Raw genomic sequence first — 135,611 nt, forward strand, 5'->3', positions numbered from 1 at the left:
TGCAGACGAGGCAGGAGCAACTCCCATATGGGCCTTCTGAGCAGGCGAAACCTCCCTTGTAGAAGACTTGTTCGTGGCAAGAGAAGATCTCGATTGCCTTCGCTGTGGAGACGTATCCACTGATCGTGAAACTGCAGCTTCATCTCGAGCAGAGCTACTGCACGCTTTCCCACCATCGGGGGACTCAGTCGATGACTCCTCCCGCATAACTGGCAAGTCACTTAGCTCCAAGCAGCGCGACTTCCACCTTTCAATATCTTCAGCAGGGGGCAGGCCACCGACTTCCTTCCGATGTTCGCTCAGTAGCCAGCGCCATTCACGAAACTTGGCGGGGATGCTCAAAGCTTGTCGAACCTTCGTCATATCCGGGTCGAGAACGAGCTTCTTTCGGATGGCATCATCTGCAAGCATGAGACAAAAGTTAGTCAGACACAGCAAAGAATTCCATGGCAACAGTAGCAGATCAGATGGATGCGACTTACCATCGCAGTAGGTGAGAGGAACGAGCGGACCATCGCCAAACTCCCCTTCCCATCTGCCGCTAACCTCCAGCACATCCTTGCTCCGCACATGATCGCCTTGACTCATACTGATCCTAGTTCGTGGCACAAAAAGAATAAGGAATTGAAGCAATTTGGATCAGCCACAAAAAAGATGACCCAAACTGCCACTTGCTCCAGCAGCAGATCGCGTACCTCCAGCCCAGTTACAGCTGGACAGCCCGAGTAAAAAGCCTCCTCCACGCAGGAGCCCAATTCAAATAAGGAAGCCCAGTTGCAGTTGGATGGCCCAACGGTTAATCCACATCTCCTACATGCCGTCACACGCCACGCAGAAGCTGGGGGGGCATTTGTGGGAACCTAATTAAATCAAAACCCTAGGTCAAATAATTCCTTCCATTTGGGGATTATTTGACCTAATTGGGAATTATTCAATTTAATTGGGGATTACCCAATTAAATAGAATATTACCTAATCGGGTCGAGAATTAATTCTATTCCTACCCCAATTCCCAATTAAATGAGGAGTTACCCATTTAAGTTAGGAATTGATTTGATACCTACCCCAATTAGGGATTTGATTTACCTTAATGAATCAAATCCCTAATTAATCAAATCAATTCCAAATCGGGGAGGAATAATTCCTTTCCATCTATGGAATTATTCCTCTGAAACCCTAGCCTCCGAAACTACTATAAAAGCATAGCCACACACAATGGTTGAGGTACGCCTAAATTCTTACTAAAGCTCTGCAGTAATTATGTCTCAAAAACCCTAGCCACCTCATCTCTTTCTCTCTCTTACACGAGGCTCCAGCCACCACACACGGCTCCGGCCACCCGGTTTTCCTTGAATTACCCTACCTAACTTAGGCATCGGAGGGCCTTTGGCCAACACCCCCCGGGTGTGGTTTTTTACTCCGATCTATTTTGCAGGGAGAAAGAGAGGAGGAGAAGACGAAGGAATCTTTGGCGAATATTCTCCCGTGAGATTATTTGCACAAACAGACTCCCTAATAGAAAAGAAGTCACCACTCCCATGTCCGCCGAGACCTATTGGAAGAAAGGCGGCAAAGGCCAAGAGAGGGGGCACTTCAAACAATGAATGTGTGCAATTATTGGAGCAAATAGCTAAGAACACTGCACTAAGAATTGAGAGAGACTTGAATAGAGATGAAGCAGACATGGCACTAGAGGAAGCATTTGTAATTCAACAGCAGCAGGCACAAAAAAAGACATGGATGATAAAGAGATGAAAATCATGGCCATGGATACGAGCCATATGTCTCCTGAAACAAAGGCCTATTGGAAGCATAGACGAAGGGATATGATTAGAAGAAAAATTTTCCATGACGACGGACCTAGCAATACGGATTGGTAAAATGATGAAAACCATTAGGTTATATTGAAACACCTTTGCCATATGTTGTATTGTTGTATTATCCTTTAATTTGTTGTATTGTTTCCTTTTCATTAAATAAAAAAAGCATTAAATAATATGACCATTTATTAAAAACATGAGCATCAAAACAAAGATTAATTAAAAATAAACCTTAATTTATTGCAAACAACACACAAAACAAACCATACATAAAAGCATAATAATAATAAAAAAGCATAATTCCAAAAAACACCACACACAAAATAAAGCATAATTCCAAACAAAGCACTAATCTTGACTTCATCCATTGTGATTGCCTTTCATCTCCCACAAGTGCTCAATCAAGTCAACTTGACGTCTCTCGTGAACATATGAAGATTGCATTTCTTGATAACGATCAATCATGGGGTTGTTGAATCGACCATCCCGAACTAACGGTTCGGGCTCCATTGGTAGTCCATTTGGTCCCATCGGCCTTTCATATATTCTTGTCAACGCCGTGTTCATGAGATCGGGTTCAAACACCTCTGGAGCATCGTAGTCATACTCATCCTCCACAATCATGTTGTGGAGGATGATGCAAGTCATCATATTACTCCGCAACACCTCTTCATCTAGCATCCGAGTAGCACCCCTAATAATTGCCCAACGAGCTTGCAAGATACCGAAACACCTTTCCACGTCTTTCCTGTAACCTTCTTGAAAGGAAGTAAAGCTTGTTTCCTTCTCCGATTAGGAATTCAGAATTGTTTTCACGAATGTCGTTCACCTAGGATAAATTCCGTCGGCAAGGTAGTACGCACCAGAATATACGGTATTGTTGATTTGGTACGTGATCTGGGGGGAATGACCTCGCAATACCTCATCGAACACCGGGGATTGACCGAGGACATTGAGGTCATTCTGAGATCCGGCAACCCCGAAGAAGGCATGCCAAACCCAACAGTCGAATGAAGCTACGGCCTCCAAAATTATACTTTTTTTGCCCTTCCGATTCCCGTACTCTCCTTGCCAAGCAATAGGACAATTCTTCCACTGCCAGTGCATGCAATCAATGCTTCCAATCATGCCTGGGAAACCTCAAGCCTCTGTTTTTTGTAGCAGCTTTTGCAGGTCCCTCGGCGTGGGTTTGCGAAGGTACTCCCTCATGTACAAATTTTCCACTGCATATCAGAATCTCACCAAGCACTCTAGGATAGTTGATTTTCTCATCCTTGCAATCTCATCCACCTGCTCTGCAGATGCCCCATAAGCAAGCATCCGCAAAGCGGCTGTAAGTTTTTGCTCCGAGATAAGACCCAAAACTCCAACAACATCATGCTTTTGAATGAAGTATGTGTCGTAATTACAAATATCATGCATAATTTTTTGGAACAAATGTGGCTGCATTCTATATCTCTCTCGAAACTTAGAAACATGATATAACTAATTTGGAATAAAGTAATCCTCCAGGAGATTCTTACCCTGAGACTCCCTACGTCTGTCCACATTTGGGGCATGAGGATGATGGTGCTGCCTTGATTGATTAAGCATACACACCGCTACTGCAAGCATTTGTTCCTCTTCTTCATGGGCGTCCCGATCTTCTTTAGCACGTCTACGCCGGATTTCTTCTCTTTCTTTCTGTTGCCTCTCCAACACCCTCCTCAAGTTTGACATTGAGAGTAGAATGTGTTTTTTAAAATCTGATAAATGAAGGAATAGATAAGAGATAGTGTGAGAGGTATGAGTTGATGTTGTAGTTTTATAGAGGGATTTAGAAGATAGAGATGACACGTGACACAATTTTGGAGGGTGAAAATCTTATCTGAAATCTGAGATTAGAATTGTTTTTAAATATCTGAAAATCTTATCTGACATGGGACACGTGGCATAATTTTAGAGGGTGAAAATCTTATCTGAAATATGAGATTATAATTTTTTTTAATGAATATCCGAAAATTTTATCTGGAATAAGACACGTGGCAATCGAGATTCTCATCCGAAAATCTTTTCTGAAACATAATGGACACGTGACAACCAAAAATCTTATCTGAAAAATTAATTACAAAAGATTATCAAAATTAATAGTTTAAAGTATTAAAAAAATAGGAAATACAGTACAATAAATAGTATTTACCTTAGACTCGCCCTAGACTTAGCTCTCATGGGTGGAACCACAAATGGCAAGGCTGACACTATTCACGTGAATAGTGGCAGCCCTTGCTTGCCCTTGCCCTAGACTTAGCCCTTATAGGTGGAGATGCTCTAAATGGCACTACATAAATTGTGAAATGACACATATTTTGGTCGAAATTAACCTCGGAAATTTGATGCCCCAATTTTCACGATTTTTTCCGCACTTAATTTAATAGATTTCGTGCTTAAATTGCCAAACAACGGAATTGTCAATTTCTCCCCTTAAATTCCCAACTTTTGGCTAAAGTTTGAGTTATTTCCCTCATCCAAATGAATGGTAATACTTTGTATGTCTTCTTTTTCTCGTTTATTTCTTCTTCTTCTTCTTCTAATCTGAAATATGTTATCCTTTCAAATTTCCTTTTTCTGAAACTCCTTATGTATTTTTAGTTTTAACTATTAATTAGTAAATTACTGTGAAACTCCTTAGGCCCCTTTGATAACCATTTTAATTTTAGTTTTTAGTTTTTAGTTTTCATTTTTCATTTTGTGTGCTAGAATATACAAGAAAAAGAGGGGGAATGGAAGTGAGGCTAAGAGTGAAGATGGGATTAAGAGGGAAGATGAGAGGGTAGGATGGGGGAGAGGAGTAACAAAAGTGAAAACAAAAACTGAAAACTAAAATGTATTTGAAACTGTTTTCACTTTCAAGTTTTTGTTTTCACTTTTGTTACTCCTCCCTCCTATCCTCCCTTCTCATCCTCTCTCTCAATCTCATCTTCACTCCCATTTATCACTCTCATTTTCCTCTATAATCTAAGCATAAAAAATGAAAACTAAAAACTAAAAACCACAATTTTCAACAGAATTTTGGATGGAGTTAGTGTTAAGTGAAATTGGTGTATAATTCCATAACATATTTCAAAAAAAATTCTCATATAGAAAATAAGACATGTGAGATGACTTTTTTGGGGTGAGTAACACCTCTTGACTAATATAAGCTCGTGCTTATCTCTCACTAATTTTAAAGTCTCTTAATAAATTGCATGATGTACAACCATAGTAAATTTCAAGGGCTTGTTTGATAGGAAGGACTATACTAGACTGGACTATACTAGCAAAATGCCTACATTTCATATGTATTCAAAGCATAATATGTATATTGTTGTCTAACTTGGAGGACGAATGAGAATTATCTATAAGAGGTTGATGACTAAAACTTATTCCTCATAATCCCCCTATGAGGAATAAGTTTTAGTCATCAACCTCTTATGAATAGTCCTCCTCCATCCTCCAAGTTAGGCAACAATGTCCATTTTAGGGGTAAATACCGAATACCCCCTTCAACTAATTCGACTGTCGAACTTAGCACCCTAACTTAATTTTTTAGACAATTTAGCCCTTGTTTTAAATTTATTTGCCAATTTCGCCCATGTTGTTAGCTTTTACACAATTCCATCCAAATGTCTGGAAAAAACACCACGTGAATGGCACGTGCGTCACTGTTGAGGATAATCTTGTCCTTCTAATCCTCATACCCCTTTTAGCCCTCCCTATTCCCAATTCCCAAATCAAAGTTAGTGTTCAGACTAAAAGATTCAAAAAAGGGAGAGAGAGAGAGAGAGAGAGAGAGAGAGAGAGAGAGAGAGAGAGAGAGAGAGAGAGAGAGAGATTTGGGGGAAATTAATAGACTTCAAAATTCGAAACAAAGGTGCGACAATGCTGATTTGGTAAAGGCAAGAGATTGAATATGAAAATCAAATATGGTGGGGAAGCTCCCACATACAACAAGTAGCTTACTTTATTTTATTCGTTTGAAGCATTTGTTTGGTTTGATTCTTTGTTTATGTCGAGCTTCATTGGGTTTTATTATTTTCGTTATGTCAGACTTCCTGAAAAAGCATAATAAAAGGAAGAAAGTGGTCCCAATGTATGTTGTCTACCGACTCAGACTTTAACAATGTCGGGTTGTGAATGTGGTCCCAATGCATGTTTTTTGTTTATTGTTTGTACGACAATATGTAAGTTGTTTATTGTGTTTGTATAGGGTAGATAATAAATTAATTGGTGTGCATCTAATGCTGACATGTTCACACTTAAAGTACACCATAAGGGTTACTTTGTTGATGGTTTATATATGGGAGTTATTGCACAATGGGTTGATTTGCAAGATGCAAATGAGGTGTCAATGCTTGACTTACTTGAAGGGGGTAAATACCTTGATTATTACGAACAAAGCATTCAATACTATTAGAGCGCCTCCACTGCAGCCCAACTGCCATGTCATAGCCCCCCCCCCCCCCCCCTCCCAAACGAGATTTGGACCTCTAACGTGCAAAAGGCAGCACGGGCAAGGCATGGGACCCACCAGCCCGGGCAAGCCCACAGGCAAAAATGGACTAGGTTGTTGCCCTCAGGCTGCTGATGTCAGCGTTAGCGCCTAATTTTCAAATTTTTTACTGTTGGTGCATGAATTAGTAAAAAAAAATGAAAATCAGCCGCTGAGGTCAGCGCTAACCCACCAGCCCACATAGCACAACGACTATAAGCCACGTGGCTTCTCCTTGAGCCTCAAATCAAAAAATCTTGCCTAATCCAACCAGTGTCCAATTTTTGGCTAAAAAATATTGAAAAATATATCTAAAAAAATTTTAAAAAAATTCTAGAAATTTTTTTCTATAAATACCTACCAATATTATTCACTTTCCACACCAAATTTTCTACTACAAAATTTCATTTGTGCAAAAATACAAATTGCCTCTTCCATTGAAGCCGGAGTGTTGTGGACAAACGTTTGAAGAGGTCAAAATCTTGGCGACGAGGTAAAAAAAAAATTTAATTGCCGTTTTATTCAATTTAAAGTCATTATATATATATATAAATATATATATATATTTCTTGCATTTCCAATTTCATTTTTTTTAATAGATTATTCAAGGGAAAACAAAAAAGAGGAAAACCATTACACATGGCTCCTCAAGTGAACAATGCTCGCAGTCAGTTCCAGTGGTGCATTCCATGTCGAAAATAATGGCACTATTACGTCCTCCAAAGGAAAATACACCCCCACATCGTGATCCGGTGGAACCGCCTCCACCAATGATTGAGTCGTCCTTGTACTCCATTGTGTCGAACTATGAGGATCGGGAGTATTTCAATTGTATGATGAGTGAGATGTGAAATTTATAATAAATATGGACACGTGGCAACCAAAAATCTTATCCGAAAATGTTATTTGAATTTTTAGGTGAGAATTTTATAATAAATATTGACACGTGGCAACCGAAAATCTTATCCGAAAAGCTTATCAAAATTAATGGTTTAAGTATAAAAAAAAATAGAAAATAAAGTAAAGTGAATAGTTTTTGCCCTTGTCTTTGCCCTTTAGGGTGGAACCAAAAAAGGCAAGGCTGCCACTACTCACGTGAATAGTGTCAAACCTTGCCTTACCTTTGTCTTGCCCTTGCCTTTTGGGGTGGAGGTGCTCTTACAAGCACAAGACAATTGAGTGGGTTGAAATTAAGGCAGTTAAGGATTATTTTGAAGCTGGTGAAGTTGTTGAAAGGGAGGCAATTGTTTGTGTTCTACATAACTAAATTCCAATACATGGGCCTACTCCTACTTGTGAGGTTCAGTGACAGGATCCGACCCAAATTCCACTTTAGAATCTGTGTCGAACCTTGTGCGTGTACAACACCTAACTGATGTTAAGCATAGATGTGCAAAATACCCTTTTAAACCTAAATCCAAAGATTTCATCCAAAAAAAACCTAAATCCAAATACTCTTTTAGGGTTCGACAGCTACCAGAAAACTGGCAGTCTCCCCTGAAAAAGGGTCAACCAATAATTTTTACCTGCAAACAGAGTCACAAAAAAAGATTTCTCCCAACGTTCAGCGCACACAAGTTAAGTTCACACACAAAATAGTTAATTCGGTTGGCTTCAAGCCTTACAGGGTTTTAGGACTATATCAGAGCACAACTAATTCAGTTAAGTTTACAACTAGAAACTTAATTACAACAGAGTAAGCGCCTACACAAGAGAGAAGAAGGAAATGTAGTAGGTGGTGGAAGGCCCTCAAGTGGTTGTCCGGTACTCGTCTACTGCCTGGGGGGGGCGCAAAACAAAGAAAGTGTGAGTGGACAAAAAATAAATGTTAAACATCGTGAGAACATAATAACCCCACCCTTAACATTTTTAGCAAACTAGATTTAGTTCTATGCTATGTTTATCCAAGGAAATAGTATTCATATATAAGCATAATATATTAAACAAAGGACAAAACACTGCTTTAAAATAAATAAAAGAATTTCTCAACTGTAGAACTTTCCACCCATATATATCCATGTTATCCTCGCAGAACGCAGGGGACATAAAGTCGACTTGAGACGCAATCCTCGCAGCATATGGTTCAAGCGTCCCCGAGACTCGTGGCGCATGGTCATACGCACGTAGACTTATCCAAAGATAACCAAATCGTCCGAAGACAAACCATTTCCTGAAGCAACTGAGATGACATTAGAAAATCTGAAGGCAACCAAAGGATATATAGGTGGTTTTGAAAACATTTCCAAAACATTTCTCAATTTCAGTTATCAATTCATTCTCAATTTTTCCGAACTAACTCACTTTTCAATAATATTAACAATAATAATAATAATCATGATAATAACAATAATAATAACCTTTTCTTAACCAAAACCAAATGTTCGGAAAGTGCACACTGTAATTAATCAATCATAAATAAATTCATAAAATCATCATAGTAAGAAAAATCATTATAAAATAAATGTCCACTCATTGTGAGTCCAAGCTCGCTTGACCCTTCGAAGGTCCCTCCGATTGTGCAACTGAAGTCCGAGTAAGAAAGAATACAAATTTTAGCTATAAAAAGTTCTGAAAGTCCCTACAGGTTCAACAAAGTATACTAACTACGTTTGCAAGTTTGGTCCAAATCGAGCGGTCAAATCACTCTCGATCGCACGATCGGACAGTCATCATTTTACGTCATCTCTGAATCAATGATTCAGAGTATCCGAGACTCTAATTCTCGATCCGTGAGTTCCTACACGATCCTAGAGGTACCTAGATCAACATACTTGGAAATGAAGTAGATCCAACGGTCCGAACATATCGAACACGGATATCGCCTAAAATACGTAAATCCGTTCGATCGCCAAACGATAACCAAATTCAAATCCAAGCATACTGTCATGCTAGGGACGACATGGTGAATATTTTAGAACCAAATGGGCCACCCAACCTTGGCCCATGCGCCGCCACACGCGCCAACAGTGCGTGGGTGTCCTAACAAAATTTCGGCGACCGGAAAATTCTCAAAACACCCTGCAATACTTATACCAACGTGATCAGGACAACTAGAGGAGCAACTTTTGTTCTTGGGCCATGGCCAAAAAGTGGCCGGAGCTTGCCGGAAAATCCAACCAAAAATGGGTCAAAACTTAGATCCTAAATCGAGCTTCAAAACTTCATAATTGATCCTAACCAACCCAACCATTAGCTAGATCACGTTGAATAGATGAAAAAGCATACCTGGATCGACAAAATTAGTGGTCGGAATCTTTGGAAATTACGACAGAAAATACGAGAGAAAATCGAGCTACCACCGTCGCCAGAGATGCTAGTTTCGCCGGAGAAAGGGAGGGATGCAAAGAGGGAGTCGGGCCAGTTCTTTTGGGACCGGTCTCATGGCCGGAAGTGGCCTGAAGTAGGAGTTGCCGGCCAAACAGAGGCCAGCTATGCTATTTCGCGAGAGAGAGAGAGAGAAGCTAATTGCTTATTTTAAATCTGACTTTGAAATATTTACGATTGTGCCACTGTATTTCCGTTGACCGTAACTTCTTCGTTAAAACTCAGATTTGAGGCCACTATATGTCTACGACTTGTATTGACACTCTCTACGCAACGGTGCTACTCAAATCCCAAAAATCCCCACGAATCGAAAAATGACTATCGTGACCCTACCCGAGGGCAAAATTGTAACTTCTCAATTTAATAAATTAAATAAATGGTTGAAATTGGGTCGGGGTGTCACATTCAGTCCCACTATGCTTTGTAAATGTTCAAATACTGAAGATTATGAAGATACTGCTCATGGATATGATGGTAGTGAAGAAACTGCTCATGTTGACTTCATGGATGTTGAGATAGAGGAAGAATTTGGTGAGGTAGAGGAAGAATTTGGTGAAGGCGAGGGAAGCTTCTGTAGCATAGCAAGATGGAGAGGATGAGCAAGACGGGGAGGATGAGGAGGAAGATGGTGATTTTCATAGATAGTGAGTTTGAGCAAAGTGATGAAGAGGACAACATGAATTTTCATAGGTATGTTGTAATTGAAGAGCAAGATGATGAGTATAAAGAACCAGGAGAGGTTGAGACTAATGATTATAATACATCAGACTTAGATAGTTTGCATAGATATAATGAAGATGAAGATGGCAAGAAGAGAGGTCTTAGGCAACCAAAATTCAAGCAGTACAATAAACAACATGACCTGTTAGATCCAAAATTCCACTTAGGGATGGAGTTTCCTAATATGCAGGAATGTATAGAGGTCATTAAGTACTATGTATACAATCTTCTTCTCTCTAGCTCTTTCTTTTCCAATGAGTTGATTCGTCTCTTCAACCGACGTATGACATGTATAGCACGGTCAGACATTTTGGGGTCCTAATCCTTCCAACCACAAACACTGCCATACTTCTCTTTACAACACACATATAACCTCCTCCCCAGACTATCATCATACCAGCAAACAATCGTTCCAACCTCAATTCCACAGACAGATATGCACCATATCATCCTCAGTATTAAAAGTGCTCAAACTCGATTCGGTTGAAGTTGCAAGTATGTTCCTATTTATCCTCTCTTCAAGTGCAGTTTCTTGTCTTGTTCATGAAATTGATGAACATAAGCAGGATGAAAAGGTTAGAATGCCTACAAATGAGGTTGGGTTCTGTCATAAAGAGGTGGATTTTGGTGTGAATTGAAAAAGGGAAATTAAGAAATATGAGGGAAAAGGTTTTGAGGATTAGAAGGACGAGATTACCCTCAAATTGGACGCACATGCCATTCACTGGATGTTTTTTATGGACAATTGGATGGAATTGTGTAAAAGCTAATGACAGGGGAAAAATTAGTGAGTAAACTTAATATGAGGGCTAGATTGGCTGAAAAAATAATTCAGGGTGCTAAGTTTGACAATTGAAATAGCTCAAAAAGTATTCGACAATTTACCCTATTATGCCTTGATTGCTAATTTAGTCATTCCTATCAAACAAGCCCTAGGTAGTCCAGTTTAAGTCAAAATGAATGTTTTCCTACTCTTAACTAGGAGTTTGTCACATGCAAGAAAGGTTAACATATCAAATTTTGGAAAAATCTTAAGTGGAAAAATCAAAGTCAACTCAAAAAAGTCAAAGCAACACATCATCATATGATGTCATCATCTGCCATTTAACCAAGCGTAGTTATCAAGCAAGTCCATGTAAGCTTCCTAAGAATCCTTGAAAAGTCAAAACCTAATCATAGAAGGATAAGGAAAAGAAAAGAAAATAAGTCGTCCTTGAGGAAAAAGACTATGTCTAGGTAAACTTTTTAGTTCTTATGTTTTAAGTTTAATTATGTTGTTTTCTTTGACTATGTCTAGCTAAACTTCTTAGTTAAGGCTAGGAGCATGCCGAAATTGTATTATTTGTGGGTTTTAGATACTAAGTTATTAAATTCCAAGTTTGATTGATGAATTCTTAATTTTTGCTTTAGTTAGTACTAGTTGTTGAATTCTTTTGATTGGCCACCATTATTGTTTTGCATCTAGTGTATTCGATGTGTTGTGTGCAATGGTACCAATAAGTTGCATGCTTCAATTAGCTTTTTGAGATTGAGGATTGTAAATGTATACAAGTCTAGACCGAGATATTGACGTTTGTACGAATTCTTCATTTTCATTTATTTTAATGAGTTTCTAGTGTTTAATTTATGCTTCACCATAAGTAAATTGCATCTATAAATATTTGATTTTATGCTAGTCCAAGGATAGAAATCATACTCTAGAAAAACTTGGCATAAGTGTTGGACCAAAGGCTTAAGGAATCTTCATCAATTAACTTGTGAATTTGTTAGCTTGCATCTAAGAACTTGGATAAGAGAATTAGTGGTTGATTATGATGCCTTCATAATCAATTTAAAATCCTAGCTTGTTTGATGGTTTGTTTTGTTTCAGTCGATTTAAATTAGGTTGCACCCTCCATATTTACTTGCTTAATTGTCAAATGTTTGCTTTCTTGTTTGTTAGTTTAGTTGAGTCTTCAATTGAAAATCCATAAAAGAATCTTAAGTTGAACCAGGTTAAAGAAACTAAAATCAATAACTAATTTCCGCAAGAACAATACTCGTATTTGCATAACATTATACTATAAACGGATTCATGCACTTCCGAGTTTGAATTCGAATTAAATTAATCTATTATCCCGAGTAGTTTAAACACATATGAGTAGTTATTGTAATAAGTTGTATAATGTTTGCTACCTCACTATTTAACTAAGTTTGTTCCATTGTCTGCAGAAATACTTCAATATCCGGAGTGTTTAGGCCCTTATTCCTATAGCACACATCACACTGCACAAATGCATGTCCTGTGTTCTAAGGACAAGGGTAACCAGCCAAAGATGGGCAAGTCCCTCTCCATTTTCTGACATTGGTTGTAGTTAAAGGAGCTGCTTAGCTTGTTTTCCCTTCTTTTTTTCCATTTTTTATATAAAAATTATGATGTGTTTTGTTCATTGCGAGAAGTTTCCAATGAAGGTGTCTTAATTTTCTTTCGGGGATTTTATCACTTTCAAACTTTCAAATTATTCAATGTAATCCTTAATCTTTTCGTCTCTCATCAGTGTGATCCTTAATCTATGGCACAAGCACCAGATCAAAGCACCAATACTGAACTTCTTCAAATTATACCGATTCTCCTGAGCAAAAATTAAAATTAAAAATTATACCGATTCTCAGTTTTTCTCTCTTTCCAAGACAAGAAAAATTCACCACAAGCGAAAAAATGACCAAACTGAGCAATGAACAAGTCAAAGTTGGGGAGGCAAATCCTAGCACTTGTAATTAGAAGCTAGGCCGACTCGACTGATTAAGGAGTCAAATATAATCAATGAATGAAATTTATCCAGGAAACTATGATCCAACATTAAATAGCGCCCATCAAAAGTGAATGCAACATGTGGGAGCCAGATAAAAAATAAGCAAAACTTTCTCAACTGTAGTAATATATTTAATTTGACAAGCCAATGAGTGCAATGCAAGCATCCGTGACTAACAAAATTGACCATCATATAAGAAAAGGCAATCTGACACTCTTATTCGATCAAAATACATGACACTCATATCAATCAATCTCCTCCGAGGGGGGCCGGATGAATCTTACTCCCTACTTCAATGTTGAAAATACAGGTTCCTGTACTGCCTTTTTGATAAAAAACTTGCTACATCAAAACACTCACATAAAATCATAGTCATCGAGCGGATCATAGCCATCAACAGCTATATCATCATCCGGCTTATCAACTAGTAGCTGCTTTTTCTTCGCACCTGCAAACAAGGAAATCAAGTAACAAACACCGGTGAGAAGTTATATCTGTAGTCTGGCACTGTCATAATCGGTAGATCTACATAACTATAGAAAATAACACTTGAAATCAGACGCATTCAACTCTGATTACACAAATCTTTAGCTGTTTTCATTCTTTGGTGACACCTACACCCAAAAGCCAAAATTCAACCTGCAAAGCCTGACAGCTGCTTTGACCAATACCATTCACATAAGTTTATGCACTCTACACGATTAGGCATTTTCCAACTCGTTACTTTCTGAGTTCCACAATACTAAGAGGCTCTGGCTGATGCTTCTCAAAACAAAACCCAAAAGTGTATTTCAGTTCTCTTCTTTCTTTTCTTTTTTCCTCAACATGCAGGACATTCTTCAAAATTATTTTAAAACATTCAAACATCAACACTTGATTTTCCTTTAAGTTCCAATATACTCGTATTCTTTTTCCTTTATAGAATCAAATATCATAAATAAAACTGAAATGAAGCATGACAAATTCTGTTCTTAAAAACGAATGAAGTAGGCTAAAGATGCGCACCTGTCTTCTTTTTACCAGCATTTGCTTCCTTCTCTGCTTTTATCTTCTCATTTGCAATTGCCGTAATAGAAGATGCAACATCTTTTGCATCTGCTCCTTTTAAAGAAGTCATTGACAGTCTCATTACTGCCTTCAGAAGACCAATATAATGGAAACTTTTCTGTAATGAAATTAAAAAGGAAAAAGCATAAAATCTCCATAAACAAGTTCGAGAATTATTCAACCTTTATTCAAAAGGGAAGCACAAATAACACACCTCAAATGGACGAAGTTTATGCGAAATAAGTTCTGCATATTCCAGGAAGTCACTTTCAGATTTGGGAATGAAATTATCAATGGTTTTGTCATCACCTCTACTAGAAAACAGTTCCTTGGTGGACTTGTAGTCTGCTTCTTCCACCAGCCTGTGACAGAGAAAAGCTTCAGTCAGAACCGACAGAGACCAAATCTAACCAAGTATTTAATATTATAAAGCTTTCGTGTACTAGGTTTAGGCTTTTGGTGTATTCAACATGTAATTGTTCGTTCGCTGGTAACAAATAATGTTTTCACTGATAAATTATTGACAAATTTTGAACCACCTGGTTCCACATCCAACGCATACAGTACAAATGAAAATTCAGGAAAAAGAAAATCCAATAGAGGCCAGATCACAGAACACAGCCTATGGTGGACAGATGAATGAACCTTTTAAAGACAACATAGGCACTATACAGAAAGGGTGCCCAAACTAATGATTCTATCACATAGGCACTATTACTATCAACATATCAAAACAATGAATTAGAAAAACAGAAGAAACAAATTTGCATAACTTTGTAAACAAAATTTGGCCTAGTCAATAAATGGGCCTCACCATCATTTAGTAAGGCTTAATGACGAGTCCAGATCCTCTGTTCCTAAAATATCAGTACCTCTCTCTGTCCCTTGCCTAATATTTCGATGCCTGTCCGCTAACTTAGCTGCCCTCTAACTCTCTATCATTGGACTTCTTAATAACATACTTCATGTTGACTGGGCTACCAAGCATCCTTCTGAATATGGTTACAGAAGAACACTTTCTTACCATTATAAGCCAATAGTTGAACCAAGTATCTATTTAAATTAAGTTCCGACATTCAGCATGAACAAATCAAAGTTCTGAAGTGATTACACAACATAGCCTGTACTTCCACTCGAGATTCCTATCAAACACAAGTGCTTCAGGCGGGCAGGCATTCCTCTAAAAGGCAGAACCTCCCAAAAAGCATAAGCCTTTTTCATGAAGCGATTACATTGTCCCTTCAAGGCGTGAATTTTGAGCTAATTCCTCAGAGACCTACGGCTTTTAGGAGTTCATTTTATTTTATTTTTAAATTTCCCCATAACAAACAATGTGATTTGTGTGGGACTTTAAACAGATTAAAAAATAAAAGTTAAAAGAACCAGTATATCCCTTTCTTCCTCCTAAGCGTAGCTACAGACTGGGCTAGCCACACCTCAGAGGATTGCTGGTCTTAAAGCAAGCATTTCCCAATTCCATAGAGCATCAACCTAAATTATAGGTCAGCTCAAATGAACTGAACTTAAGCATGAGCCGGGGGAGCTCTGAATATGACTTGTCAGTTTATATGACCAGCGATCCTCTGAGATGATTTAGGTATGCATTGCATGCTACTCTCGGTAAAACAGAAACTCCCATTTCTAGAACACATATTACCTCGATATTTAAAAATATGTAACAACAGAGAGAATAACAGAGATTAATTGTTCACTCTCACCTTTGTTGGCGAAGTTTCTCAGCAATGGGATCTAGTGGCTCTTGTTCTACTTCAACAGTTTTTCCTTTCTTTTCAGTAGCTTTTGTTGCAGGTTTCTTGGGAGCCTTTTCAGCAGCTGGCTTTGTTGCAGGTTCCTGGCCACCATCAAAATAACAAATTATTAAGGATAATCATTATTATAAAGGACAAACAGATTTTTCAAAAGATGAAAAACAAAATGCAATCAATATGATGATGCATGCTGAGCATTACTCCAACCTGATTGGTCAAATCCCTCCAACTTAATGACTGCACATCAGCCTGCTCGCTATAGTTTGTGGACAGATTCAAAATATGCTCACAACAATGTGCATACCAAGTAAGTATTTCAAAATTTGTTTTATAAAGACAAATATCGAAAAACAATTCTTTTATATCATTTTAATTTTGCGCCAACTAAAAAAAGGATAACGAATAATTCCAATTCTTCTGTGATGGGAGATACAATGCGATACACTTCCACAAGTGATTTCTAGCTTTGTTTGCATCCATGGTATTGCACCTATTACTTTGTTCGATAGAAACTCTATTTAAATCAGAAAAACAACAGATAAGCTTGGCATTACCAATTTGAGAAATGGAATCACTGATCAGTGCTCAGTGCTCAAAGTCAATAGTTCCATTCCAGTCAACACACGGAAAACAAAAACACTTCGTATCATCTTGACCAGTTACAAATTTCATTTACCCTTCTAGTATTGCTGCCTCTCTCTAAGTAAAGGTAAAGTCTCTCCTTCAGCTAGAATGTACATTTAACTAACTGGAGTACCAAGCAAAGCTGTTCTCCTGACCATATAACATGATGTTCCAAATCTTATTCATCTAATAGACTAGATATGACCACTAGATATGACCTAAACCTAACATGATTGTTTGTCTTATTCATATACCTGCATTATTTAAATCGTGAAATCTCGTCATACCAAACCGCTACATATGACCTAAATTAGTCAATCTCAATTTCATTAGTAAAGGGGAAATAAATCCAAATGTTGAAATGTATGAAATCATTGCATAAAGGAGGTCGACCTCTTTCTGTACGACAATAGTGTTAAACCCTTTGCTTAAAACTAGTTATCTCTATTTTCAATTGAGGGCGGCAAGGAAGAGAAATAACGAGCAATGACTAGACAACATAGACAAACACAATACAAAGTGACATTATATGGTTTGCGACCAGTCAAGGGCATCCAGCAGAAATCACGTTCTTGATATTGTTCTTTTTCTTCGTTAATTCTTTCTTAACCAACACTCTTTAATATTCAAAAATACGGGACCCATATAATCTCAAGTTTCAATTCTGATGTTTTTCCATAAAATCACCACTTATATACATTTATATTGATGCAATATCCATATTGAAGGTCTCACATCAAAAGACAAACAATCATGCTGCCTATTTTCCCCAGCAGATTAGCTAGTTTCCTCAACCAAGAAATATTAACCATCAGTCAATGATTGGGCTTTTGAATGATAAACAGGAAAAATAAAACCATTTCAGAAACTGAACAAAATAATAAGATCTTAACGATGCTATCAATTATACCAGAGGAGCAGGTTCATCAAAATCCTCCCATGAGTCCTTAATATCATTTTCATCCACATCTTCGTCGTCCCATTTACGTATCGGTTGGTCATTAGAAAGAAGAGCTGGAATTTTCTCATCCTCTGAAGCAGGAAAAAAAAGAAAGCCAGCTTTATAAACAAAATAACACTCCAGTTGAATAAATAGTAAATGGAATTTTGCTTCAAAGTTTAAGAAAAAGAACAACTCTCGGCAAATTTCATCAGGAAAACTTACGGTAAATACCAAACTTAATAATTAAATAACAAAAAAACTTACCACAATTATAATATTATAAAATAAAAACAAAAAATATATATATAGATAAATTAAAGGAATAAAAAAAACCTCACATGCACATGGTAAATTTAAACAGAGCAAGCAGTATTACATAGAATTTGGCACACATAAATAAGATACACAAAGCAAGCAGTATTACCCCAGTCCTCCATCTAATTTTGCAATTCTTATATCAATTTACGGATTTTCTGACGAAACAAAGAATTATCCTGCACATCAAGACATGTCAACATCCATCATCAGACATCAGAAACAATTGATAAATTAAAAACAATTGAATAAAAACCCCAAACGGATTTTAGGGGTTTTGCTGAAACCGTCAATGATTTTAGGGTTTAGTAGGGCTAATCCAGAAACAAAATTGAAAATTTCTGAGCAAAATTTAATTAAAAGGAATAAACTATGAGCAAAGCCAGAGGGGATTGATTAGGCTTACAGAGTGAAGATCATAACTACTCAAAACAGATGAGAAAGGCGAAGTAAAAGTAGGAGAATACTCGATCTGGATGAAAGGGAATTTTACCTAAAATACGCAATTGATCGGAGCTGAAGAGACCCCTCTACGGCTCTTTCTCTGAAACCCTAACTCTCTCTCTCTCTTTCTCTCTCTCTCTCTCTCTCTCTCTCTCTCTCTCTCTCTCCCCAGCAATCTTCGTCTGCTGACAGTGTGCCCGAATCACTCAACGACAATTAAACAAAGGCCCGGGAACGTTTCCTTATACCCTTATCTTTAATCGTTCTCGATGGGTCGTTTCGTTTGGGTTTTTGGTCAAAATTGGCTCTTTTCGGTTCCGGTTGAGAGATTGGGCTCTAAATGCACGAGCAATATAGAATTTTGTAGGTTGAGTTAGGGTCCGTTTGGGAGTGCTTTTGGAACAGTTAAAAACATTTTCTGACAATTAAAAGTAACTCTGATAGTGTTTGGTAAAAAAGTTTAGAAGCGTTTTTGGGTCATAGAAGTGTTTTCTGGAGAAGCACCTGTCATGTGCTTCTTTAGGAAGCACTCCCAAGTGTTTTTCCAAAAAGTACTTCGATTTCTTATGAAAATTTCAACGTCTTTATAAGAAAAGCGCTTTTGGCAGAAGCGCTTATAAGTACAAGTGCTTCTTAGAAAAGCAGTCTCAAACGAGCCCTTACTTACATTAAGGCGCTCAGTTTAGGTGAGAACATCTATATAAGAAAGAATTTGTTGCGAAAGCCAATTATTCACAATTTAGAATATTTCTTCATAATACATAATTTCCCTTATCACAGCCATATCTGCATCCAATAATTTTGGGATTTGATTCCCTTCTATTTGTTGATTGTAACTCTGTATATTGAGGGGCTCAAATATGAGCAGCCTATGAATAATACATCTCGCTCTCTTCCTCCCGTGGATGTAGGCTTCGTGCCGAACCACGTTAAACTCATTGTGTGAGTGATGCTTATGATTTCTACTTCTTTCTACATGGCATCAGAGCTGGTTTCTTGATATGTTCACTTCATTAGTGTTTCATTCTCTGTTTTCATATTGATTCATTTGTGCAACTGCTTCAATAGGAAGACCGTCACCGTTTCTGTCTTGTTCTTTGAAGTTTGAATTCATTTTGTGGAGTTAGTTTTGGTTTTTACTTTTTTGGTGACGTACCAACTTGGCACTTTTGGTGTCTCTTTAACCATATCAAATTTTCGATGAGATATATATATTTCAAATATTTCTCATAGATGCAACATACTCTAATCCCATTATGAAACTATCTTCAATTCTCTTGAATGGATTGAACTATGTTGCTTGGTCAAGGGCTGTTACATTATCTCTTGGTGGCAAAGCTAAACTTGGTCATATTAATGGTAAAGCGAAACAACCTAAATCTAATGATCCCAAATTTGATGATTGGGAAGCCACTAATCGATTATGTCATGGCTTATAAACTCTATGGAGCCTGAAATTGTAGAGATATTTACTTTCTCTGAGTCAGCTAAGAAGCCATGAGATTCTGTAAAACTATTATATGGTTACCAAAATAATATTGCTCAAGTATATGAATTGCAGAGAGCTATTGCGGATGAAAAGCAAAAGGAAACTTCTTTTGCAGTTCATCTTGGAAATCTGAAGCGAATGTGGAATGAATTAGCGATTTATCGCCTAACAACTATTGACCTTAAAATCCTACAACAGCGGGCTGAAGAGGATAAATTGTTCGAATTACTTGCCAACTTGAAACCTGAATATAAGCAACTAAGGAGTCAAATCTTGATGTGTCCTACTATACCTTCTTTAAACAATGTTTGCATTACAATCCAACGAGAGGAGACTCGAAAAAAGGTTATGAATTCAGAAGTTGTTCCCTAGGAATCAAGTGCCTTAGTTGCTGATTAAAAAAAAAATTAATAGTCGACCATCTAATCACAACAAAGAGCCTATGTATGAAAGAAAAGGTAAGGGCCGAAAGTGTGACCATTGTGGTGACAAAGGTCATAAGACTATTGTTGGATTCTACATCCACATTTGAAACCCAAGAGAGATCCAAGAGCACTTGCTATGAATTCCAACAATGAAACTTCCGAATTGATTGGGGTGTTAACACAAATCCTTCAAAAATATACTGAGGTACCTTCCACCTTATATGATCCCTCCACGTCTTCAGCTCATCATACCACATGTAACCTTACTACTCCTCATTCTTTAATGTCTAATGATTGCACTTGGATTATGGACTCTGGAGCAACTGACAACATGACCAATAATCCAAATTGTTTGAAAAATCTCAATTCCAATGACAAAAAACAATTTATTTCAATGTCTAATGGAGCATCAGTCCCTATTCGAGGCTATGGAGAAATAAAATTTATGCTTGATAGACAAGAATCCAAAGCTCTTTATATTCCTGAATTTCCATCTAATTTATTATCTGTTGGAAAGCTCACTAATGCCCTTAATATGTTATTTTTTCTCCTAACTCTGGGTCGATTCAGGACCGAGCCATGGGGAGGACGATTGGTGAGGGCAATTTTTCTCATGGTCTCTATTTTTTCCATCCATCTCACACTACTACAAAAATCGAAATTGACGACAGGAATCCACTGTCGTTTAGAAGGTTTTGAAACCGTCGTAAAATCGACCACCATCTTTTGATACATAAAACAACGACGGCAAATAACTGACGTCATTAAGACATACAACGTCATATCAAAAGACAAACCGATGTATAATTACTATAAAAACAGCAAAAAAGGAAAATTTCGACAACCTTAGACAATGCTTTTAGGAAAATATCGATGTCTAAAGAGGATTACATATCAAGAATCTCATAAGTACCTCTGTAAAAAATGTTAACCACGACTCCATTTTAAAACGTACTGTAGTTTATAGTGTCGACACTGACGTTGTTAAGATATACTACGTCAACTAAAAGAAAAAATCAACATCTAATATCTAAAAAAAGGAAACTTTGACAACCCTAGATGACGCTTCCATAACAGAACAGACATCTAAAGCATATTACATATCAAGATTTACGAAGTAACCGCTGGAAAATATATTAACCACGACACAAGCGAAAAATGGTTGTTGCTTATAAAATCTTCCACGTCACATTCCAGGAATATACCGCCTTGTTAACAATGTTCCACCTCGCAAATTTCAACCACTGATGTTCAAAATAATTATTAACGTCGTAATATGTTAAGAATGAAGTTATTACCAATATACGACAACAGAGTAATGCAAGAACCGACGTCTAATTGTATAAAAAAAATGAAGACTCGGAGAACCTTAGATGACGCTTTTTAGAAATCATTGACGTCTGATGCTGTTCACATGGCACAATTTTAACATACACAGTCATAACGTTCTGTAACCACAACCTTAATATTACGACACGATCGTTCAAAAATCTTTTCACGACGTGGAATGGTTGAAAACCGTTGTGGATACAAGTTTGAACAATGGCTATGTTAGAAATATGCCCTTAAAGGCAACTAATTATGTAAGCGTTAGAGTTAAGGACATCTTTGATAAAAGACATATTATGTTATCAATGGGCAAGAAATGTTGTTTTATACATTAAATCATCATATATTATCTTTCAATATGTAGAACAACCATAGTCCAAGGAATACACAAGTGGATATGAGATCTATATAATGAAATTGCATACATGGAGACTTCTCATCATCCCTAAATCCTGAATATGTTCCTGGTCATAGAAATATTGATTAGGCGTCAATATTTTGCAAAGACCAGTACACACAGTATTGTCTCTATATGTAGGGAATGTCAAGGTTTCAAGTCATTAAGTGTGGAGACACATCGATATGTGTGTAGGTGCTTGTAGAAGAATAAGTACACTGAACTCGATCCAATACTTGAGTTACAGCATGGAAGTCTTTACTCAGATGTCAAATTGGAACTCATAAATTGTAATGATGCAAACTAATCCTTAAACCTGAGGCATCATATATGTTTTGTGGCTATGTTGATAATCTTTGAGAGCAATAAAGGGTCATGCTAAATTAGGCATAGCTTAAAGGTGCTCATCATGATTCTTAATAGAGTCATGGAAGCAAATGAATGTACAACAAGGAATCTCTACTCTCAGTAAAGGAGAGAGAATACTCCAAGATATGATTGGTTAAATCTCTGCGCAGAGTAGTGGATAAGACTTGAAAGAAGAAGTCTTCAAATCTTACCAGGATAATCATATAAAAGGAATGATTCACATTAGGATATTGACAATTGGATTCCATGATCTTATAATGTGAATAAGGAGTATTGACATAAGAGAATGATTCAATTGCACAGTCATTCCAATTTGAATAGGTTCTTTCACAATGTCTCATTTAGCTCGGATAACCATGACTTGCTGCTAGGTGACAACCATGGTTTGTGAATGTCCTAAACGGTTTCAATTAACCTTTATTAATAGGAAAAATTAAATTATGGAATTTAATTCATATATCATCTCTGAGGAGTTAAGTCAACCCACTACCTTACTAAAAGGAACTTACAAATCTGCACACCCAAAGAATGTGATTAGAGGTACAAATGAGGAGACACAAGTCAATGGTTGATAATCAAATGTCAAAGTCAACGGTCAAAAGACAACATGTTGACTGAAGCAATTGACCAAAGTCAAATAGTTCGACTGGGTCAATTAAGTAAGACTAAAATTATAATTTAATAGTTGAATTATAATTAAAAGATTAATTATGAAATTAATATTGACATATAGAAATATTGGATTGAGCTTTGAAATATGATTTAAAAGGACCGGGACAAAATAACCCTATTGAGCCCAAGGGATAAGTGGCATAAGATGACATGACCCATGGACCAAATAGAGCCCCACATACCCACCAAATTGCCTGTTATGTTGTCCTATATAAGCTAAATGTTGGAGAAAACCTAGCTAAGGTTTTTGGTTTCCTACTTTGGTAGATGAGTGATCATCTTTGTATCTCATCTTCCATAAACCAAAAATTGGTCCAATCAAGAAGTACACTAACATCCATACTTGTTGATTGCTTTCTCTGCATCTCTAGGAGCATTTGGTGTGGTGAGGAGGAAGACTCCAATCTTGGAGCCTTAAGGTGAATGAGTGAAAATCAAGAGAAACAAAATGTCATTCTAATAAAGGTGTTCATTCTTGATAAATCAAGAAAAGGTCATCAAGGGTAAAGATCTATTCCCTTTTTCCTTTTTTCTATTTGTGTTCAAAGAGACTATGCTAAGATACTTGGTGTAAAATGAAAAAGGTTTAGCTCAAGTAGTATAAACAAAATGAATTCACTTTTAGAATGTTTTTGTTGTATAGGTTGTGTGGCTAAAATTCATTTTCTAAGCATTACATGCATGTTTCCTTCAAGTGGTATCAACAGCCAAGGTTTAGTCTCCTTGAGCCTTTTATTTTGGTTATTGGTTTTAATATGGGCTTGTTTTCAAACTTATGTGATATATGTGTTAGATTTTCTTTTTCATGTCACTTATTCATAGGATATGGGATATAGGATGAATGAGTAGGAGTATGAAAAGAAAAATCAAGAGATGACATCAATGGGGGTGGCGGCAAGGAGGGTTTTTTTGGGTCTAGTGTGTGTCCATGTGTGAAATATTTACATGTTTATGTTAGTCTTGAAATTCTAAGCATGGATATGATTTTTGCATGAACTTAGAATTTTTGTGTGATTTATGAAGATCATAAAGATTTGAAAAAGCTTCTTGCAATGTTCTTCGTGTTCATGATATGTTCATAGGAATTCTTGTCAAGCATGTTGTCACATTCCGGGATCGGCTCCACAGTAACACGATATTGTTCGCTTTGGGCCTCCTTTTATGCCCTCACAGTTTTGTTTCTAAAAACTCACGAGCAACTTCCCAGTGGGTCACCCATCCTAGGATTGCTCTAGCCCCAACTCACTTAACTTCGCAGTTCCTATAACTACGAAGCCAGTGAGCTCCTAAAAGGCATCGTGCTAGATGAAGGTGGGCATGAATATATAAGACACATCACCCCCTCTTCGTTAGTCGATGTAGGATGTTACAATCCACCCCCCTTAGGGACCCGACGTCCTCGTTGGCACACTCGCACCACACGACAGAGTGGCTCTGATACCAAATTGTCACATCCCAGGATCGGCTCTGCCTTAACATGATATTGTCCCCTTTGGGCCCCCTCTTTCTGCCGTTACGGTTTTGTTTCTAGGAACTCACGAGCAACTTCCCAGTGGGTCACCCATTCTAGAATTGCTCTAGCCCCAACTCGCTTAACTTCGAAGTTCCTATGACTCCGAAGCCAATGAGCTCCCAAAAGGCCTCGTGCTAGATGGAGGCAGACATGTACATATAAGGCACATCACCCCCTCTCCGTTAGTCGATGTGGGTGGGATATTACACATGCTTTTTGATCTTATTTGATATTTGACATTTGTATGTTGAATGTTAGTCAAAAATGACATCTTATGACATTTTCATATAGTATATAGTTTTTATCACCTAAAGTTTTAAAAAGAAACCAATGAAAATGAAGATGCTTTTTGGGTACAAAAGATGGTACCACCTTGTGGTCCCAAAATCACACCATCTTTTTCAAAATATCAACATACACACACACACACACACACACTCTTTCTCCTACTTGGCCGGCCCCACCCTAGGATCCCTTGGGGTCTTCATGCAATTTTTGTAAATTAGGGGCTGTTTATGCAATTGCTAAAAAATTAAAGTTTTGCCCAAAACTTTAATTAATTGCGGTTTTGCCCCATTTCACTAAATGACAAAGTGTTTTTCATCATTTTATGAAAATTGTTTATTTGTTTCAAATAAATGTTTCATTGAAATTAAGCCCATATTATCCAATAACAAATTTTAGAATTAGATTCTAAGTTAATTATCTAATGAGATTAATAATCAAAGAGATGATTATGGACTTATGAACACAAATACATGACACAATGTGATTGCCCAATTATTCATTAGATGAATGGAATAGGTTTGATTTATTGGTTTGTAAATTAAATAGGGGCTTGCATGCCTCTCCTCTCTCTTAATCTCAAATGTAATTCCCTTAAAGTCCATTGGGCTTTAAGTTCTCTATCTCAAGTTCTCTATTCTCAAATAGTTATTGGGAAGAAGGAATAATCAAGTCAAGATTACTTGTATTATTCATGGGTCCTACGCCCAATAACAACCATGAATGTTTTAAGTAGTTAAGACACGTAATAAAATCAACCTCCTTCCAAAGGCCTTAGATCCGACATCTTGGCTAGATGTTAAATCGAAATCAAATCCATAATCATCCATAAGCCTATAGATGACTATTTATCTAAACTTAAGGAAATGCAAAGGCTTTCCTTTAGTGGTAGTGCATATTCCCAAATCTCAAATAAAAGAGTCTTATGAAATTGATTTGATTTGCAAAACAAATAGTGGGAGTATCGTACCACTACTAATATGATTATAGTTGTCCTAGGCCAAGTAGTTTAATTGGATTAAACATGTTTATTATGAAATCTTAAAACCATCAATTAACTACATTAAGAATAAAAACAATAGACTTTTTGAAAGCCTAGTCGTGGCCTTCCACCATGGTGAATTCCGAATAGACTTGACCATTGTGAAGGCTTTGCCTCAGATATAGGGGGCTGACAGCAAGATGTTCTTACTTAGAAAGACTTCATTTATACATTGGATGTTGCAAGGATAGGCTCAAACATGGACTAACATTCTATTATGATGAGGTTCATGATTGTATCACTACACTTTGCAAGAATGGTGGGCTAATACTTAACTAGTACAATGGTGCCTCATGATAATATTTAGGGGTATACATTTGCTAGAGGCCAAATTATATGGGAACTCACATCATGATGTGAATGAGTAGAATGACTCTCTCTTTATTATTTGTGTTATCCCTAGATCTTATTATGGTGCAGTGATCAAAATAATAGGAAGCCTCGCATACCGGTAAGAGACATCTTACAGAAGTCTCTCGTATTCCATTTTTGAGGAATTATAGAATCGTTTAAAATAGTGGGAGAAGCCATAGAATTTAAAGAACCTAAATCTATGGCCTTAACCAAAACAATCTAATTTTATTTATGCTATGTTTGTGGATACTTCTATAGAATCCCATTCATAACACATTAAACAAAGCAAGCCTCAAATGAACCATATAATGTCAAAAGGGATTAGCTTCCATAAGGATGCTAAAAGGAAGAAGAGATGTAATGTGCATCTTTCATGCACAAGGAACAAAACTTATTAAAAGACAATTTTGCCTTGAGTCAGTAATGGCAGTTGAAACTTCCACCTGGATAATGGATTCAGGAGCTAGCAGACACGTTTGCAATACATTGCAAGGTCTAGCATATCATAGGAAGTTGTCAAAAGGGGAAATAATGTTACGGGTCGATAATGGTACCCAAATATCTGCAAAAGTAGTAGGCACTTTCCACGTTAAGCTGCCACATGGGGAGACACTTGAACTTAAAGAATGTCTTTATCTTCCAAGTTGCGTAAATAACCTAGTATATGTTTCAGCATTGCTGAATGAAGATTACACTGCCACATTCAATAGAATGGGATGCTCTTTACAATAAGGCAATCGAATCATATGTAAATATACTATGATCGATGGTCTCTACCAAATTCAAATTATGAAAAATGGCAACTGCTTGATTAAGATGCCATGACCTAAAAGGCTCAGAGAAGAACTCAAGGTTGGTTGCCAAGGGTTTTCATCAACAAGAGGGCGTTGATTACATTGAGACATTCAGTCCTGTTGTAAAAGCCACCACCATTTGCATGGTCCTGTCAATTGCTATCAGCCATGGTTGGGAAACTCGTCAATTAGATGTAAGTAATGCATTTCTCTATTTCCATTTCAATGAAGAAGTGTACATGGTTCAACCACCAGGTTTCGTTGATGACACTAAACCTCATCATATTTGCAAGCTTCATCGCTCTTTATATGGCTTGAAACAAGCTCCATGTGCTTGGTTTCAATACCTCAGTTCATGTCTTCCCAGCTTCAATTTGTTGGCTCAAAGGTGGATAGTTCATTATTCATTTTTAATGACAAGAGTATTATTATTTATGTTCTCACACTGGAAATAATGGTGCCGCCATTGACAATGTCATCTCCACTCTAAGCTTGCAATTCGCTTTGAAGGACCTAGGCAAGTTGCATTACTTTTTGGGTATTGAGGTAATCCCACAATCTGGAGGTCTTCTTCTCTCTCAACGAAAATACATCTTGATATTCTCAAATGATCTGATTTGGCAGACATGAAGCCCACTCATACTCTTATGACCTCATTCACCAAGCTTAGTAAAATTGGTGGCGAACCACTTGCTAATCCACAACAATACCGACGCATTGCAGGTGCCCTTCAATATGTAACTTTAACCCGCCCGAAACTTGCCTTCTCTGTCAACAAGGTGTGTCAATTCATGCACAACCCCACCACTAAGCATTGGACAGCGGTTAAAAGAATCCTTCGATACCTCAAGCACACTTTTTCCCATGGTCTTTCCTAAGCAAATCTCCCTTTAATGGCATTCAAGCCTTTTGTGATGCAGATTGGGTTGGATTTCCATATGATCGTCGATCAACTGGTGGCTATGTAATTTATCTTGGTTGTAATCTAGTATCGTGGTCTGGCCAAAAGCAACTGACTGTACCGAGGCCTAATATCGCTCCATTGCCAATACTTCTAGTGAAATTACTTGGTTGGTTTCTTTGCTGAAAGAACTTGGACTTACTTTATCAACACCACCTATCCTGTGGTGTGACAACTTGGGAACAACTTACCTTTCCGCCAATCCAATTTTCCATGCTCGCACTAAATATGTCGAGATCGATTATCACTTTGTTTGTGATCAAGTCTCTGCAGGACGCCTTAATGTCAAATTCATCTCCATCAAGGATCAACTTGTTGATATAACGACGAAGCCTTTGAGCTCTACCCGTTTCAAATTCATTCGAGACAAGTTGAGAGGGCGTATTAGCTGTAAATATCTTACAATTACTTTTGCATAAGTTGTAGAATCTCCATGATCTCAGCTGCTCCATATCCTAATATATTTCATAACCATCCCTTGATCACAACCCCACTTAATATGTAACATGTAACACCCCGACCCCAAATTTAACCCTTATTTAATTATTTAATTATTTAAGGGCATTTTGGTCATATTTTTAACCGGAGAGAGTTTGGGGCAGTGACTTGTATTTTTGGATAGGTCGTACTGAGACGAGTTCATAGACACGTACTGGGCTCGAATCGGAGTTGTAACGAGAGAGATATGGTCAAAAGAAGCCCAGTGGCACAATCGTAAATATTTCAAAATGAGATTTTTTTATAAAAACTCAGATTTCTCTCTCTCTCTCTCTCTCTCTCTCTCTCTCTCTCTCTCTCTCTCTCTCTCTCTCTCTCTCTCTCTCTCTCTCTCCCGTCGGCTCTCTCTCTCTCTCCTCGTATCTCCGGCCACCGACCACGGCTGTGGATGGGGCCGGTACCAAAACGACCGGGACGACGTCCTCTTCTTTCCACGACCGTTCCCCGCCGGCGAGGCGGCCTGTGCTGGCCGGAAAATGCAGAAAACCGTCGGTTTTCAGTCGAAACTTTAAGCTCCTCGATCTCCTTCGTTTCTCAACCAAATCGTTCGAGTAAGGTATGGTTTCTCAACTATTTTTCATGCTCTAACTGATGGTTGGCTGGGTTTTGATCGATTTTACCTCTAGATCACTCGATTTTCGAATTGAAAATCGGCCGAACTTCGGCCGCCTTGATCGGCCATTTTCTGGCCACTTTTTGGGGTAGGTCCAAGAACAAAAGTGGATCCAAATAGGGTGTTATACTTAGGGTAGGAATTTGGAGCCGTGGTTTTAAGATTTTCTGGCGAAGCGTTATCGCTTTGGGCACCCACGCGCTGTCGGCGGGTGCGGCGGCGCGTGAGCACTGTAGAAAAAGTGGCACTGTGTCTCGATGAGATCCTTAGGTTGTCACGAGTGCGTAGGATTTCGCGGATCTCAATTCGGACATCGTTTGACTATCGAACGAACGATCGCATATTATGCGTTATCCGGGTTCGATAGGTTGGGACCGTTGGATGGTCCCAAATTTAATATATGTTAATCTAGGTAATTCTAGGATCATGTAGGAATTCACGGATGGTGAATCGGAGCCCCGGATGTTCCGAATAATAATTTTTAAGTTTATATTTTATATTAACCGTCAGATTGTGCGATCGTGAGCAATCCGACCGTCCGATCTGAACCAAACTTGCAGGACAAGTGTCCTATACCTGGTAGAACCCATAGGGACTTTCGGATCGGAAATTGGAGGTCGTGGGTTCCGCAGGTCCGTTTGACCAGGGTTAGAGAAGTTTAACCCTTGGTTGACCGTGGGTCTCCCGGAGTAATCTCACCTTTCTAGGGGAGATTATCGGGTACTAGACTATTGTGGAGGGTTACACAATATTAGAATTAATATTTATATTTATAATTATAATATGTTTGTACAAGGGTACAAAAGAGTCTAGAATGTCAGTTTGGAGTGCTATACGCACTACCTTAGGTACCTCCCCGGATTTTGGTTTCACTACAAGTACCACCAAGTGAAAGTTAGGTCCCACGTGGCGTAGGTTATCCGGCGTGTGGACAGGCCCCATACGTGGCGTTGGTTGTACCGGCGTATGGGGAGAATTGTAATATGATGTTCAGGTCTCACGTGGCGTAGGTTATCCGGTGTTGAGACAGGCCCCATACGTGGCGCTGGTTGTACCGGAGTATGGGGAGATATTGTGATATTGTGTTGAGGTCGCACGTGGTGTAGGTTATCCGGCGTGTCGACAGACCCCATACGTGGCGTTGGTTGTACCGGCGTATGGGGAGATTTGTGATATGATGTTGAGGTCCCACGTGGCGTAGGTTATCCGGCGTTGGGACAGGCCTCATACGTGGCGTTGGTTGTACCGGCGTATGGGGAGATATGTGATATGATGTGCAGGTCTCGCGTGGCGTAGGCTATCCGGCGTTGAGACAGACCCCATACGTGGCGTTGATTGTACCGGCGTATGAGGAGATATTATAATAGTATGGCATGGTCGCACGTGGCGTAGGTTATCCGGCGTGTTGACAGGCCCCATACGTGGCGTTGGTTGTACCGGCGTATGGGGAGATTATATGAAATACAGAGAAATGAAATAAGGTATCGCCCAAGTGTGGAATTGGGTTTTAGGGAAGAACTACGTGTGGCTTGATCCCTCAAGGAGGGTACGTAGGCAGCCTAAGGTTATTAGGTGCAGTCGCAGACTAAATATTAGTCATAGTTTGTATTTGAATTGTTTGGTAGTTGGTTGAGAATTATTGGAAGGCTGAAGGCCATTTATGAGAATTTGCATAAAATTATATTGTGCATGCTGCCAGTTGTGAATATTAAATGCGTTTTTATGCAGGTTAAAATTTTGGGAAATGTCCAATTTATAGGGGAGACTCTGCCGAAATTTCGGCAGGAAGTCTCGGTCTTTAGTAAGTGGGCCTGACATCGGGATGATGTCGGGAATTCCAAAAGGTTCACCTCGGGTTTATGAAAAATTCGGAGCGGGTCCTTTCATAACAGCTCAACTTTTGAATATTTGTAACTGTACAATCATGTATATAAATAGAGAAGAAAACCTCAATACAGTTGTGTGAGGAAACCTGAATCTTATAAGTAGCACTCAAATTTAAATTGTTTGTGATTTTTTGTCCTATGTATTTTCTCTTATGAGTAAAAGAGAAAAAAATTTGCACTCATCACTCCAAGAAATGTGATAATTCCATAATCATTACCTTCTATTGAAGAATAATTCACCGTTACATGATTATGTCTGTACCTTAATTTTATGAAGAGAAAAAATGAATGAAATCTTAGAAACCAAGATAGACATCAAATAATCACCTACAATTTTATGAAGGAAACAAAAAAGCAATACCAAAAAAAAAAAAAAAAAAAAAAAAAAAAAAGGTAAAAGGGGGCTTTTTGATAATTACAAAGAGAATACAAATGTCTTTACCAGAAAAAAAAAAAAAATTAGATAAAAGAGAATACAAATGTCAAAAGGAGGATAGCGAGTGTTTGAATTGTCTAAAACACAAACGAGTGCGCAGAAGACTCTTCAAAATGGCCAGAAAACGAGATGTCTTGTAGCTTTAGTAAGCCAGGAGAGATGCAATGCAATCTTGCACTGCACAGTGTCCAGCTGACAAGCAATGAAGTCATGCACTTAAATTTGACTCAGCTTTTTTGAACTTGAGCCCCCTTCCTCCTTTGTAAAGCCAGGCCACCATCCTCCTCTCTCTCTCTCTCTCTCTCTCTCTCTCTCTCTTGCCACTTCCCAACACTGCACACTTCACTCAAACAGTACACAAAACCTGCAAATCTCTCTCTCTCTCTCTCTCTCTCTCTCTCTCTCTCTCTCATATAAGTTTGTACTGTCATAACCCAGTGACCTCATCCTACAGATATGTAGCCAAGCAAACACCATCACAAAACCCCAAAGTAACTAGCACTATTTTGTGCTGCCCCATCACCACAACCAACAATAACTTAGCTCCATTCGCATTCAACCTTAAACCCAAAAAAAAAAAAAAAAAAACTCAGAAAACCCAAAAACCCAGAAGCTTAAAAAAAAAACTAGCTCAGAGCCTGAGATTCTCTTTACACATGTATTCCATTCGATTCCATGAGTTGTTGGGTCGTCTTGAAGTTGAAGCTGAAGCTGAACTCTGTTAATAAATTATTTATTTAATTGGGTTGCGATTGGATTTGTGAATGGGGTGCATGTTCTCTCACCTGGCTGCCAAATTTGCCTTCTTTCCTCCATCTCCACCGACCTACAAGATCCAGAAGCGCGACCACGACGGCAAGCTCACCGTCGTCGCCTCCGCCTCCACAACGACGTCTTTGCCTGTTCCTCACGCCGATGACCTTTCCTTGGACGTCTTGCTCATTGACACAAAACGCGGCAACAAGATCGTTGCTTTTTATCTCAGAAACCCATATGCTCGCCTCACTCTGCTTTACTCTCATGGCAATGCTGCTGACCTTGGTCAGCTCTATGACCTCTTTCTCCAGCTCAAGCTCAGTCTCAGAGTCAATCTCATTGGGTAAGCCCAACTCCTCTCTCCCTCTCTGTCCCTATTTTTTTTCTTTTCCAATTTGTGGGTTTTTATGTTTTTATTTTTCTCAACCGTTAATTAATTTCATTTACTACCTTTCCTAAAAACTTTTCATTGGGTCTGATTTTTAGTTTGTTTCAATTTTTTTGGCAAATCTTTGGGTGTGATTTTGTTGATGGGCTTTTAGATCTATTCCTTTTTCTCACTCCATTTGTATTAGTATTAGACATCAAAGTGAAAGTGAATAAGGCCGCCGAGTTAATAGTTTTCCTAGATGTTAGTTCGTATCAGTCTTTTTCAACCTTTTTTCCCTTTTCTAATATTACTTTTTCTCTTTCTATAAAGTAATTGGTTTTTATTGTTCTACTTGGATGGAGACGCAGCTTTACTGTTTTTTTTCTTGGAATTTAGTGCCTTTCTGGCTCTTCAGATATATATCATTACTCTCTCCCTTTTCTTTTTATCTCTTTGTTCAAAAGGAATTGCTTTTTGTTGAGTATGGTTTTCTGTGGTTTTTGCGTTTTGACGATTCTGTCTTTTCTTCTCAATTATAATGCACAATCTATGACTTCTGCAGATTGATTTTTTCACATTTGTGAACCCCCATTTCTTGAACTCTTATTTCTTTTCCTTTGAATTTTTATGATGGGATTTACTTCCATATTTCACTGATCGGGTGCAATGTGATTGATATGTAACTTCACTTGATTGGATTTGAATCTAGTCCTGATTTTGTTATGCAGGTACGACTATTCTGGATATGGAGCCTCAACTGGCAAGGTAGCTACAATCATTTTATGCCACATCATGTGAATCTTGTTCTAGTTCCACCTTATTATAAGATTCTTTTTAATGGTAATACTGTTTCATATAATTCGCCTGTCGAACTGGAATTAGGTGATATATATTTTGGAAGACATTTATTGTCTCTTACCTGAAATTAGGCTGATTGCTTCTAATTGTGTTCTAGTTTCTACATTAATCTTGTATAAATTCCTCCAAGATGGAGAAGAATTCAGCAAGGACCAATTACACTAGAACAACATAGAATGTAAGAGACCGATGGCAGGAATGTACAATGGGGTAGAATTTTGGAATTAGTTTAGTAGAATAGCAGAAAGTTTGAATGTTGACACTGTCACAAACTGGGCCAAATTTGCTAGATGTTGCATGATATGGTTAATCTAAAGTTTGGAATAGAGTGAGGTTCTAGGCAGCTTTATGGGCATTGGTTTCGGTTGATTTTAAGGATTATGCTTATTCTTCTATAATGTTGGATTTGTTAGCAGCTGTGAAGTGAGATTAGAATTTCTCGTCCACTGAGCTCGTCAGCGGCTGAGAAGTGTTGTTCAGTAGAAATACTAATTATGTTTGTTATGTTTTTTTTTTTCTTTTCCTCTTAATGAAATCCAGCCTAGTGAAGAGAATACATATGCTGACATAGAGGCAGTATACGAGTGCCTTGAGACTGAGTATGGAGTTAGCCAGGAAGATTTAATCTTGTATGGGCAGTCAGTTGGAAGTGGACCGACACTGCATTTGGCGGCTAAGTTGCCAAGGCTGAGGGGTGTAGTTCTGCACAGCGCAATTCTTTCTGGTCTTCGTGTGCTGTGCCATGTGAAATTCACATTCTGCGTTGACATTTATAAGGTGAAGATTATGTCTTGATTAGTTGTGTAATGCGATGTCTAGCAAAAGCTTGATTCTGAAACAGTCTATCAAGCTATTTGTCAGTAGTTTGTTATACTGATGTCAGCAGACTGTTAGAATGATTTAATATTATGTATTGCTGAAGCTCGTTCTCCCGCTATTCTAAGCTTTTCGCTATTCTAATGTGTGCAGAACATCAATAAAATTAAGAAGGTGAAGTGCCCTGTGCTAGTAATACATGTAAGTACTTCTTGTCTTCTTGAAAATGTAAAAAATTATAATCACACCCTTTGAATTTCCGTTGTTCTCCTCCGTCAGTTTAAAATTGTAAGAAACAGTACCATGTGAATGCATAATTTTTGTATTTTTAAAACTTTTGTACGCTTGATAATTCTTCAAGGGCTCATGGAGTTACTCTTTCCTTCCACTTGAATTTCTTCGTATGTTACTTTTTTTGCATTAGCATCTTTTGCAGCATACCAGCATTTAAGTGTAAAATAAAATTAGGTTGTATTGCAGTACTTCACTGACCCCATTGTCATCAGTTGAGTATAGACACTTTCTCCCATTTAGCAATTTATGCGAATGATTTCTTTAGCATATGAAAAACTTCATCTTCCCACGAATGGGACAACCCTGATGGCCTTTTTGTTTCGCCTGGGTAACCTTACCAGTCTGGTCAACCACTTTTCTTGGTAGTGGGGGACTTTAGATTGCCAACATAGGCTTTCTGTATCTGAGGTTCAAATTGTTTGGTTTAATATGAGCTTGTGGCTTTATGGGACCATTGATTTCACAAGAAAAAAGTTGGTGTAGCTTTAATTTTTACATTTAAGATCTCTTCCTCTCTCTCTTGTGAATGAAGGAGGCTATACTATATATTGTAGGCCAGTGTAAAGCTTAGTTCCTCTGAGAGTGAACTTAGCAAATAAGATAGCCTTAGAGAGGCTTAAATATGAAAGGGTTCACTTAGCCAACCCCAATTAGTTGATATTAATCTGTAGTTGAGTTGATTTTGTGGCTTGTAAATCTTTGAAAATTGTACCATTTCTATCATAAAACCACCTACATCTATTCACGTTTAGTTTTAGTTATATGGGAGATTAGATAATGGATGCGAGTGGCAACCTGCAAAATGTTCAATGCCAGTAAAGCGTTGGTTGTAGATGCAATGCAAGGGTCTGATTCTCTAGGTAAGAGTTCCAGTCTTAAGAAGTTGGGAAAATAGAATTAACTGAGAAGAACGGGAGATAGAACTTTGTAGGTAGAAATAATTTTCATAACTCTCATCCAACTGAAATGGCTAAATCCCCTATGGTGTGTGTTGAAGGTCAATGTTACCCCTAGGGTGTTTTTAATTTTTAAAATAAATACCCTTGTGATTAAGCCTCTTACCAATTTCAAACCGAATGGAACTTTTCGTCCAATTGTGTCCATGTGCACATCACATGCAGGGGAAAAGGTTTATTTTAGGCCTGACAAGGGTCAATAACTTGAAAGGATTCTTTTACTCCTGAACATGAGGCGCACATGGGCACAATTAGACTGAAATTTTGATTTAGACTGAGATTGGTAGCAGGCTTAACCACGATGGTATATTGAAAGTTTTTTCACCACAGGGGCAACATTGACATATGACCTACAACACATGGATGATTTGTGCACTTTGCCTAACTGAAATTGATTAAGTTTGAAAGAGTCCACATGGTATGGGGTTGGTTGTACTTTGGAAGTTGCATGAAGTTTTTTCTGGGAAAGATCAGAAGTTTATTAGGGGTAATGGGTAAGGTCATATAAGGTAAATAAATTGCATCTTTATTTAGTTCATGAATAATTCATTTGGAGTAATGGATAAAGTCAGATTCATTGTCATACAAGAACCAACTATTCAGTTTTCTAAGATCAATAAATGGCTGTGTTGGGCGTAATTCATGAAATCTTTCATCCCACTGAATCTTAGCTCTCCCCTTTCATGCCTATATAAAAGGGGGGTGGTTTGTAGAAACTTCTTTCCATTGTTTCATCGCTTCTTCACTTTAGAGCTTAGTTAGTAAAATACTAGACGGGAAAAATATGAATAAATACATACGTGTATTATTCAGCAAAGGTTTTTAAAGAAATACGATGAAAATTTTGGCCCTTATGTAGGATTTTAATATTATTTATTTAAATTTTTTGATGTATAGTCTTTTTATTCAATAATGAGGGAGCTTCAATTGAGGGATCTCTCAAATGAGCTTATTTAGGGACACCCTTGTAGGATTCACTCCCCATTTGTTTTTCAGTGATCTGACTGTCTGATTTTCAAGTCTTAATTCGTAAATCATCTCTGCAAGAAATCACCAATATCGGAAAATATTTAACCATTGGATCATAAGACAGTCATTTACTGTATCTTGAAAAGACAATGTTTGTCTATTTATTTCATCACAACTAGATGTCTTGATGGTTTACAATTTGCCTAATTTTTTTCAAGGATGATCTGTGAATGAAGACATGAAAAATAGACAGTTTCAATCATTGAAATGCAATGTGGAGTGAGCCCTACAAGGTGTCCCTCAAATAACTTATTTGAGGAATCCCTCAATAGAAGGGGACTCATTCAATTAAATGTGAAAAACACGTGTTTAATACGTAAGTTTTGTCCGTGTTATTTAAAAACTTGCAAAAAATATGGGTATTGAACATGAAGAATATGTACGTACATGCATGTATAATACTTGTATCGTACATGTGCTTTTTTTTAAACATTTATTTTACCGTATCTTTGAGAAGTGTATGGAAAATGAAAGTATTTTGAAAATACGTATAAACATGTAGGATACGCGAAGTTACTAACTAGGTTTGAGAGTAGAGAGATTCATTTGTGAAAGAGAAAGAGTAAGAGTCTTTTACAAAGTAGCCTCCTTACAAGTGAGGGATTATCCAAGAGTGTGTATTCTCTTTAGAGTGTAATCTTCTAGTGAGTTAGAGAGATTTTTGTACTCGTAATCCCAATTTTTATAGAACAAGCTTCTCAGAGTTGACTCGTGGTTTTTCGCATCACCTTGGAGGGTTTCCACACTAAGTCTAATTGTATAATTGCTTGTTCTGTACATCCATTCATGTGTTTTTGTTCTTGGCTCACTTTTGGTTAATTCCTTGTTTTTGTAAACAACTATGTAGTTTCTGATCACCAAGTCCATGTCCATATAACTCTCTCTATGAATTTCCTTAGTTTTTCTGTTCAATAATATGCTAAAAACTTGTCGAATAACCAATCTTCTTAAGGATTCAACAAACATGTCCAATTAACCTGACCTCCCAATTCGTCAATGGAAATTGTTGTAACTCAGTGGAAATACTTGAAGAAAGCTTTCAAATCACCTGCATATTGACCAAGTGAAATCGGGACCTTTTCTTTGGTTCTATTTTGACCAGAAAAATAAAACTGGAGTGTGGAATGAAGGAGATGAATCTAGTTAGGCATCCTACTATATTGATGATAGGGAAAGTGTTGCTAAGACGAGCTTGAGGCAGCAGTAGTCATTAATGTTAAGGATTTATATTTATCGAGCTGATCTGAAATTGTTGAAGCAGACATCATATTTTTTACTTTTTTGGGTAAAAAGCAGATTATTTTATTAATGTAAACTGAACTGACAGTACAATAGATATGAATCAGGAGTCCTCCACCGATGGTACAATCAAAACCTCTGAAACAAAAGTAACAGTATTAGAGCATTGCATCCGACAAGTACCATTGAGATCCCACAAGAAATTTACTTCCTCTCCATCTGTCTTAGAAGTTCTACCATCACTTAATGCCCAGAAAATAGCCAGTACACAACAATCCCACAAGATTGTAGAGTTTTTCCCGTGTACAATTTTTCCCAATAAACAACGATGCACAGGAATATGGAATCATCCCAGCTCAACCTCGCTTCTAAAACAATCTAAACCACAACCTCAAGATAAAACACACAACTCTTGGGTCACTAAGCCCTCAAGATCCTCTCACTCGTAGTGTCGATATGATTGATAAAATGATCTGTAGGATATATTCTAGGTATACTTTGGTTGAGCAGGTGAAAGTTTGGCAATATGAGGGACATGTCAGTATGGAGTGCAAGTGTGGGGCTCATCCCTGGATTTAATAGCTATTTGATATTTTATTTGCCTCTTAAGACTTAAAGCCATGCGATTTCTTATCATCTTAAACAGTAAACTAAACCATGGTATCTATTAACCCAAGTTACTGTTCAACATCTAACAGTGGTATCACAACTAAGCTCATCATTGTTGGGTGACTGTTTCCGCCCTCAAATTTTTTCCCCTCAGTTTCTTGTATCTTCGTCCACTCAAAATTTTAATGTTTTTCGAATTCTCATTTTGATTGGTTGTCTACTATTTTTCGTTTTGTCTATAACTATGGTGTTGTGGAGAGCTTGTTAAAATGTACTAGTTAGAGCGGAAGCTTCATCACTTCATTCAAGATCAATATCTGTAACAGCCAAAAAGTTAGAAAGAAGATATGAAATGTCAAAAAAAAGGAGGAAAAGCAGCACCTTCCCCCTGTTAATATTAGCATGAGGTTGAAACAGAACCAGAAAACCTTACTTAAACAGGTATTATAGGATGATAATCACTTGATTGTGCTTCTTAACATAAATTGAAGGCTTCAAGTGAACACCAACTTTACCCTGTTTAGTATTGCACCTCTGAGAACAACTTTGGATGGAACCATTTCTGATATATGTTTTGACATGTATATATCCCTTAATTTTATGTCCTAGAGTTGTCTTTTGTTGTCTTGGTGATTATTAATTATTTATAAAATAAATAAATTTTAAAAAAAAAAACTAAACTAAACCTTCAAACATTGACCATAAGAATTTAGTTGACTGAGCTTGTCAAAGGAAATTTCCCACTATTTGTTGCTTACTCTAACTTAATTAGACTTATCTGATTTTCCTTATTATAATGATAATAATCAGAAATGTGTTGAAAATCATCTTTCAGGGTACAGAAGATGATATTGTGAATTGGTTACATGGCGATGCACTGTGGAAAATGGCAAGGGATGCGTATGAGCCTTTGTGGATTAAAGGAGGTGGACACTGCAACCTGGAGCTTTACCCTGATTACATCCGCCATCTTTGCAGGTTTATCCAAGAAATGGAGAACATAACCACAGAAATCCGTTTAAGAAAGATTTGGCAAAATATGCGTACGCAGAAGAGATCAAGTGCAAGTTGTGCAAAGTGCTGTAGAATTAAACTCTGCTTACCCAAGTGCCCTGAATGTAGAAGACCAAAGTGTGTAAAATGTTGTTCATGGCAGCTAAAATGCCCTGCATGCTGGAAGCCTGGCAGTGTAAAATGTTCCTGGCGACCAAAATGCCTAAAAGGTGCAGAACCAAGCCGCTGCATTAGATGTTTTCACTGGCGGTGCTGCATAGGAACACACAGCGGATTAAATGGGAAGCAGGATGGCTGATGGTAACAATGTGCTTGTATAGGTTTCTGATCTGCTAACACCCTTTCTCTTGTGCATTAGTGTTGGAAACAGGAGGAAGTAGTTGTCTGATGGGTTTTACTAATACATACAATTGATTAGTCTCTTGATACTGCTCCGTTTTGCCTTTTTGATGCTCAGATATTATATGGACTTTTTTGGTTTCTGTTTTCGTCCACGGGAGGGATTCGAATTTATACCTCTTCCAATTTTGGGGAGTGCAGTGCTACTAGACCAAGAGTTAGTTATATGGTCTTTCTCGAGAAACATTCTGAGTTCAAGTGATGTTTCTGCACAAGTCCTTCCTTTCGAGTCGAACGCTTCACCAAATATGAAAATGCCAAAAATACCCTTACTCATAATATACAACTGGCTTATTTAGAATCCTATCCAAAAAGGTTATCATTCTAAATTAAAACAGCAGCTCACAAAAGACACCTATCTAAAAACCCTTTATTCATACATGCCATATGAAATAGCTAATTGCACATAATTAATTTATATAAGTCAACATGCCCCCTCAAGCTGCTGAGTAATGATTTTGGGACATGTAACTTATTTGTTTATATAGCTATTTGAATTTTTCATTTTTTGAGAGAGTTTTTCCTCTGTGAGAGGTCGAAGTTCCTACAGTCTCAATTCCTTCTTTGAATCCTAGGATATTCTTTTCTTAGCTTATCATTTGTGTTGCCACAGTCCGTTAGACAAGGCTTGCTGTTTCATTGTTCTTGGTCATGGACGGTGATTTGAGCGCGATTCTTGAACGATATCAGCTTCATGACTATGAAGAACAGGCGATAATTATTGGTGATGAGGTGAAAAGGGACGATGTTCAAGGGTCGGAGTTGTGTCTGCTCGTCTCGAGTTTTTAATCGCTCTGCTCTTGGTCGCACTCTTACTCAATCTTGGCGACTACAGGGACGTGTCAGGTTTATCGAAGTGGAAGAAAATGTTTTTCTAGTATTGTTCAATGGGGAGAAAAAGCTGAAATCAGTTTTGGAAGGAGGATGGTGGTTGTTTGAAGACCATATTTTCCTTCTTCAGCGATGGTGTACATATTGATGTATTTGCTACCATTCCTAACGGATTCTCCTTTCGGTTTACTGAGTTTATGGTCATCTAGAACCAAGCCAAAGACATCATTCATGGGAACTTCTTCGCAGACTTTCTCATGGAAATTTAAGGCCGTGGATTTGCATTGGAGATTTTAACGAAGTGGTGAACGAATGGGAGAAGTCAGGAGGACGAGATCGAAGTAGATTGACAATGGATGCTTTCAAAGATGTGTTTAACAATTGTGCCCTTTGTGAGGTAAATTATATAAAGCCTCATTTTACGTGGTGGAATGGGAGGGAAGGCAATGCAATGGTGGAAGAACTTCTTGATAGAGCTTTGGTTACAGATGATGTTTTGGAGTTTTTTCCTCAAGCAAAGGTTGTTCACTTAATTTCTGACTCTTCAGATCATTATCCAATCTCTCTGGAGTTAGGTCTCAATGAGAGCAGATTTTCTTGTACTAGGAAGGGAAGGCGTAGATTTCATTTTGAAGAATTTTGGGTGGAGGAGAGTTCTTGTAGTGATGTTATTATTGATGCATGGAACTCCAGAAATTCCGAGGAATTCGAGGCTGGTCTTGTCAGTAGTAGTCTGAAATGCCAACAGGGAATTAATGGTTGCCATGGCTAAACCGGTAATTGGTTGTCTTTCCCCTAAAGCTTTTGAAGCCTTGGCTATGATTGCAGGTTGTCAAATGACAATAGATGCAGGATTCACAAGGATGATTATTGAAAGTGATTGCTTGGAGATGATTAACACCGTAAACCGAACTGAATTTGACATGAACATGGAAGGAAAGTTGATAAAGGAACTGAAAGAGTTACTCCGTCGTTTTGTATTCGTATCCTTACAACACCAACCTCGTACATGTAATTTTGTGGCTCACCAATTAGCCAAATTTACTTATCTTGTAATGAGATATGTTACTGGATGGAAAAGGGGCCTAGCTGGCTTCACTCTTACCTTCAGAATGATTTGCGTTCTTTACATTCTATTGATGAATAAATTCATTGGCCTTTGGCCTTTAATAAAAAATAAATAAATAAATAAAAAGCTGCTGAGTAGATATCGACCTCCAATTTTAACAATAATTAAACTTTGGTTGGGTTGAGACATATTTGATTAGAATATCTTCAATCTTCTATTTTCAGTAAGGATTACAATAAAACCTTTTGACAATCTTTCCTCAATAAAATGTATGTCGACCCTAATATGTTTTACTTCCAACGTGTTGCACTAAATTATGAGCAATATTAGTTGTTGTCTCTCGTTATCACCATATAATTTCATAAGCCCTACAATGTCAATATGGTTATTAACCACAATAACTCTTATACACCAAACTAAATCTAGCAACCACCTATTGGTTTTTGCGTCGTTAACAAATAATTAGGTTTCCACCAACAAATATGCAATATTATAAAGTTGATCTTTGATCTATATAGCCGAATATCAATAGGTTTGAAATTAAAATCATTAATACATAAATTAAGACTCTTTTTCATTAAGCTAGACGCGTTTCAATCTCTTCCTCTGTGTGTTGGTTGTTGGTTAGGATTAGTAATTGTTGTATTTTGACATATTCCATACCAGCTCTGCTCACATTTTCTTGATTTCATATTATTTATTTTATTTTTCACTAGCCATGCAAGACTTTCTAGAGATTATCTTGTTTTTATTTTTGCCATAGGTCTGATATTAATAAAATACTCATTGACTAATGTGTGAACACCTGATACCTAACATTCCATATGCAAATGATCATCACCGGCACAAGAAAGAATGTTCGCATAAGCTCTCAACTCAACGACTTTTCAACTTGACAGCTTCCTCCATTTTGGCTAATCCTTTTTAAATAATAATCCAACAAATTACATCGTTTAATTATAGTAACCAAGCAATTCTTTGATATAATCGTCACTCTGGCGACATGGCACTTTGTCCTTGAAAGTAGTTGAGGACTGAAACATTCAAGAGAGAAGCCGAATTCTTAGCGGATTCATACTATATTTACTTTTTCTTTTTACATTTTTTAGTAAAGAGGAGGGCTAATCGGTCGTAAACATTAACAATAAACAAGTTGATTAGAGTGTATGTGCTCTCTATTCTGCACCCGAATTTGAATCTCTCTTCTCATAATTTTAATTAAAATAAAATAGATTATCATTGTATAATAAATAAATAAAAAATGAATTGATTCACATCAACAGGGGCATCCCAAATATGGAAACCCAAAGACTATAGAAGCCATCATATCAACATCAATTTGACACACACCACCATCCATGATAGATTTGCAACTAGATATAAGACATTATTTTTGTTATTTGTAATTTTTTTTAATAATACATGAAAAATATAGATAAATACGTTAATAATTTGTGTATTATTGTAAAATATTTCAAAAATGAGTATTATTATCTATATATATAAAGTAAAAGGCAGAGAATGGTGAAACATTCAAAATACCAGAAAATGCCCTTGGTTAATGCAAACATTAAGAATTTAAATTATTAATTAAATGAGGATAATATGGTAAATTCACACTTTTTCATATTTAAAAAAATTAAAAGAAAAAGAAAAAGCAGATAATGGATCCTATTTTTATGGAACACAACTACCCATTATCTTTTTTAATTCTAAAATAAATTTACTTATTTTTTTTAAAAAACCTCTCGCAAGCGCGGAAGCGCGTGCAGAGAGGCTAGTATATATAAAGCAAAAGGAAGAGAATGATGAAACATTCAAAATACAAGAAAATACCATTGGTTTAAGAATTGAAATTATTAATTAAATGAGAATAATATGGTAAATTCACACTTTTTTATATTAAAAAATTAAAATTAAAAGAAAAATCAGATAATGAATCCTATTTTTATGGAACAAAATTCATTTATCTTTTTTAATTCTAAAATAAATTTATTTATTTTTTTTAAACCTCTCGCATGCACGAAAACGTGTGCAAAAAGGCTAGTAATATGATAATAAAAAAAATGAGGTAGGAACACATATAATACACGATTTTACTAACTATATTTTTTTTCTCGATAATTCAAACAAACATGATATCTGTGCTTTCAAAATCGAAAAAAAGAAAAAGAAAAAGAAAAAAATTGTATTGACTTTCAATCAATTTAGACAGCTACCCTTTGAAACCCAACCCGAATCCTCTCCCTTGATCCAGCCCCCAGGTCATCATTAAACTTTGAATTTTGTAGTCATTCACGTGGTGTTTGTTTTATTGGACCAAGTAACTGAAGTACCGAACAAAAGCACTTGTTTTTTTTTCTTTTTTTCTGGTGAACACAAAAGCACTTATTTCCATCATGCGCTGCTGGAATCACGGCAGATTATGTTCTCTCTTCTCTCACGCTCCCACAGACCAAAAGGCAATCGGAAACTCGAATGGATGGATGGATGACAAACTCACATGCGAAAGCCACACCGTTGGCTTTATAAAGGAGAAAGACTTTTATGCAACGGGAGTAACATATTTTTTTATTTTTGATAAATAACGCAATGACATGTAAGATAATTTTTTCAAATCTTTCGTTACAATAACATTAACCTTTAATTACTATAATAATTTATAAATTAAAATAACAAGATTAAATTATTAAATTGAGTAAATTAAAATTAATGATGCGACCAATGGTCTAAATTGCCACCTCATGTGGCATCAAATTATGGTAACAAAATACGATGCACCTAACCTCGCATTACACATGCATGAAAAAAAAATGAAAAAAGGACCTAAAAGGCTATAAACTGAAGTGAACTTTACAGAAAAAAGAAAAGTTGCTCGTAGCACTTGCAACTTAGATCTCCAAATTTCTCTTGGCTTGGATCTACCATTGATATTGAAGTGCTCAATAATTTCCATGCCACAATATGAAGTTGTGAATGTCGACATCCTTACCTAACTTGATAAATGTGCATTTTAGCAATTTTCACACGTATTTTTCTTTATCAATTATGTAACGTCTTTCTGTTATTGTTCGTCTTCAATATGATTGCTATATTTTCTGTTGTCTGATATCAATCATCTTATGACTTCACTTCAGCAAAAGAGACTCTTTTATTGGCAAGATAGTTTATTTTGTAATTTCATGGTTCGAATTCTCATTAAAGTTGTTTACTAAACTATGCGAAATCGGGATAGGACTTAATTGTATTGATTCCATAAGTTGTTTACTAAAATGCACTTGTTCTAAATATATTATTAGGTTAAAGTGGTGCTAAAATATGATACTTGGTTTGAATACTTCAGGTTAATTGTATTTTTCTCTATAAGAAGGTATATATAGGAGTTTACAAGGAAGTAGATACAGTAATCAATTAGAAGAATATCTCATAATTATACAAGGATTGTCAACTATATGAAAACAAGGAAGTAAATCACCTAATTAACTTAGGAAATAAATCTCCTTGATTTGCTAGGTTAATTCACGTCAACACTCCTCCTCAAGTTGGTGTATGCATGTCACCAATGCCCAACTAAGTGAGTCATAAAATACTTATCCACAGACAGCTTTTGTCAAGACATCCGCTAACTGATCTTCTGATTTTACAAAGGGTAGGCAGATGATCTTGTTCTTAATTTTTTCTTTGATGAAATGTCTATCCACCTCAACATGTTTTGTTCGATCATGTTGAACTGGATTATGAGTAATATCGATCACTAACTTGTTATCATAATGTAACTGCATAGGCTTCTCTAGTTTAAAATCCAATTCTGTCAAGAGTCCTCTAATCCACAATAATTTACAAACTCCTTAAACCATACCTGGATACTCGACTTCTGCACTAGACCAAGCAACCACATTTTATTTTTTACTCTGCCAAGTGATTAGGTTACCTCCAACGAATGTAAAGCAACCCGTTGTAGAACATTTATTTGTAATGGAACCTGCCCAATCAACATTTGTATATCCAACAACTTCAATGTTTTCATTCTTTGAGAACATTAATCTTTCCCAGGGGTTGACTTTAAGTATCTTAAGATCCAATCAACTGCATTCCTATGATAAACACTGAGTTAATGCATAAACTGACTAACCACACTCACATCATATGCAATATTTGATCTTGTGTATGCAAAATATATCAATATTCCAACAAGGCGTTGATATTGTTCCTTATTGGTTGGTACTTGGTTCATATCTTCACACAATTTGTGATTCATCTCGATGGGTGTGTCGGCAATCTTACATCCTAGAATTCCTGTTGCAGTGAGTAGATCTTTCACTTACTTCCTTTGAGACAGAAAAATACAAATTTTTGACATTGCTACTTCAATTTCGAGGAAACATTTCAGAGCACCTAAATCCTTCATCTCAAATTTCCCAGACAAATACTTGTATAGTTTATGTTGCTCTCCTATATCATTTCCAATTACGACATTGACATCCACACAAACAATTTATACGGTGATTTTTTTTTCTCCATCACGCTTCAAGAATAGGGTGTGGTCTGAATTACTTTGAGTGTATCCAGAATTCTTCATGGACTTAGTAAATCTTCCAAACCATGCCCTGGGAGACTGTTTTAACCCATATAATGACTTTTTGAGCCTGAAAACTTGATTTTTCTTGTTATGAGCTAAATTATAACTTGGTGGTAAATCTATGTATACCTCTTCTTCCAAGTCTCCATGTAAGAAGATATTTTTAACATCGAAATGATGTAATGACCAATCTAGATTTGCTGCTAGAGACAGTAGGACTCTGATAGTGTTGAAATGGCCCTATTTGTGAAAAACCCTAAAAACAAAAAAGAAAAAAAATTACATAAAACACCTATAGGGTCATTTTCAAGTTCATACTCACCTTTAGGGACATTTACGAGTACATACTCAAACCCCTAGAAAATCTACTGGCGAGTTCAAATGAGAGAAAAAAAATAGAAAGGTGGTGGAAATAGGGATGATGAGATGGGAGTGGGGGAATTGGAATGGGGTGGGGGATGATGATATTTTTTTTTTTGGGGGGAGGGGGGGCTTTTTTTGTTTCTTTACTTTTTCTTTTTGATTTGATTTTTCTTTTATTTTTTTGTATTGGGTTTTTTATTTGATTTTCTTTTTTTAGTTATTTTAAAGATATAATTTTTTATTAATTTTTTTTGTATACATAGAAGTTCATGTCATTGAAAAATAGGTCTCACATTTGACAAATAAGTATTTAACAGAGTAACTAACGGTTTATGTAACATAATGAGTAAATTGTAGGTTTTCTGGGAATTTGAGTATGTACTTATAAATATCCCTAAAGATGATTATGAACTTAAAAATAACCATATAATTTGAGAGTTTTAACTTTTTGTAGTTTTTCCACACAAAAAAACATAATAACATTCCAAATTTCCATAAGAGGGTGACACATACTTACAAAATAATTTTTCTATTGAATATAATGCTCAACGCTGTGCAGTTTACCTCGGATATTAGATATTATTCCACTAGATATTTTTAACTTGGGCTTTTGATTTGGATCGGTTCGGTATAATTAGTACTCTTTTTATATATTTTTTTTTCCAGCACAAACGCCCACCTCAAAATAAAATATACTGTCTCTCCTTTCACTTTTTCTAAATTTTCTTTTTATTTACCCTGGCATTTATATTTTCTTCTCTATTTTAATATTTTTCGTTGAACATTTGAAGAAGAAAATTTTGTCATCCGAAGAGCCATTTCGCGAAAGGGGTTGAGTTTACATGTTTTGGCTGACTGGATGGAGCGTACACGTAGTGTGCAAATACAACTTTAAACAGCTCATATTCAAACAGGGTAAAGATCCTCTGCGACAACATCACCACCCCATCAAGAAAGACCCACAAAAATACCGACACATGCTTTGCCTTCTAAACTGATCAGGCAGGGCAAGATGAACTTCACTGAGCTGATGTAATATATATTATTATTAATGACAATTGCTTAATGTTATTAAAATAGTATGACCAATTTATGCTTATTTATTTATTTATTTAAGAAATATAACCAATTTATATTAACAGCAAGGAAGGTGGTAACTTAAACTCAGAAAAAATTTAGTGGTTCTGGTATTATTATATAAAAGATAACAAAGTAATCGCCATTACAATACGTGAGATGACCCTAATTATGTTTTACGATAATAATGATGATTTTGTAATTAAAAATAAATAAATAATTATAAGGAGGATTTTATGTAGATCTTAACAAACAATAAAGGAAATATTTTTGCTCACCATGATAAATAAAACCTAATAAGGAAAACTACTAAAAATGATGATGATTTTTGTTATTGTCATAATATGTTGTGTTTTAAAAAAAAAATTAATTTTTTTAGAGATATAATAGGAATTTCAGTCATCATTTTTAAAGGATCACAATACAATTTTGTGATGAAGGGTTGTAATGAAACCGGTTGTAGTAAGAGCCCAAATTCCGACCGCAGGGGAATCTTACATCCACACCGCGTAAAAACTGGAATGTACAAAAGCGACCAGAATCCGACCTTCGAAATTCCCGATATGTCCCCTATAAAACCCAAAAACAAAACCTCAACCATTACTGTTCTCCATCTCCCATTGTCTTTCTCTGCCAGTTGTGACATTCTCTCTCTCTCTCTCTCTCTCTCTCTCTCTCTCTCTGACTACTTCTCTGCAAAAATAAAAACACCGCCATGCCTAAAAAGGAAACAAATGGACACATAAGACGACCTCATTGCTAGAAAACAAAGGTAAACAAACCTTCCAAAACCCTCAAAACCCATTTGATAAAATGATGATCATGAGGAGTATTGGAGGGCCGGCATTGGGTTTGAAAAAGTAGTGACTAGAGTAGGGAGGCTGGACTTGGTCTTGTGTTTCTTGCTTTGCTTTGCTCTGGGCGGCGCATTTGAAAGTTTCTTACACTTTGTGTGTGGCTTTGTATTTGTATAAGAAGTTGGTGAAGACTGAAGAGGGTTGGTGTTTAATAGGTAAGATTTTGACGAAAAACTGTCCATCTCCCTGTGATTGCTTTATGCCTTTTTTTTTTTTTTTTCTTCGTTTTAGAGCAAGGGAGACACTGTATTTTTTAATAGTTTGATTTTCTCTGTTTCTTCCGGAGCGAGAGAGAAACAGAGTTTTGAAGAGACAGTGAGATTTTTTTTTTTGTTTTGTTTTGTTTTGTTCCTCTAGTTCTGAGACTACCGAGTAAGCAAAGCAAAATTTTAATCTGTATATTTCATTTGTTGTCTATGAAAGAGGAGGGTTGGATTTGTGTTTGTGTTCAGCTATTTCAAATTTTAATCAATTTCTGATGTGCCATGAATTGCAGGTTGTGGTAAGCTTTATGGCATCTGGATCTCGTTTCAGTTTCTCAAGTGGATCCCCCAGGGTTCGCCATATTAGCCAAGCCAGCAATGATCTTGACAGTGAGATTGGGAGTGCTGATTTTGCTACCTACACTGTCCACATACCCCCTACACCTGACAACCAGCCCACCGGAATTTTGATGCAGCGGTCGACTTCTCAGAGGTTGGAGGACCAATATGCATCGAGTTCTTTGTTTACAGGTGGCTATAATTGTGTTACACGAGCCCAGTTGAAGGAAAAGGTGATTGAGTCCGAAACTAGCCATCCACAGATGACCGGAGCACAAGGGTCGTATTGTGCTGTGGAGGGTTGTGATGCAAAGGTTGTGACTGATGAGAGGGGATTAGATATAGTTCCCTGTGAATGCAATTACAAGATTTGCATGGATTGTTATAGAGATGCTATAGCAAGTGGTGACAGTATTTGTCCTGGCTGCAAACAACCGTATAAGGAGCAGCAGATGGACATGACCGAGTATGCTTTGGCGAATCAGCAGCCTCTGTCTCTGCCATCTACAGCTGGGATGTCAAAGATGGAGAGGAGGTTATCGTTGATGAAATCAAAATCTACAAAGTCAACAGCATTGATGGAGAGTCAGACTAATGACTTTGATCATAACCAATGGTTGTTTGAGACAAAGGGGAGTTATGGCTATGGAAATGCTATGTGGCCAAAAGATACTGCCAATGGAAGTGATGATGGAATTAGTGGTGATCCTAATGTGTTTCAACATAAGCAATGGAAGCCACTTACGCGCACGTTGAATATCTCTGCTGCAATTCTCAGTCCATATCGGTAAAACTGTTTGATCCTCTCTGTTTTTCTGCACTGTTTATTTCTTGCCACTCTTTTTGCTACTTGTTTCAAAGTGGTATTTTTGGAGATTTTCCTTTCATCGTTATTTGTGAGCCAACAGAATTTATTGCATATAAGCTTAGTTAGTACTGCTTGCTTTATAAGCTTACACTCTTTAATTTTTGTTGGATATAATCTCAGGCTCCTAGTACTTGTTCGAATGGTGGTCCTTGGATTATTTTTGCAATGGAGAGTCAGAAACCCTAATGACGATGCAGTCTGGTTGTGGGCTATGTCTGTAGTTTGTGAGATCTGGTTTGCCTTCTCTTGGCTACTGGATCAGCTCCCGAAGCTCTGCCCCATCAATCGCATTGCTGATGTTGATGTTTTGAAGGAGAAATTTGAAACACCGAGTCCCAACAATCCTACTGGAAAATCTGATCTCCCAGGCGTAGATATTTTTGTATCTACGGCAGATCCAGAGAAAGAACCACCTCTTGTCACTGCAAACACCATTCTATCGATTCTTGCAGCTGATTACCCTGTTGAGAAGCTTTCTTGTTATGTTTCTGATGATGGTGGTGCACTTTTGACCTTTGAGGCCATGGCAGAAGCTGCGAGTTTTGCCAACTTGTGGGTCCCTTTCTGCCGGAAGCATGATATTGAGCCAAGGAATCCAGAATCTTACTTCAATCTGAAGAGAGACCCTTATAAGAATAAAGTGCGCCCAGATTTTGTCAGGGATCGCAGGCAGGTAAAGCGTGAGTATGATGAATTTAAGGTAAGGATTAATAGTCTTCCTGATTCAATCCGGAGACGTTCCGATGCCTTTAATGCTAGAGAGGAGATCAAGGCTATGAAAATGCAGAGAGAGATTTCAAATGACGAACCAGTGGAGAATTTAAAGCTCCCAAAAGCTACTTGGATGGCTGATACAACCCACTGGCCTGGCACTTGGACAGTTTCTGCGCCTGAGCATTCTAGGGGCGATCATGCCAGTATCATGCAGGTACATATAAGTTCTATTGGTTTTGTAGAATTCAGCAAGTTTCTCTTATATGCATTCAGATTGAATTAAAATGTGCTGGTTAACAAGTTTATCTGTACCATGTGTAGGTGATGGTGAAACCTCCTAGTGATCAGCCACTAAATGGCACAGCAGTGGATTCAAATTCCATGAATCTAAGTGAGGTTGACATTCGTCTTCCCATGCTAGTTTACGTTTCTCGTGAAAAGCGGCCTGGCTATGATCACAACAAAAAAGCTGGTGCCATGAATGCACTGGTTCGTGCCTCAGCCATCATGTCCAATGGCCCCTTCATTCTTAACCTTGACTGTGATCACTACATCTACTACTCCAAGGCATTGAGAGAAGGCATGTGCTTCATGATGGACCATGGTGGGGAACACATTTGTTACGTGCAGTTTCCGCAGAGGTTTGAAGGAATTGACCCGTCTGATCGCTATGCAAACCATAACACTGTTTTCTTTGATGTCAATATGCGAGCCCTTGATGGGATTCAGGGTCCAGTATATGTAGGAACAGGATGCCTCTTTCGTCGGACTGCCCTTTATGGCTTCGATCCACCTAGCAGGAAAGAGCGTAATGGTTTCTGTGGTGGTTTCTTCACCAATCCCAAGAAAACTTCTTTGGTGGCTTCTGCCCCTGAAGTTGCCTCTCAAGACAGCCAATCAATTGAACTGGGAGACATGGAGGAGGAAGAAATGAGTCTTGCTCTTATTCCTAAAACGTTTGGAAACTCAAGCTTCCTTGTTGACTCAATCCGTGTGGCAGAATTCCAAGGTCGGCCCCTTGCTGATCATCCATCCATTAAACATGGACGTCCGCCGGGTGCTCTGACTCTTCCTCGGGAGCCTCTTGATGCATCAACAGTTGCGGAGGCAATCAGTGTAATCTCATGCTGGTATGAGGATAAAACTGAATGGGGCCAACGAGTTGGGTGGATCTATGGATCTGTAACTGAAGATGTGGTCACAGGCTATAGGATGCACAACCGCGGATGGAGATCTATTTATTGTGTAACAAAAAGAGATGCATTCCGTGGCACTGCCCCAATCAATCTCACAGATCGGCTTCATCAGGTTCTCCGGTGGGCCACTGGCTCTGTTGAGATTTTCTTTTCCCGCAACAATGCTCTGCTGGCCAGCTCAAGGATGAAATTTTTGCAAAGGATTGCTTACCTGAATGTTGGAATCTACCCTTTCACTTCCATTTTCCTCATTGTCTACTGCTTCCTTCCTGCACTCTCACTCTTTACTGGTCAGTTCATTGTTCAGTCCCTCAACCTAACCTTCCTGGTATACCTCTTGGGCATCACAGTGACCCTTATTCTTCTTGCCGTGCTGGAGATCAAGTGGTCTGGCATTGCACTAGAAGAGTGGTGGAGAAACGAACAGTTTTGGTTGATCGGGGGCACAAGTGCCCATCTTGCTGCGGTGCTCCAAGGTCTTCTAAAGGTTATAGCAGGCATTGAGATTTCATTCACTTTGACATCAAAATCTGGAGGTGATGATGGGGATGATGATTTTGTTGATCTTTATGTCTTCAAATGGACAGCTCTGATGGTACCACCAATTACCATCATGATGACTAACTTGATCGGAATCGCAGTGGCAACTTGTCGAACAATATACAGTGCTGCACCAGAGTGGAGCAGCTTGCTCGGTGGTGGTTTCTTCAGCTTCTGGGTCTTAGCTCATTTATATCCCTTTGCAAAAGGGCTTATGGGAAGAAGAGGGAGGACACCGACGATTGTGTTTGTGTGGTCTGGTCTTCTAGCAATCACCATATCTCTCCTTTGGGTGGCTATCGACCCGCCATCAGGGAATAATCAAATTGGGGGCTCATTCCAGTTTCCATGATGCATGTACTCCACACATTATTTTGAAGGTATCTTATCTTCTGTCCATCTAAATGCTACTTTAAGCCAGCACCTTCAGGAAGTCGTATTCATAGGAAATGTACATTTTCTAGCCATTTTTTGACTGATTTGAACTTGATATTCATAGGAAAAATGGATTCTTTACATTTGTTGATATGAGTAATTTGTTTTCAGATTTAAAGTTACATGAAATACCGTCACTAGAGCTGAGTAATTCCATGTGTTTGGCCTTGCTGTTATTTTTTCCTTCTTGTTATGTCTGCGTAGCTTCTCCGGAACTTAAATGGACCATACAGTGAATTTGGATTATGCTGCATCCTCCAGTTTCATTTTATTTTTCTAAATGCACAAAAGGATTTGGCTAAAAAACAATTGTACAAAAGAAAATTGGTATTTGCGTTCATTTTTACGCCTGTTATCTATTTGTCAAGGGCTTATTTTGGTGAGGCAATGGAATGTAAATTTTCACAAATTGGTTAAGCTTTAAGTTGTGGAAGAATTACATTAAATATTTCCATAAAGAATAATGCAGCCATTGAAATCGAGAATATTTTTGCTCACCACTCTAAAATGGTGGTGAGCATTAGCAGCATGTTAATTGGTCTTGGACGAGTGTGATTTAGTCCACCTATTACACGAATCTCAAAACTTCAATTAATTCAATGTTCATTAATATAATTAGGGTAAATTACTTAAATGGTCCTCAAACTTGTACTCAATTTACATTTTGGTCCCTCAGTTAAATTATTCGTTCAAATGGTCCATTAACTATATATTAATAGCTCTATTGGTCCTACCATATAATTTTCTGTTAAATTTAACCAAATTTTAGGGTAAATATGACTTTTCATAATTAACAAATAAAATAGGGTTTAAATAAATACAAAATTAGAAAATAATTGAAGAAAAAAAGAAAAAAAATTATGAGACCCAAACCCCCATCCTAAACCCTAAACCCTTCTCCCCCATTCCCCACAGACCTCTCCATATGGGCATAAATCCCCAAAACCTTTGCAGCAATTTCGGCGTCTTGGCCGAAGAACCAGTACTTGTAATCGACTTCCACTATCAAAAGGACATTTGGGTACCTCTTCTTGAGGTCCACCACTTGCTGCTCCAAAGGCGTGAATTTGGCAGGTGGGTTGGAAGAAGGAGAAGGTTCTGGAACGTCGGATGATGGTTCTAAAAGCTTATGGAGGAACTTTTGGTGGAGGGAGGGATTGGGTGCGGTGTGTATAGAGTCGTGGGTGTAGGGAAAGAGTTTGGGTAGTTTGGGAGATGAGGAGGTGAGGTGGGAGGAGAGGAGAGTGCACTTGGAGGGTGAGAAATTGACAGTGGCTGTGGGAGGGAGGGGGTTTGGCGGGTAATGAGGTGGGGAGGAGGGTGGTGGGTGGTTGTTTGTCAACAACAAAGGGAAATCAAGGGGGAGAGGGTCTGGGTGGTTGTTGAGTTAGGGTTCTGGGTTCGTTGGGAGGGGGTATGTGGAAGATTTTTTTTCTTTTCTTTTTTTTGTGGTTGCTGGCTCGGGTGGAGGTTGGGGAGGAGCTGGGGTTCTGGGTTCATGCGGTGGACCGTGGTTGTTGGATGGGTTTGGGTGGAGAGTGGTTGTGGGATGGGTTTGTGGGTTGGAGTTTGAGGGTGGTGGCCATGGGAGAGAGAGAGAGAGAGAGAGAGATAGAGAGTTTTTATTTTATTTTTCAATATTTATTTATTTTTAATGTACGAAATGACCAATTTGCCCTCATATTTAATAGCAAAATTAACATAATGTAACGATAGGACCAATGAAGCGATTAATATATAGTTAATGGATTATTTGAACAAATAATTTAATTGAGGGACCAAAATGTAAATCGAGTACAAATTTAAGAACCATTTGAGTAATTTACCCATATAATTAATATGGTGGTAATGCTCGCTACCAAGAGTGGTGAGGAAAAATAGCGTCATTGAAATCTATGTGGTCAACTGATTTGGGTGGGATTGTTGAAGTTGATAGATTATTACTGATCATATCGATAAATTTTTTTTATTATTATTATTTTTTATTATTTTTTTTGCGAAAGGATCATATCGATAATTGATTACCCACTTTAAACATTTCATTTTCATGGAGCACAAATCTATGTGGCCAACGGTTAAAAAAGAAACCTTGCATTTGTTTTTGTTTCCTATTCCCAAGTGAGGAATAGTGAGGATTTGGATAAAGGTTTCCATTTCCTAATTTTAAGATTAAAAAGAAGATTTTGAAAATGAAAGTCAAATTCATTCAGTCTTAAAATTAGTAACTTTCAATTACCTACTTACATTTAGATTCTAATACGAAAAATCCTATACAAGTTTTGAACTGGCAGCAGCAATCCCATTGAAAAGTAAAATCCTCTGTTCTCTCTGTTTTCCACTGTTTTCTAACAGAACTCCAGCCAGCAATGACAGAGAAGTTGCAGCTCTGCCATGAGCACCTTAAGTCTTTCTTTTAATTTTTGTGGAGACTTGGGCAGCAAGCAAAGCACCCAATCCCAATTGCAAATGAAATCATGTCAAGCAATCTAATAATTTGGCTTTGAGAGATATAGAAAAGTAAAGAAGCCATAGAATGCTTAGTAACCAAGGCAAAAACCCATGTCACAAAACAAAACAAAATAGCATAAAAATATCCAGCAACCTTATAAACACTTCAAAAGTACATACCAATATTAAGATATGTTTATGGTTTTAACAGAAAGGGGGAAAAAACTGTGAGTTCTAATAAAGCAAAATAGAAAGTAAATGCAATAAACTTGAATAAAATTTTCAATCTCGGGTACGAGACATTATATCTTTGTAAAATTCTTCTTGCAGATCCATCTCTTCCTTGTTCTCCTCAAGCTGCATTTTTATTCTCCGTTTTAAAATGCGATTTTCCTCCTGCACCTTCTCGAGCTTGTCACGAAGTATCTCATTAGTCTGTTCAGCATCTTTTCTAAGCCTCTGTTCTATAGGAAGTTTGTCCTTCAACCAAATAACCTGTTGGCTGTCCGCACTCATTTGCCTCATTGGGTGTAGGACCACCTCTTGGTAAGATCTCAGCTCAAATTTCAGCTTAGATTTCTCCTCGGTATGCTGGTTGAATATATCCAAGTCTCGTTTCACTGCCATGTAACCGTAAAGCTGTCGAATACCACCTGCACGAAACAAGATAGGACCACAATCCCAAGTATCCCTGCCTAATCCTTGCACTGCAAAATTCTTGTGCAGCAGCCCAGCCTCAAAATGGCCTATTGCTGAGGCCTCAAAAATCAAAATGCTCATACCACAGTGTCCCTGCGGACCATACGAGTGTCGAGTCTTCAAATAAGGATAAGATCCGAAGTATTCAGCAAGCTCCTCGGTTCCCATACCAATCCACTTTCCACTTTCATCCTTTTCAAGTCTAGTATTCGTGATGACAACCATCGGAGGCCAGACAATTTTGGAATCCTTTTCCTCATCTTTTAAACCTACCCATTTACCAAATACTTCACCCGCAGCCACAGATTGAGTCATAACTCCTCTCATCTGCAACTCCACATCCAAAAGTTTTGCAAATTCTCTGTGGAGCTTCACCCTATTTGATCCTTTTGTTTCGGCATGTCTCTTCAGGGGCTGCACGCCTTGGTACCAGTCAATGGCACCACGACCACCTTTGCATGCAGGACAGTGCCACTGTCTGTCAGGATTACCAATCTCACCTCCACTTAAACCATCCAAATTTTCAAAGAATTTCTTGAACCATCTATTTTGCTTCCTAGTGCCATGGCTCTTTTCACTTGAATCCGAGTCAAACTCATCACTGAATAGCTCGTCATCATATTCGTCAGTGTCGCTCATATGATCAGAGTTGTCATCATCATTATCATCAGCGAGAGCAGCAGCCACATTGTTGTCTTTTTTACCAGCTCTAGATTGCCAATTCCATCCATGGTCCAGGGGAGGGGGAATCAAATGTTGCCGGGCCACAAAGTTGCTTCCAAAACCACCAGTACTGTTAGGCTGCTGCCTTGCATTTCTTCCTCCAGCTGGTTTTTGAGAATTAGCAGTTTGTGAACCACCAGTTCCATTTCGCATACTTGGCTTCTGAGCATCATGTGCCGGTGCCCACGCCTTATAATTAGAATTTTGAGGACCCAATTGGACTAGTTTTGCAGCACTGCTACCAGCTCTGTTCTTGGATTTTCTGGAAATTACCGCCCACTCTCCATCGTCTTGTGCCGAGTCCAGGCTAATGTCTGCTACACCATGGCTCAACTGCTTAACCTTCGGGCTATTGACTTCACGAACTTCCTTCCCTTTGGAATTTCCACCACCTCTTCTTGAACTCATCCTGGACAACAACCCTTTCTCTTGAGGGACCATAAAGTTAAAAAAACACTTCAAATATAAGTATCTGATACCTAGTAAGGGACATAAGTGCCCCGAAATCTCAGATTATAAATAGAAAACTTGATAAACCTAGAGCAAGGCTGTAAGACTTTTGTAGGAAATCTGAATGAAAACCCATAGAAAATCAACATTCTTAATAAAATTCTGCATATAATCAACATTCTTAATAAACTTCTGCAGAAAATCAACATTCTCAATAAACTTCTGTAGAAAATCAACATTCTTAATAAACTTCTGTACAAAAAATCAACATTCTTCGTAAACTTCTGTCATACCCAATTCATAAATAATGAAAGAAAGACAAAAATTTTGAAACACCGAATTTTTAATACATTCAACATAATTAATGAAAATGAACATTAGAATCATTTGAAAAAAAATGGTATAAACCCACATTTTGGGGAGCATGAATCCATTCAACGAAACAAAATAAAAAATAAAAAAACATAAATCAAAACATCCGAAGTTGGGATTGCTGCCATGAACGCGATCAATAGTAAGACCAATATCAGCCATGAACCCATCCAGCAAAATTAAAACATTAATAAAAGAATAAACAATAAAGAAGGATGTACCTGATGCCAATGAGATTACAAGAAACAAAAGATATTGGCGGAGCAGAGGAGGCGCCTTGCAAGATGAACTCCAACAGTCCACCTCCAGAGTAGACTCCAGAGACAGAGTGATGCGAAGAGTGTGTGGTGCCTAATCTGAGAAAATAACTTTCGTGGGTTTGGGTGTATATATAATCTATGTCTCTATCTCTCTTTTCACGTGATACACTCTCTCGTAATTTGGAAATATTGTACAACTTATGTGCCTATAACTATTGTGTCATTTTAAATATATGACCACGTAACAAGGACCAATAAAATAAATCCATGTCATACACTCCGTTTCTTTCTTTATTGGATACACTCTCGTAATTTAGAAAAAAAAGCATGCGATTCGTAACTGTTGTGTCTTGTGAAATAGACGACCACGTAATAAGGACCAATGACATAAAGTATTGTCATAGACACTCTGTCTTTCTTCACGTGATACATTCTCGTAATTTGGAAAAAAAATCGTGAGACTCGTAACTGTTGTGTCTTGTAAAATAGACGACCACGTAATAAGGACCAATGACATACAGTCTTGTCATAAACACTGTGTCTTTCTTCACGTGATACACTCTCGTAATTTAGAAAAAAAATCGTGAGACTCGTGTACTTATAATTATTGTGTCACGTGAAATAGACGACCACGTAACAAGGACCAATGGCATAAAGCCATGTAATTATCAATCGCCAACCTTGACAAGAGTAATTACCCATGTTAAAGGTAAGTTTTTCTTGTTATCTAAAGAAATTATAAGGCTCGTGTGTCCATAACTATCATGCCATGTCAAATAGATGACCATGTAAGAGCATCTCCAACAATAGTAGCAAATTAAATTCTTCAAATTAAAGTTTGTTGACTTATGTGGCAATTTGGAAAGGTTTATTTGCTACTTTAATAATTTGTGTCACATCAGTCTCTCAATTCAATTAACGCAATATTATGAAAAAAGAAGAAGAAGGAAAAATACAAAAATATGTGAAGAAGGTCTATGTATTTATTATTTGAAAAGAAAAAGTGTAGGTTTTTATCATTTTCAATGTAGGTTTTGTTCTTCCAAAGAAAAATTAAATGTTTTGAAGAGCCAAGGTCAACATGTCAGACTTGAAGAGAGAGACATGGGTTGCAGCTTTAGTGACTGAGTTTGACAAGTCTATTAGAGGGAGTTTTGTTGATGTGACTGACTTATTTTAGCATTCCAAAGTTGTTGAAGAGGCTATTGAAGATGCTTTAACAATAGATGTGTCAAATGGACCGAGTTGGCCGGCTTAAGTAAGGCTCGGCAAGAAATGGCCTATATTTTTGGGCCGTGCCGGGAGAAGGTAATTATGTCCAATGGGCTGGGCCAGCCCATTTAAAGTCTATTTATTAAATTATACTTTTTTTAGAGAAAAATCATACATAATATTATAATATTTATATGTTGAATTCAAGTCTATTTCTTTTCTCCAATATTATATATTAAAATTTAATGTTTTATTTATATATAAAATAATAATTTTGTTTTTCAAGTTCAATTTTTAAAACTCAAACAATAATCTAGCCATTTTCTATTTAAATGTACTGTAAATAAAGTTATTGACTTTTTTTTTAAACAAATAATAAATCTTATTAGGATATACATAATTGTAAAAAATATTTAAATGAAGTTGTAAAAAAAATTACAAAAAAAGAAAAGAAGAAGCAATATATAAGTCAAATTTGGCGTGGGCCCATACCAGCTTGTTTAGTGGGCCGGCATAAGCATGGCCCTTAGGCTAGGGCCATGGGCTCGGGTCAGGATTGATTATTTTTCTAAATGGGCGGCCTGGGCACGACCCGTTTATTAAATGAACCAACTCTAAATCGGTCGGGCCAGCCGATTTGACACCTCCATCTAACAAGAACCAATGACATAATGCCATATCATCCTTAGTTGCCAACACTGATAAGAGTAGTTACCCACATTGCATATACATTTATCTCTTAATTTGACGAAATTCGTGTGGCTCATATGCTTATAACTATTTTCTCACGTCATATTGATGACCACGTAACAAGGAGTAGTGATATAATGCCACATCATTATTAAATGCCAACATTGATAAGAGTGTAACTGGCTTAGTTTTGGACATAAGTTTCTCTTTATGACATGTTTACTAACTTGAAATATTGGAGCGAACATGAATCAGAGTGAGCATGAGTCACTATAAGGCATTCTTATTAAAATGTTTACTAAGTGTCTAAAATTAGAATAAAATAACGATTCCGCAAGATTTTTTACTAAATTGTTAAGAATTGAAATGCAAACTAGGGTGAATAATAGAATGTCCTTTTACAAAAGAAATTATACTTTAATCCAACTTACTAGTAAAAATCTTCAAATGCTCTCTTTCTACTCTCACTCCATGTTAGTAATAATAAATTCATCATATGGCTCGAGCCACCTCGTAGCTTTAGATGGGTCGACTGAACTCGATTTTTTAATGGGCAAGGCATGAGCTAAGAGTTTAAGACCCAAGCCCAGCCCAAAGCTCGATCCATTTGAGCCCATTGTGACCCAACCTAGCCCAGCTCGCCCATAATTTTCTATAAATTTGGGGGCTGATTTTCCCACTCCTCTTTTGTCTACTTACACTCCCTTGTATGTTATAATAAATAAATAAAAACAAATGGAATTGTAAGTAGACAAAAAGAAAATGGAAAAATTAGCACCCAATATTTAAGGTATGATTAATATGTATTATATTAATTGATGTTTTATTATTCATTAATCTATTATCCCAAAACTACATTTAAATACAATTTGAATTTGACCCAACATATTGTTGTGTTTAGTAGAAGATTTGCCCATATAAATTATATCAAAAGGAAGAAAAATTTGATGATGAATCTTATGAAAAAAGGGGTTTTCAATACAAACCCAATTTTAGATGAAAATGTTGGGTATAAGACCCACATATTTGAATTATGAATTGCCCAATTTGTATTTATTATTTATTATTTATTTTTCATGACTATTTTGCCCTTGAAGGTAAATAATGAAAATAAATTAAGGGGGGTGTATCCAATTATAACTTTTCATGACTTTTAATGACTTTAAAAGTCTGAAGGTATTCAATTGTGACTTTTAAATAGTCTTTAAAAGTTTAGTTGTATTCAATTGTGAGTTTTAAAGAGTATTTAAAAGTTTTGAGGTATCCAAAATATTAATGACTTTTAAAAACTTTGTTAAATAAATGACTTTTCAATACTTTTAAAGGTAATTCTTACTACCAAAAGTCTTGCTAATTTACACCAGACTTTATGAAAATATTGGGAAGTTGAGAAGATAGAACCAAAACGTCTCCAAACGTCTCCAATTCTTTCTTCCCTTGTTATATCAAGCATCAAGCAGATAGATCTTTTTTCTTCATGGTTAGGGCTCCACTTTGGTATCCCATTGTCATCCACTTCCTTCAGGTTAGTAAAAAAATATTGAATATTTTTCTTCTCTTCTCATCCACACGTTTACTTTCCCTCTATTGATGAATATTTCTTCTATTAGTAAAAAAAGCTGTGTTTGCATATAAATATTTTATTATATTGATTGTCTCATATGCTATGTTTGCATACAATATTTTATTATATAATTTGTTGCCCCTAACCCCATTAATTTATTCTTTAGGTACTGTTTTTTTACCCATAATTCGTTAGGTGGATAATTTTTTCATATAATATTTACATCCCAAATATTAGGTTAGGAGAATTGCTGGAATATAGACTCTTTTGTAATCTAACCATTTCTGTTGATTTGTGAGTGTTTATGAAAGATTATATTAAGGTGAGCTTCTATTTTCGAAAATATATTATATGATAATTTATTATTTTGTATGTGTATGCATTAATTGTTTTTTTTTTCCCTTTGTTAGTCCCACCCGGCCCATGTCAACTTTCAGACAGACACTTTTGCTGACTATGAACTTCTGAGAATTGCAATTGGGAATGGAACTGCCATTGGAAGAAACTCAATTGCATTGGGAGATGATACGGATGCAAGAACATTAGGAGTGGAAGAAAGTAGACGTGTGGGGATAGATGACTTGAGTTATGACTATGATAATCATGCATTCATACCAAATGAAGTCGAAGCTGCAACATTCCAAGCTCCGACTAGTTCAATCAACATAAAAGATAAATGCTATTTGTAAAATAAATATAAAAATAAGTATTTAAAAGTCTATAAAATTCTATGACAAAAGTATATGAAAGTTTGTCACTTAACTTTATAAAGTATGTAAAAGTCATTAAGAATTTGTCAACTCTAGAAAAGTCATTCACTCAAAAAAAGTCTTTAAAAGTTAGAATTGGATACACCCCCCTAAAATTCCTTGGTTTAAAGCATTATCACTCTTAAATTTTGAATTTGAATTTTGAAAATTTATGGCTAAAAAAATCATAACTCATATAGACCAAATCAAAAAAATTGGTAGTGTAAGTATAATCCACATAAGATACATTAATCTACCTTATCAAAAGGTCAAAATGAAGAACATGTGTTTACATGACGAAAATATGCATGAGCAGAAATATAAAATTGTATTGACAAAAATTTATATACCTAGAGAAAACTCACAAATTGTATCCTTCTTTGTTAGGTAGATTACTTCGACTCTCGAACCTATTTGAGAGGTAGTTAACATAAACCTGTTTTACCTATGTACATAATAGAAAAAAGAGAAGAAACTGTTACGTTTTCTAGTTAGATCGGTGTACTAGATACTAAGTTATATCATGTTTTGATAAGAGTTTAAATTAAGTTATACCTTGAGGCCCCAAAACTTTGTGGAATAAGGAAAGTTTTTGAAGCCTATTAAGGGGTCCTATTTATTCCTTTTTTTTTTCCATGAACCGTTTTGGTGGGCTTGGAAGATTAGTAAAGTCGGTCCTCGGTGATGAGTAGAGACGACTTGACCTACCCCTATATAAGCTTAAGTCCCTACTCCCATCAGACACGTTCTCTAACCCTAATCTCATCATAAAGAGAGAATTGAAACAGATTCTGAGAAAGAGCAGAAGTCTTGAGTCGTTCCTGTTCTTACTGGGATTGTTGCTGCTGCTATTGAATGAGTTCAAAGGTCGTGTAATCAAGAAAGATGGCATCAAGTATGTCTTTACATACTCCAGATTGTGTGAAACATCATGAACACGCATATAAAGAAATCTAACAGTTGGTATCAGAGCATATGGTTATTCGCACACACTGAAATCGTTTTCAAGCGTGCCTATTATGATATCTTATCTGTTTATGCCATGATGAGTTTTTGGTTATGTTTAAAATTTGAAGATGGATTAAACATGTTTTTTAAAATATCAAGAATATTAAAGAATCTGGAAAAGCATGTTTTAATTTGATTTTTCATATCTTCAAAACTTTAAACACGTTTTTGACTTACTAGATTACCTTAAAACCCTAAAAATGCCTATAGGTCACAGCAAAGCAATGTGTTGTCTTAATTAGGTCATTATCTATTCAGAAAGGTATTTTGCGTCAAAAACAGACACTTAAAATTCCAAAAACACTGTTCATGGCAGAAATTACTATTCACTACAATTTAGGATTTTCTCTCTTTAATTGTGTTTGTTTGGTTATTTTATGAGCTAGATAGTTGTTTGTCTTTGTTATGAGAATCAAAAAATTGTTCATAACAAAACCATACCTAATTACTCAAACCCTAAAGAAATAACCAAAATTGCATCATACCTAAATTGCTTGATAAGTTTCTTCAACAAATAGAATCTATCCTGTAATTTGTTTATGATGGCACAAGATAATTCGTAATTTATGTAAGCCATAAATAATCTCTTGCCACAAAGGTGTGATACTTAATTAAGGAAGCTTGCATATGTTATTTGTTAATTTTGTGAATAAAGTTAAATGAAAAATTTGTTTTCTCTTAACAAATTGATAATCGGTTTGTTGGAAAGTAATTATACTTTCTTTTGCAAATCCTTACAGCTTTGAACACTCCCTCAATCAATTCTCGCAAATTGAAACTCTCACTTGATCAAATTTCCAATGATGGAAGTTCGATCTTTGAAGTTGCACTAGGCATGAGTGATATCAATTATGCTATCACCAAAGATGAGCCAACCAGACCCTTTGCGAATTCCCCTGCTAAAGTTAAAAGGGTGCATGAGGCTTGGAGGATGGCAAATAAGGTTTGTCTGTTGGCTATGAAGAAGACTATTACATAAGTTGTTTTTGGTGGAGTTCTAGAAACAGAAAGTGCCAAGCAGTTTATGGAATCCATTGAAAGGAAATTTAAGGAATCTGACAAGGCTGAAACGAAGAATTTATGTCTAGGCTGACTAATACGAAGTATGAAGAAGGCATCGTAAGAGAACATCTCATGGGACTCGTGGATATTGTTGCCAAAATGAGCAGGTTGAAAGTATTTATTGATCCAAATTATCTAGTGCATATTGCGTTAGATTCCTTACCTTATGAGTAGATTGGACAATGGATGACCTAATTACAATTGTTATTCTTGAGGAGAATAGGACAAAAGCTTGTGGTGGTGTGGTTAATGTGGTCACTGCCAGGAAGTATGAGAATAAGGGTGCTGCAAAATAGGGAGTAAAGAAGCATAGTCAATCTCAAAAGAACAACCCTCTTGGCATGACCCCTTACCACTGAATTCAAGTGCTATTTTTGCCAGAAGAAAGGTCACATGAAGAAGAACTGCAACAATTACAAGAAGTGGTTCGAGAAAAAGAACAAGAACAAAGGTAAAAAAGAATTGGTCCTAGTGAATTTTGAGTCTAATTTAGTGGATGTTCCTTCTAATTCTTGGTGGTTAGATACGGGTACCTCGATTCATATAGCTCATAATGTGCAGGAATTCATAAGAAGGAGGGAACCAAGAAGGCATGAAGTTAAAGTGTTCGTGGGGAATGGAGAGTAAGTAGATGTGGAAGCCATTGGAGTAGTACATGTGAAATTGAATTTAGGATTTATTTTAGAGTTGGATGATGTAGTTTTAGTACCCGCAATGAAGAGGAATTTGATTTTTGTTTCAAGATTATCAAGACTTGGTTTTGTTTTTCAATTCAATAAAGATGGCTTTGCATTATCTCAGAATTCAAATGTTCTTGTTGCTAGTTTTCTCTCAAATGGATTATATGGTCTCAATTACAATAAAGATTGTGAAGTTTTAGTGGCTGAATAGAGTGAGAAAAGGATTAGAATTGAAGGAACATCCATTAGGTTATGGCATAAACGTTTAGGCCACATTTCAAAAGAAAGAATGAAAATTCTTGTTAAGGAATAAATCTTGCCATCACTGACTTTTGATTATGACGAAATTTGTATTGAATGTGTTAATGAAAAACTCAATAAGACTAAGAAGAAAGGAGCAACTCGCAGTAGCGATCTTTTAGAAATCATCCACATAGATATTTGTGGACCATTCCCCATCAAACAATTGATGGACATCACTATTTCATCACCATTATAGATGACCATTCTCGTTTAGGTTACCTATATCTCATAGTAGAAAATTTTCAAGCTTTTGAAATGTTCAAGATTTTTCAAACTGAAGTAGAAAGGCAACTTGAGAAGATCAAGATTGTGAGGTCAGACATAGGGGGTGAATATTATGGACGTTTTGATGAAGAAAGACGACGTGTTGGACCTTTTGCTAGGTATATACAAGATAATGGAATAGCTGCTTAGTACACAACACCAGGAACTCTGCAACAGAATAGTGTGGCTGAGAGAAGAAATCGAATTTTGAAGGATATGGTTTGTAGCATGATTTCCAAAATTGATTTGCCTAAGAGTCTATGGAGAGAAGCGATCAAAACAGCAAACTACATACTTAATAGAGTGCCTAGCAAGTCCGTACCTAAGACACCTTTCGAAATTTGGACTACCAGAAAGCCTAGCCTACGACATCTTCATGTATGAGGTTGTAAGGCTGAAACTAGAATCTATAACCCTCAAGAGAATAAGCTCGATCTTAAAATGATTAGCTATCATTTTATAGGTTATCCCGTAAGGTCAAAGGGTTTTAGGTTTTACTGTTTAAATTATGGTACCCGAATTTTTGAGACTGATTGTGCAAAGTTTTTAGAGTATGAGGAGAATGATTGTGCAAAGTTTTTAGAGTATGAGGAGAATGCTACTGACAATGAAGATTTTATTTTTGAAGAAGAAGGGGATGTGGCTGTGATTGAGAATGTTGAACCAGAATCTACAACATTGATCCCCATGAGTGACATCGCACTAGCCCCACCGAGTGGTCAATTGGAGCCTCCACAGTTCGAAGAACCAATTGACCAACAAGAAGAACAAACTCCAGAAAACCCACACTAAGAAAATTCACTCGAACCAATACCATTAAGGAGATCTGATAGAACAAGAAGATCCATAGCAATTTCAGATTATGTGTACTTACAGGAAGTAGATTTTGACATTGGAGATTAGGTTGATCCAATAAGTTTTAAAGAAGCTATGGAGAGTCAGAATGCAAACAAATGGAGGGAAGCAATGTTTAATGAACTCGAAAGCATGAAGAATAATCAAGTATGAGAATTAGTTGAACCCCACAAGAGCCAGAAATTGGTAGGCTTGAAATGGGTTTTTAAAATAAAGAAGGATAAAGATGGAAGAATCGAAAGATTTAAGGCTAGATTGGTAGCAAAAGGATTCACCCAAAGGGAAGGAATTGACTACACTGAGATGTTTTCTCCAGTTTCCACCAAAAATTCTTTCCGCATAATTATGGCTTTGGTGGCGCATTATGACCTACTTTTACATCAAATGGATGTAAAAAATGCTTTTCTGAATGGTGAACTCGAAGAAGAAAATTTTATGAGACAACCTGAAGGGTTTGCAAAGGAGAGAAAAGAGCATATGATTTACAAACTTAACAAGGCATTCTATAAAGTGAAGCAAGCAAGCATAAGGTGGTATTTCAAATTCCATCAAACTGTTTCATCTTATGGTTTTGAAGAGAACATAACCGATCAATGCATTTATCTAAAGAAGTGTGTGAGCCAATTTATTTTTCTAGTGCTGTATGTCGAAATATACTTTTGGCTACAAATGATCACAATTTACTTAAAGACACTAAGGAGCTACTTTCAAACAATTTTGAGATGAAGAATTTGGGAGAAGCTGATTTTGTGTTTGGCATTGAAATTCAGAGACACCGAGCTCGAGGCCTCCTAAGCCTGTCACAGAAAACATACATTGAAAGGATACTCAAGCGTTTTGACATAAGTATGTGTTCTGGATAGAAAGTTCTGTTAGCTAAAGGAGATTTAAAGAAGGAGCATTGCTCCAAAAATAAAGAAGAAGAGGATGAGATGAGGAACAAGCCGTACGCTTTTCTAGTTGGAAGCATCATATACGCACAAGTGTGTACAAGGCTAGACCTTGCCTTGTGCACTAGCATGATGGGGTGATTTCAGTAAAATTTGGGAATGCTACATTGGATAGCTGAAAAGAAGATTCTAAGGTACCTACAGAGAACAAAGGCTTTTATATTGATTTACAAACGTACATAGAATTTAGAGCTTGTTGGTTATGCTGATGCGAATCTTGGAAAAGCAGAGGATGATTATATCTCTACATCAGGTTTTCTTTTCAAGATGGCAGGAGCAGTTGTTGCTTGGAAGAGTGCTAAACAATATGGTGTTTCGAGTTCAACCATGTTTTCAAAATACATAGCTTACTATGAAGGCACTTCTCATACAGTATGGCTAAGGAATTTTATTAAAGACATTAAGGTGGTGGACTCGATTTCTAGACCAATACAGATATTTAATGACAACACTGCATCTGTTTTTCACTGCATGAACAACAAGATGTCATCTGGACTTCAGCATATTGACAGAAAATATTTAATAGTGAGGGAGAAGGTAGGTGGACAAACAAGTCAGGTTTGATCATATCAGAACTCAAGATATGATTGCAGATCCGTTCACAAAGTTTTTTTTTCCTTTAGAAGCTTTTTTGAGACATGTTGAGAGCATGAGATTATTTCCTAGCTTTGATGTTGCAATCTAATGGAAGTCTTGTTTTCATTATGATATTTTACTGGTATGTTTATTTAGTTGTTTTCTGGATTGAGGGATTTGCATTTAAGGATGTTAATTTGGTTGACAATTTTATTTATTATTGAATAAATTCTACCATTTTGACTATTTAGCTGTTTAAACTTATTATGTAATTTCGTTTATGCATGTGAGTTTATGGTCTCTTTTGAGATGCTATTGTTTTAATAACATTGCGGATTGACTCTTGCTAAGTCGTAAAGGGGTACATGTACTGAAAAATATAGAGATTCACATTACGGATCAATACATATTAAGGTTAGCATTGGTAGGTGCTTCATGTATTTTGAGATTGCATTATGTGATTATAGATGACCTATTTTTAATAAAGTGAGCAGTGCTTGTCTATAGTTCGTTTTGTCTAATCGCTTTTCACTGTAGCTTGAAGGGAAGGACTTAAACGTTTTAAATTCATGGCCAGTAAAGATTATCAAACCTTTTGGAATGCAGAAGCTTAATGCTCTAGTGCTTGATCTAGTGGGAGAATGTTATGTTTCCTAGTTAGATCGGTACACTAGATACTAAGTTATATCATGTTTTGATAAGAGTATAAATTAAGTTATACCTTGAAGCCCAAAACCTTGTGAAATAAGGAAAGGTTTTGAAGCCTATTAAAGGGTCCTATTTATTTCCTTTTTTTGCGTGAACCATTTTGGTGGGCTTGGAAGATTAGTCAAGGCAACCCTCGGTGATGAGTAGAGACGACTTGACCTAGCCTTATATAAGGTTAAGGCCATGCTCTCATCAGACACGTTCTCTAACCCTAATCTCATCACAAAGAGAGATCTAAAACAGATTATGAGAGACAGCATAAGTCTTGAGCTGTTCCTGTTCTTGCTGGGATTGTTGCTGTTGCGGTTGAATGAGTTTAGAGGTAATGTACTCAAGAAAGATGGTACCAGGTATGTCTTTACGTATTTCAGATTGTGTGAAAGATCATAAACACGCATATAAGGAAATCTAAAAGAAACATAAATTGCTCCTACATACAAGGTAAACAAATAAAAAGTATTTAAAATTTTTTTTTTTATAAAAATAAGAAGAGAAGAAGGAGAACCTATCATTGTTGAGATCTTAAGAAGATTTGGATTTGCATAAGGGAGAGTTTAGAGAGATAAATGTGTGTATGTGTGTGTTATAAATGGTTATTATGTTAGTATATTTCAAAGCAAATAAAGAAAGTTTTGTTTTGGTAAATAATAAATAAACTTAGATATTATTAGGGGGTAATATGGGCATTGAGAAAAGTCAAACTTGATTATTAATATGATAATTAATGAAAATTTTGATAAAAACCCAAACAATGGGCCTACATTGATCCTTAAAAAACCCATGAGTTTTTCCCTGTGAGTGCTTGCAGTTTTGGGTTAATATCTAATTTTCTAATAAAAAAAGACATTAATTATGATGTCAATCCTATAATTAGTATATATAATGTTAATTAATAATTACCCTCTTAATGGAAGATGCATTTATTACTTTGTGAAAAAAAATATTTGAAAAAATATAAAAAATTGCGACACCATGCGGTTGGAGCTTTGAATGTGAAGAATGCAATGCAAATTGATTATGTCAATGAAAAAGACATTGATTATAACCAAACAGTTAATTTTTAATTCTTTTTCATGCCATCTCTCAATTCAAATTTTACTCCAAAAATATAAAATCAAACAATGCATTCACACAAATTTCTCTTTGTCAATGGAAGCAATAACTTGCTTGAAGGGTTTCAAGAAGACCCCTTATTGGCATTTGGTCCAGAGATCGGAGAGATACAGCAGCAAAAAGAAACAAATAGTTGGTGAGCAGCTTACTTTCGCCCTCGAAAACCCACCACTTTTATTATTGGCTATTTTGGTTCATGATATGTTTCTCAATTGTGTCACACAAAAGTATATGGAGAGCATAAACATTTTTAAAAATGTGAGAGTTACGCTGCTACAAAGTAGCCTTCGAAATGGTACGAAATTATTCTGCCCAAGATAAGTAAAAAGTAATAAGATTTGCAATAATTTACAAATTTTGAACAAAAAAATGTCGGCACTTGTTGGTTTGGTTGTTGATGCAAGGTTCTTTGTCGTGTTTGGTATACCGTACAACACCCACAATAAGTTTAAATAGACCGAAATGTGAATTCTAAATGGAGAGAAGATGACATTTTTTAGCAAAACCATGAATTCTAGGACTAAAAGAAGCTATTTTAATAAAACTTTCCTTTAAAGTGGTCATGTGATGATGATCATATGTCACCAAATTTCATGAAAATTCATGAAAATTTTGTCATAATGCTATAGTAGGGACCAAATTGATATATGAACCAAAAAATGAAAGACAACATTGATTAATTTAAAAGTTGAGAACTAAAATGTGGATTTAAAAAAAAAATTCAAGGACACATTTGATAAACCTCATTTTAAATAAATTTTTTTATAAAAAAAAGTGGGTCTCTTAAAAAACAAGAAAGAAAAAGGGCTAGCATTTTTATTACGAAAGGCCACTTTAAAAAGAAAAAGCAAAAGATGATTTGGTTATCCCATCCCATCTCACCCCAAGTATAAAAATACAAAATAAAATAAATCGGGTCTAGTCTAATGAAATAGAGAGAGCTAGAGAGAGAGAGAGACAAAGAGATATAAAGATAACAGGGGATATCGTCAATTTAGAAAAAATAAATGAATAAAACTAAACTTTATGTTAACTTTGATGTGTTATATTTGAAGTCGTTAAATTATTGATATTAAGTTTTGACGAACCAAAGATTTTAGATTCGAACCCTAATAACACCATGGTATAAATGAAAAAGAAACTCCATTCCTTTTATTGCTTGTATTAAAAACGAAAAAGAATAAAAATTATCTCCTTATCCTTAATTATTTGGGTCGATATCTCCTTATCCTTTTTATTGGTGGTAAAGAGAAGACAGTCCTTCCACAACGGTCTCGTTTTGCAACGGTCAAATAATTCAAAATTAAAACCTTTTCAACGGTAACAAAGACAGCGACAAAAATTCAAAACAAAATCTTTTTATAAGGGACCAACAGAAAACGAGCAGACAAAAGTCCGCCAAGCTAACTCAAAACCCACAATGCCTGTGCCTCATAATTTGGATTGCAAATCAGCACACAGTCTTAATCCAAACTCAAAAAACAACGCGTACCCATTTCTTCATTCTTAGGTTTTCCACGTCATCAACCTGCAGCTTCTTCGCACTCTGTAAGAAATCAAACTGTTTTTTTTTGGGGGGGCCTGAAGGGTACGAGATTTGAGCTGGTGTTTTGATTCTTAAGGTGAGAAGTGTTCATCACTTATTCGTTTATTCATTTTGGCTGCTGTTTTATTTTGCATACCATCTGTTGAAGTTTCAAAAAACAAAAAATATTGTGTTTCTTTTGCTAGCAATCTTGTTTTGCTTCGGGTACTGAGTGAAGAAACTAGTTGCGTAATCCGAATAATTAAATGTACTTTTCGATGTTTCTTCTATTTTAAGTCTCAGCTTTCTGAGCGAAATCAAACATAAAAATTGCAGGGAGAAAAGAGAGGGATTGCTTTTTGTCTTTGTACTAGATTTCGAGTCTTATGCTAAGCAGCTTGGAACTTCTTCATTCAATTTTTGATAGAGGGAGCATGTGGCTCTTTTGCTTCTTGTGTTTCGAATTTCAGATTCTGGTGCTAGAAGGTGCTAAGCTTTATGGGTTCTGAATCTCCAGTCAATTTCTCAGGTGGATCTCCTAGGGCTAGGGTTCACCATGTTACCCAAACTAGCAATGACCTTGACAGTGACATTGGGGGTGTTGAATTTGCAACCTACACTGTCCACATACCCTCTACACCTGATAATCAGCCCATGGGAATGTCCATGGAGTGGTCCACTTCTCAGAGAGTTGAGGACCAGTATGCTTCCAGTTCTTTGTTTACCGGCGGTTATAATTGCATTACCCGAGCTCATTTGAAGGAAAAGGTGATTGAGTCCGTAACTAGCCATCCCCAGATGACCGGCGCGAAAGGGTCGAATTGCGCTGTGCCCGGTTGTGATGCTAAGGTAGTCACTGATGAGAGGGGTGTAGACATAGTCCCGTGTGAGTGTGATTACAAGATCTGTTTGGATTGTTATAGGGACGCTATAAGAACAGGTGATCATATTTGTCCTGGCTGCAAAGAACCTTATAAGGAGCTGGATGTGAGTGAGTATGCTGGGAATAATGGGCAGCATCTGCAGGTGCCATTCACTTCGAAGATGGAGAGGAGGTTGTCGTTGATGAAGTCAACAGCAGTGATGGGGCGTCAGAGCAGTGAGTTTGATCATACCAAATGGTTGTTCGAGACAAAGGGGAGTTATGGATATGGAAATGCTATATGGCCAAAGGTTGATGTGGATGGGAGCCAGGAGGGGATTGGCGGTGATCCTAAAGTCTTTCATGACAAGCAATGGAGGCCACTTACGCGCAAACTGAATATCTCTGCTGCAATTCTGAGTCCTTATCGGTAAAACTCTTTTCCTCATTTGGTGCTCTCTGTTTTCCTCTGATCTGTTAATAATGTCTTCCCATTTTTTTTGGTTAGGTAGGGCTTTGCCATTCTCTTTGTTTTTGAATGTTACCTCAGTGTTTATTTCTACCTGCACTGTTTTTGTCTTCTATCTTTTTCTTTTCACTGTGTCGAAATTACGAAATGCCTTGTGCTAGTCTAAGATGTGCTGTGTTACGTAGTTCTTGAACTCTGAAATTCATAACAAAGTTGTACACTAATGTCCAAGTACATTACATAGTTTAAGCTTCAAAAGTATACCTCGGAGTTCATTACTACTCTTCTAATTAGTAGCTTTGAAGAATTTCCTTTTTGGTTTGAATTCAGCTTGAAAGTTAACCAATCCTTTTTTGTTGCACTCTTTCAGCTTTCTCTTCCATATTGTTAATTTTGATGCTGCAGAAGTAATTCCATTTAAGCTAGTTAGAGTTGTTTATACAGTATTGTCCATTATTTGCTTGAACAAGTTAATTGCAAGCTTAATTACATCTTTTTGGTGGGTGGGTGTATTCTTACAGGATCCTAATATTAGTTCGAATGGTTGTCCTTGGACTATTTTTGCAATGGAGAATCAGAAACCCTAATGAGGATGCAGTGTGGTTGTGGGCTATGTCTGTCGTTTGTGAAATCTGGTTCGCCTTCTCCTGGCTACTTGATCAGCTTCCAAAGCTCTGTCCCATCAATCGCATTACTAATCTTGATGTTCTAAAGGAGAAGTTTGAATCACCTAATCCCAGCAATCCTACTGGAAAATCTGATCTTCCAGGCATAGATATTTTTGTATCAACAGCAGATCCAGAGAAGGAACCACCTCTTGTCACTGCAAACACCATTCTATCAATTCTTGCGGCTGACTACCCTGTTGAGAAGCTTTCTTGCTATGTTTCTGATGATGGAGGTGCACTTTTGACCTTTGAGGCCATGGCAGAAGCTGCTAGTTTTGCCAATTTGTGGGTGCCATTTTGCCGGAAGCATGCTATTGAGCCACGAAATCCAGAATCGTACTTCAATCTGAAGAGAGATCCTTATAAGAATAAAGTACGGCCAGATTTTGTCAAGGACCGCAGACGGTTGAAGCGTGAGTATGATGAATTTAAGGTTAGGATTAATGGCCTTCCTGATTCAATTCGAAGACGTTCGGATGCCTATAATGCTCGGCACGAGATGAAGGCTATGAAACTTGGGAGAGAGATTGGAAATGATGAAGCAGTAGAAAAGATAAAGATCCCGAAAGCTACTTGGATGGCTGATGGAACCCATTGGCCTGGCACTTGGACAGTTTCTGTGCCTGAGCATTCTAGGGGTGATCATGCCAGTATCATGCAGGTACATATGAGTTCCATTTGTCTTGTAAAATTTCACAAATGTAGTCTCAAGATGTCTCTTCAAATTAATTAAACGTGCCGATTTGTTTGGCTTAAAAGCTAATTTGTGTCATATGTTCATATGCAGGTGATGTTGAAACCTCCTAGTGATGAACCACTTAGAGGAACATCAATGGATTCAAGTTCCTTGGACCTAAGTGAGGTTGATATTCGTCTCCCCATGCTCGTTTATGTTTCTCGTGAAAAGCGGCCTGGCTATGATCACAACAAGAAAGCTGGTGCCATGAATGCTCTGGTTCGCGCCTCAGCAGTCATGTCCAATGGCCCCTTCATTCTCAACCTTGACTGTGACCATTACGTATACAACTCCCAAGCACTGAGAGAAGGTATGTGCTTCATGATGGACCGTGGTGGTGATCGCATTTGTTATGTGCAGTTTCCTCAGAGGTTTGAAGGAATTGACCCTTCTGATCGCTATGCCAACCACAACACTGTTTTCTTTGATGTCAACATGCGTGCGTTTGATGGCCTTCAGGGTCCAGTGTATGTAGGAACTGGATGCCTCTTTCGTCGCACTGCCCTTTATGGCTTTGACCCTCCTCGGGTGAAAAAGTGTCGTAATGGTTGCTGTTGCTGCAGTGGTTTCTCTGCCCGTCGTCGCACAAGGAAATCTTCTTCTTCAGTTGCGTCTGCCCCTGAAGTTGCCTCCCAAGACTGCCAATCAATTGAAGTAGGAGAGTTTGGTGATGATGAAGAAATAAATCTTGCTCTTGTTCCTAAAAAGTTTGGAAACTCAAGCTTCCTTGTTGACTCAATTCGAGTGGCAGAATTCCAAGGTCGGCCCATTGCTGATCATCCATCCATGAAACATGGACGGCCCCCGGGGGCTCTCACTCTCCCTCGGGAGCTTCTTGATGCATCAACGGTTGCAGAGGCAATCAGTGTCATCTCATGCTGGTATGAGGATAAGACTGAATGGGGCCAGAGAATTGGGTGGATTTATGGATCAGTAACTGAAGATGTGGTGACAGGTTACCGGATGCACAACCGTGGATGGAGATCTGTTTATTGTGTTACAAAGAGGGATGCTTTCAGAGGGACTGCCCCCATCAATCTTACTGACAGGCTGCATCAGGTGCTCCGATGGGGTACTGGCTCTGTTGAGATTTTCTTTTCTCGCAACAATGCTCTTCTGGCCAGCTCAAGGATGAAAATTCTGCAAAGGATCGCTTACCTGAGTGTGGGAATGTACCCTTTCACTTCCTTTTTCCTCATTGTTTACTGCTTCCTTCCCGCGCTCTCCCTCTTTTCGGGTCAGTTCATTGTTCAGTCCCTCAACATAACCTTCCTGGCATACCTCCTGGGCATCACAATCACCCTCATTCTTCTCGCCGTGCTGGAGATCAAGTGGTCTGGCATTGCACTGGAAGAGTGGTGGAGGAACGAGCAGTTTTGGTTGATTGGAGGCACAAGTGCTCATCTGGCTGCTGTGCTGCAGGGCCTTCTGAAGGTGATAGCAGGAATAGAGATTTCCTTCACTTTGACATCGAAATCTGGTGGTGACGACGCAGATGATGAGTTTGTTGATCTCTACATCTTCAAATGGACGTCTCTGATGATACCACCCATCACCATCATGATGACAAACTTGATTGCAATTGCAGTTGCAACTTGTCGAACGATATACAGCGTGATACCGCAGTGGAGCCGGTTGCTTGGAGGTGTGTTCTTCAGTTTCTGGGTGTTGGCTCATTTGTATCCGTTTGCCAAAGGGCTCATGGGAAGAAGAGGGAAGACACCCACCATTGTGTTTGTGTGGTCTGGTCTTATGGCAATCACCATTTCTCTCCTTTGGGTGGCTATCAGCCCCCCATCAGGCACTAATCAAATTGGGGGCTCATTCCAGTTCCCTTAGTTTGTCTAGTTTACTAGTATTATTTTATTTGTTTCTTGTCCAACTAAATTCAACTTCAAGGCTGAACCTGTAGGAATTTTCATGTCTCAGTGAAATGTAAATTGTTTTAGCTATTTGTTTGTTTCTTATTTTTAAGTACTCATTTTGAATTTGATGTTCAAATTGTGGTTTATTCAAATTTGAATGAAGTCATCAAGTTTGCTTTGTTCCTTCTGTCGACCAACCTATGGACATGTTTACAAAGGCCCTTCACAAATCACGCCATCAACACGTCTTTCAAACTTGTTCATCCTGCGACGCCCAGTTTGCGAAGAGTGTTAACGCAGCTTTCCTTTCTTAACACACACGGAAGTCAACCTCACAATCTCCTCCTAGCAATTAGCTTTCCTGCTGTAAATAGAATTGTATTTATGTCTATATTATTTCTTACCTTTAGTAAAACTTCACGTATTTATATAAATAGGGACTTTTTGTAATTTGTTTATTACAAGGAAATACATTCTCTACAGCAGACATCAACGAAAATGAAAAAGTTGCTGTGTTTATAGGATTGATTATACAAACAGAAGGTCGGCCATGTCATGACAGGAAGGATAAAAGATAACAAAAACAAAATAGTTCAAATGCGATGGATGTTGGATAATGATTTCAAGTTAGACAATTTAGTATGATAAAATTTGAGTGTTAAACGAATTCTAAAATTACTTTGATTTTGCTGAAGAAATATGATCATGTAGATATTACTCTGATTTTGAAGACCACTTTAAACTTCTCTATTCGATGACTTCAGTTTCATCACAGTTTGTCCATCTTAGTTTTGTAAGTCACGATGACCTATAATCTTAGTCTTCTTTAGTAGTGCTCTGCCTAGTTTGTTTTTCATTTCCAATTACTACTTATGTAGTTGAAGTCTTTTGTTGCTTATCAGAGTATTTTTGGTAGTTAAATAGGATGTACTTAGTTAATTTTATATTTTGATTTAAATATTAGGGTATACTTAGATCGTAATTAGGTGTACTCAGTTAATTTTAGGGTTCGTTTAATAACAGCCTAAAATTTTAGAGTACTGCTAAACTACCCTTGAGTACACCCTATGATCTAAGTACACCTTAATATTTTAATCAAAATGTAAAATTAACTTAGTACACCCTATTTAACTACTAAAAATACCCCTTGTACACGCTAATACACTTTATCACACAACACCCTAATACCAATCCTAAACCAGGTTTCTCTTTTTACATGAATTCCTGCCCTCTTGTCAAATTATGGGTTCGCATCAAAATCTTTAATTTCGTAAGCTGTTGTGGGAGTAGATTTACTAGCTCCTACAATTCAAAGCTTGATTCTTGTAAATCCTTGTGATTTTCTTTGAACTATGTGGAGGAGACTCAAATATCTTTGTCAAATAACTAGTGAAATGCATCATCACCGGTCCGAAATCCTTGAGAATTTTGGATGTTTCCAAGTTAGAAGAAATGTTTAAACCCTGGGATTTTAAAGTCATCCACTTCAACTTTATGCTATTGATGATGTTGAGCTAAGAAGTCATACTGGAATAACCTTTTTCATTCAAATATGGCTGCCCATCTTTTCCATCAGGAAGAATCAAGTACATAGAGAATTTTCGACACTTGTCTTTTGCTATGTTTGTAAGGAAGCTCTAAGCCTTTGAAACATCAAAGACTCTTAAAATTATACAAAAACTTCTCTACGTTGGATTAGGTTGAATATGGTGAGTAGGATGTACTTATTAAAATTAATTATATTTGTTTCACAATTCCATATATCCTTTTAGTCATTTTATATTAGGGTAAATTAGTGATTCAATAAATACCTTGGTAGTAGAGTGCACTCAGTTAATTTTAAAGTTCGTTTAACAGCACTCAAATTTTATATATTGCTGGAAATTCATACGCGCTCATCAAATTAAATTTATTTCATGTGTAACATATCCACGAAATCCAACGCAAAAAAATATGAATAGAAAAACACCAAATTTGTGTCTAACCAAAAAAGACCCCACCAAAAGTGGTTGCTCATATATAACTCATGATGCTAACTTTTATACTAATTTTCAACAACAAATTAAGGTTTGAACTTAATTTGGAGAGAGAAAAAGGGAATGACGCCCCACCAACCTATATAGGTACAGTAATTGTATAAGCTAGGCTTGAATTTACATGCATGCATGAGTTGTATGAATCAAATATAACGGTAATGACCGAAAGGTTAATAGGGCGTAACGTCCGAATCAGGGAGGACCCGATTGCGATTGCGGGTTCTCCGCTTGGACTGCCGCTTGTGGCTGCCGCCAAACTTCAACCTGCCGGTGTCCTTAAAGCGCGCCCTCTCGGCCGCAATGATGACGCACTCCGGCGGTGGCACCGGATACCGCAACGAATCATAACAATAAGAGTAGTACATGTATCGCTGCCTGAACCTGCGCATGGCGGCCCTCCGCTGAGGTGTGATGACGGAGTAGTCCTGGGTTGCGAGGAGGGCATATTTCTCGGCGCATGCCTCAGCGGCTGGGATTTGCTGGATGGGGTCGGCAGGGCAGCCATCCAGGACTAGGTCTTTGAATTCGGCTACAAAAGGGGCATATTTATAATTCACCTTGTATTTCCCTCCCGACGTGGCCCAATTGCTAGCATCCCATATAGTCGTATACAACGACATTGGCTTTGATGGGTAGTCACCCCCCATTTCTTCCCTTCTCTCCACCTCTCTAATTGGAACGTCATCCACATAAAATCTGATACATTAACAAATTTTTAGTAATTAATTAATTATAAGGGAAGATTTACTTGCATCATCTGAAATTGATACGTCAATCATGGCCTTCATTTAATTGAACAAATTTTACAAATCATGGCATTAATTTAGTTGAATAAATTGATTGATTATATCAATTCCACCAAAAAATAAAAAAATAACATTCCTTCATCAGTTAATGCATATACATATATATATATATATATATATAGAAAGGTATCATCAATCAATTTGTTCAATTAAAATTAGGCAATGATTGAGTCAATATGGTTTATAGAAAACTTCGGATCTGCATGGGTCAGTTTGGTAGCCTACCAAAAATTTGGTGCACCATCTAAAAAGTATAGGAGGATGCTTTCTTTATCCTTACATATCAAGTTAAAGGCAGAGAATCAACATTCAAAATACTAGAACATGTCATTGATTAATGCAAATATTAATAATTGAGATTATTAATTAAATGAAGAGAAAATAGTAAATTCACATTTTTTCATATTTAAAATATTTTTAAAATATTTTTAAAAATCAGATAAAAAGTCGTATTTTTATGAAACACAACTATCCATATATTTTTATATTCTAAAAAAATAAAAATAAATTAAAAAACCAATTGACTCACGCTGGCTAGTATGAATTATATAAGAGCTTCTTGTTGCAGTTTCATCCAAATATTTTGAAGTCAAATTGAGTTCAAAATAACAAAAATGTTTATAGTCTAGTATTGCTACAATTTTGTAAACTACATATATATATATTTCTCTATTATATATGACAAAATTATCGTGTGTGTACGCGCACGTATATGAAAATGGTTCTTGTTTTTTCTTTGAGAGTATAAAAGAAAATTATTCTTGTGTTAGATGTGACATATTGGGTTATTATTAGATTTTAAACAAAGTATGATCACATTTATCCATAATTTTATTTAATCAACCATCTAATTAAATTCATAGTGTGACCTAAAGCATAACACATGTTGGACTTTTTCTCGAGAAGGTAGAAGCAACCAGACGCAATCCCAAAGCGTGTATGGCTGCTCGTGAGGTCAAACGAACATACAACAAAGTCTACAAAGCACACACGTAAACAAGAATACGACAACTTTCCCAAAACAGAAGGAACAATCAAAGCAAAACATGGCATAGAAAAATAAGGCAAAACAAAAATATATTGTAGAAAAGAACACAAATTCGAGAAGGAAATTAATAAATATTAATAATGGAAATATGAAAAAAAAAAAAAAAAAAAAAAAACTCACATGGTGATTTGAGGGGTCCAAAGAATGCTATATCGGTGGAAGTCCTTGGTAGGGTCGAACCACAGCCGGTAACGCTCTTCCCGGCCGCGGTTAGTGCTGCCATTTCCGTAGATGTTGGTTTGGAATCTCCATGGCTTCCCTTCTGTGTTCCCTAAGAATTCTATGTCTAACTCGTCGTGGCTCTTCTCGAATACGTCCGCGTTTGAGGTCTGTTTGTTCAGTTTGATCACGATCATATAAATAAACAAATTAATGAATTTGCAGGATATGTAGCAACAAAATTTCTTAACTGATGAAAAAGTAAATGATTTTTGTATAAAATTCCCCTAATTTCTTTCCAACCAGAAGGGATTCCAATTTCCAAAATATAATAAGAGAACTTACGTAGAAGGCAACACAGATACCGGCAGTGTAATCGGATGGCAACTTAATGTTGGCGCTGAAGAAGCCATGGTTGTAGAGGTTAGAGGAGATGAAGCCAGACCCTTAATTAAATTAATTAACCAAATTAATCAATATGAAGAATGAAAAAGAGAAAATAAAAATGAATAAAGGTGAAATTGTATAATATTATATTAGCCTTTCTACACGCGCAAATGAACACAACTAACCTGTAAAGCGGTCGAGGAGAAGACGAACACCTTTCCCGTCGGGGGAGCGGACCAGATTGCCGTCACCGAAGAGAGGGCTGTATCCTTGGTTGAAGGGGATGGTGGTGAGGTTACTGAAAGCTGCGTCCACGTTGCCAATATTAGCCATACACATGGATATGATTAAGACAGTGATGATCAGAGGGTGGAGAAAGAGAGAAATCCCATTAAACCAACATCTACAACGTTTCATTGTCCCCTCCATAATTTTCTTTTCTTTTTTCTTCGTAATAATTCAAATTTTTATCTGTATTGCCTTTTGTTTTAATTTTCTTTCTCTGTTTCTCCTCTCTCTCATCCGATCCCACCTCCTTTGATTTCTCTCCGAGTTTGATAATATACAAATCACAAGAGGAGGAGCTAAGAGGCCACCAAACCAAGAGGCCAAGAGGGATTCAATGCAAAGGTTACGAGAGAAACAGATAGAAAGAGAAAGAGAAGAAAAGAACAGAATATATGGTCCTCGGCTGCTGATCAGGCTTTGAATTAATTATCTAACTAATTAATTGTTGGATGTACGATAATGCCCTTGGTTGGCTGGGATATTATCCGATTGGCCATCAGAGATCAAATCGAAGAAATTCTAGAGCGTATTTTAAACAAATGAAGGAGCAACTTCATTCGATATTCATACAACTAAGAAATCAACATCACGCAAATAGGGTTTAGCTCAGTACAAAAGGATTTTCACTTGTAGACCAGAGATCTTAGGTTCGAACTTCTATGACATCATAGTTGCGTATGACACTATTGCTTGTACTAAATAAATAAATAAATATCAACATCACATCCAAAGTATAAAGTCTAAACGAAAAACAAAACTAATACGTTAAAAAACAAAACTAAAACGGACAAAAGTCGAACACACAACTCCTAGCCCACATCACTACCATTAAGCATGGTTATCTTAAGCAAAACCCAAAATTCTAAAACCACACCAATAACTTTAAATGAACACTACAGCCACCATCTTAAAAAACACCGTCGTCAAACCCACCGCACCTAACCTTTAAGAAAATACAAAATATATGATCGATCTAGGAAAAACATGATTTTTTAGCGATCTAACTACACATAACAACGAACAAATATATTGAACAATCATGGAAAAATAAGTGATGACGAACTTCAACCTAAGCATGGGTCAGAAGAAATCACCACAAATGGCTTCTTATTGAAAACGCCATAAGGGAGTATTCACTAACCCGAAAGAGAATTGGAGAGGGAAAGGAGGGGCAATTACGCTTCTTCTTCCCCCCAACCTCCCCCTCCCTTTATTGATTTTATCCTTTGGGGCTAAAGAGAGAGAGAGAGAGAAAAAGAGAGGGCAGCTAAGATTTTGGTTTTTTTATTTTCCCGGAGAAATGGGGAAACACATATTGAAAAAATTATAGTTTGATTGTCACATCGATGCGTTATGTTACACACTAATACATATGTTATAATATAAATTGACAATATGATTGATATATCATGGACGTATGTATAATATGAATAAATAAATACACATGTAATAACATGAAAGAATTGATAACACAACGCACCCATGATTTCACCGAAGAGATATTATATACAAAATGTAGTTGGTGCCTGGTGGTTACAACTTGCCTGGTGGTTACAACTTACGGAATTATTTGTTTTTATGTTGAACTTTAGGATTTGCATACATTAAAATTTTAAAATAAAATAAATGTCAGGGTTGTTACATAATAATGAATGATTAATATAAACAGTACGTGATTAGATTTATAACAAAATTTAACAACTACAAATTCATGCGGTGCCTAAGTTATATCGCTGGAGGGGTCCTTTCGCTTTCCAAGTCAAGGGAATAATGTAATAACAACACACACTTCTGCCAATTAAAAGAATAAAGTTGATACTCCATCCAACGATTTGTCTAACAATGATTTCATGCAATAATTGAATTATAATTTTACTTATAATGATACAGTTAAATAACTTCATATTTCTTACATATTTTTTTATTATTACATATTCAAATAAAATAAAATAAAATAATTTAATAATACTAAAAATTATACTATTAAAATATTCTCAAAGAGATCTTTAAAAAGAGACAAATTTTGAATATATTTGAAAAATAAATTAATTGCTGTATTTTTTTTCATTGGACTGAACTATTAAACAACCATTGCGGATGCTCTTAACGGCATATTACATTAATTAATGTATTTTTTCTATTTTTATTGGCATGCTCTTAACGGCATATGTACATATTTTTTACGAACAGTAAACGTTTGTTTCAAACATTTAACAATTATTTGCGTATTTTATCATTATTTTTCACGTACAATTAAAAAAATATACAAATAAACAAACATAGGCATAATTACAAATTTTTATCATAAAGTATAGACATATTTGTTAATTAATTAATTAATTGTTATTTGCTAAGCAGACAGAATACAGGAATAAATATGCGTGTGAGCCCGAGCTAGCGTATTTAAAGAACAAAATAAAAATAATAATAGGAAGAAGTCGTAATCTATAGCTAGGCTGCCTATACAAAGTTTGATTTCTTAAACTGCTTAGCCAAATGTTCCCATCATCAAACTCAATAATTTAGGCTAAGTTTATCTACCCAAGCCTTTAATGTGACGCTAGAAAAGGGACATCTGCTAAGCTATGAAGGGAGTAACGTAGGAGTAGAAGGTTGATGACATCTTCGTATATATGGCCCATCATAAAACAAGAGACTAAAAACACTGCTAAGGTAAATTTTGTATTTTTATTGTTAGTAATTTTTTTATAATATTCGTGTTATATACATATGTATATATTTTTCGTTTTCCATACATGTATTAAAATACTTGATTATATACACTTTAAACAAAACAAAAAAAATCAAATGTATAATATATACATTATCCATGTATGTACATATATATTCTTCATGTTTAATACACGTATTTTTCACATATTATTAAATAAAAACATTTATATTACAAATTTTTAAAATATTATATTAAAATATTATATAGTGGCCAAACTTTTCATTTGGATTTTTCAAAAATTTTGCCAAATAAAACACATATGTATTTTATTTGTACTTATCCCGTTCCGTATTTTACTAACATTCTAACATATGACCTCAACTGGATTGATAATTGCTCTTAATTACATGATGTAACGTTAGAAGCCACCACCAATGGGTTCTATCTCAATTGAAAATAGCATTGACTTATAAATCAGTAGTCTCATATTTAAACTTTCATGGCACCTTAGTTTAGACTATCACTTGTTCACCCGTTTTCGTGTTTAACTCCTGATATGGAAGGGCGAAGTTCCCCACTAGCTTGGAGACCACTTGTTGGTCAACAAGTCAGCTTTCTTTGGTGTGCGAGCGTGCCACTGCTAGCAATGTAAATTCTAGCAGACTCATTTTTAGAGTGGATAACCTGCGCCTCAAGTTACTGACTTCTAAAACAAACGATTGTGAATTTGGGTGAGGAATATCTCCCAAGTAAGTTCTTTTCTTGCCTCAGACTGGTGAGGACTTTCACAATTTATCTCAGTATCAAGATGGTTGTTCTGGCCAGAATAGATAATAATAAAGTACTGTTTCAGGCAGAACTGCCTTTTACAAAATTAAGAATGGAGAAATCAACTCTAGAAAGGCAAAAAGATGGCTGGAATCTCATTTCTGCCTGGGTAGAAACTTCTGATCCGGGCTGGACTGGGTATGTCTATGCTGGACTGTACTGTCAACAACTTTAGCTGCTTGGCTTCAGTTGTAAATCGATACCAAAGTTCAATTTTGGCAGAGCTTTAATCTACTTCAAGCCTTGGGAGACTTTTCGAGCGGGCAGAACTGCGACTTCTTCAGTTTGAAAGGACAGAAGTGGCTATTCTCGAGGATTTAACAAGCTGGAACTATGCTATAAAAATTTGTTGAGGTTTTCATATTTGTGAAAACTCAAGCTGTGTTTGTTTTGGCTTTTGCTGAACCAAATTTGTAACGAGAGGGATCTCGCTTTCAGAGGACTTATTTTCTAAGTCTGAACTTTGGAATTCTGATCTAGAGCTGTTTTCCTGTTTGTATTTTTTGATTGATTGATGAAAAGAATGTCCCTTTTCTTTCTTGCCTGTTTCTGTTTTTATAAGAGACCCTCCTTTTGAAGGTGGTTTTAAATTTTAATAATGGGCGGCAAAAGATTTCTCAAAAAACGTAAAGCAGGAAAGATTTTTATCAATTATGGCAGATAGACTCCCAGTGGTCATTTCCTATAGCGATCCCTTCCCTGGTTTCCTGGCTGACGGTTTTTTTTATTTTAATGCCACCGTCTGTGTGAGCTGATCCTATGGCGGTTTTGATTTTTCTTTCTCGGCAGTGTTTTCAGAAACGTCCCTTCTCACATAAAAACTCTAGTTGGATTTGCTGACTTTCCAGAGAGGTGAGGTAGCCACGTGAATGTGTCTTTAGTCTCTTGGGCTTGAGTTTAAACAATATTTTGTGGGCTGATTTTCAAAGGCCCAATATGACAGCTTTGGGTCTTTTTGGGACTGGATAAGTATTTCACCACGGGCCTGTTTCTGGATCTCTTTGGTGTGTCGAATTTAGGCCCAAACATCACTTATATTAAAAAAGAACGTAATTACATGCATCTTTTTTTTGGTCGAAAATAATTACAAGCCTTTTACCACCTATATCTATATGCATTTACTTTTTGTCATATTATTATATAGGTTTAAATACTTTTTTCGTCATTAGGTTTTACATGAAATTTCAATTTGGTCACTGAGAAATAAATTTAGCTAAATTGATCACCGTATTAATCAAAGCTTACAATTTATAAATTTGCAATTAGTTTCCGTTAAGTTGTTGAATTAAATACCTTTATGGTCACTGGGGTTTTATGCGAAAAAATTGCATGTTGTACTTTCAATTGAACATCGTAACACACTAATAATCAATTAGAAAATGGCAAGTGGTTAATTGATGGGTCTTTTTTCCCTCTAAATAAATGTTATGTTAGAATGAGTCTATTTATGAAACCCCCATCTCCCTCCCCTCTCCACCCTCCTCCCCACAATACCACAATTTCCCCCCCCCCCCCCCCCCCCCCCCCCCCCCCCGCCCCCCTCTCCCTCTTTTTTTATTTTTATTTTATTTTAAAGGTATAAGTGATAGTCTACAAGGGAGGGGGGATTTCTCACACACCCACACACACAACTATGATGTTTTGAGGATTCAAACTTGAGACCTCTAGTCTGCAAGTAAAAGGCCTTTTCCACTGGATTAGACCTGTTGGCTTTTTATTTATTTTTATAAATAATGAGTTTAATTTATACATGAGATTTTAGGATACTAACCTGCCCCTTCCAAAATTGACCGAATCAAATTTTTTGTTATTTAATTTTTTTTTTTAATGAGGAGTAGGTCAATTTGGGTATGAAATACATAAAAAAAGATAAATAAATAAATATACGGAGCAAGTGAAATGATGGTCACAGTTTGTTTGAATAACGGGGCGGTTGGGTATGGAATAATTAAGCCTTTGTTTAAAAGAAGGGGTAGTTGCTTTGGTAAGCTCTAGATGTCCATGAAGGAAGTTTCAATTGCACTCCTTGATGTTTGGTCTAATTACAATCAGATCTTAGATGTTTCTTTTGTTAACCATTTGATGTTGGGTCTAATTACACATATTGTTGTTTCATTCCCTTAAAAATATATGCAAAAAATTACTTGAATTTGGATGTGTTTGTCCACTCAATTAAACGATTGTTATTTTATATTTTCTAGAAGCACCATGTCCGTCAATTTTGTTGGTCACAACTAAGATGTCTTAATGGTTTCTAATTTGTCTAATATTTTTTTACAAGGATGATTTTTGAATGAAGATTTAAAAAATAGACAATTCAGATTGTGAAAATAAAATTCATACTTGGCTTCACTTCAAAAGGTGTTTGAGGATCCCTCAAAAGAACAAATGTATTATATTTTAGAACTAATTCATCTAAAATTAATTAAATATAATAATATAATTGGCGTATTGCCATATCGTATTTTCATACTTTTAAAGTTATACTGATATCTGGGCAACATAGCATGTTGGTATACTCGGATTGTGTAATTGCTGCCATCTTAAAATTTTGACGAAGACACTAGAAATCACCAACATTGATGGTGTTGAGTCGCACGCCCGAGGCCCAGCACCACGTAATACTCCTGCAGTTACATTTGGGATCAAGTAGGTCAAATTGGCAACACATCTAGACAGCAACTTTTGTAACAAGAGGTGACTAACCATTATATTTACAGGAAACTCATTACACCATGGCTCAATACTCTAAAACATATAAGCAGCAGCCTCGCTTCTGGGCGTAAATAAATGAACATTTAGCTTTTGAGAAAGTGATAATTGGATTCAATGTAGGTTTCAGCATCCCATAGGAATGATCCGAAAGCAACAGCTTCCAAGACAAGCATTGTCAATCCAGAGAAAGTAAGCGCAATTACTTCATCGTTAGAGGCATCGATTGAACCATCCTCAGTAATCCTGATGTCAGGCCTCCCAAATAGTGCTTGTGTCTGATTTTCAATCAAAGAAATCGCTTCCTTTGATCTTATAGTAGCGTATCTCTGGAGAGTCTCTGCATCCAAGTACATCACATAGGATCTCAGTCGATAGGACTTGTCATCACCATTGTTCATGTAACTACCTCCATCACTATCACTACCACCGTCTGGAGGTATCCGGATCAAGGAATCCGGATCCCATAGCTGGTTTGCTGGTGCTGCGTCTGGAGTGAAACCATCAGGAAGGGTGTTCATGGTTCTCTCAAGCTGAAACCGCTGATCAACTCTCTTGAGAAAATATCCGTACATTATTGAAGCAGCATACAACTTTCCAAGTTTGATTTTGCTAATCTCAACGATCGCAGAAAGAGGGCCCACAAGTCGCTCTCCAAGTACAAGGGATAAGTGGCTCTGTATCATCTCCAATGCTTCAGGAGAATGAACAGATTCTAGTTTCTTTTCTTGCATTGGCCAGAAATCCACTCTTCCAGTGGGATCTGAGGTCGCTGATATCTTAGGGATCATTGAAATATCATTCTCTATGAATTTCTGCACTATCAAGCAGTATATTATCTCTTCCAATGCCATGCGTCTTTCTTTCTCTTTGACTTGAGCTATTCGCCTAAAATTCATGAATTTATTTAAGAAGTTACTCCATATCCTCCAACACCAAAACAATGAATCAAACAATAGTTGGGGAAAACAAATAAAGAGCAAGCACCAGTATGCGAAGACATTGTTAGATGATATGTTTCAAACTGCGTACAGTATGGAGAGATGCATGACAACAGCATTTCTTTTTTTTTTCTTTTTTTGAGGAAATAACAGCATCTCTTCTTAGACACCTAATCATGTCTACTTCAAAATTGACTTTCAAGAGAAGAAAGAAAATTTGGAGCTATGATTCAGCCTGAAAGAGGTGATGGTGATGGTAGGTCAGAAATGCAGTACAAACTAATGAAGGTAAGATACTGATGGAGGCCTAATGTAAGTCAAGACTCAAGGTGGTGAGTGGTGTGACACCAACTGATCACTGGTGAGGATGGTGACAGTCTAGTGCTAGTACTGTAATGTGGCTAATGGAGGGGAAACATATGCAGGTTGTTTTTTGGTAGTTTGCGGAGTCTCTGATTGGATGTCATCTAATTGCTCTCATCGAAATGGTGGATGGACCGGTGTGCAATAGGCTCCGGGAGGCCAGTGATGCATCAGCTTTGCAACTGCAGGAAAGGTAATTGTATTCTTAGATTGATTGATGGTAGTGCAACAATCTAAGGGTAAGCATTGGCACAAAGTTCTTAGATTGATTGATCTTAGTGAAATTATATCATATTCCTGCTGGTACCTATCAAATCTTAAAGTACTAGCATTGAGGTGTTAGCATTGTGCTAAATTGTACCCATCAGTTGTCATACACATGTAAACACAAGCACATGCATACAAATCGAACCGCACTCTATATTTAAACAAAAATGGTTCAAGTCAAATTATAGAAAAGAGAAAATAAATGAAAACAAGTACTCTTTTCTCTAAATCTCACATCCCAGTTCAGTACGACTAGAAAAGTTTACTTGGCATGTGTCAAGTGTACTTCAGCTACCTAGGAAGCTCTTGCCATCAATAATTATTTTTAAATAAAAATTAAGTTTAAACCCGGAAATAACTAGAGCAGCACATAACATGGTACAACCTGTAGTGTAAACTACTAAATCTCAAAGATTCAAAGCAAAGGTAGGCAACTACATAGATGTCAAAGTTTATCTTGTATCAAGAAGGTGAAATAAGATGGGATGATAGAAACAGTGCAGACCTAATGAAATCTTTTGCAATATTTATTTTTCTTTTCAATTACTACTGACAAAACTGAGGGTTCAACTGCCGAATTCAGTATGACCACTGGTCTGCATCCTGTGGAGTTTTACAGTATCAAGCTAATAGACCCAAAGACACAAATTGATTGCAGGTGGACCAAGCCTGAAGAAAGTTTTTATTCTCTCCCATTAGTTAATGATCTGCCAATTCCATTCATGTTTTCAATGCCACAAGTATCATTATCCCATAAAACTAAAAATCGTGCCAAACCAAATACTTATAATCCCTTCTAATTTGAAAATGAAACTGCTCCCATATCACATTGTTACCCCACATTGATCAGCAATGCTGCTGCTATGAAGTCAGTTGGGTGGTAAGATAAAGTCCGTATGCAGCATTAGGTTACAATGTGTAATGTAGGAAAACACAAGGTGGCTATTGCTTATGATTATGATGGGCTTTAAATGATTGTACTTTTGCTTAATTACTCTAAGCCACCCAAACACCCCCACCCCAAATGTACTCTCTCTCTCCATTTTTTTTTTCAGCTTTTGTTTTTAACTTTGAAATTGAATTAGCAATTTTTAACATTTTTTAAATAATTTAATTTCTAGAGAAATAGTATTAAGTCACATTAAATAATAGAACTCCAAGAAATCTTAAAACACATTGAAGCTAAGATCCAAATAAGTTCACTCTTATTAACCCCTATTAACTCTCAGATTAACTCTTTGACTTACATTATAACTATTTTAAAATTAAATGACTCTTACACTACCAAAAGGCCTTGCTGTTAGATTTGGGCCAATGGGCTTAGTGGTGGGCGTCCAAAGAGGATCTTTAAACAATTCCATCAGTGTGCATCAAATTCTGAGTTGTTTCAACATGTAAAAATTTACCAATTACCGTCCATTCAAGAACAAAACTAAAATAACTACTCTTGAGAGATCACAGTACTTACTTGTAGAGGGGATCTGCAGATGAAGCAGAAGTTTCTTCTCTCCGGGCATCTCTATCTTTTTGAAGGTTCTCAAGCTGCTGATCAATGGCTGCAGATAGTAGATGTGGATGATTTTGCAATATTTGGGCCAAAAGCTGGCCGGCGGGGGATTCAAATTGAAGGGGAGCAACTGGCACCAAATTATCACTTGAATCCTTTGATGCTCTCACAATCAACCCTCTTGCTCGGCACTTATACAGTCCGTTTCCCAGCTTTGGGATGCAAGATGAAGGACAGCTCTAGAAAAGAAAAGAAAAGAAAAATATTTTGTTAAAGCGCCAACCATTCATAACCTTGCCTTAGTGCCCACCCTGGATATGGCAATATGATGCAGAAATATTCATACAACTCTCTTCATTGGATTTCAGCAGTCAAATTCAGTGCGTATACATATACATATATTAAATCAATGCTAAAATCAAGATAATCAGTGTTACTTGGAAACTGACATACATAATGGTGAATAGCCCCTATCTTGGGGCAACTAGCTTATAAAAATGATACCATGCAAGAACATGTGGGGATACAAATGCATAGAATCAAAAGGATTAGAAATTGGTAAATATATGGGGATACAAATTCAATAAAGACATGGGAAAAATAATACTCTAAAGCCAATTCTGGAGCAACATATCAATCAAATATATCATTTTCGTTACAAAATGAAGGCAAAACAGATGATCCTTAGCAGCTAAGCAGTTGACAGCAGTTTTTTTTCTACCCATCTATGCATCTGTCATTATTCTCTGTTTTTCATCTTCTGCTCCTTCCATTCTAGTTTTATTTATGGATCCTTTTGCCATTTTTGGTCCAGTTTGGGTGATAATGCAAGTATCTTCCACAGGTAAACTTTGCTCTCTTTATTAATAACTCTTAACTTTAATAAATTACATTGTCATGTGGGGATTGTCTGGAATTTGGGTTTGAAACACTTGCAGATTCTGGTTTATGTTTCAATTTTTGTTTCTCAAGGAGATTGTCAACTTTCGACGGTGATACCTAGACTGTAGTAAACAGTTCCACTTTATGAAGATAAGTTCTCATGACTCATACTGGTAAGTTGAGTCTGTCGGAAGAATGATATGATTAAAGAAGAGGTCTAAATCATAATAGAAAATGTTAAGGTTAAATTAACCACCTCCTTTCCCGGTAAGTGTGGCCACCTCTTGAAGCCTGCACCAATTTTGGGTACTGGTTCTAACCTTTCCCATAGTTGCTTGAAACCCTAAATACTATTTGGTTCTTCCCATTCGATTGGCACTTCAGTTGCTTTAAATACTGGCATTAATGAAATCAAATGCCTGCTTTAAGGAAATATGTGAGATTTACCCAGATATGAACCATCACAAAGTTGTGCAACATTTTGTGAACAAAACAAACATATCTCACAACCATCAGTTATTTCACCAATGACATTGCATTAAGCATGTATTTTCTTACTCATCTGCAACTCAGTTTCACTTATAGTAAAAAAAAAAAACCGAGCCACATCCACTCAAAGCTACTCCACTTCTCCTTTTTTATAACACCGATTCAGATTTCCCCTATTCAATACTACCACCCAAACTTTTTTTATAAAAAACAAAGAGAGGAAAGTTTATTTAACAAAAGAAGCTGTACAACACTATGGATAAGCTTTCCACCATAAATATACAAGAGAAAACAATAATTCATTCTATAACTAGTTTAGCAAACCAAAACAGTTCAAGACACTACAGCTTTCCAGTCTAAAACAATGTTCAAAATAGAAGTGTTCCTAAAATCAGGAGAAACAGATGCCCGAAGTGCCGCCCGATAATTAACCTTCTGCTACACCTCCTCCACCCTTAACATCTTCGAAGATCCTTTGTTTTCTTTCCGACCAAATAGCCTAAATGATAGCCATCAACATATGGCCCCATTATACTTCAGCCTTCCTTCCACCACCCAATACTATAAATTTCTCACCCAGCCAAAAAAAAAAAAAAAAAGAAGAAGCAGTCTTTTGGTGCCACCCAACTATCATTAATGTTGCGGCAACCATTTCAGTTTATGGCTCGGATCATGAGTCTTTTAGGTAAGATTATTATGGTTTACTTAGTACATTTGGTATCTTTTTGTTTTTTTCTTCATTAAGTTTATGGTATGTAGAACAGGTAAATTCATCTATAAACCCTGTGGTAAAGAAAAATATAACAGAAAAATCAGAAGATCCAGAAAGAAAGAGCGAGGAAACTGTTGGCAGGCAAAGAAATTAAGTATATAGATTGCTCTCTCTTCCTCTCTTTTTTTGCACTAGACAAGACAGAACATAGGCATAAAAAGGCATAAATCAGATGACAACACTGACAAAGTCGATGAGGGTATGCGCAATAGAAAAAGGATCTTGACAAAAATAGCAAAATTCAACATATGCGCAAAAAAAAAAAAAAAAAATATATAGAGACATGAGTGTATTAAGGATGTCCTTATTTTTCCTTAAAATATGTACATCCTATTTCTGGGATATAAACCAATGACTGGAACTGTTTAGTTTTCAGATTTTCTATCAACGATTATCCATGCAAAAATTCAGTTAAATTGAAAAAAATTTAGCCATTTGATTATCCACATTTTCGTTTCAGTTTTATCTAACGTTTTTGCAGGGATAACTCTTCATAACCTAAATAAATTATAGAAAAAATAAAACTAAAACCCAATCTGATTGATAAATATTGGGAGCACAAGGTCTAATTCTTTTGGTCACTGTTGCCCATGAAATTTCATGATCACCAACAATTGAATGACTGAAGAATTAGCTTCAAATGAACAAACAGTTCACACGCAGTCTGAATACGTACGGCTCCATTTATTTCAAAAAAGAAAAAGAAAATATGTTCCTAAGGAAGTAAAATTTTATCATTGTTAATTTATTCGCGAAATAGCTTTTCAATAAACCAAGTGGAGATAGATAATTGTATATCAGTCACAAATTTGCCTACACTTTCTAGGAAACCAAACAGGGAAAACAAAATATCTGATCTGGGTTGTGTCCAATCTATCCCAAAGAAACGAAAGGCTAAAAAAAAATATCCAAACATCATTAATTAAAATCTAAAAAATTCCTATCAATTTCTCACGCCTGTTTAGCAACCAAAGGCTTAAACACGAGAGCAAAACAAGAATGAGAGTGGGCGAGAGCTTACTCTGAAAAAAGCACCAGAAAGAAATGGCTTGGAGTTAGAGAGCGTATGCGAATGGAAGTGTCTGAATTCTGGCCAGCTAAGACCACCGCCTGAGGGAATCACCAACGAAACGTCGCCAATAACACCTGAAACCTGCATTTTCTATGTCCCCGAGAGAGAGAGAGAGAGAGAGAGAGAGAGAGTTGTGTGATAGCAGAAGTCTTGGTGGTTAAAAGCAGTTTGTTTGGGTTCTCTTCTTTTTCCTTTTCTTCTAACTAGCCTCTCCGAGCGTAAGCGCGTGCGACTTAAAAACCTTTTTATTTTTTGTTTTTTGTTTTTGCAATTGTATTTCTCTAGATAACCGTCACAACGATTTCTTATTTTAAAGTCGAGCCATATTTTTCTAGTTTTAAAAGTCCGAAAAATTGCTTAACGTCATTTGTTTTTTCTTTAGTTTATGCTGCTTTTAGTTTTAATTTTCTGTTTTATTTTTCTGATGTAGGGTGATGATTTTTGTTGGTGGCATTGTGGTTTTCATGTGCAAATACATATAAGTGGCGTTCATCAGGGGCAGAGCTAGAATTTTAAGATTGAGGGGGCCGAGATAGAAAACATAAATATATCAAAGAAAAATTAGGTTTTAGACATAATTAACTTTATTAATTAGTTTGTAAGATATTGGATATTTTGGTTTTAGTTTTAATACCTAGAAAAAAATTACTATTTTGGATTAGCCCAAAGAGAGGCCCAGATTCGTTGGCCCATTTGTAAACCTATACAGTAAATGACGCTTTTGCCCCTGAATGTTTAAACAAGGCGCGACTTCTCTGTTTCGTTTTCGTTCTCGTTCGTTTGGCAGCAGCTTCGTGTTCTTCTCTGTTTCGTCTTCGAGCTCAGTTGTTTGGCAGCAGATTTCGTTCGTTTGGCAGGCAAATTTCGTTCGACGATGAGCAGCAACGACGAGCAGCAACGACGACGAGCAGAAACGACGAGCAGCAACGACGACGAGCAGCGACGATGAGCAGCAACGACGAGCAGCAACGACGACGAGCAGAAACGACGAGCAGCAACGACGACGAGCAGCGACGATGAGCAGCAACGACGAGCAGCAACGACGACGAGCAGAAACGACGAGCAGCAACGACGACGAGCAGCAACGACGAGCAGCAACGACGACGAGCAGAAACCACCACCAACAACGACAACCACTGACGACTATCGAAGCGATTTTCACTCTCTTGGGAAAAAAACAGTAAGAAAATGACCCTCTAACACAGATTTGTCTTCGATTTTAGGGATTACACATTTTTGCTGTTGTTCTTTATGCAATGCAGTTTTTGGAAAAATGGATGAATCGTTGGATTCAAAACTACTCTTTGTTTAGGTTTTGCTTCGTTTATAGGGATTAACCATTCAAAATCGTTGGATTCAAAATTTTTGGTTGTTTGTACTAAATTTTGAACCAGAAACTGCAATGCAGTTTCTGGTTCCATAATTCAATTTCAGAGTGCTTTTTGCTAGGGTTTATGGGAATATTATAACTGCTCATGAAGTCAAACGTGTTTTGATATTCAGTACTGTCTTTGCATTTTGATTTCTGGTTGTTTGTAGCAAATTTTGAACCAGAAACTGCAATGCAGTTTCTGGTTCCATAATTCAATTTCAGAGTGCTTTTTGCTAGGGTTTATGGGAATGTTATAACTGCTCATGAAGTCAAACGTGTTTTGATATTCTGTTTTTGTTTGTTGTTTTGTTTGCATTTTCAAGGCTAATGGAGGTGTGTGTCATTGCCAAGTGCACATATAAGTCGGAAACCATCATGTTTTCAGTTTCATCAGAGTCATCCATGGTTGATATTTTGAAGACTTTGTGTCTGAGGTTTAGGGGTTTGCAGTTGGGTTGTTTCACATTACGGTATTCGGTGCCCAGTTATCCGAGTTGTTTTCTAGAAACGGATAGCGATTTGGACTTGATGAGGACATTTTTGTTGATATCAAATGAGAAGACTGTTGATATTTTAGTGAAGGATTTATGCGGGAGCAGTGAATATAGTGGTGATTTTTGTGTAAATAAGGAGTTGATAGCATGTGAAAAGGGCGAGTCGTCGTGTTCTAGTACTGTCGAAGACAGAAACGAGTTTTTGGGCAGGTCGAAGAGAGCAAGTGCTAAGCCTTTGTTGTCGAATGAGTGGGAGACATACATACATCATGTGGGGCAGAAGTTTGACGGTGGTGCAGAGGAGTTCCGGTTGAAATTGTGCAAGTACGCTCTTGAAGTAGGATTTAATTTTGAATATGCCGGCAATGACAAGAAGCGGGTGGTTGCTGTTTGTTCGAATAAGAAATTGGAGGGTTGCAGCTGGCGTGTTTATGCTTCTCGTTGTGAAGCTACTGGCAGTTTTGTAATTCGGACGTTAAATAATGTTCATACATGTGCGGGTCGGATACAGGAATCAAAGAGTAAGATGATGAGGTCTCGTGTGGTGTCCTCCCTCATTGTGGACAGAATTCGTGCAAAACCAGAGCTGAAGCCAGTTGAGATTATACACGAGTTCAAAGATTATTATGGTATAGACATTTCATACTACCACGCATGGTTTGGCAAAGAGTTAGCTAAATTGGACGTTCACGGTGATGAGTCGAAGTCCTTCAACGAGTTAGTGTGGTATGTGGACGCCGTAAAGGAAACTAACACTGGTTCTCTCTGCACTCTTGATTGTGAAGCTGGAATTAATCGCTTTCGACGGTTTTTTGTGTCTTTTGGAGGTTGCATTGCTGGATTTCAATATTGCATACCCTTGTTGTTCATTGATGCTACGTTTTTGAAGAGCAAGTACAAGGGGCAGCTTCTGTGTGCTTCGGGAAAGAATGGAAATCAAGGTATGGTTACTGTAATGTATTGCAGATTTTCATTTGTTGCAATTTTTAGCAGAAACTGCATTGCAGTTTCCCTTTTTTGAGCAGATTTGTTTTCATAAACTGCACTGCAGTTTCCCTTTTTTGCTTATACTTGTGCTTTTGGTTTTGTTTTGCAGGGTTTTATCCTCTAGCTTTTGGAGTTGTTGATTCTGAGACAGAGGAGAATTGGACTTGGTTTCTTCAACATTTGGCTTCTATATTGCTACCGATGGGGAGAGTGGTGACCTTTTTCTCGGACCGCAATCAAGGTTTGTTAAATGCAATGGGGTTTGTGTTTCCCGGATGGCCTCATTCTTACTGTTATTATCACCTCAAACAGAATTTGATATCAAAGTACCCGAAGTCAGGTTATGGGAAACTGCTCCAAGACCGTGTTATCAATTTATTTAGTAGATGCGCATATGCTGTTACGGAGGAAGAGTTTAAGGTAGCAATGGAGGAGTTGGTGATTGTTGGGAGTTCGAAAGTGAAGACATTTATATCTGATTTGTCTAGAGATCACTATGCCAACGCATTTTTCAAAGGAATGCGTTATGGGGAGATGGCAAACAGTTTAGCGGAGTCCTTTAATAATTGGGTTGGTGTGTTTCGAGATTTGCCGGTGCTACCTTTGATAGAAGGGATTCGACAGAAATTGATGGTATTGAATTCTCAACGAAGAATTGAAGCGGAGAAGTGGACAACAGTTTTGTGTCCGGAGATGGAGACTAGACTCTGTGAAAATGCGGAGGCCGGTAGGACTTGGGCAGTTCGTCGTTCTAATAGCACTGTTTTTGAAGTATTTGCTGATTATTCTGTGATGGTTGATCTCGAGCAAAGGACTTGTTCTTGCCGTCTTTGGCAAATTGACGGTTTTCCTTGCACACATGCGGTGGCTGCAATCCTAGCAAAGAGAGATTCAGTTTATGATTACGTGGAGTGTTACTACAAAACCGACTTCTTTCGAAAAGCCTATGAGAGTCCTATTTTTCCTATTCCAGATATTGGGAAAGGATTGGGCAGCAATGGTTCTGCCGCTGGAGTTGTGCTTCCGCCAATTACAAAGAGGCCAGCCGGAAGACCACCAACAAAGAGGATCAAAGTTTTTGGTGAATTTAAAAGGCCATTGAAATGCAGTCGGTGCAGTGTTGCTGGGCACAATAGGAAGACTTGCAAGGCTATTATATGAACACTCCTTCTCATTTGACAATTTTTTATTTTAGATATGGTTTAGCGAATATATAGTCAGTTTCTGCGTTGCACTTTTTGCAAAAACTGTATTGCAGTTTTAGTTGCTTGTAATTGGCTACACCGCGTCTAATTGGATATTGTGATTCTTTTTTGAAGTTAATGAAAATTATACAATTGTTTAATGAGTGAATATTCGTTTTCGACTACCATTCAATGCTTGTTTTCAGATTTTGAGCAGATTTTGTTGCAGAAACTGCATTGCAGTTTCTGTTTATTTCAGATTTTGTTGCAGAAACTGCATTGCAGTTTGTTTGTTTCCTTTTGGTTTTGTTGCATCCTGTTCCAAGATTATATTACAGTTTATATATGTATAGGAAATATGTTCTCATATACCATAACTAGAAATATTTACAAACATCCACAAGAATTAAGATACATATTGTCTTGAGTTAACGAAAGGCAAATCACTAGAGACGATTAATTACACAGTTTTTGTGGTGTAGGAGTTTTGTGACATATTGTGCTCGATATTCATTCATGAATTTCTTGTCCACGCTTTTTGGAATGGGCTGTCCTTGTGCTATTTTATCCATATAGAACATGACGAACATGCCGCAATCCAATCTGCAAATGAAATACGAGATTAGTTTTTTTTGCTTTTGAATGATTTCAAACTGTAATGAATAGTTGAGTAGACACAATTCTTACGAAGATGCACTTTGTTGAGCACATTCCATGTCATCCTCAAATGGAAACTGCAATGGATTTTGCATAATCCATTTGAGAATGAGTTCTTCATTTGGAGTCAAATCTTTTTGTACAAGTGTTGGGGGCCCTTCCTTTTGCTTCACAAGTGTTGGTTTTTTTTTTGTTTCTATGAACACTCGTGCTTGAGGTCTTATATATTCTAGCCACCCTTCAACAATATTAACCTGTTTAAAGAAGAAGAAAAAAAGAGAAAAAGAAATGGTAATCAGTGCATTGCATATTATAGTTTTGGTCTGAAATTAGGCAGTATGTATAATACAGAAACTGCAATGCAGTTTCTGTTTGTGTTTGTGCTGAGAAATTAAGACAGTTTCATTCCACTTACAAAGTTTCGAGCAATGTCAATGCACCTTTCTTCTTTTCTACGTCCCAACGATCTAAGTGGATTGTAGTGTCTCCACTTTCGTTCATTTTTGTGAAATGTGAGAAGTGTGAAGTGGAACTCTTCTTGTGAAATAATTGGGAAGAAAAGAACATTGCATTTCCCGAGTTTTTCAAGTAAGGGTTCATACAGGAACCTGTGCCAAGATGGCTCTAGGAAGCTTTGCATGTAAGCCTGATATCACAGAATGGCAATTTGTTAGTATATATTTTTTCGAAAACTGCAGTGCATTGTCTGTTTAAACAATTTTGAATTTTCAAAATAATACTTACCCAAGTCCATGTGGACATGTACTGTGGACTCTCTGTCTGCATGGGCTCTATTTTATCCTCCTCTATTTGGATATAGGCCTCAATGACCTGTTTCACATTGATTGGAGAAAAATGGAATTATAAATGGGGAATATAGGTAGCACAAATAAAAAATACAGTGCAGTGTGTGTTATAGAATTGGTAAATACTTACGTTTTGTGACAGTTCCAGGTCCCATACAATATCTTTGAGATCATGGTTTGTCACTTTCTCATCATTGAGTCCTGCCCAGAAGATATCACAGCGGATTCGAATACATGAAATTCACAAGATTAGTTTTAGTTTAATTATAATTAAAAGATGAAAGAATTGTTATTTTGGAATAGAGATGTTACCGAAGTTGAGTGCTTAAGTAGTGTTTTTCAATTCTTTCCCTGTCCGGCTTTGGAATTTTCTACCACACCTTTTTCTAACCCCATCCTAGTTTTTTCTTTGTTTGCTTTTTTTGTCCTTCATCTTCATCACTTGATTGTTGTAGATCCACAGGTATTGAATCATGAAGGCTCGTTCCTTTAGGGGGGTCAGGAATTGGATTTGTGGCATCGGGCTGAGATGCCTCTTGTGTTAACTGCAGATTGAAAGGAAACTAATTAGAAACTTCATTCGATAAAACAGAAACTGCAATGCAGTTTCCATTTCTGTAAAGCAGATAACACACTGCATTGCAGGAAACGGAAACTGCATTGCAGTTTCTGTTTCTGCAATGCAGAAAATAGAAAAAAGCAGCAGCTTGAACTGCAGTAATTGCATACCTCCTCGGAAGAGATAAGCTTGAATTGTGGTAGTTCTTCATCATCCTTTTTTGCCTCCTTTTTTGTTTTCTTATTTTTTTCGTACACATAGCAAGATGCTTGAAGCCTCTTTCTTTCTCTGTTCTTCACCCTTTGTACTCTTGAAGGAACATCAGGTGTTGGAGCATCTTGCTTCTTCTCTTCTTCTCTCTCTTCTTGTTGCTTCTCTTCTTCTTTCTTTTCTTCTTCTTTCTCTTCAACTGGTTGTGTTGGTTGTTTTGTAGGCAGATCCATCTCCATTTCAAAGATTGTTGGGTCTGACAACAAGCTTTCAATTTCTGCCTTGTACTTTTCTTGAATCTCCTTTTTCTTGGCAATCTTCTCCATGTCAATACCAGTTTCCTTGCCTTCCAATTCTGCAATCCTCCTTTTCAGATTTTGTATTTCATTAAGCTGAACTGTAGATTCCACTGTCATGGTGGCAGTCACACATTCTTCATTATCTAATTTCTCTATGTATGTTGCCAACTCCACTTCCAGCTCCTTTGATCTCTTTTCTGCTTGGATAAATATATCCCACAATTCCTTCATTTTCTTCTCACTGTCTTCATTCTTTTCATCCTTCCACAGTTGTAATCTTTCCGGGCAAACGAAGCTAGGATCTTGTTGTTGGCGGTAGTTGATTTGGTCTGTCATGGACTTCACCAAGAGGTCTTGAATTGCATCATCAGGTTTTCCCTCATCATCTTCTTTTTCTTTTTCCTGCATATTGAACAGAAACTAATTAGAAACTGCATTGCATTGGAGGAAACGAAAACCGAAATGCATAATTCACTGTTTAGAGATTCTTATACCTTGTCAAGAGGGTCTCCCTCTTCTCCGGTAGTTTTTCTCTTTTTATATGTTTTCAAAATACCCTGTACAATGAGATTGAATGATTCAGAAACTGCATTGGATAAAATGCAAACTGCAATGTAGAAAACACAAACTGCAATGCACTGTATACAGATTTCAATTACCTTCTCAACAGTGTCTTCCTCTTCCCTGGTAGTTTTTCGCTTTTTAGGAGTTTTGAAAATACCCTGTACAATGAGAATGATTTAGCATGGATTCACATTCAAGATACATTAAAACAGAACATGCGATAAATTGCATACCTCGATGTCATTCAAGTCCTTTATTTGGTTGAATCTTGTGTGGAGTTCCACAAGACTCCATCTAAGAATGGCAGGAGTTTCTTTCTCCTTGCCAAGGATTGGTTGTATGATGTTTGTCCTCTCACACAGTAGAAACTGCACAGTTCAAAAACAAGATATATCAGAAATTAAGTTGGAAACTGCATAGGATAAAACAGAAACTGCGTTGCAGTTTCCATTTCTGCATTGCAGTAAATGGAAACTGCATTGCACTAAATGGAAACTGCATTGCCTAAAACTCAAAATGCATTGCATAAGCCACTGTTTACTTACCAATATTAGGATAGTGCAACCCGAAACAGCTCCTATAGAGGCTTCTCCTCCCTTCTTTGCTTTTGCTTTTGCTTTTGCGGTCAAGGATTCATTCATGTAGTCTGAAACAGCTCTTGCCCACGAATAGCTTGAAAGTGTGTCTAGATTCACGCAGTGCTCAAATAATTTCCAATGCAAAGTAGATGAAGAGTTGGCAAAAAGGAATGTCATGCACAGCAGAATCAATATTAGGCTGACCACCTCCTTGTCGTAATCAACTTCTTCTTCTTCTTCTTCTTCTTTAGCTTCTTTCCTTTCTTTTCCTTTGTTCGTTTTTTTCTTTTGCTCTGTCTTTGCCTTTTCTTTCTTCTGTTGGTTTGCCAAGGCAATTGTCTTTTGTAATTCTGCTTCTACCTGGTTTTTTGAAGGTTTTCCCTTTTCTCCAAAGTGCCTTGTTCTGAAGGTAGCAGTGTACCTATCATTGACAAGTTTGACAGATTTGCCTTCATTTGGCAGTCCTAGAATCTGAGTCACTGCATTGCTTGTGATTTGGAATGATTTGGTTCCAAATTTGAAGGACTTTGTATCCGGATCAAATGTCTTGAGCAACTGTGCTAAGTCAATGTCCGACTTATTCATGTTATTCATGTCAATTCTCTGGCGGTAAAACAGCTCGATCAAGTTCCAGAAAGGGGTTTTCTTGAGAAGCTTCTTCTGCCTTTCATTGAGCTTGTCCTTTATGTCTCTAATGATGCTGTTGAAAGCATAGGCATTGCACCGAAATTGGACATAGTCCGGGTGCTTTGCTTTCCGATCATAGTTTGGCTTTGGCTTTGTTTTGATCCTTTGAGCCATCGTTTTGATTCTGCGCTTTGGTTGGTTTTCAGCTTCATTCTTTTGTGGTGACATTTCTTGTTCCATTTTGTGATATGCACTGCAATTTTTGTGGTCAAAATCTGCAACAAACAACCAGAAACTGCTGCTCAAAATTTGATGTGAAAAGAAACCAAAAGGCAAAAACAGTAGCTAAAACTAATATCAAAACACATTTAAATTCATGAGCAGTTATCACATTCCCATAAACCCTAGCAAAAAGCACTCTGAAATTGAATTATGGAACCAGAAACTGCATTGCAGTTTCTGGTTCAAAATTTGCTACAAACAACCAGAAATCAAAAAGGCAAGAACAGTAGCTAAAACGAATATCAAAACACATTTAATTTCATGAGCAGTTATTACATTCCCATAAACCCTAGCAAAAAGCAATCTGAAACTGAATTATGGAACCAGAAACTGCAATGCAGTTTCTGGTCAAAATCAAAGACAAACAACCAGAAATCAAAAAGGCAAAAACAGTAGCTAAAACTAATATCAAAACACATTTAACTTCATGAGCAGTTATCACATTCCCATAAACCCTAGCAAAAAGCACTATGAAATTGAATTATGGAACCAGAAACTGCAATGCAGTTTCTGGTCAAAATCAAAGACAAACAACCAGAAATCAAAATGCAAAGACAGTAGCTAAAACTAATATCAAAACACATTTAAATTCATTAGCAGTTATCACATTCCCATAAACCCTAGCAAAAAGAACTCTGAAATTGGATTATGGAACCAGAAACTGCATTGCAGTTTCTGGTTCAAAATTTAGTACAAACAACCAGAAATCAAAATGCAAAAACAGTAGCTAAAACTAATATCAAAACACATGTAAATTCATGAGCAGTTATCACATTCCCATAAACCCTAGCAAAAAGAACTCTGAAATTGAATTATGGAACCAGAAACTGCATTGCAGTTTCTGGTTCAAAATCGAAGACAAACAACCAGAAATCAAAAGGAAGAAACAGTATCTAAAACTAATATCAAAACACATTTAACTTCGTGAGCAGTTATCACATTCCCATAAACCCTAGCGAAAAGCAATCTGAAATTGAATTATGGAACCAGAAACTGCAATGCAGTTTCTGGTCAAAATCGAAGACAAACAACCAGAAATCAAAAGGAAGAAACAGTACTGAAACCTTCGTCGGTGTAAAACCTAAAATCGAAGAGAGTACTGATTCATTTTCTTACGGTTTAGCTTCGGTCGTCGTTGGTGGTCTTTGCTCGTCGTCGGTGGTCGTTGCTCGTCGTCGGTGGTCGTTGCTCGTCGTCGGTGGTCGTCGCCGTTCTCGTCGTCTTCGTTTCTGCTCGTTCTCGTCTTCGTTTCTGCTCGTCGGTTGCGTTTTTGGAGTGAGAGACGAAAGGTCGCGCGAAACCAGTTTTTGAAGTGATTAAATCTGAGTAGTGTCGTTTTGTGTTGTGTTTTGTGGGAATGTTATGTCGTTTTGACAGTTTTAAGTTTTGGTTTATAATTAAATAAATTGTATTTGACAGTTAAGCACAATGGCACATGTAGTAATTTTAGTGTTGTTGGATGTCCTTTTGGTAAAATTAGGTGGCTTTGGTTTTATATTAATTAAGCAAAATTCAGTATCTTTCTTCCAAATTAGTTAAGTTTTTTATGGGTTAAAACTAAAGAACCCATATATCAAATACATATAAGTGTTCAAAACACATGTTAGGATACAATTTTCAAAATTAGTCATACCTAATTATTTTTAAAGGGGCCATTAATTTAAATTACAAGTTGTCTATTAGTAAGTTGTATTTATTTGAGCAACTCCACTCATTTGCCCTTTGCCATGGCAAGGGGGGGCTAGGGCAGCCACTATTCACGTGAATAGTAGTTGCCTTTGCAAAAAGCCATTTTCGTTTCCACCCATTGCCATGGCAAAGGGCAATTACTATTCTTTTTTTTTTTCCACAAATTTTTTTACCTCAATAATTAATTTGGATAAGATTTTCAGGTTTCTACGTGTCAATACTATTCATATCTCATAATCGGATAAAATTTTCAGTTTCAAATTTTAGATAAATTTCAAAAAAAATTGGCTGGTATTCATAGAAAAAAATCCATTAATTTTTGGGTATTTTAAAAAAAAATTCCAAATTTTTTTCAGTATTTTATTGCAAAAAAAATTGGTTGCCATTGGATTGGAGGAAAAAAATCTGATCAGAGAGCCCAAACGACACCACGTGGCAACAGAAAAAAAAAATTCAAATGAGTGGGTTGACGCCAGCCTAGTGTCAGTGATGACATCAGCCCAAAACTCGCGCTCGCGCTCGGGCTGAACTACCCCTTTGGCCAGCCCAGGCTCGTGGCCCCCACCTCCTGCCAGGGCAAGCCTTTGCTGCTGGAAACATGATTTGGGCTCAAAACGCCCCCAGCCCGCCCCCTGGCTTCTCCGCTAGAACTACTCTTACATTATATAATATAGGAGAGAAGTCAAAAAAATGGAGGGGCCAGGGCCACTCCTGGCCTAGGAGTGGCTTCGCCACTAGTGTTCAGGCTTCCTTTTCTTTCTTCTCTTTTCTTGTTGTTTCTCCTTGAGTTGTTCATGCACGAGTCTTTTTTAAGATCACGCATTTGTTCCTCTCATGCTTGGGTTTTGGATAGTATTGGTTGTTTCAATGCTATTTTTTGTACACTCTTATAGTGTTTTTTTTTTTTTTTGTTTTTTAAAAAGCATAATTTCCAACAAAACAACAACAACGAAAAGTCAGAAAAATTGGAAGAATGTTAAAACGCACGTCCATATGCAACATTAATCACATGCGTGTCATTCAGATAAGAAACTATTGATACATGCATCTAAAAAATTACAATTGCAAAAAATAATAAAAATAAAAAGCTTCTTAAGTCGCGCATGCCAAAGTCTTTTTCTTTTTTTTAATCACGAGTGCTTTGCATGACTTACAAAGTTTCTTTTTCTATTTTTGTAATTGTATTTTTCTAGATGGTCATCTTCAAAATTTTCTTTTATTACGTGTATTTTTCTTTTATTAGAAGACACTGATGATGAGGAAACATAAACAAATGAAGGAGCTGATCTTGTTGTTGCCAAATCGCCTTCAGCTATGTTTCGTGACATCCCATGACCTTGGTTAATGTGACCTACACAACACATCTGACTCTCTTTACCCCTCCCAGGGAGAAAGAAAAGGAAACTCGTCAAAGCATCAAACCTAGTGTTGGAACCAACAGCTATTGCCCCCCAGCAGAGTGTAATTGCCCCCCGGTCCTAGAAAAAGGCGATGAAAATCGGCCAAAGCTAGGGTTCTGAAACTGCTAAACCGAGTCCTGGCTTTCTCATTCGCTATGACGGGTTTCAACTGTTTTCCCTGCATCGTGTCCATGTTGGTCGGCTTGCGAACCAGCCATCTACAGAAAAGGTAACCTTTCCTGAAGAACAGCACACAAGTCTTGGATACGGGCACTAGTATCGTTTTATTATTGCTTAGCTATTTTCCCCAAACTGGCCATTGTTGGGGTATTCTTGTAAAACCAAACTAAATGATATGAGGAATTGAAGAGCTCTCAATGTCATACTGTATATGACATAAATTGACTTTTAATAGTCTGCAATACAAATATTATTCAACAGCTGTTTATACAATAATCAATCGAGTATATTCAGCCTCAAAGCGACTAGCACCAAAGGTAGACACGTCTTCTTCCTTATCGAAGGAAGACATTCTTCCGAGGTGCTAAGCACCTGCCGAAGCTTCCGACTGCCAAAAGTCCTAATCGCGGAACCTAATCTCCAAGACACGTGTCACCATCACGACGACTTGTACAAAGTCCCACATCGAAACTTTGTGCAAACCTCCCACTTTCACATCCCTATAAATAGGGAACAGTACCCGAGTAAAAATGGTAACTACTTTCTCACCTTTACTGTTACTCTGCCAAAGTTACCACTTACAGTTGACTTATAAAGAACCAAGGATACTCCCGCCTCGGTTCATAGGAAAACCCTAGCACCATTTCACCTTCCCTCTCAAATCCCTTGTACCTACACACAATTTGAAATACAAATTTGAAATTTAAAAAAAAATACGAGAGGAATTTAGGGACCTTGCCTTGTAGTCGGGCTTCACAAATTGGCATCTTGGTGTGGTCTTCGTCAAGAAAGTTATGCCTTCGGCACCTTTTGATTTGGAAATAATTTGTGAAGCCCGCATTTGCCGAAATAACGAGGCCAAGGACACCCACCTTAGCTCCAGTCAAGGTCACCAAAGCCCAGCTCCAGTTCACGCGAAGTCTCCTTCCAAATCTGTCAAAGAATTCACAAACATACTATCATACCAAATGCTCAAACTGGCCTTGCCGAACGACAAGCTCCATGAAAGAATTTTGAAGGAAACGCACAATATACCTTCCCAAAATGACGAACGGTATCAGCTCAAGACTTGGAACGTACTGAAAACAGAGGAGTCACAATTTGCTCAAGACACCCTTGCCGAAACGGCAAGGGTTATGCAAAGCCAAAATGGGTGCTCTTGAATGAAACACCCTTGCTCTCACTGAAGGCCCAGCTCCAAACACCTTTCTGAGCATTTCCTTGTCGAAGCCATGACGAGATTCCCACGAAATCCCACTCAACTCAGCCTCCTTCAAAAATCACGACGCCAGATCACTGCTGCAGTCAAAAAACCTTCAACCCACAGCTTGTCGAACGCGTGCAGAAGGAAAGGAAGCACACACAAAGACACTCACCTCCTGAGAGGCCCAGCCCCAATTCCCAGCTTCAAATACCTGCTGAGTGACCCAGCTTCCAAATCGGGTCCTTCCTAGCCCCAGACCGGTCTAACACCGTACGATCACTTTGAACTCCTTGCTGAATGAGACAAAGACACACGAGCTCACAATTTAAAACCAAGGCCACTCTTGCCGAACAGCAAGGGCCGTGGGAAATTGAAGGGAGGCTCACCACAAACTTGTACCCAGACCACTCGACTCGAGCTGCCCCAAAAATCGTCCTCCAAGTTGTTTCTGCCGAATGATAGGAGCACGCTAGCCACTTCCTAGTTTACGGCTCAAGAGTTTGTGCGTACTGTGGTCTTGTCGATCGGCAATTAGGCTGACAAAGAAGAATTCGCAAGGACTGCTCTCAAAGGCACACTGAGAGGCAGGGTTCATATAACACAAATAATCCGAACCTTAGCTCCAACCTTGCCGAACGGCAAGAGTTGTTGAGAGTTATTTACACTCCTCACAATCCCAAAAACCCTAACAATTAGCTAGGTCAATGAGACTTGCTGAAGCCCAGCCCCAGCAGCCTGCTCTAAGCACATGCCGAAGGCCCATCCCAATTAGGCCCAGCTCATAGCCCCTCCCCACCGAACTTGAAAACAGCCCTACGAGCTCACATCCAAACTTTTGGAACCTGCCGAAGGTCTAGCTCACCAAAGTTAAAAAATTAAAAATTAAAAATTTTTTAAAAAAAAAACAACAACAAAAGGAGGGGGTGGTCCTTGCTGAACGGCAAGGGCCATGTAGAAGGAAAGTAAGGCCTCACTAAAGCCATTGGCTCCTACCGAAGTCCAAGGGTGACTTCTCGAAGTGGTGCTGACGAAGCTCGGCTCCAATTCAATGAGCCCACTAGCCCAGCACCGAATATCCACAAGGCCCAGCCCTCCACCTGCTCCTTGACTAAACGCCCAGGTACCCAGCTACCAACAATTCTAGAGGCTCACACAGCTTTTATCATACCTCCCAAGTGGTGACGCAACTTCTAGCTTGCCAACTTGGGAGACTAGGGAATGCCCTAAGACTCCTGCTGAAGCTAGAATGCTTGGTCACGATTACACAAAAATCTAACAAGTTTCCAACCCAGAAGTTACTTCTTAACCACGAACTTAGGGGATTACTGTTTACATCATAATCAACCGAGCATATCCAGCCTCAAAGCGACTAGCGCCAAAGGCAGACACGCCTTCTTCCCTGCCAAAGGAAGACATTCTTCCGAGGTGCCAAGCACCTGCCGAAGCTCCCTACTGCCGAAAGTCCTAATTTCTGAACCTAATCTCCAGGACACGTGTCACCACCACGGCGACTTGCACAAAGTCCCACATTGAAACTTTGTGCAAACCTCCCACTTTCACCTCCCTATAAATAGGGAACAGTACCTGAGTAAAAAAAAGGTAACTACTTTCTCACATTTACTGTTAATCTGCCAAAGTTACCACTTATAGCTGACTTAAGCATCGGAGAGCCTTTGTTTGACACTACACCGGTGTCCGAAGCTTAACGACTGCTTCTCCCACTTTGTCTTCTGCAGGTTCTCCTCTTACCAAAGGTCCTAGCCTTCTTCCCTGCTGAAGACTCCACACACCTCATCACTAAGTTGGACTCAATATTGGCCGGGCCATTTTGAGCATCAACAACAGCCAACATAAAAAGAAAACTTCCGTTTTGTAATCGACATAAAATTCAATTCCAAAAGCTCAAAGGAAAAGCCAACAGCAATAAGCAATAAATCAAGAGTTACCGGGGTAGAAATCACTTATCTTCTGTTCATACCAACCATGGGTATTGTCAAAGCCAAACTTGCCAAAATCGAACCACTAGCCAACGAGATAGATAAATATTTAGTCCTGCTACCAAGGTGTCCTTCAATATGCAGGAATTAGTTACTCACCGGAAAATACATGAATGATTATGGAAATAATTTGAGTAGCATCCAAAATCTACTTTTAAAATTGGTTCCCAACATCTATGGCAGATAGAACATCTTAAAATTGTTGGTGCATAATTAAATTAAGAGAATAATATTACTCTAAAAATACAATATGTAGCTATGAACGATTCTTGGGATTAGTCGCAGACTAAGTCGCTCTCTTTAAGACGTTTTGCGACTCTGCCCAATTTGTGCAAGCAGTTCAGAAAAGACCACTATGTCCCCAAGATAAAATAGCCCCAGAATCTCCTCTGTCTAGGTTCTTCCTTGCACTGAGAAAGGACACAAATACAAACACATTTTTGACTATGTTGCTCAGAATCTCAGTAAAATAAGTAAAAAAGGAAGAGAGAATTTCATAGGAGGGAAGGGGAAGAAGGATATAGCTTTTCTGTATGCAAGCTATATATATATATACATACAGTCCCGATCTCTTGGACCACAGGAGTCCAAGAGATTGTGGTCACCCACCGTTGAATATTAATATAATGGTTCAAAAAAGTTTCTTAAAAGAAGTGCAAGAGTGAGTGAACCGTTGAATTTACATTCAACGGCGAGTGACCACAAATCTCTTAGACCCTTGTAGTCCAAGAGATCAGGACTGTATATACATAATATTCAATAAAATAGATGTTGGAGACTTTAAAACCAGCAGACAAGCCGTTGAGAAAAAACAGCCAGTATTAAAGAAATTTAACTCCCACTATTAAAGATAATTTAATGTAATTATTGAATAATTTTATTTTAAAATAAACATACCAGTTTCAACAAATTTATTGTTCTTTTTCCAGTTCCCTTAGAAGTCACAACTTTGAGCTTTCTTGAATGGATTAAATCTAGGCTTAATTACACCAATGTCCCTTGAAACTTCAATCAAATCTCACTTTGCCCCCCAAAACTCCAAATGGCCCACTTTCGGTGTAAAGGATGGCAACCCTTGACCCAAAAAAAAAAAAAAAGGGAAGGAAACCAGAAATGCCAAGCACCTTTCAACAACTGAGACAAAAGAGAAAACGAAAAGCCCCAAATAATTGCAATATGGATTCTAGGCATTTGCTTGCTGGGTTTTCATTTCAAAAAGGTTTCAACATCTTCCAAATAGGAGATGATAGAACAAAAAGAAGGAAGAAAACTGCACAAAAACCAATAGATCTGACCCTAGGGTGAGTCAACAACTCACCACATCTTCCAATACAAAATAACTACGAAAGCCACTGATTAAGGCAGAAGGAAAGAAGAAGATAGGATTAGCTGAGACAGCGAAGCATTGGAAAGGAAAAGAAATGAGAAAAGTAGAAGGTTCAAGACACAGAAGCTCCGGAGGAAAAAGTTCCCAATTTTTCTTGTAAGAGTTTTGACGCGTGATTAAAGAAATAGATTGATGTCTGGCCGTTGGGGTCACCAAACTACGATCAATGGGGGAAAGTGGGCCACTTTAAGTTTGGGGTGATAAAGTGAGATTTGACCTTAGTTTCATGAGGCATTGGTGTAAATAAGCCTTAAATCTATCATGTTCATCAAAACTCAGGTAATGTAATGGTAACAGAGCATTTTGATAAGGTAAGACTGAAAAATCTATATAGACTATAATTAGCCATACATGTCATAAACATACAGGGAAGTCAATCAAATCATACTACATCACAAATCAGATGTAAATTTTGAGATCACAACATAAGACATCTGCAAACTACCATCATGGCTCGTGTGTCCTCCAGACCCTGCATCAGTGAAAACTTGCCTCCTTTGTCCATATACTAATCGAAGCACCATGGTGTAAACCCCAGAAAATCAGAATCACTGAAGAACCAACTTATATGATCAAGAGGAACATGAAATGTCCATAAATTTCCTAGGGATAAATAAGAAAATAATGAAATGTTTGTGGAAGAGGACGTACGAAAAATTTAAAACAGAACAAGTATGGATATAATGGTTACCTGAAAGGCAGAATATGAGTACGGAAAACCATCCCTTATACATTATGGCATATAGGGATTCATCAGTATGGTGGTGGAACAATCACCTGCTAAAAATCCTGACACTACTTTCTCATTTTTCGGTCACAGATATTGTCGAATTTGATCGAGGCAAGGATTCCAGGCCATCAGTGGCTTGGCTTCACTCAACTGCTGTCAAGAATTTCCAACACATTATCTGGTGGACATTTATGTGCCGGATTCTGTGGAGATGTTTGGCAGAAACATTCTGGCCAAGAATTTGTATAGAAAGACTCAGGTGGGATCCGCTTGTGGGGCCCGCCAAGGTTGGTCTTGAACATGGCTTGCCTAACAGCTTCTTCAAAACCTGCTGTCCGTCCCTTCTCTCGATCAATGAAGATTGGGGCAAGTGCTTTCCTGTCAGGTCTAATTGTGGTTCGGAAGCCATAATAAAGGCGGTGACCAAGGAGATTGTTTGCAAAGTTGCTAGGGCCATCATATGTAGGCATAAAAATATCAGAGAGGAGACAAACCATGTAGTCCACTGCAGACCCTGACAACCCCTGGGTGTTTTCTGCTAGCTCGTCTGAGGGATCTACAGAACTGTGGTTCTCAAGGTGAGGGAACAAAGCCCGAAAAGGTTTCATGAATCTCTCCCCACCAAATAGGTCACCAGCAGCTAAGTATATCCTGGTAGAATTGTTAAACCCCATTGCACGTAAAATAAGACCGACCTGCATAGAAAGGGGGCACAATTTTATTAGGATTTCATATAGGAAATGTCATGTATTGCCTGTTATCTAGAAATGGTAAGCGAAGCTTAACAAGACACTGATGCAAGGTAACAGCCTCTTATAATCTTAATCTTGATGACTCTTTCTCACTGGCAGTACAAAAAACCTTTTCACCGATAGATAAAGAAACATTAACAAGAAAGACAATATTACCTCTTCTGGAGTTAATGGGCATTTTCCAATGGCTCTTCTTTCCTTGTAGACAAGCTTCTTTGGTGCAAAATTTTCTTTTCGATACTTCTTCAAAATCTCCTGCTCTTTGGAGTTGAAAATATCAAAGCACCTGCAGAAATAATTTTACCAGATGTTAAGAAGTCATCATATAACATTATTTTTCAAAATCTGAACTCATGAACTGTTTCAAAATATGAACTGATGAAACGAACAGATTGTTCACCTTGGCTATCTAGTGGCTATGAAATACGAGAATTCTTAGCATGATGTAAAGGAGAACACTCTAGTCATTCCTCATTTTATGTAAGAATTCTGCCAGGAACTTACCTTAAGTGACTATATAGATAGGTCACTCTTGTGCTTGGAATCTTAGTTTTGGCCTATTGTTACTAACTAAAAGATTAAAGTTCAATTTGTTGTGCTACATTACTGGTCAGTTTTTTTCTTTTACTTCTGTTCTCTCCTTGTTCTACATCAGTAGTATCAAAGCAATCTATATCCTGCATCACTCAGGGCATTAATTGTGCTGGAAAGGAAACTATAGCCCCCTCACCCTGAATGTTTTACAAAAGTACCTTCAAATGCTTGACTTAATTTAGCGCAACGAATGTGTTTGTACAAAAGCGTATTTATATATGTCATTTGTGTGATTTGCTTTGATTTTTCACTTCTATCATATTTTTGTCTTGTAAGCAGATATCCCACCATATGCAACAAAATCAACTAATTATTTACATCTGACCTATCCCCCCCAACATGCACATGCAAATGAGAACTTCGCAAAATAGTCAGAACGTACCCAGCAAATGCCAGCATATCCATCTCAAAACGAAGATGTATGGACATGAAGTGACCTTGTGCGCGAAGCTTATCTACTATTGATTGACTTAACTTCATAATATTTGTCTTAAACCTCAAAGCATGATAGTTAACTCTACACCTCAACCGTTGATACTCAGGGTTGTCAATTTCTTCTGCCAAACGATGTGAAAATGGAGTAAGATAAATAGCACCATGCTCCTTCATTTTCACAAGAGCGTCTGTAGTATACCAACTGATAGGAGCATCTCTAGGGGGACGAAGCTGAGACAAGGTTTAGAGGAAGAGAAGTAAACATTTTGAACCTATTAAAGAACTCACATTGATTTCTGATTATGAATGCGATGAAAACATATACGGATGTTTTACCTGTACAGCTTTTATCTTCTTGGTCTTCCCATTTTTGCGAATTTCTGGTATTTTTTCCACAATTTTTACATCATACCTCAATGACTTCATAAAATGCTCAACATCATAGATACCACGGAAACCACTGCACATGTTAAATATGTGGTTACAATCATGTAATATTTTATGGAGTTCATAGAAACCAGCATTCAATTAACAATGAGAGCACAGTAGACACATTACTCACAGTTCCTCAGAACAAATACCTTGGTTTTTCCCAAGAAAATATATTATTTAAGTTGTACCATAAAGTATGAAGGGATATATTTATAGGAAATTATGCCAAAAGTTCTACAGGAAAACACATTCATGCAGTTATGTTGAAGCTTTATGTTTCCATTCAATAATGCTAGAAGTTGGAATTTAACTGCTCTAGTTACATTCAGGCCAATGAAAAGGTCAATATATGATTAAACCTATTTCCTTGTGAACCACTGGACAAAAGTAGCTGAGCTACCCTACAGAAAGATCAATGATAGGTCTTCTTTTGGTGTACTTGAGATCTCAGATTAAGAGAAGGAGCACTGCATTGTGATGTTATCCCATCTCATGAGCTCTTAGGTTGGTTTGGGTGTTGCCACCATCATGTAATGCCTTATTTGTGGAGGTTCTTGTGGTGGAGGGGAGAAGACAAGGATGCGAAGTAGGTGTAGTTTGCTAGCCAAACTTTGGATGATATTTTTTTTATAGGGCATATGTTGGACACTGGATGGAAAGGAATAGCTTAATCATTGAGGGGATGAAGGAGAGTCCTTGGATTGCTTATGGAATAAGGCTGGTTCTGCATTCCTGGAAGTATGAAGAATATAATTTGAGAGAACCCTTGAATCCACTTGTAGCAACAAAACCAGAAAAACTCAATATTGGTCTTTAACTATAGAAATATACCTTAAGAAAATCCCCAAGAGAAGAGTCCTCCTAGATCAACTAACAGAACAAACTGAAAAAGCTAAGGCCATGGTAATGAATTTTAAGTACCTATGATGAAAAGAAGAAAGGTAAGCCTTATCAATACAAATCTGGAAACATCTAATTCCTCCATGTTCATTAAAATGTTACAAACTAGTAACTGAGGCTGCTAATTATATGTGGCACATCTACCCTGTAGCTACACAAAATTTACAATTCCATCTACCCTGTCTCTTTTGGCTTAATAACCTCAATCAGAAAATACAAGTTAAGAGTGAATTTGAATACACAAGGTGAAACATAATGTGTATATGTGAGTTGAGGGTCACACAATCATTGAAAATAGATACCTATCATCATGCCAAAAAGAGTTTGCATCCAATTCAGGCAGGACAAGTGTAGCATTCATGATTCTTGCTGCAAGAACTGCATTACAGATCTAAAACATCCAAGAGAATAACAAAAGGCAAATATTTCCCTCGTAAGAACATGGGTGACAAAAATGTAATTAATTACATATCATAGGGAAAAAGAAAAAGATACAAACCGCAGTGCGTTGTTGATTGAGACCACCATTACAGCGCACACGTAGGTAGCCGTTAGTCTCGCTTGGTGGAGCTGCCACAAAATAGTAGCATCAGAACATAAAATGATGTTTCTAGAAACCAAAGCATTATAATTATTCAGGAAAAGAGTAAAGACATACGGGGCCAATCAGACCGTGGAGCTGATGATGGTCTCCAACCAACAGAATCAGCACTTCTCCAAAGTTCATCTAAACTCATCTGCATATACATGGTAAGAGAACTCAGAGTCAAAGTTTCAACAAATAAATAGCAGGCAGCATCACTGTTACGGTAATTTTTTAACAGAAGATGTCTGCCTCGAATGAAACTTTCAAAGAGTCTTTTGAACACAAAGAAAGATTAAGGTGACAAACTAAAAATGTTATCTCACCTTTGTTATCCGTATTGTGCGCATAAACATTACAACTTTACCTTAGCTTCCTTCTTCCCAATTAGAATACACCATAAAAAAACTCCTAGCAATTTTGAGATACGGATTTCTCATCATCAGAAGTATCGAAGAAGGGTACTTTGCAATGTGATTTTTTGTCTTTGTAAAAAAAAATGTAAAATTGGATATGACCTGAGTACTTTATGCTCGATTGCATGATTTGTTACATAATCTCTCTTCATAAATCAGTTATCTTGATCGACCTGTTAGAGGATATTGGATCATCACTCTCATTGTCTTCTTCGGTCATTAGAAAGAGTGGACAGTATCAAATTTCGGTTATCAAAACCATTATCTTTACATTATGGATCCTGAATTTTCAACAATCACCCATAAAAATGATGATGTTCGGTTAATAGGTGGCAAAAGAAAACAACAAGGGCATTTGGTTCCATGCGTCATTTGCACGCATCCAAAAATAGAACTGGTAATTTCAATGTATCCAAGAATCAGTAGCATTTACCAATCTCTTCAACTAAGATTAATTAAAACTAACCCCACTGCATGAGGTGAAATGTATGTAAAATAAAATTTCTCAGACATCAAACAGGCCAGACTTCCAAAACTAGAATCAAACAAAATCATTAAAAGCCTCAGCTTCCAACTAACCTTTGAGCGAGAGCCAGATCGAGCGCCGCCATTGCTCGTCGATGTAACAATAAAAGAAATGGTGCAGATCAAGACAACCACAACCGCGATCAATAGCCTCCCAATCATGCCCTTCACCCCTCCTCCTCCACCTCCGGCTGGCTTCGCATGCTGCCGTTGATGAAGCCCCAGTCTGCATCAAATCACCCGAGAAAAAAGTTTGGGGTCACTTGTGTTTGGTTACCGGGAAAGTTCAGAATCGGAGTGAGAAATGGGTACTTGAGTTACCTTCGCATTGCTTCAGCTTCTTTCTTACAGTTCAACAGCCACTTTCTTTCTTTCTTTAATTTCGGTGTCACTGAATCCTTCCTATCTCAATTCTCGACACACGAAAATATGTTTCAGTGTTGGCCGGGTCGGGTCGGGTCAATTAGTAAGTTGTATGGCTCTTTCTTTTTTTTCAGTTCATGATTCGAATAGATCTTTATTGTGAGATTATTCTTGCGAAAAAAAATACTCAAATTGAAGAATGTTAGTTGTCTAACTATAATGAAATAAATAGACAAACATAATTTTTTAATTTAAAAAAATATATTCATGATAATAATTTTAAGTGACTAAATGAGTATCAATTTGGATACAATTTTGTAGAGTTAATTTTTGAATGATTAGCCTTTTTTGTTACTTGCTTTAACTACTTATGCTATGGATGTGGGAGCATCAACTCGGTTCCTGTGGGCTTTTGATGAGCAGGATTTTGTCTTTATTCATGATGGATTGATTTGTCTAGAGTCTAGACTGATCTCGTGGTTTGTGCCAACAAATTTTGCGTGTGTTTTTCTTCGAAATCTTTGATGATTTCTTAGTTCTTTAGAGCTAAATTTCAAAATATTATGTATGTTTAATTAACTTTGTAAATTTAACATTGGTTAGTTGAAGAAAATACACAGTTTAGGTGGAAGGTCCCATGGCCATACATAGTTTAAACATTGGTAATAAGATGGGTAGGGTCCTAGTTTAAACATTGGTAACAAGGTGGAGGTGGAGGGAATGGTCCTTTAAAGCAAGTTCATAACTTGAAGGCACCTGCTCGTTGTGATTGGTGCATGTAGCATAACACACTATACAATTTGATATTTCTGTTTGAAGAAGATGTGCTATTCAATATCCTGCTAAAACTGCAATGAGTTTATTTACTACAAAAATGATGACCTTTTCCAGCACTTGGGGGAATTTAACCATTTATAGGACAAACTTCAAGCTCCAAATGCCATGTTCATACAGCTTCTGGTCAAACTGATCAACAATTAACGATTCCAGATAAAACATGTTGTACAGAGAACATACTTTTTCACAGAACTATTTTGACTCTGATTACAGTACCACATGCTTCTAATTTAACTATAGATCCAGTAGAAAACAGAACAATTTTGCCTCTCCCTGATGTGTCATGCCTAAGTATGTCGCCTCTTTGCAACAGATTGCTCCACAAGATACCTACATCAGAAAGCTCACTTACTTAGCAGAATTCCCATAAACCGTTCCAATTTTCAACAATCAGTTTAAAGGATCACCAAACACCAGATTATTTCAGAACCATGTACATCAAGCAACATAGATCTTGATCTCTATGAAAGGTAGGGAAGGTGGACAGTGCTCTTCCGGTGTACTGGCATGTGAAACCAATAAGTTTATACTGAGAGACATAAAAAAAATTGTTTGTCATATCACATGTTTCTGTATAGTTCGTATAAAACTACCCCTCAACTAAGGGGTCAATTTCGAGTTAGTACCTAACCTGTAAAACATGACTGTTGTGGTACATATTTTGATCGCCACACCAGACTTTTGAAAACCCTTCAAAATCAACCCTCAGTTGGGCCGACCATTAGTTAGAACCATTAAATGTCTTGTTAGCAGCTGGATCCTGTCCCATTTTTTCACTCTTATGTGGAATTCAAGTTTGAGCCATATGGATTATTTAATGCACATCAATAAAAATAATAATTAACAAGAACATCAAAACTTCTATAAATATTAATGACTAAAATTTGGGCCATCTCATGGGCAGCTCCAGCTCAAAATCAAACCCCTCCCGTTCCATTGTTCCCAGCATCTTTGCCCTCCCTTCTACACTTTATTCCACAACCTCCAAGGAAGAGAGAGCCCATATGCTTCTTTTTAATAAGATCTCATCCTGCTCATGAGCAGGTTTTTAATGTATTTTTGGTTTGTATGCTATTTTTTAAATATTTCTCAACAGTTTTGCTACTTTTTTTTAAATTTTCTTGTCACCTGACATTAAGTAATCCAGATGGCGCAGACCCTGAATTCTATATAAGAGTAAAAAATGGGACCTGAAACTGCCAACATTTAACACTTCTAACTGATAGTCAACCTAACAGAGGGTTGATTTTGTGTGTTTTCAAAAGTTTGGGGGACCGAAATGTCATGTTTTAAAGATTGGGTACTACCTTCAAATCGACCCCTTAGTTGAGGGGTGGTTTTAGTAATTGACCCTAAAAAATTTCAGAGCTCAATGGATGTACCTCAATGCATAATCAAATGTGTCTATGAGCTCATTATATTGCTGGTCCTACATATATGTCCAGTGAAATGGTAGATGCAGAGAATGGTAATAAACACTAACTTGTCCAGATGGAATTGAACATTTAAAAGTTTTGTTCTCAACTCCTACTGAAATTCAAGAATAAGAGCAATAGATACAGACGAACTTGTAAAATATCATGTCAAATATGCAATGCAAATCACATAAAGCAATTAGTTTGGTAACCAAATCATATAAATGAGAGGCTGACAACAAAGTGTAAGGAAATGGAATGTGAAGAGACTATTCAATACAGCTGTCACATGAAACAAAAGTAACTCGAGCTCAATCATAGAATAAAAATAATAAATTTATTTGAGCTTAAATCATTTGAAGTGGGGAAATGATTACGTACTTGCCAGTAAAGAAACCTGCAGAATACCACGCATTTAATACAAGAGTAAGATCTGTCTCAGAGCTAGTACTTTCAGCCATTTCCCCTTCACGCTTCTCATCCTTTTTATCTGTAATTTATGTAAAAAAGTAATTGATACAATCAGAGAGGATAAACTTCCATAATTCCATTTGCCGAAAACAACATGAAATTTATAAAGCCACCACAGCACCATCGTTCAGCCATGACATGGACTGAAACAAAAACACACTTCAACTTCCCAAACCAAGGTTCATTTGTAGTGATTGTGAACTCATACAAGGTTATTGAGTGGATAATTAATTCATCAGACTTGACTTCTATCTTTTGTAGGGTAATGGTAAGCTTGAAATCAAAGAACAATATGTTTGCATCATTGATTAAACAGCCATGGCCAACCAGTAAAACTAAAGCCTTTCAATATACAATCTTCTGTCCTAGGAGAATCATACAATAATACTACTTCAATAACGTACAGGGCTCAAAGATGATATATCCATAACATAGAAGTATGTACTTATGTTTTGTGTGTGGGTGTGTGTCTGTGTGCGTCTGTGTTTGTAAAGCGTAACAGCATAAGAGCAATAATATCAACAACATAAAATCAAATTATCTAGAAGGTGAGTAAATACAGATTTTACAAACACCATATATCAACAACTCTGGGCCTCTGGCCATCCAAATAGTTAATTTAGATAACCAAGGCATAGGACTATCTCACCAGGTCAAGAGAAAATTATTACCTTCACTTATATTGACTAATGAAAATTATATTATACTTTTGCTTTCATAGCTAACTTTTTTTTTTAGGAGAACTTATAAACAAAGCTTCTAAGTGTTAATCCTGTTATTTCATGGCTACTTCTTTAAATGAACCATGTTCTGGAAGATATATTTATTAAGAAGACATGCATACCTTCACTTATATTAGAATCACCAGAAATTTTCATTTTCATCGATGATAATGCTCTTTCTGCAGTCCCCATTGCCGTCTTGACAATTCGATCATCTTCAAGAGAAAATGATTGCCCAGGGCTTGTTGCTAAACAAGCATTGGTACAAGTTCTACCAGCACATGACCCACCCGGTAAACTAGCAGGAAATGAAATGCATGGAGCCATCAAGCACTGACCAAGATACGGGCAACATGAGCAGACAACAGCTGGATTAGAAGGTTGGCATGTAGGGACTGCATGCTGCTGAGAACTATAAGCAGTATCCCCCTGTACAATGGAACCAGAAACTTCACCAGAATATTGATAATTCCAACCACCAAACTGATGAAGCTGCTCTAGTAGCTTCTGTCTTTTCTCCTCAACCTCATAATACTGGTTGAGTAACTGGTTATAATCTGCTGCACCTTGTGAATATGAATAGTCATTTTGCACATCCTGAGCAACTTGTGAGTAGGGCTCAGGTACATGCGAATCTACATGATGGTTTTCTTTCACTTCTGATATATTACTGGTCTCTCCAGCTTCTGCAGTAGTCTTCAATGTGTCATTACTATGGTCATCTGCATCCCCTGGTCTTTTTAAAGAACAAGAAATGGTCATATGCATCACAGGATTCAATAAACACTATTAGATACAATTTAAGGTTTGCATACCAAACTATAAATATTACCAGGTGAACTAAGCATACATTGCTAGTGGACCCTACCTTATGCAAAACTATGGTTTTTCAAGCTTAATGAGTTCTATGCATGACATTCTATAAATGATGGTTAGCTGACTTCTAGCCTTCCTCTGTTAACTTAGCTCTTTTATGCAGTATATTAATTAGAAGAGTACATTACATGATACATAATCCCAACACAAAGGCAAGAATATGCACTGTTTTCAGTCAAATTTACATATATACAAAAACAAAAACAATAAACTGAAACGCATTATAAAGATACTATCATTGCGCTCTTGACCAGAAACCAAAAACAAAAAATATATAAAACAGACGAAAAGTGACTACTATTGCATTTTTGCAAACTTAAAAACATTCTGGCAGTATTTTCAAAGGTATGACGAAATTAGGTCTTGGGATGGACTTGAACAATGGAAAAAGAGGTGAATGAAGATGCTGCTAACCTTAGTCTAAGACTACTGCCATGTTGGTTCTGCAGATATTTATCTTTTTTATTTTCATTATTTTCTAAGCTATATAAAATAAGTAAGAAGCATAAGTCCCGCATCGATTGAAAGAAAGAAATATCCCTTCACCTGACTGATCCAATCCCTCAGTTTGTTAGATAGGGTTCGCTCTGGGCCCAAAATCAGTTGTTTGAGAGGTGAAAATATTCAAGACAATAAAGCAGGGTCCAACAGAAAAAAGATCACAAACCCCAATCCCACCAATCCGTAAGCACCTATATATGTAAGTTGTTCTAGAACTAAGCGTACCAGAGTCGAAGTTCCAACCGCACTATCTCAAAAATTATTCTCCATCTTTTGATTATTTATACAAACCTCCATGCACACAATCTCTGAACACTTGTTCATTGAATTCAACAACTCACACCACTATATAGAAAAGTTCTTTTCAAAATCTAAAATAAACCATCTAATGTTATATAAGATGCCCAAAAATTTAAAACTATACGCAATAAAACAACTACAATACTATTCATTCTGTTTTCAGCTTTATGGGAAGATAATGGAAAAATATTCGTTTACAAATTACAGATAACAGGAGCTATACCCAGCTCGTCAAAAAGAAAAAGACATTTAAAAGAAAATAAAATCTATCAGTCTAAGGGTAACTACACTACTTAACAAAACCAATATTCTTCTTCTTTTAATGAGAATCCAAAATTCACAATCTACAAAAGAGAAAAGCTCTGCCAAGTCATAAGCTCACCTTTTAGCCTCCTCACTTTCTTCAATCTCAGTAATGACTTGTTCTGCAGTGTTGATGGCAACTTTTTCTTCCTTGGTTGACGCCTCATTCATTTTCTTGCCGTGAATTTTCTGGAAATTAGGTGAGAGCAGATATTATAAGGTCAGTACATCAAATAAAAACATAATTGTGAAAAAAAAAAATTTAAATCAATTAGGCAGTCCATGATTCTCCAATTTTAGGTCTTTCAATAAAAATCAGTATCAAAATTGTGCCCAATAAAATGATCTTGAAGAAAGCACAAGCCTACAAATGAAAACAATTGCCGTCGAAGCTACGGAGGCAATTAAGTAGTGCTCTTCTCAAGATACTGAAGCAAAATACAGAAGCGAGAGAGAGAGGTGGAACCTTGTAGCTGGACATGGCATCGTCAAAAGCATTGATCAGAGCTGAATCGTCCCACAAGGTACCTTCCTGCTTCCCCATTTTTAACTCTCTTCTCTTTCTCAGTACCTCACGTAGACGCTAGGGACTACTAGAAAGAGAGAAGAAAAATAGAAGACCCCTTTGCCTCGCCCTCCCTCCCTCGGCCTTCTTTTCATGTTTTTAACCCCGAACTATAAATTAAGGGGAACATTCTAGTGTTTGGACACTAATGCCTATATTCATTTTTAGATTGCCTAAGAGTACTTTCAGCAATTTGCCCCTTGTTATAGCAAGAGAGGGCTAGGACAGTTACTATTCATGTAAATAGTGATTGCCCTTGTAAAGAGCAATGTGTGTTTCCAGTAGTTACTTTTTGCCATAGCAAATATTTTTTATTTTTTTATTTTTTTCACAACTTTTTTTACCTAAACAATTAATTTGGATAAGATTTTGGGAAATATGCTTATATAATCACTTTTCACAAGTGGTATTCTGAAATAATCAGGTTACAAATTGTGTTCTGATATAATCACTTTTGAACGTGAAATGACCAAACTGCCCTCTATATAAAAGCACATGTAGCAACCCGTTGCCACCCCTTTTCTGAAAGGGAACTTGTCTGAACTCAGCTCAACTCTCTCTCCTCTGTGTTGGAAGGTTGGCAAAAATTGGGGGAACTCCAGGTTGCGAGACATGTTCCCACTGAGCAATCCAGTTCGCAACCCATCCATCGTCATAACCCAGATGTCCTCAAATGTGGGACCCTAGTTTGGGCGCAGCGAAGCCGGAAGGCACGGCCTCCATTGTTGACCTCCAGATCGAGCTGACTGCTGCGATTCCACAAAGAAAGGAAAGTGGCGACTTCCGGTGTCGTTGTGAACGGATGTGAGTTGTGATATTGGTTTGGTAGTGTATGTGTATTATGAAATCGTTCAGCCCCTTTTCACCACAGAGGGCATAAAAGCTTAAATTTTCAGTTTGCACTTGTTGTGATATGTTGAAATTCATAGTTTGTAATATTATCTGCATTGGGAGCTGTCTGGTGAACTTGAATTTTGTTTAAAATTGACCGAATGCGTGTATAATGTAGTGCAATGTGTTTGATAATGGTGAAAATAACAGCACACAGAAAAATCATATGTTAACTTTGTCTAGCCTAAAAATTTGTAAATACGGCTAGTGTTAGGCTCAATTTAGATGCTAATGTGGGGAAGTTATTGGCATTCTGGGTTTGTTTTGGTAAGAAGTATAGTTTGTGTGTTTTGGTTTCGAATTTGGTAATTGAGCTTGTACTACATTATACGCTTTCTATCACAACCTGATCCTTTTGTTGAAAGCGTTTACATTTGTGCAAAAGATTTGGAGGGTTAGAGGGTTCATATTTCTGCCATTGTATGTGTATGTTAGTTTGTTAATAACTTGGAACCCACAGATATGTACAAAATCATAAAAAAAAACAAAAAGGAATAAAAGTTAATTGTTGAAGCAGCTGCAATTTGAGTTTGAAGATTTGAGGATTTAGAAGATGATATGTGTAGTGGAATGATTGTTGTGCATGTTTTTATTCATCTATTTTGTATTTTTTAGTGTTATGAATCGGTGTAGTAATTATTTATGTTTTTTGCAGAAATGGATACAGTTGGAATTTTGGTATGCTACAATGGAAGTTGGGTTAAGAAGGATAACATTGAGAGTTATGAAGGTGGGGAGGCTAAAGGCATAATAGTGTCACGGAACGTAACGTTTTCCGAACTTGTTGAACGCATTTATAAGATCATGGATGCAGAGCCCACGAAATATAGTGTCACATTGAAGTATTCAGTTCCTGTATCCGCATCTGTCAGTAAGCAGATAAGGGTTGAAGACAATGATGATGTTCAATATTTTCTCAAGTACAACACAGATGTTATGGCCTCTAAAGTAACCCCTTTAGTAGCAAGCTTGAAAAATATCGAAGGTCATGGTATTGAAGGGTGCAATGGCATTGTAAGCGTTGAGAGTAGCAATGCTCCTGCTACCTTTGTTGTGGAACGAAGAAATGTGGCAATTGCGCACAATGAAACTGAAAATGGTGGGAATGGTTTTAATTGGAGTGATTGGGTTGAAGAAGTTCATTTTGAAAGCGGTGAAAACATAGTTGCTGATTTGTATCAACCTAGCAATGAAGAGGAACCGTACTCTGCACCAATTGTGCATCCTCATGAGGACAGCAGTGCGGAACCCTCCACTGTGCAGTGTAGACAGGTGCAATCTGAACCTCCCGGGCAATCAAGTTCGAGTGAAATGCATACAATTCGGGTTGATTCGAAGCATGGTGAGAGTGTGGAATATATTGGTTATGGTGGAGGCCTTTCGTGCATAAATTGGGAAGCAAATTTGAAGGTTGGCCGAGTTTATCCAAATAAGATTGCCCTTTTAAAAACCATCAGTTTAGCAGAAAATTTCCACGCCAACTAACTTTAGTATTTCAAAATCACATAATTAACCATTAACACTGGAAGGGTGCAAAATATGCTACTACGTGCTGAAACACCAATGATACCAACAAATTTACTTGTGCATTATTACTCAACACCTAATTCAGGGCCTACTGAGGTAATGGTGTGTTATAATGGAATAGCCCTTGCCACCAGAATAATTTCCCACACTAAATATGACTCATAAAATGGAAGTGAAAACAAGCATCACAAACGAACCAATCCTATATGACAAATAGCAATTTGAGGCACTGCATCGTCCATAGAGCAAAATCAATACACCAATACAAGTTTCATCCCAGCATGATCTACTTCACAGTTAAATTATATTATTATTGCAATCTCTCTAATTACTAAACTTCACAAATTCAGTCAGAGGTTAGTGAAATTATCCTTCTCAAATGATAACCATACAAAAACACAAACTAGTCAATAACAAATACAAAACCCACCTTAGAATCACTCCTTCTCTGCACAGAACCGAATTCGAAATCCCAGCAACACCTACACCAAATCGCGACTTTTGTCCTAACCGACTCTCACAGGATTGAGAAGGAGGAGGACGTTTGTGAACAAAGTCCTAACCGAAACCAAAATTTAGGGTTTTTTTAGGCCCTGAAGGAGCAGAGAAGAAGAGAACGACGTCGATTCAAGACTCGAACTTAGAGGGAACTGAGACATCGTTTAAGGGAGAGAGCATTTAACGATTAAACCCTCTCTCTCACCGTCAAGAGCCCCCTCACCAAACCCTAACATTGACTGCAGAGAGAGAACGACAGAGTGCTGCTTAGGTTTTCGTGACAGAGGGAGAAATAGAGTGGTGGTGGTCGATGGACACAGAAACCGCCGAGAGAGGAAGAGAACCGTGACTGAGCGCTGAGAAAGGGAGAGAAGCCAGGTGCGTTAGGTCGCCAATCAAAGGCCAATAACTCCCTAATACATGTGCTTTTATATGGAAGGCAGTTTGGTCATTTCACGTTCAAAAGTGATTATATCAGAACACAATTTGTAACCTGATTATTTCAGAATACCACTTGTGAAAAGTGATTATATCAGCATATTCCCCTAAGATTTTTGAGTTCTTACGTGTCAATACTATTCATATCGGATAAGATTTTCAATTTCAAAATTCATATCGAGTATTGGTTGGTATTTATAGAAAAAAAAAATTCAGTATTTTTTTGGTATTTTTTTTTTTAAAAAAATTTCCATTTTTTTCATTTTTTTATTGCACAAAATCATATCGGAGAGCCTAGATGCCGACACGTGGAAGCTAGCCGTTAGAGGCTACTGTAGCGCGAGTGTGCAATTTTTTTTTAACCTTGGCATGAGCAATGCACGTGCCAACTGTAAATAAATAAAAAAAAATCAAACGCAAGGGTTGACGCCATGTTGGCGTCAGTGATGACATCACCCAACCCTTCGGCTGAACTCCACCTCGGGCCAGACCAGTCTGGTAGCCCTCACCTCTTGCCCGGGCCTGCTTTTGTTGCTGGAAACCACTTTTTGGCCCTAACCACCACACCCCACCACTCCTCCCCCCCCCCCCCCCCCTTCCCAAAAAAGCCCGAGTCCAGCTTTAGCTACTGGAAATGCTTTAAGGAGTCTTTTCTCTATTTTTCAAATGTTGCCAAAAAGTCTTGCTTCTTGCTAGCCGTATGGAGCCAAAAAATGGATTTTCTTGCTTTGATAAACTTTGGACTGATGTTGCATTTGCTTCTATGTTGTTGGGATGATTTCTTCACGTGAAATGAATTTGATGATGCTTCTTCTATCATAAGGCCTACACATGGAGTTATTATGCTTCCATCATGTGGTCTATGTTGTGTAGCTCTTCTTCTCATAAGCTATTCCAGTATGAGTCGTCGTTATCTTTTGCTTGAATTTGTATTGCTATTTGATTATAGATTTCATCAAAATCTTTTGCTCTTGTTTTGCTTATCCTGAACTCATATGTGTTATCTGGTCTTCTAGATGTAGTCTCTGAACAAGTCTTGATAAAGTTGGATTGGTGAAGGAGTTTCATACGATCATCATTGAACGTTGCTCAGCTATTGTTGCTCCTCTGTATTTTTGAATGTCTTGCTTGGTAGAGGTCTCTGTTTCTATTGATTCTGCTGGAATAAGCAGTTCATTATGAGAAATAATAATACTATTTGTACTTTATCTGGATAAATACTGTCCGTAAACCACTCTGGGTTATGCTGGTGAAATTTAATTTTACGTTCTTCAAGAGAGGGATATAAAAACTTATCACTTCTTTTAAATTTTAATGAGGAAAATGAATCTAAATTATAACTATTTTCAATATAAAGTTGACTTAAATAACCATACTCTGCTAAAAATGTTGGAGTAATTGTGATAGTTTTTTGGTTATGCTCTAATGCAGTTCTCTATATTCAATCATGTTAACACTAGCTAAGTTGTTAGTACGAAAATCGTATTGGCATTTCCTAGACTGTAGTATAGGTTGAAAATTAGTTTGTGAGGAATTGCTACTAGAAGTTTTGGCACTACTCTTTCAATCCCATACCTCCGAGGCATACCCTGACCGTATAAGAAACTTGACAACAGGTAAATCATGACATATCATGCATTCATGATAGGAGTTATAGTTGAAGTTTTGTTTTGAGTCTTTGTAATTGAAGTTAAAATATGAGTCGGTTGGTGACATCATTAAGAGTCCTTAATGAATTAGACTTTGTATTTTTATTGAATCAGAATTTATATTGTTAATTTGATAAGTGTTTGGCCCTTGTGTGGTGTCTCATTGAGGAGATCATATTGCACCAGGTTCAAAGAGTTTTAGTTCAATTGGTCTTAAAGTTATAATTGTTTTGGAAGTGTAGTCTCGCAAGTTTCTCTCATGTGAGAAACTTGCTTTGAATAAAAGGAGGTTTTGCCTTCTTGTGATAGTGAGCTTTTCCAACGTCTGAAATCATGGATGCATATTGAATATATTTTGGGAAAAGCTGCTGCACTTAGTTCACTCGGAAAGTCATCAAGTGCTTCGGTTGCTTGGTGATTGATCGAATTCATTCATCATTCATATTGCATACATATGCATGTCGGTGTCTCATATGGTTAAGGACACCAAGACACTTTGTGTGTTTATCCTCCGGTGAGCTTGAAGCAATCGTGACCAGTATTGCATTCAACAAAAGGAGTGTCAAAGATCATCCCGTGACAGAAGCTGAGTTACGAAGAAGTCAGTAAACATTGTCTAGATTGAGTCTAGGACAAGTGTGTGTGCGTATTTCTTGTAATCTCAATTCTATAGTGGATTCGTTCTGGACTAAGGAGTCCCGTGGATTTTCCCCAGAGGTGGGGTTTTACCACGTAAAATAAATATCTGCGTGTTCTTTTATTTTAAGCTTTGCACATCTCAGGATTGATAACTCATATCAATCCTGCTTCAAAGGTTGATCATTATTTATTGCAAAAAATCTGAATTAGCTTGTTTAACCTTCTCCAGGCATTTATAGATATCCTACAGGTATTTTCATAAGTAAATAGTATAATGAGAATAGCTTTTAGTAATAATTTTTATACCAGGATGTGGATTATTTTTTAAATTAAAAAGAAAAGCTTGAATGTATAATTGAAGAGATGTATTTTTCTCATATTTTAATCTAATCATATGACTCTTAAAAGAAAATATGAATTATTTTAGTTTTTTGCTTAAGGGAAAATTCTCTATTATGCTCAAGTAAGTTGGGCTCATTACCCTTTTTTTCTTATAAAATCATGCTTAAATTTTGACATCTTAAATTAATATATGTGTATGTTTGAAAAGGAAGTCGAGCTGGTTCTAACGGAAGTGGTCTCGTGGGCCCAGTTGACCAATATGGGAAGTTTGATCTCTCAGTTGACCATGAGCCTTCCGAGATAGTTTCACCCTTTGAGAAGTACTAGAATGACCTTATAAACGAGTCTTGATTGTTATTTGAGTTATTTTGATTATGTTGGGATTATGATATTATTTTATAGTATTTTATGTAAAAATGGATATTATTTTGATATCTGACTATGGGATACTTGATTGATTTGTTGTGAAAACGAGTCTTGGGACTCGACTGTGATTATTAGGAAGTGAGTGGACATTGTTTTAAATGAGCATTACTTTTCCAATATGGAGTTGCATGCATAAATGAGATTTGATATATGTTTTGACTATGATTTTATCGGAATATGAGATGGTTTTTTTTAGGGATTATTGTTGTTATTATGGTTATTATTAAAATATATGGATTGGGTGATATGGGGTTGGATTATGAAAGTGTTTTATGGATTGTCTTGCATATTTATATTATTTTGATTATTTTGATTATTGAGACTATGAATATTTTGGGTTGTGGAATTTATGCTTTTGGGAGTTTGATATCTATGCTATGAATAAATATTTGGGTATATTGGAATATTGAGAATTTGGAAAGAAAAAAAAATTGATTTAAGGGAGGGTATATTATTTTATATATATAGGTTTGTGAAATGCACCATCATATGTACTTCCCCGGCTCTTGGATACTGAAAACAGTGGTTATTTGGAAACATTGGTCACTTGGTTACTTTGGAATCCTGGCACCTTTGATCGGGTGTGCAGTAGACCTTGACAAGCAGTCTGCACGCGTAGGACTTTTCACAGACGCACCAATATTAAGGATTCTGCTATGTGGTTTGGTGAGCCCAGTCCCCTAGTTGGACGGCTCGTTCCTTAGCCACATGGTTATTGATGATTCTTCCATGCAGTCTAGTCAAACAATCCCCATGTTGGATTGTTTTCCCTTGGTACATGATGTGTACTATCATATGTACCTCCCCTTAGATACTGATACTTGAAAACAGTGGATATGAATACTTGGATATGTCGGAACCTGGGCACCCTTGGCGGGGTGTTTCGTAGGCCCTTGGTCGGGCAGTCTGCGTGCATAGGAATTTTCACAGACGCACGAGTATTGAGGATTCTGTTGTGTGGTCTTGTGAGCCCAGTCTCCCGGTTGGACAGCTCGTTCCCTAGCCACATGGTTATTGAGGATTCTCCCATGTGATCTAGTCAAACAATCCCCGTGTTGGATTATTTTCCCCCGGTACATGATGTGTACTATCATATGTACCTCCCCTTAGATACTAATAATTGGAAACAGTGGATATGGATACTTAGATATGTCAAAACCCGGACACCCTTGGTGGGGTGTTTTGTAGGCCCTTAGTCGAGCAGTCTGCGCGCGTAGGACTTTTCACAGACGCACGAGTATTGAGGATTTTGCTGTTCGGGCTGGTGAGCCTAGTCCCTCGGTTGGACAGCTTGTTCCCTAGCCACATGGTTAATTGAGGATTCTTCCATGTGGTTCAGTCAAACAATCCCCGTGTTGGATTGTTTTCCCTTGGTATATGATGATGGTATGAGGTGTGCATATATATATATATACATATATATGTGTGGGAAAATATGTGGATCCGTTTCTGGGTTGGGGTTTCTTGAGCATGTGCATGGTGAGTGCTCTGCATAGGCGTGATCATAGTTTTGATGTTTGGACAGTGTTGTTTTGCAACATACGTCTTGGATAGGGTATGGTTGCGGGAAAGAAATGATTTTGAAAAAATAACTCGAGTTTCAGAGTAATTGGTTAGTTTTAAAGGAGTTACGCATAGTATTTGTGAGTTTATATAGGGAAATGGTTTTGAGTTGAGTCATGGAAAGAAAGGAGTTGTTAAAATATTTAGTTATATGCCTTGTGTGGATTGAAGTTGAGAATGAATCTAAATTAGATTATGGGTTTTACTTGGACAATATCTGTATGTTTCTAAATTGTGATTCTTTTTGTCATAACGTGTGGCTTAATCCCTTACAAAAAGGTACGTAGGTAGCATGTGGTTTAACCTAGGTGCAGCCGCAAAATAAACTATTTGAGCTGTGCTTGTATTGTTCTAAGTGTGAAATTAATTTTGGAAGGAGAAAGGTATTTTCTAATTGCTATTATGATATTTGTTATAGGTGCATGGATTTACAAAGGAGTTCAAAAGCAAGAACGTTTTATAAAATGTTTGGTTATAAGGCTGGAGGTCTTTTGTTTGTTGTGTGTGATGTGCTTTGTACATGCTAAAGTTTGGTGATTTTAAACTGTGTTTTTAACTGGTTGAAAATTTTGGTAAAATCCATTTTTCAGGGGAGACTCCGCTGAAATTTCAGTAGAAGCCTTGGCCCTCTTTTCCTTCGTTTTAGGGGATATTGATGTTTCTAATTAGTAAGTGGACCTGACATCGGTTGGATGTCGAAAAAACCATAGGATCTATCACGTATTCCGAGGAATTCGGGACGGGTCCTATCACCTTTTAATTCTTATAACCTTTCTTTTATTCTAATAGGTGTCCACCAAGGGCTAAACATGCAAAGGGTTCACTATTCTTAACTGGTGATTATGGTAATTAACAAAATTTTAATAGGTTATAAAACATTGATTTTTTATCAGTTGTGTTGATTGACTTCAATCCTCAAGGTACTTTACTATTATAATTATATGGGTTAATTACAGTTTTTGTCACTGAGGTTTGACTGAAAATCAATTTTAGTCAACGTGATTTTAATTTTCCCGATTTTGTCATTGTACTTGCAGTCGTTAACAAATCAAGTTCAAGTCTTCATTTCCATTAGTTTGATAAGGACTTTATTTTCCTTTTGTCCTAACCCATCATCAGAAGCCGTGTAAAAGCCCATTTCTTTGTGTAAAAGCTTAGAATCTGAGAGCAAGAGAGTCTGAGAGCAATGCACAACAAGGAAACACATTGCATGTAAAATTTTATAAAAGCAATGCAAACTATCAATCAAAAACCATTCCAGTAGCAGAATCACCAGAGGTAGGTTAATTGTACGTAGAACAAAAAATTCATACACTCCAATATAAACCTTACACAACCCATTTGACAAAAACCCCAGCCGACAAAACCAAGCACATGACCATCAATACCAACTGAATCCAATACCACAAAGACGCTAACTTTTTTTGGGAAAGAGGAAATAGGGCTCCATCGGCTCCTCAAAACCCTCAATCGGTCCGCAATTGCCTTTGTCATCTATTGATGCTTTTTTTGGGAGGTCAACTTAGAGAGAAGGGGATTGTCTTCAGGAGGGGAGAAGGTGAGGACCTTCGGTAAGGGAGAAGCCCACAGAAGACAAAGTAGGAGAAATAGTCGTTAAGTTTCGGACACCAGTGTAGTGCCGGCCGAAGGCTCTCCGATGCTTAAGTGAGCTAAGAGTAGTAACTTTGGCAGAGTAACAGTAAAAGTGAGAAAGTAGTTACCCTTTTTACTTGGGCACTGTTCCCTATTTATAGGGAAGTGAAGTAGGAGGTTTGCACAAAGTTCCGATGTGGGACTTTGTGCAAGTGGCTGTGGTGGTGGCACGTGTCCTGGAGATTAGGTTCGGCAATTGGGAGCTTCAGCAATTGGGAGCTTCGGTAGGTGTCTGGCACCTCGGAAGAGTGTCTTCCTTCAGCAAGGAAGAAGGCTTGTCTGCCTTTGGTGCTAGTCGCTTTGAGAATGGATATGCTCGGTTGATTATGGTGTAAACATCATCTTCACTCCCAATTCTCACAATCAGCTCCAGCACCACCTCTCCCGAATCCTCACGTTTGTCATAGGTCAATGAAAACCTAGGAATTTGGCCTCACAAATCCCAATTGACCCCCTTTTCGGTTAGAAACTATGAGAAATTTGGGGAATTTGGAGCCCTAGGAGAGAGATTGTGGCGAATGTGAGTGGTTTGGTGATCAATCAAATAGCCGTGTGGCCATGAAGACTGGTAAGTGCACATAGCAATCAATGGGCTCATTTCCTCGTGTAAAAGCCCTTCTCTCTACATTATGAGCTTTTACACAGCTTCTGATGGTGGGTTGGGACAAAAGGACAATAAAGCCCCTACCAAACTGACGGAAATGAATGCTTGTACCTGATTTGTTAACGATTGCAAGTACAATGACGAAATCGGAAAAATTGAAATCTTGGTGACTAAAATTGATTTCGAGCCAAACCGAGTGACCAAAATTGTAATTAACCCTAATTATATTATTAAGGTGCTAAACAGATTCCAGCGAGGGATAATTAAGACTATTGATTAGTTGGGACCATATTGAGCTTTCATCTTCTATCCTCCTCCAACGGCGTAGTTTTCTGACTTAACAAAAATACTAACATTATTTGGAAAACTGTCGAAGAACCTAGTTATGAACAACATTTAAACAATGAACAAGAACTTGAAGGATCGACATTGCTGCTCAAGTCTTGTGACATGATGACTCTGATACCATGAAGAGACAAGATTTGATCTAGTTCAGACTAGTGAAGCTCGAGATAGATGAGGTCAATATTTCACCTAATTCGATTTGTTTCCCAATGGTGCTTCTATTACTTTTGTATCCTGTGTTTGCATGATAATGAATTACTTACAAGATAGCTTGTATCCCGGCAGAGTAAACTATAAGCAAATTACAAGAAAGGTGATTTCTTTTTCCATGGTTTACTTAAAAGAAAACGAGCATCTGCAGTAAAAGACAACGGTGAGATACATATACGAGGCTATGTCCAAACTCAACCAAAACATCTTCAAGGACAATCGTCCTACAATCGTTAATGTCGTGCAATTACTGTTAGAATCCACTAGGAGAAACATCATCTCCAGCTGATGGATCCCAACCAGGAGGCTTGATGTTTGGCCAGTCACCTCGGCAGCCCAACCTTATGTAGAGGCTCTTCTTACCTTCAAAATAGACCACGAACAAAAAGGATTGTCAGTAACAGGCATCAGACAGTCTACATACATAAAAACAACATCAGCTTTGTATTGTTTGGAATGTTTTTGAGGCTTCTTGGGGTTGAACATCTATATTTGACCATTCAGTTCAATGTGATTCAAATGGGTGCGCACAAAATTAAGCAATACCAACTCTCAAAGTTGCCACCTTTTTGAGGTTTCACAATCTTATTTAAGGTCAATGGCATAAGCAACGCAACTCTACTATAGAATACAGTTGTACCTCAGAGTGTTCATGATCTTCAAAACAACAGGTCTTTGATGGAAGAAATATGTGCAGTTCTATTTATGTAGTCAGCCAAATTTGCTTAGTTACGTTCCACTTTTTTGTAATTTTTAAATCCAATCTTACCCTTGAACAAAACAGTGAACAATAATCTAAAAAAACGACGTCTCGGCTAGTAGGCTTCTCCCTCTCTCCTCCTTGGTACAGAGGCATTATCTACCGTGGCTTTCTTTTTCTTTTTTAAAACATAATAAAGTTCCTTTGGTTAGAGAAATAAAAAAGAATTGAGGGTTAATAAAATAAAAGATAGACAATTGCAAAACAGTAGCTTCATTATATATAATTTTTTGAAATAATTGAGTACATTTGGGGTCTAAAGAAAACCCCCTAAAGAATAACAGCACATCTGACCAAAAAGAACAAATAGCGGCACAACTACTTTGTTTCCTGAGTGAGTGCACAGTAAACACAAAAAAAGTTATAAACATTATGACAGTGAAAGAATCCTAATTCAGTTTTTAAGTTTCAGAGTAATTTTAGTTGTGTCAAAGATAAGGAAGATGTAATTAGACATCCACTACAGCTTCCCATCTTGCAAACCAAAGTCAGGATTAGATGTCCTGGTAAGAAGCCTATAAACAAGAATGGGTTTTTGTTAATTAACTTTCGATTTTTAGCATTTTGTTAGAAGAAGTTGCGTAAACTGCTTCAAGTTAGTCCTTAGAGGAACAGTCATTGTAGCATAGCAAGCTCAATGTCTAAAGGATAAATATCATTAATTTCTTCTTACCTGGAAGTTTCTTGTCTGATAGAATTAATTGTTTAAGGGCACTCAAGCATCCCTCTGCCACACTTTTAGTATGATCTGTATCCCAACCCTGTAGCTTGACAACCACGTCTGCGTTTGAGTAAGCTAGTATGCCATCTTTAATATGACTCCTGGCCTCTTCCTTTGCTGAATCTTCATCTGCGTAGAGAATTTATGAAGAAACATTCTGATTGAATTTAATAACAAAGAAATGAGCTACCGCTACAGATGTGGCTGATTAAATCTAGAGTTGAATTGGATGGTTCCAGAGCAGTTTATCTTTTTCTCATACTCATAAACTCTAGATGCTTCATTTTTGCCTTTACATTTTATCAATGCCTGACAGAAGTATTTATCTTTTGCGCCTCAATCCCAAAATTTGGTTTTTAACTACTCAATTAGTGAGACCAAATGTGTTTGATGCTCAATCAGTTCTATAGCTTGAGTTGAGATCACCTTTTGACATTGTAACAAGTATGTATAACTCAAATTGGAAGCTCCGGGTTTAATAAGCTGAGCCAGGCGCTTCAGCTGATGGAGGGGGCAGGTCCAGAAGGATACCCTAATGTTTTACAACCTAGCCAACACAGACCCACATGGTGGGTTCATACTAATAAATGCTCTGGTGTCATATGCAGAACTGTAAAATGGGTTACTTATCATAAATTAATTTTCTGTAGTAGATGTTAAAAAACTCTTTAAACGCAATACCCTAATACTTTCCTAAATACCAATCTGTCGGAAGCTCCATCAGCTGGCAATGTATCACATGGTCCTATAGACGCAAAGTAAACAAGAACCATTATCTTCCAGAAATTATACAGATGGCTGGGTATGGACAGGGAAGTATAAGAGAATTTGGCATAAGGAAAGCCCATGTGTGACACACGGGCACCTAAGTTCATTAATTGTAATGTCTTATCATCATTGCTAAAGATGGTTTCCTGGTTCCAATGGCTAGAGCTATCTGTGGGTAAGAATGACTGCTTGCACATATATAGAGGTAGTTACATGTAAGAAAATGTACCCTTATACCGATCCTCCCAGGCCAAAGGTCTTCATCTACCAATATTAATGCAGGAGCAAAGTTTAAACAATGTAGGGCTAGAAAAAAGGCTGTTTCTACAACTATCAGCATATTGCCCCATCCTACAAGTTTGCTGGCTATGACCCATGTAAACAATGTAGGCCAACCTCATCATATAAATACTCAGTTGGTGATAAGTCTGGAGGAGGTTCTTGAAAGAAGAAAATTAAGTATAACAGGAAATTGGAATTCTGTCTATGATAAACTAAATTATTTTTGTTAAGTAAATTAAAGAATTACTGACTCCATTCATACGATGGAACTGAAATGCAACAAGCTTTGAAGTGTGAATAATGAAGAAGTGTCCATTCATTCATTATGCCACAAACACATGGATTAGCCAGCCATGAGAATGAATAGTGAAGATGATGCAGAATGCATATTATTATTTTCCTAATTCTACTTGGATTAGTTTTCCTATTATTAGCTTTCCTAATTCTTAAAGATTCCTTGTTGTTGAAGGATCTCTTACTAGTTAATTTGCTTTCCTATTTCTTAAAGTTTACTTTTCCTTTTCCTAGACTAAAAAGGGTTTTGCCTCTATAAATAGAGTTGTTTTTAATCTTTTAAGGCAGGCTTGATTAATGAATAAATTTCCTTACTTTAAACTCTCTGATTCCTTCCCTTTCCCTTCGTCTTTTTGATCTCTAATTCTTTTCCTTGATGTCTTATTTCTTCTCTGTTCTATTGCTTAAGTGTTTACTCTAAAACCTACGGGCTGTTCTACATCAGAAGAAGTGTTCATTCACCATGTGTTCATTCAGTTTTGTGTGAATATAAAACAACAATTGGTTGACATTCAAACTTCTTAAGCTTTCGAGAACTATGGTACAATAACAAAATTTATCATGACATCAGAGCAGGAGATCCTAAGGTCGGACTCTTGCAATTATAACCACTCAATTTATGTTCAATCGCGAGTAGGAAGAGCTATTCTGACCGTTAAACAAATTTTGAACATTAGAGGCTGCAACTAAACAGTTCGATGCTTACTCAATTCTATGAGATAAGGCTCGCATATCCTGACGAATAACTAATTTGCACTCCGCAATGAAAACCCCCTATGAACACAGATCCAAGCATAACTTGTACTGAAATTGAAAGACTCCGATACATATGAAAATGATTAAAAAATGGAGAGATCCGTGAATTTGCAGTGAAGTATGGGACAAAAAGATACAAAATAATTGTTCGCCCCCTTCTTGTGATGACTTATACTTCTATAAACAATGGTAAACTGAAAAATTTATCATGGTATTAGGGTGGAAAATC

The 135,611-nt window shown here is 37.2% G+C and overlaps 12 protein-coding genes and 1 long non-coding RNA gene across 21 annotated transcripts in view; 4 read left to right on the top strand and 9 right to left on the bottom strand.

The window, feature by feature from the left end:
* LOC18775994 (eukaryotic translation initiation factor 3 subunit J) lies at positions 13,244–18,601 on the bottom strand. 2 transcript variants are annotated; one of them, XM_007209515.2, is made up of 7 exons: positions 18,354–18,601; positions 17,970–18,039; positions 17,513–17,634; positions 15,928–16,061; positions 14,424–14,571; positions 14,168–14,327; positions 13,244–13,610 (listed from the first exon to the last, which is right to left on the bottom strand). In XM_007209515.2, exons 2-7 carry the CDS (start codon positions 17,980–17,982, stop codon positions 13,519–13,521), a joined length of 669 nt encoding a protein of 222 aa, XP_007209577.1. In that variant the 5' UTR covers positions 17,983–18,039; positions 18,354–18,601; the 3' UTR covers positions 13,244–13,518. The 2 variants fall into 2 exon arrangements, with proteins under 2 accessions (XP_007209577.1, XP_020419822.1); XM_020564233.1 differs by lacking the exon at positions 18,354–18,601 and adding an exon at positions 18,267–18,353 and having other exon boundaries at positions 13,257–13,610.
* LOC18776428 (protein ABHD17B) lies at positions 31,091–39,854 on the top strand. Of its 2 annotated transcripts, none has more exons than XM_007208791.2 (5): positions 31,091–32,466; positions 33,222–33,258; positions 33,892–34,128; positions 34,321–34,368; positions 39,130–39,854. In XM_007208791.2, exons 1-5 carry the CDS (start codon positions 32,132–32,134, stop codon positions 39,604–39,606), a joined length of 1,134 nt encoding a protein of 377 aa, XP_007208853.2. In that variant the 5' UTR covers positions 31,091–32,131; the 3' UTR covers positions 39,607–39,854. The 2 variants fall into 2 exon arrangements, with proteins under 2 accessions (XP_007208853.2, XP_020420217.1); XM_020564628.1 differs by lacking the exon at positions 31,091–32,466 and adding an exon at positions 32,493–32,974.
* On the top strand, positions 48,081–53,021 carry LOC18777659 (cellulose synthase-like protein D3). Of its 2 annotated transcripts, none has more exons than XM_007209011.2 (4): positions 48,081–48,638; positions 48,980–49,812; positions 50,014–50,821; positions 50,929–53,021. In XM_007209011.2, the coding sequence occupies exons 2-4, from the start codon at positions 48,995–48,997 to the stop codon at positions 52,693–52,695; spliced, it is 3,393 nt and encodes a 1,130-aa protein (XP_007209073.1). In that variant the 5' UTR covers positions 48,081–48,638; positions 48,980–48,994; the 3' UTR covers positions 52,696–53,021. The 2 variants fall into 2 exon arrangements, with proteins under 2 accessions (XP_007209073.1, XP_020419636.1); XM_020564047.1 differs by having other exon boundaries at positions 48,081–48,398.
* On the bottom strand, positions 55,299–57,899 carry LOC18775949 (protein SUPPRESSOR OF GENE SILENCING 3). 2 transcript variants are annotated; one of them, XM_020563557.1, is made up of 2 exons: positions 57,692–57,899; positions 55,299–57,076 (listed from the first exon to the last, which is right to left on the bottom strand). In XM_020563557.1, the coding sequence occupies exon 2, from the start codon at positions 57,054–57,056 to the stop codon at positions 55,509–55,511; it is 1,548 nt and encodes a 515-aa protein (XP_020419146.1). In that variant the 5' UTR covers positions 57,057–57,076; positions 57,692–57,899; the 3' UTR covers positions 55,299–55,508. The 2 variants fall into 2 exon arrangements, with proteins under 2 accessions (XP_020419146.1, XP_007211260.1); XM_007211198.2 differs by having other exon boundaries at positions 55,299–57,057; positions 57,692–57,810.
* On the top strand, positions 70,861–75,782 carry LOC18778065 (cellulose synthase-like protein D3). Its single transcript, XM_007210914.2, has 4 exons — positions 70,861–71,086; positions 71,460–72,281; positions 72,842–73,649; positions 73,776–75,782. Exons 2-4 carry the CDS (start codon positions 71,488–71,490, stop codon positions 75,561–75,563), a joined length of 3,390 nt encoding a protein of 1,129 aa, XP_007210976.1. The 5' UTR covers positions 70,861–71,086; positions 71,460–71,487; the 3' UTR covers positions 75,564–75,782.
* LOC18777784 (probable xyloglucan endotransglucosylase/hydrolase protein 30) lies at positions 77,544–80,713 on the bottom strand. Its single transcript, XM_007210456.2, has 4 exons — positions 80,211–80,713; positions 79,984–80,084; positions 79,600–79,808; positions 77,544–78,321 (listed from the first exon to the last, which is right to left on the bottom strand). The coding sequence occupies exons 1-4, from the start codon at positions 80,452–80,454 to the stop codon at positions 77,796–77,798; spliced, it is 1,080 nt and encodes a 359-aa protein (XP_007210518.1). The 5' UTR covers positions 80,455–80,713; the 3' UTR covers positions 77,544–77,795.
* On the bottom strand, positions 86,138–93,128 carry LOC18777333 (UV-B-induced protein At3g17800, chloroplastic). 2 transcript variants are annotated; one of them, XR_002271655.1, is made up of 4 exons: positions 92,770–93,128; positions 89,567–89,844; positions 86,522–87,415; positions 86,138–86,442 (listed from the first exon to the last, which is right to left on the bottom strand). XR_002271655.1 is itself a non-coding variant. In XM_020563782.1 (3 exons), the coding sequence occupies exons 1-3, from the start codon at positions 92,905–92,907 to the stop codon at positions 86,614–86,616; spliced, it is 1,218 nt and encodes a 405-aa protein (XP_020419371.1). In that variant the 5' UTR covers positions 92,908–93,128; the 3' UTR covers positions 86,142–86,613. The 2 variants fall into 2 exon arrangements, 1 of the variants encoding a protein (XP_020419371.1); XM_020563782.1 differs by having other exon boundaries at positions 86,142–87,415.
* On the top strand, positions 94,520–97,094 carry LOC109949184. The gene is made up of 2 exons (XM_020563958.1): positions 94,520–95,627; positions 95,783–97,094. Exons 1-2 carry the CDS (start codon positions 94,520–94,522, stop codon positions 96,832–96,834), a joined length of 2,160 nt encoding a protein of 719 aa, XP_020419547.1. The 3' UTR covers positions 96,835–97,094.
* On the bottom strand, positions 97,206–97,633 carry LOC109949138. The gene is made up of 2 exons (XR_002271621.1): positions 97,545–97,633; positions 97,206–97,460 (listed from the first exon to the last, which is right to left on the bottom strand). It is a non-coding gene; the product is annotated as an uncharacterized LOC109949138 (long non-coding RNA).
* LOC109949185 (gelsolin-related protein of 125 kDa-like) lies at positions 97,707–100,770 on the bottom strand. Its single transcript, XM_020563959.1, has 9 exons — positions 100,498–100,770; positions 100,186–100,320; positions 99,883–100,110; positions 99,050–99,790; positions 98,712–98,865; positions 98,451–98,521; positions 98,259–98,345; positions 97,955–98,160; positions 97,707–97,768 (listed from the first exon to the last, which is right to left on the bottom strand). Exons 1-9 carry the CDS (start codon positions 100,705–100,707, stop codon positions 97,744–97,746), a joined length of 1,857 nt encoding a protein of 618 aa, XP_020419548.1. The 5' UTR covers positions 100,708–100,770; the 3' UTR covers positions 97,707–97,743.
* LOC18776131 (uncharacterized protein At1g04910) lies at positions 109,582–115,100 on the bottom strand. 4 transcript variants are annotated; one of them, XM_007209919.2, is made up of 10 exons: positions 114,985–115,100; positions 114,718–114,889; positions 113,798–113,876; positions 113,639–113,709; positions 113,442–113,530; positions 112,144–112,267; positions 111,755–112,038; positions 110,935–111,064; positions 109,988–110,721; positions 109,582–109,847 (listed from the first exon to the last, which is right to left on the bottom strand). In XM_007209919.2, exons 1-9 carry the CDS (start codon positions 114,990–114,992, stop codon positions 110,173–110,175), a joined length of 1,506 nt encoding a protein of 501 aa, XP_007209981.2. In that variant the 5' UTR covers positions 114,993–115,100; the 3' UTR covers positions 109,582–109,847; positions 109,988–110,172. The 4 variants fall into 4 exon arrangements, with proteins under 4 accessions (XP_007209981.2, XP_020420197.1, XP_020420198.1 ...); XM_020564608.1 differs by having other exon boundaries at positions 109,582–109,899; XM_020564609.1 differs by lacking the exon at positions 114,985–115,100 and adding an exon at positions 114,049–114,311 and having other exon boundaries at positions 109,662–109,899; positions 114,718–114,801.
* LOC18776805 lies at positions 115,769–121,118 on the bottom strand. Its single transcript, XM_007210765.2, has 5 exons — positions 120,918–121,118; positions 120,531–120,640; positions 118,594–119,207; positions 117,660–117,768; positions 115,769–116,193 (listed from the first exon to the last, which is right to left on the bottom strand). Exons 1-5 carry the CDS (start codon positions 120,993–120,995, stop codon positions 116,151–116,153), a joined length of 954 nt encoding a protein of 317 aa, XP_007210827.2. The 5' UTR covers positions 120,996–121,118; the 3' UTR covers positions 115,769–116,150.
* LOC18777636 (probable inactive shikimate kinase like 2, chloroplastic) overlaps positions 131,775–135,611 on the bottom strand; it is a 7,180-nt gene continuing 3,343 nt past the window's right edge. Inside the window, exons 7-8 of the mRNA XM_007209160.2 lie at positions 133,235–133,411; positions 131,775–132,164 (exon numbers count right to left, since the gene is read on the bottom strand). Of these exons, the coding sequence (XP_007209222.1) occupies positions 132,055–132,164; positions 133,235–133,411 (287 nt within the window). The 3' untranslated portion in view covers positions 131,775–132,054. The remainder of the gene's footprint in view (positions 132,165–133,234; positions 133,412–135,611) is intronic.

Source organism: Prunus persica, chromosome G5 (assembly GCF_000346465.2).
Source record: "Prunus persica cultivar Lovell chromosome G5, Prunus_persica_NCBIv2, whole genome shotgun sequence".
Classification (NCBI taxonomy): domain Eukaryota; kingdom Viridiplantae; phylum Streptophyta; class Magnoliopsida; order Rosales; family Rosaceae; genus Prunus; species Prunus persica.

Coding starts and splice junctions, on each gene's coding strand:
- LOC18775994 (XM_007209515.2), bottom strand. Junction 16,062..17,512: donor TTGATGAACCTGCTCCTCTG/GTATAATTGATA, acceptor GATGGTGGCCAG/GAACCTGCAACAAAGCCAGC. Junction 13,611..14,167: donor TGCTGGTAAAAAGAAGACAG/GTGCGCATCTTT, acceptor CCTTGTTTGCAG/GTGCGAAGAAAAAGCAGCTA.
- LOC18776428 (XM_007208791.2), top strand. CDS start 32,132: ATGGGGTGCATGTTCTCTCACCTGGCTGCCAAATTTGCCTTCTTTCCT. Junction 34,129..34,320: donor TCTGCGTTGACATTTATAAG/GTGAAGATTATG, acceptor TAATGTGTGCAG/AACATCAATAAAATTAAGAA. Junction 34,369..39,129: donor GCCCTGTGCTAGTAATACAT/GTAAGTACTTCT, acceptor ATCATCTTTCAG/GGTACAGAAGATGATATTGT.
- LOC18777659 (XM_007209011.2), top strand. CDS start 48,995: ATGGCATCTGGATCTCGTTTCAGTTTCTCAAGTGGATCCCCCAGGGTT. Junction 49,813..50,013: donor GCAATTCTCAGTCCATATCG/GTAAAACTGTTT, acceptor ATATAATCTCAG/GCTCCTAGTACTTGTTCGAA. Junction 50,822..50,928: donor ATCATGCCAGTATCATGCAG/GTACATATAAGT, acceptor TACCATGTGTAG/GTGATGGTGAAACCTCCTAG.
- LOC18775949 (XM_020563557.1), bottom strand. CDS start 57,056: ATGAGTTCAAGAAGAGGTGGTGGAAATTCCAAAGGGAAGGAAGTTCGT.
- LOC18778065 (XM_007210914.2), top strand. CDS start 71,488: ATGGGTTCTGAATCTCCAGTCAATTTCTCAGGTGGATCTCCTAGGGCT. Junction 72,282..72,841: donor GCAATTCTGAGTCCTTATCG/GTAAAACTCTTT, acceptor GTATTCTTACAG/GATCCTAATATTAGTTCGAA. Junction 73,650..73,775: donor ATCATGCCAGTATCATGCAG/GTACATATGAGT, acceptor GTTCATATGCAG/GTGATGTTGAAACCTCCTAG.
- LOC18777784 (XM_007210456.2), bottom strand. CDS start 80,454: ATGGAGGGGACAATGAAACGTTGTAGATGTTGGTTTAATGGGATTTCT. Junction 80,085..80,210: donor TCTCCTCGACCGCTTTACAG/GTTAGTTGTGTT, acceptor AATTTAATTAAG/GGTCTGGCTTCATCTCCTCT. Junction 78,322..79,599: donor TGGACCCCTCAAATCACCAT/GTGAGTTTTTTT, acceptor TTAATGTATCAG/ATTTTATGTGGATGACGTTC.
- LOC18777333 (XM_020563782.1), bottom strand. CDS start 92,907: ATGCAGGTTTCAGGTGTTATTGGCGACGTTTCGTTGGTGATTCCCTCA. Junction 89,845..92,769: donor TTTCTGGTGCTTTTTTCAGA/GTAAGCTCTCGC, acceptor TTTCTTTTCTAG/AGCTGTCCTTCATCTTGCAT. Junction 87,416..89,566: donor TCTGCAGATCCCCTCTACAA/GTAAGTACTGTG, acceptor CATGAATTTTAG/GCGAATAGCTCAAGTCAAAG.
- LOC109949184 (XM_020563958.1), top strand. CDS start 94,520: ATGGAGGTGTGTGTCATTGCCAAGTGCACATATAAGTCGGAAACCATC. Junction 95,628..95,782: donor GGGAAAGAATGGAAATCAAG/GTATGGTTACTG, acceptor TTTGTTTTGCAG/GGTTTTATCCTCTAGCTTTT.
- LOC109949185 (XM_020563959.1), bottom strand. CDS start 100,707: ATGACATTCCTTTTTGCCAACTCTTCATCTACTTTGCATTGGAAATTA. Junction 100,111..100,185: donor AGGACTTGAATGACATCGAG/GTATGCAATTTA, acceptor CTCATTGTACAG/GGTATTTTCAAAACTCCTAA. Junction 98,346..98,450: donor ACCTGGAACTGTCACAAAAC/GTAAGTATTTAC, acceptor AATGTGAAACAG/GTCATTGAGGCCTATATCCA.
- LOC18776131 (XM_007209919.2), bottom strand. Junction 112,268..113,441: donor TCTTTTTGGCATGATGATAG/GTATCTATTTTC, acceptor TAACATGTGCAG/TGGTTTCCGTGGTATCTATG. Junction 110,722..110,934: donor GCCCATTAACTCCAGAAGAG/GTAATATTGTCT, acceptor CTTTCTATGCAG/GTCGGTCTTATTTTACGTGC.
- LOC18776805 (XM_007210765.2), bottom strand. CDS start 120,995: ATGGGGAAGCAGGAAGGTACCTTGTGGGACGATTCAGCTCTGATCAAT. Junction 120,641..120,917: donor ATGCCATGTCCAGCTACAAG/GTTCCACCTCTC, acceptor CCTAATTTCCAG/AAAATTCACGGCAAGAAAAT. Junction 116,194..117,659: donor GCAGGTTTCTTTACTGGCAA/GTACGTAATCAT, acceptor TTTCTGATGTAG/GTATCTTGTGGAGCAATCTG.